Below are 144,179 nucleotides of genomic sequence, written 5' to 3'. Positions count from 1 at the left end.
TGATGTCATGTACTCAACAACCTTTTTGAAACAGAAAGATACTTCTTTGATACCGATTCAATCGAGTTTGATTAAAAAAAAGGTGGGGGGGGGAACTTAAATGGGATGAAAACACAAGATGAAAATACAAGTGACATCTCCCTTTACATTATTACCAGGAAATCTTGTTTAGCACCCCAATAACAAGCTGAACTAACTCTTACATTCAAGTGGAATAAATCAGATTTCTGGGCAAACTCGAGAAGCTGCTGTCATTGACTGAAAGTAGAATTAGTATCCTCATTAAATGTCATGGAGCATTCCTTCTCATCTCTCTTGGAAGAGCACATCCACACTCTTTCCTCTTGTAGAAAGTCCCTCCAAAAATGTAAAAAATAATGAAATAATGGAATGCGGCAGTCGTACCAGCGCATCACATAATAAGAAAGGGTGCTGCTGACTGGTATTTCTGCTCTCGCTCCGCTGACTGGAGGCGCTGCACCATTTGTTTCCCTAATTAAGCATTCATTGGCCACTAACGATGAATTCTGACCTCCATTTCCTGCACCTTTGGCATTAAATCTGCCTGAACGCACACACGCGTGCACACACATGCACCAGCAGCGCAGTGACAAGAAAGAAGGCAGGCAGACAAAGAGAGAAGAGAAGTAGGGCGGGGGGGGGGGGGGGTGGTTGGGGGTGTAACATTAAATGGCTATTCTTCAAAAGAGTCATAGAATGAGGGGAAAGGAGCAGTAGTGGCTCTAATAGGGAGCCTTGGGGAACGCCCGGTGTAGTAAACACATCAAACCCATACAGAAGCAGCGGCGTTATCCCGCTGGGACTCGGCAGCAGCGCTAATCCCCTCTGAGGAGCCGCCACGGCATTCCCAGTGTGTCGGAATGCTGATGCCTATAATGTTCTTGGAAACATATATGTCCCTATGCGGCTTTTCTGCAAGGAAACATGCTTTATCATAAAAGCGCTGGATAATACATATTGTGCTTACATGGAGAAGGGAGAGGGCGAGAGAGAGCTGAGGCAGGCAAAGTACACATATGAAACACTGACAAAATAAATAAATAAATAGAAGTGGCTTGTAAATCTATTGTTACTACCCAACAAAAAATGCGTATGCGAACATGTTTATTAAGATGACTTTTTTTTTTTTTTTAAGCTACTTTGACGATCATTATCGTGACGTTTACAAATCAGACCTTGACACGGAGCAGAGTGAAGTAAACTATAGTGTCGTTTCCATCCAATTGTTTCAAAGTTTGTATGCAAATTTACTGAACATGCGCAAAACAGACGTGCAACTTATGCCCGTTTCCATCTGGTTCTTCTTTTGTGAATATTGAGCGGGGACTCCGCCGCTGTAGGTGGCGGTATACGCCATAGAAATGTGATCCAACAGTAATTTAAAGAAGAAGAAGACCAGGAAGCGAGTTTTCTTTTGTAATTCTTGATAAACCGTAGCGTTTCTTTGCTGTTTTCCATTTGAAATGACATTAATATTCGCTTCTTTAATTAATTCCAAAACGATTTCTCTTTCGCCTCCCCCCAGCCCCCCCCCCCCCCAACATACCTTACTTTATCGTCTGACATTGCTTTGGGACTACAAACGTACGTGTGACGTATTATCCGGTGAAAACGTGCAACGTGTATCCGATCTCGTCAGCGTTTATTCGCAAAACCTGTTTCCATAGCCAAAAAATTCGCCATTTTTCCTTTTTCGATACACTTCATAGTAATCATAGTAGTAGACAAGAGACACCTCTTTTTAAAAAAATAAATAAAATAAATAAAAATTCCAATCTTGTAAGTCAAATTGTCTTCAAACCACTTTCTGTCGCCAGAACAATGTCCGTCACGCCGCGTTTCAGTGCCGTGACGGCGGCCGTTTTGCACATACTCGGCTGAATATGAGCGTGACATACACACAAACGCACTCAGCCTGATAGATGGCCAAAGACACAAAGGTCAGCAGTCAGCGGGGCTTCTTTTACATCACCTTGACTTAGGAGATGGAGCTGACCCATCTTTCTCTATCAGCCCCCCCCCCCCCCCACCCAAACACACACGCACACACGCACACAACAGCAGAAGCAGCATCTGTTTTAAAGGGCCAGTCGCTGCAAAATAAACACTATTATAGCTGACTACCTGTACAGTATGTGGAAGTCAGACTCCCACAGGAGGAGGCTTATGAGTGACATTGATCGTGTCGCGCCCCTTCCCCCCCCACGTTTGCACATCAGCACCTCTGCTGTCGGTGTGATGCTATATCGCCGTGAAAAGATGGCCCCCCTAGAGGAATTTGTGCATTACACGCACGCACGCGCGCGCAAGCATGGGCGATGATTACACAACCAATCCAAGAGATTGGGAAGTGACTTATTGCTCGCAGACATGCTCACGACTGCCATATGAACGACATGCACAGTCGTTGGCCACAACAATAGGTAGGCCTACACCTCAATTATGAATGGGAATGTTAATTTAACGTTCTTAACCAATATACAAGAAGCTTCTCAGCAGCTGAATACACTGGTCAAAAAATCATTACTAAATATTTTTCCAAAATCAGAGATACAAGTAAACCGTTGTCAATTCCGAACCTGGTTTTCTCTAGCACATCAGGTTTTAATAATTTTTGATGATAATAATAATAATATTATTAATGAGTTAAGGGTTAATTTCAGCAACAGTTTGATTATTTTTCTGAAATGTTATGGCTAAAAATTAAAACACATGGTAAAATCTGTGAAACTGTCAAACTTAAAAACAAGAATATCCCAAAAACCCGATGATCTAGGGGGAAAAAAAGGAAATACTTTTTCTTTTTTTTGCATACAAAATATGCTTAGAGACATAAAGCCGTCTCTGAACAAAATTTGCTGTTGACCAGTCTAAAAAAACACTTTTAGACCTAAAGAGATATACAGTTAGGAAACATTGCACGCACACACACACACACACACACACCCCCCCCAACCAGACCGAGAAATAACATTAAAAAAAAATAATTCTGGAGGCAGATTTAGGTCCATTTGGACTGGTCTACAAGTGTCGCATAATTTATTTATTTTTATTTGTCTTATGCAATTTAAAAATAAAAATTTAGGTCCCAGAGTAGTGGGGAAACTTTCACAGAAACACCAAGGGCCTTAGTTCAACACAGAAAAGAGAAAAAATGATAAAAATCTGCTTAATTCTTAATCCACATACATTATATCAATTTGATTTAGACGAATGGTGGACTACAGAAAATGCGATTGCAAAGAAAATGGTTGCGCTTAGTTCGTCTTTAAGTAGCAGTTATTTGAAGGTCAATATTCATAGCAACTACGCTCATTTCTGTTCTCAAATTGTACGATAGCATTAAGTTAGCAGGCTTGAACTATAATCGTTTGGCTGAACATTTTGCTGTTTGAATGCAAAGCGTTTAATTCTTCTTCTATTATGTGTGGATTTTACAGGAGAGATAAAACTAATGTATTTTTAAAAATTATTTTATTTATGGTCTCTCGATATTGTGAGGTTTCTCCTCCTCAAATACATTTGGCAGATTTTCATCTACCCCCCCCCCCCCCACACACACACAATAAACAGGGGTATACTGCACTATAACAACAGGCATTAAGCTCCCTTGAAATTATCCCACTGACTGTTTCCTTACATACGCACACACTCATACATTGTGTGAGTGTGTGCGGTGCGTAGAGGGATCTAATTAAAGGTCTATTTATTGGTGTGGCCTTGGCTTGAGGACACAAGAGTTGGGGGAATAAAAAAAAAAAAAATCAAAAGGCGGTAGGAGCCACCATGGCGGCCGGAAAGGAAGCTCGTTGACCTCAAAGTGTGACAATGGACAATTTACTAAGCTTAATGAAAAAAATAATGAGATGTTGTGGCAGAATTCTGGTGTGACTGCAACACTTACTCTGTCATATTATGTGAAAGTATACCAAAGCATCACAAAATAAGAAGATAAACTCATATCTTGCATTTATATTTGGATTTTCTGATTCTAAAGGATTGAAACATCTGCCACCCACCAGAAAGTTTCACGCATTGTGTAAAAAAAAATAAAAAATGAACACAACTTCCTCTTGCCTTTGTGGGGGTAATAAAACTCATACTTTAAAGACCACATTTGTCTTGCCTCCACTGCGGTAAATGTAATAATGTCCCTTACCTATTCTATTTTAAATATTGCCATGCTCCCAAAGACGTATGTATACGTTTTTTTATTTTTTTATGCTAGAGCACACAGAAGGCTTTGATGCAGCATCTGAACTGAAGAGAATGCTTGAAGCAATGGTAGTTATTGCAAAAACGGCCAGCAGGTGGCAGCAGAGTGTATGAGATCAACCAGGGCCATGTTGCAAAAAGCTCTTTTCCTCAGTGTTTTGATGAGCTTAGCTATATTCTAATGCTAATTGCTGCAAAAATGGTAACGGATAGAACTATTTTTCTCCTGATGAAAGAAGAGACTCTAATCTTTCTTTTGGTGGGTTCCATTTTTTTATAGCACTAGAACACAATATTCTGCGGGCCTTGCAAAATCAGTCAAGCTCCACTAAAACAGCCCGGGAGTGAAGGGGATTGCTTTAGTGAAAATGGCTGGGAGCGAATGAGTTAACAACGCGTCCACATGTGCACGCACACATGCGCCCGCGTACGGCCAATCAGCTTGGCAGGCGGCAGCCTCACCTTGAAGGCTAAGAAGGCTTTGGCTAATCAGATTGTGTGTGTTTATCATGTGAAGAAGAGACTCTAAAGTGGATTACCTTGTAACTGATCTGGGATCTGTCCACAGCCACTGCACCTTGACGATAATATTATGCAACTTTAAAAAACGCACACACTGAAATCAGCTACGCACAAACATACACACCCTACAATTAGTTAACGCACTGCTGTTTGTCGTGTGCTAGTAGCGGCGTAAGAGAGGTGAGGAAAGAGAGATTAAAAAGGAGATGAGAAGGAAGAAAGGTGACATAAAATAAGGAGAAGAAAAGGTTTTTGCATGCGAGGAGGGAAGTGAAAAGGTGGCGAAAAGGGAGCTCAAAGAGAAGAGGAAAGATGAAAGGAGGAAGAATAGAAGGAACAAGGCAGGAGGACAAACAGGACAGGTGAAAGGGGAGATGATGGGAGGGGTGAGGGGGGGAAGGAGGGAAGGAGGGAAGGATGAAAGAAGATTTGCAAAAAACAAGAGAAGAGATAAGAGGAGAGGAGAAAGATTGTTGAGGGAGAAAGAAAAGGAAAAGAAGGAACTATGAAGACAAACATTTGATTGCTCTAAATGGCAGATTCCGTTCCATCTTTGGAGTGTGTTTTGGCAAAGTTACTGCCCCCCCCCCCCGGCATTAAGATTGACGCGCCCCGCCTCTGCGCCATCCATCAGCGCGGATCGCTGATGAAAACGTGCGATCGATACGCAAATGGGAGCCAAAAGGGTCAGCCGGGATCTTAACTCAACGGGGAGGTGAGGGCGTGCCGATCGGACGCCGGACATCTGTCTTGACGCTGGACGCCGGCCAAGGTGCTCCCGGGAAAAGTGGGACACGGAAGGTTCTTTAACGGCCGATCATTACTTCCACACTGTTTGTGCTGTTTGTCTCCTTGTCGCCATGATTAAGCCCACCAAAGTGTGTGTTTCCATTTTGTATCCAACCCATTTATTCAGTTGTGGACTACACGAGCGACACTAATATCAGCAACACTACCAATGACCCAAACACATGTAAAGTAATATATTATCCACAGAAGTAAAATAAGAATTTTTCGGTATCCTTTTGTCGACAAACAAGAACTATGGAAACTAGAACTAGAAATAATCCAAAGAATCAAATGACATCTAATGACACGGATGTGCAATGTTCTTATCATATGGTAAAACAATCCCTCCTTTTGCCAGTCATTTGTATGATTGCGCAGTAAAAAAAAAAAAAAAAAATGTTAAAATGTGTAGAAAAATCTGCTTGAAAACTAAATCCTCGTTTGTGTGGACCTGAGGAGATGTGGTTAAAGGGCACATACAATACAAAAATAGCATCTTACACTAGAGACAAGCTCCTGAGACGAGATCACCTTGCGGAAGGATAAAGGTCAGGAAGCTTTGCAATCTGCCATAATTAACGCAATGCTTATCTCTGGTGATTTGTGATGTGATCTAGTTATTATTTATGATAAACACCACTTTGCACAACAGACATAAAAAGAACAAATAGAAATAATCCATAACGTCAATTATATGCCCACTGCGCACTTTTGCAGATGTAATGCAATCACTCCTCAAGTTATTCACGACGGCCGGCTTCCTTGCCCAATTGAAAGAAACGAAATCTCTACTGCGGTAGATGTCAGCTTCCAATCCGCGGAGGAGATAAACATGTAGTGCACATGTGCAGTGGAATGGCGGAGGGGAGCACAGCACATCAGACAAACGTGTTTGCTGCTGGATGGAAGATGGATGGTGGCAACGAACCGTGCGGAGCCGGAGGAGCAGAGTAATGGTCACTAAATCAACAACGTCGCACATTCATAACCCGGTTACACTCTTAATTCACCTGCTCCGATGGCAGACACTTCAATTTGTGGCAGATGCCTCAGTGGACAAACTGGGAGTCAGAATTGATGAAAGCTAAGTTAGCCACAGGTGAGTGCAAGAAGCTAATAGGTAACTAGCCAGTGGCGTGCGAAGCTACATATATATTGCACAACTCATGCGACCTTTTTAATGACAAAAATATGGCAGCGAGCCAGTTGGCGGCAAGTTAGCAGCTAGCTCCAAAAAACTAATGTAGTAATTAAGACATTTAGTAGCTACTGCTAGCAAAAAAAGCCATGTTAGCATTTGAAACACAACACACAAAACACGTGATGAGAATATGATACGATTTGATAAAGATAAAGCTAACAGTGGCAAGCATATGGTGGCTAAGTTAGTGTTAGAGTAGACAATATTTTTGTATTCTACTCTTTACGTGTTCAATTAACTGAATGGTGAGATTCTGGTGAAGAAGTCCCTTTGCAAAGGTATCATTATAACAGAAGCTTCTGGTCACACAATAAAAGACACTCAAACCGTGTTCTGTTCAGATTGTGTGTGTCTCTCCTTCTTCTGCACATCATTATTTATTGAAAAGTGGGTGAATACGAAAAGTCTCCTCCTATCCGCAAGTTCAGCAAGTTCCCATAGGTATAAATCAGATTAGAGAAAAACAATAATACATCAGCCTGTCCTTGGATTCTTCAACCGACTGAGACCGGTACTAGACTACACTCCCTTGTAGATAATAGTGGAAGAGAACTTGTTGCCCTTTTCTTCTCAGGCGAAAGAGACAGATAAGAATACAATACTATTCATTGAGCCATACTGCTATAACTAAATCCAAAACGGCTAAAATATAAATTGAAACTGAAAAACAATGTTAATAATTTAACATTAGCTAATAGCTAGCAAGAGAAGGTAGTGGAAGGCATGTCAGTTCACCAGCTAACTAAAGTGTGACTAATTAGCGTGGGAAACTAATGTAGCTGTTGAAGCGTAACACTTGCACTCTACCTTTTGACAAGTGACAAGCATAATATGGTCGCTAAGTCAGCTAGTGGCTAACCCAAGAATCTAACGTAGCAGTTAGAGTCGACTACTATGTGCTACCTTTTGCAAATCTAGAGGCTAGTTCAAAACAGCATATACGCATAACGACGTACACATATAACACTACCTTTTAATGGCGAGTGACAAGCATAATGATAGCTAGCCATTTGGTGGCTAACTAGCTAGTGGCTAGCGTGATATGTTAATACAGCAGTTAAAACATAAAAACACAACCAGAACCTTTTGGTCAGTGGCTAGCTCAAGAAGCTTAAGTTGCATTTAAAACAAATACACGTCGCATTCTACATCTGATCACAGGTGAAAAGCATTTGGCAGCTAGCCAGTCGGCGGCTATCATGATAAGCTAACGTAACGGGCTATCTTCGCCCATTGCTCCTCGTCAAACAGTACAAAGCGGTGAGTGCAGTGTGTATGTGCAGCATGCGGCAGAGGCTCTCATTAGGGGGTGATGTCAGTATGAGTTATTAAAGACATTTAAGGTTAAAGTGAAGAAAGTCATTTCAATCACACAAATCGTGGCCTCTGCCAAGTTCTTTATTTGTGACTAATAAGGATTGCATGAAGCCACCGTGTTTGCATGGAACCTCTAAAGTCGATTGTCGTCGGTTGAAAATTCAGCCCCTGGAGCCACTCTCACTTGGTTACATGAAATTTAGCAGGCATGCGTGTTTATGATGAGTAGACCCACACAAAAAAAAAAGACTCCAAAAGCAATGCCAAGACACAGGGGGTCTGCCGTTTTGATTTGATGCCGCCATTTTGTCCGTTTCCAAGTGTCCTTCAAAGACAGATTATGAAAATTCAGCTTCTGAAGCCGGTTTCATTTAACAGCATGAAATTTGGCAGACAGTTCTATCACAGAAAAGCCTCAAGAACCCTTGCCCTAAAAGTTGCAGGAAGGCTGCCATCTTGGTTTGCAGGTTCCATTTTAAGGTCGTTTTTCCCATTTCCCAAAATGTTGGACTACCTCAAGAGATTTAGCTCATTCAGCCAGTTTCACCTAAAGCGTGACAATTCTCAAAAACTGATTGCCTGATAAAACACAGGAAGTTTCACATTTTGATGTGAAGCAGCCATATTAACAGGTCCAAATTACTCAGAGAGATTCTGTACTATAACTCACAAAACTGAAACCCATATACTAGTCAAATTGGCAACGGCAAACTGAGAGCTATTTTATTTTTGCACGTGGGCAAAGCACGCCAGCAAAGTTTGATGACAGCGGCTCGATTACATGCATTCATTACATAAAAAGGAAAGCAGCATAATGGCTGAAAAAAAATGTTTTGTTGTCAGAAGTAACAAGGCATGAAGATATGCAGGCGTACAAGATTTCTTATCTCCGCTGGGAATCCTCTCATGTGACATTTTTCCATCCGTTTATATATTCTAAATGTCCATAATCTGTTGTTCTGGATTGAAGCCCAAAATTGTGGGTGGAAAAAGAAGAAAAAGACAAGGTGTGTTTGCCTCGTCTGAGGTTCTGTAATCCATATTTGTGACGGTCCAAATTGGCAGGGGGGGGGATAAACACCTTTTTTTTTTCTCGCCCCTTGAGGAAAACGAATAACAACAAAGCTTTAATTTTCTACTCTACTGAAAGATATAAATGCCTCCCTCCAAAAATAAATGCCTCCTTTTTACCTGTCAGGCAAATAAATAACTGATGGTGCCACTATCGAGCTGCAATTGTCTCGTCTGCTGAAAAAAAGTGAATGCCTCCCTTTTGCCAATCTGGATGTGGAATTACTTGGGCTAATAAATAAATGCCTCCCTTCAAATAACCTCCTCATTAAAGGGACTTATGGAAATGCAAGCAGGGAACCGTTCTACTCGGTCCACCTCCAAGTGCACGACAATATTGATCGAAACCGAGGATGAGAGGACAAAGGAATATGACAACGTCGCCCTTGTTCCTAGAGGTGAGCGCGCGACGGGACTGAAGTGTGTGCCGTGACGCCCTGTCGAGAGCGCGGTGGGAGTGAGGGGGGAGGTGGAAGTTGGATTCCATAAAAAATTCTGCTGACATCCGTGGGTGTCAACTCGCATTACGCAGAACAGATCAGCAAAATCATGTTCTCGGGATGGCCGGACAGGATCTGCATTAAAAAGACAATCTTGTGATAACTGAATATAAAAAACAAATTCACTTACTAGATTTGATTATTTAGTGTCTAAATTCACTCATTCACTCCCAGCCATTTTCACTGAAGCAACCCTCTTCGCTCCCAGCAGTGGAATTTGACGGATTTTGTTGTATTGCTATAAAAACATGGAACCTACCAAAAGAAAGATTAGAGTCTCTTCATTCATCAAGGCTGTTTCCGTTTTGCAGCAATTAGCATAACAATATAGCTAAGTTTTATCATTATTCACAAATCAGTGGGGGGAAAGAGCTTTTTGCTAAATGGCCGTTTGATCTCTTATACTCTGCTGCCATCTGCTGGCCGTTTTTGTGATAACGACCATTGCTTCAAGGATTCTCTTCAGTTCAGAGGCTGCATCAAAGCCTTCTGTATGCTCTAGCATTTAAAAAAAAAAAAAAGGAAAGCATGGTAATATTTAAAATAGAACGTATTTATACCTTTTTGGGAGCAAATTAGTAAACGCTTCTGTGTGAATCAAATTCTTCCTTGACCAGTGGATTTTCTTCATCTGCTATCACGGTGTCAAGAACATGGCGGAGATACCAGGAGACCAGCACCTTCCCAAAGCTGTGTTTAAGCAAAGTATTGTAGCCTTTTTCCAGTTTATTTCAAAGAGTATGGAAGAGATACTGTGAAAATTGGAGTGCAAGAACCCAGCAGTGGGACTTTCTCAAAACGTAGCTCATGCTAAAGATTGTGGCCTTTCAAGAACATGGAAGATAGACCAGGAGACAGGCCGAAAACCAGGAGAGCTGAAGCACTGCAAAAGCATATAACTCGCAGAGGCTGAGGTTCACTGTAGTTGTTTACAGAGCAGCACAACAATTCCACGTCCTGCCTCTTACCTAATACAACAGGAACACGATATTCTTCCGTATCGTACCAGGGTCCTGTTTCACCCGCCCTTATCCAAAACACAAGGCCACCCTGGGAGACCCAAACATCACCATCACCGGGCTGCAGCATCCACACGTCATTAGTACCAACAACAACAACACAAGTGGGATTTATGACCCCCGGCATGCAGAGCACAATCCCCCCCCCCCCCCCCCCCCCGGTGTGGGTCAAGGTATTTCTTCGGGAATCGGACCAAGGGACCTGAAACAACATCCCGCCCGTTTCCTCTCCTTCAACGACTGACGGAGGCTATTTCGGGAGAAGCCGGCCCCCACATAGATCAATATAACCCTCTTACTGCACTGCAGTAGGGAAGGGAAAAAAAAAAAAGGTGTGTGACGCCGCAGCGTTCCGGGACGCGCTGTTTAAAAATGTTGCATCCCCTTCGCAAAGAGGATTCTCGTGGAAAAAAAAGGGGGAGGTGGAGGCTTTAAGGGTATATATACACACTGCATACATTTAGTCGTACTTGCTGCATGCCAACTTTATTCCGAAAGATCAGGCCGCAGCAAAGAGGGAGCGGGGAAAGTTTCCGACTTTTCTTTTTTTCCCCTTCTCAACTTTTAAGCGAGACTGTCTGTTTCGGGCTTTCACGCCGATAGCGATCTTCTCCGTATGTGCAACGAGAACAATACAAGCTCGTACTGAGAGCCAGCGACAGTGACGAAAGGGTTCGGCGACAAAAAAGCTACCCCAGGAAAATCATTATCATCACTGTGGCACTCCAAGTCAGTCGCACGTCTGGCATTCCCTGCAATGTGAAGAGCGTGGAAGAGATACCAGGAGACAGGCCAATAGATGAAATGAATATAACAAGGGAAACTGAAGTTTAAAACGGAATTTTAAAAAAAGAAGACTCTTAGAGAGAAATAAAGAAAAACGAGAACATTGGATGCACACAACATTGTGCAGTACTGGAATGCTAATCGTCGCAACACATTGTAGAATCATCTTGAATATTGTTTACATTTGCTGCAGTTTTGGTTCACGCAAATGTTATGGAAATCCACACAACATTGTGGGAAGGCCATATGTCAATTCTAATGGTGGGGGAAAATGTCTCATTACATAAGATCATCTTTACTGACATGTACATTGTTCTGTGTGTGCTGCTCTTTTTGCTAGCAACAGAGTGCAAAAGAATATTACGTACAATGCACACAACATTGGGGAATGGTTACATGCCTGGAAGTGTAATTGCCTTCAAAAACAACATTTTCACATAGCATAAGAGCGTCTTTGCTAACATCTATGTGCTTTGGTAGGTGCTGGCGTTTTGATGAGCAAAATGGTTTAAAACCCCATTACAGACAGTGTACACAACATTGTGGGATGGTTACATGCCTGGGAGTGTAATTGCCTTCAAAAACAACATTTTCACGTAGCAAAAGAGCGTCTTTGCTAACATCTATGTGCTTTGGTAGGTGCTGCCGTGTTGATTAGCAAAAGAGTTTAAAGCCCCATTACAGACAATGCACACAACATTGTGGCACAACCCATTTTTAGAGCCTACTGGAATGTGTTTAAAGATGTTGACTCCACAACGCTGTTCATGTGCTTTGGTAGGTGTTGCCATTTTGGTTAGCAAGGGAGTTCAAAGGACTATCATGGACAATGCTATTATGTGATAAAACAAATCAGGCATCCTAGCAGTATCGAGAACGCAGAAGAGACACCAGGAGACAGACGAGTAGTAGGATAGGAGGAAATTCTCATCGCGAAATTTTGGGGGGAAAAGAATCAAGCGATAAAGTCAGCGAATGTACGAACATCAGCACAAAGTTTAAATGTTTCCAATTACTGCGCAGGCTCTGAGCTCTTCTGGAAAATGATCATTCCTGATTTTCCGAGGGGCTCTTCTAATGGATCAGATGGAATCCTTATCATTAATTCACACATTCAAGCTGATGCTGCCATTTCATTATTTTTTTTTAATCTCTTTTCTTTCACTTTTCAGCACATTTCACTGCCTGACGCTGTTGTTTTTTTGGCATTGTTTTAGCTCCTCGGGCCAAGAACCCTGCAGAGGGGAGCGGTAAATAATGCACACAAAGAGGCGCGCAGAAGATAAAATGAGTTTAACAATTAAGTGGTTTGGAAACGGGCTAACTGCAAATAACACCCTGTTGTGCGCGCTGTAATAGAAGTGCATCGATTGTGTTTGGATATTTATAGTATTCTTCAGCTTGGCGGCTACAATGGGTAAAATGGCCCCTCTTATTTAATAACCGTACTATATTTTTATATCTAATTTGCAGCTTATGAAGGAGTATAAAACACGGCTATTAAGTTTTGGCATTGAAAGAAAAATGTTGGAAAGGCGTACTGACGACGACATCACATCCGGAGCACCGAAACCGTCTGCCAGTGCATCCATGAATCCACCAAAATCGCATTGCATCACAAGTTAGACCTAGCTTTTGCTAGTCTAAAACCTCGTCTACTTCATGTCACCAGCGAGGCACAACATTCTAGTGTCGTACATAGAAAAAAAATAACTGATTTTTATTTTTTAAAACTCAATTAAATGTACAAAAATGAGATGGGAGTGATGATAATAACTTAGTAGTGTCCAGGTGGACTCTCTGGAAGGGAGGAGGTGGAAACAGGTCGGTGTAATCTCTACTTGTGTGAGCGAGGGTTGTCTGCGTGGGTGTCGTGTGACGACCCCCCGCCGCCGCTCGCCGCCGCATCCTTCATTGTTATTTATGAGCCCCGGCTCGGATGTAGCGCCTCGCCATCGATCCCTCAAGGTCGAACAGATGCTAAGCGGCAACGGGCTAAAGCAGGGAGGCTACACTTCCTTGCAAAGATTGGGGGTTGGGTGGGTGGTTCACGTTTTGGGAGCCATGCGGCACGTCAGGCCCAATCCTGCAGCATGTATTTGTATTAAAAACAAAAAAAAACATAAATAATGATAATAATATTTAATGTGACAACTACCTATTGGGGCGAGAAGTCTATACACCAAAAGTGGAGTTAAAAAACTAAATGGGACCAAGAGAGACGAATCGAGAACTAACTAATAGAAAAGAGTGGGTATTGTGGAGCGACCTCATGCAGTCTCGTGGAACGTCATTGAAGACATCGTGTTCACCCAAGATAAGTTCATCTTTAATACTTTTCTTGGTTGACGGTAATTTGCTGTTTTGGTTAGCAACAGAGTTCAAACGACTAATATGTACAATGCACGCACCACTGTGGGGCGACCGTACATCAAAGTTGACATGAATGATAATTGTTGTCAAAGACACCGTCTTCACTTAACATGAGCTCACTTTTCATAATGTTATCGTGCTTCAAGAGGTGCTGCTTTCTTGGTTAGCAACGGACTTCAAGGGACTATTATGGACAATGCACACAGCATTGTGGGACAACCGCATGTCAGAATCTACTGGAATGGTAATCATTGAAAGAAGCTGTGCACATATAACACAAGATCATGTTTAATGCTGTTTACTTGCTTCGGTAGGTGCTTCTGATTTGGTTAGCAACAATGCACACAGCATTGTGGGAAGACCACATCCTTCTACAGTACTGGAATCCTAATTGTCAATAAAGATGCAGTAGCCACATAATCATCTAGAGGGCATTCCTTTACATCATGTTCTCCTCCGACTATTATGGACAATGCACACAACATTGTGGGACTACCGCATTTCAGAATTTTACTGGGCCGCTAATCATTGTTAAAGAAGCTGCCCACATGTACGCAAGATCATGTTTAATACTGTTTACTTGCTTCGGTACGCACTTCTGATTTGGTTAGCAACAGAGTTTGATGACTACTATGGACAGTGCACACAGCAATGTGGGAAGACCACATCCATCTACTGGTATGCTTATTGTCGTTAAAAATGCAGTAGCCACATAATCATGTTGAGGGAACTTCAAATGGGCCCTATAGTTAACTCTTTAATGTCAGCGTGTGTGAACAATAGTGCTCACGATCTGAAGATAAATACATTTTTAAAAGATTCCCGCTGTGAAGACAACATTGAATTTCGAAACAACTTTGCGGGAGTGCGGCGAAATATTACATGTGCACTTTTTCCCTCCAACACAACACAATACATCGTGTGTTGTAAACCCGTCTCACGTACAGTAGCTTGTATGAGCCACAGTGAGTAATGAGCAAACATCCACTTTTTTATTGAAGCGTCAATACTGCTCGAGTTGGCCATATATCAAAAAACACTGAGTGGAAAGATGAAAATGTTCAACTGTGCACAGAGTGAAGAAAGCATGTGATCTCAGAATATATTTTCACAAACACAGGCCGGGGGCAGTTTTTCTAATCAAGTGCAGAAGGGGGAGGCTTTTAAACTTCAAACGACTACCATGGACAAAACACACACATTGTGGGGTGACCACACGGCAGTCTCCAGGAATGCAAATCATCATTACCGATGCCATGCCCATGGAACATTAGATCATCTTTAGTATGGTTTATGTTAGGTGTTGCTGTTTTGGTTAACACAACACTGTGGAGCCACCACCAGTCAGAGTCCACTGAGACACTAAAGTAAGTAAATGTGCGGAATTTAAAATGATTTGATACGGTTTCCCCTGCTTCAGTAGGCGCTGCTGATTTAGCAAGCAAGCGAATGCAAATAACTATTTTGGATGTTGCACACAACATTATGGAGTGACCACAATCAGCGCAGTCTTAGTCCGAGTCATCTCAGTCATCTTTAATACTATGCAGGGAACTCGATGACAACATGCAGTAAACCTCAGAAACGTTTTGTGTGCCTCGGTGGAGCTGCTGTTTTTGTTAATAACGGGGTTCAAATAGGCCCCAAAAGTTATCGGTGAAATGAAATGATGACAGCTGCTACCTGCCTTTTGTCTCTCAGTGGGTTTTATTGGAGGGAGGTGTTTATTGATTTTTAAGAAATATTGGAGGGAGGTGTTTATTGATTTTTAAGAAATATTGGAGGGAGGTGTTTATTGATTTTTAAGAAATATTAGAGGGAGGTGTTTATTGATTTTTAAGAAATATTGGAGGGAGGTGTTTATTGATTTTTAAGAAATATTGGAGGGGGGTGTTTATTGATGTTTAAAAAAATATTAGAGGGAGGTGTTTATTGATTTTTAAGAAATATTGGAGGGAGGTGTTTATTGATGTTTAAAAAAATATTGGAGGGAGGTGTTTATTGATTTTTAAGAAATATTGGAGGGAGGTGTTTATTGATTTTTAAGAAATATTGGAGGGAGGTGTTTATTCATTTTTAAGAAAACGCAAGATGCATCTATGAGAGGGAAACAGGGTACTGATGGTTGTGGTTATATAAAGGCCTCATGAGAAAATCTGTCCATCAAAGTCAAACAAACACTGCAGGAAGCCGTTCGGACAGCCATGTTCTGCAGCCATGTGACTAACAGGAAGCGAAGGAGTTTCACGGCGACGTGTGCCACTCACGCAGCCCGAGGGAGGCAAAAATCCATAAGCTGCCTGGATACAGCTATGACGCCGTGACCTCGCCACACAGACATCAGAAAAACTCCTTTTAAATCTTTTTATTTTGATATTAGTGTATGGCCGTATGGAAGAAGGTGAGTTAAACAGTCATTTGGGAATTGCCGTTTACTTTACTTCACAATATTTATTATGCACATTTTATGCACAAACATGTCATTTGAAGAAAAAAAAATTAATACTAAAATTAGTTTTAAAAAATATGTTAAAACAGCATTTTTTTGGGGGGGGATATCAAACGAATAAAAATTAGTAGACCCACTCTAAAACAACAACAAAAACTAAAGTTAAAATAAAATAAAAACCAACTGTAATGTATGTATATTTGCTTACAGAGAACCGTCTCGGTCAGGGATAAGCAACACAAAAAAAAACGCGTCCCCTAGCTAGCACACCAAATCAGTTCTAAGTTGTATTAAAACAGTTCACCACTAGATGGCAGACAGCACCGAGTAGCACTTCCACCCAGCTGTTACTGTTGCGCACACAAGCCACAGTCACCGTTTCATGTTGTCGACGTACAACAAATTGAACGTGACAGTCAACGAACACACACATTCAACGGAACGGACACCATAAACACACTTAAACTATAACGATTAGCAAACTCATGATAGAAAATTAAATAGTGGGCATAAAGTAAGTAAACAAGCAACTTTTTTTTTTTTTTTTACAAGAACCGTTGACAGTTCGTTTGAAGTGCATTAAGTTGCACAACCCTGATGAAGAAAGCAAAAGTAAACCACATAGAGTTAATGGCTAAGCCACTTTCACCTTGACGGTTTTAAACACGACTCCGTTGTCCACGTCTGTGCATTCGGTTACGCCAACGCATCCTCCTCTCAGCACTTTTTGACGCCGTAACAACATGCTAGCCGTCGCTATTATCTTCTAACATGGACGCTGCGTTGCATCGTTAAAGAAAAGAGCTTAGTGGGGGGAAATTGAGGAATGCTGAGAAGAAATGTTCTGGGCGAAAGGATGTGCCTGGTCGCAGTGTTGCTGTGTTGGTGAATAAGTGATGAAGAGCAAGCTGAGCTGGACAAAATTGTGTTTGTGGGTTTTTTTTATGTGTGCATTTGTGTGTGTTTTGAATTGTGTTTTTGCTTTCTTCCATGTGTGCTTTGGGGTGTGTGCATTTTTGTACGTGTGCTTGTGTATATGTTAGCATGAGTGTTTTTTTGTCTATGTGTGTGTGTGTGTGTGTGTGTGTGTGTGTGTTTCTGGGTTTATCCATTTGTTTGTGTATTTGCAGGCTTTGTGTGTGTCTGTTTTTGTGTCTTTTGGTCAACATGTTTGTGTGCGTTTAGCTTGTTACGTGTGTGTTTCTTTCATGTGCGTGGTCTCGTTTACGGGCCTGTGTTTCAAAATGTTATGGCTACAGAAACAATTTCCGTGACATATTTACATGAAGCAATGATTTGGAAATTCAATTAAAAAAAATTAAAAAAAAGAAGACATTCTCCGCTCCGTCCTACAAAATTGAATTGTCTCAAACGTGAACATCTCTTTGTGTTTGCATCACTAAGGATTAGCGTCTGTGGCCCGCAAATATTATATATATATATATATATATATTAGTGTTTCCCACATATTTGAAATCTACTTGGCGCCGCTTGGCTATATATATATATATATATCAAGTAGATTTCAAATATGTGGGAAACACTAATATATATATATATATGGAGTCTGTTGCATAACAAAAGACATGGAAGCAGCAAAGTAGGACCTACACCACGAAATAACTGAGGGGCCGAAGCGACACAGCGTTGCCCTGAGCATCGTCCCCCTTGCAAGCGTATAAAAAGTGCAGAAGCCAACAGGTCAAGGGCGGCTTCCCTGCAGTCTCTATTCTGAGGGATGATGTCATTTAATGGCGCCATTAAAATAATGTCGCACACGTAAAAGATTAGACGCGGCCGACACATCGAGAAGACGTGAACTGGACGGAAATATACAATCCTCAAGGACGAGAGAGATTTCCATTTACGCTTTACCGCAGTTCAGCCACATCTCAACTTCCATCTTTTGCCTAAAAAAAACGTCATCTCTCGCCACCCCTGCAGTGAACTCTCAGTACCCGCACCCTGAAGGGGCGGAGCTAGACCTCTTGCCCTCCACTCGCGAGGCCTGTGCGGCTACACATGTTGCACATGCCAAAAACCAACACCGACTGTACCTACGGGTTCAAGCCACGCCCCCTCCAGTTCCCTGGCTGAAATGATCTTTACGAGTCAGCATCTGTGAGCTGGAAAGATAAATGGCATCATGACTTCCAATCAAGTCCTGGTACCAGCCCAGCCCCCCCCTCAGCAGATGGGACAGCAGCCGCCCCGCCGCATGTTACGATATCATCAGATAAATGAAAACATACAACAAACCTAAGCCCGACTAATCTGCAGCGTCACGCACCGCACTGTAAACACAACGCGCGTTTGGAAGTACAGACACAAACACAGAACTTCAACGCACGCAGTGGAAGGATTCACACGGCCGGTGACAGCTGTCAGTCACTTTAAAGCCGCACAGGATTAGTGTGTACATTAACAGGCACCTAATTAGCCTCACAACTGATTTTCATACAATGAATATTTAATTACGCTTGGCGATGAAGTCAGGCAGAAAAGCTCAGTTATTAAAACCTTCTAAATCCAAGAGTAATTAAAAGTTGGAAAAATCATGGAGGGGGGGGGAGTGGGTAGGGGGCCAATAATAACAATGCTAATATTATTATGAAGCAAGCAGGGGTGAGAAAAGTACTCACAATCTGTAATTAAGCAGAAGAGCGGATATAAATTGTATAAAATAAAGGGGAAAAAACAAGTAGTGATTTGATTCCTTTTAAATTCGGGGAAGTAAAAAAATAAAATCTAAAAACAACTTTTTCGTCAATTCTATACAATACCTGTTTTGATAACTTGGCACAAGGGGAAAAAATGCAGACAAAATGGTTTCCCTCTCGTCAATTGACATAGTCGTCATAAGAAAAAATGATGTATGGTTTTGTTTTGTTTTGTTTTGTTTTGCTCAACACTATCCAAATGTGTTCCCATAGCGTTGCTAACGTTGTGAACTAAGGAAGAAAAAAAGGATAAATTAGCAAATGATGACCCCCCTAAAAAAATGTTTTCATATTGTGGATAGAAAGCAAAGCATGGAGAGCCTCTGTCACAGAAATGCACAGCTGTAGTCAGTGAACGGATAATCAATAATAATTGCCAACTGTATGTCAACATTCTGCTTTTTTCCATTTTGCTCTCTTTATGTCCATCTGCTTCTTCCTTGACAATCTTGCCATGTTTTTCTGGCTCAACCAAAAACAATACAGTACTGTCAGTATATTGTATGTGGGGCCTCGAAAGCAGATACTGGCTTGCGGTTTCGGTAGACGTGCGGTCCTCAATCACTCGGCAAAGTCGCCATGTTCATTTTTATGTTTCGCAATTTGTGAGCATTTTTCATCAATATCTCGACGACGGTTGACTTGACGTCTTTTTTTTTTTTTTACGACATACGCAGTGGTTGGGGGGAAAAAAAAGTCATGGGAGTTTTGTATTTGCACTTTTTTTCTTTTCTTTTTTTTTTTCTTTCCACCACTGATTTAAAGTAAGCGCTCAACCTTAAATGCTAACACTAACGTTTAGTATTAGACACCATCATTGAGTGCTGTTTTTTTTTTTGCCTACAAAATCACATTTAAAAAGACATTAAAAAGCCTTGTAGCCTGATTTGCAGCTGCGTGTTCACATGCTCTGTCCCGGGCAGCTATTGATCGAGCCCGGGAGGGGGCGGGGGGAAATCAATAGCTTTTTTACATGAACGCACAACAAGCAGTTTCAGGGGGGGGGGGGCGAAACAATAGCGCCTAATTGCATACGGACGTATTCGTGTAGCGGTAAGATGAACAAAAGACGTTTGTTAAAAGAGGTTAACTCAATGAGGGTTGGAAGGTTAAGCCGAATGCTGACTGTGTGTGTGCGTTTTTTTGTTTTGTTTTTTCATTTTCAAAATGTCATCATAGCAAGGGAGGTATAAACCATGCCGTTAAAATTGACCAATGGCTTACCGGGACAGACTGGCAGACGCCTCTACGAATGGCACCGCCCCACTGCTTGCCATCACATGGACGGGATGCATGCGGCTGAAGGCAAACAAAATGGCTGCCTTGATTTCGCCCAACGTAAATAAGAAAACTCACCGTCAGTTGCTCACCAAAACAGCAGCACCGGCCGCAGCATCAGTCTCACAGATGGATGGAAGTGGAGACGCTGTACGATTCGGATCACGGGCTGATCGTTCCTATGGATGGATTTTGATATTGATAAATGATACGGTACGGGGGTGACATGATGTGGTATGCTTTGGATATTCTTACGCAATCATTTCCCAAGTGACAGTAAATGTTTGTGGGGGGGGGGGGGTCTTTGGCATCATTTTCCTTGTATGACAGATGTCTAGAAAACCATGACCCCCCTGTTTCCATCCTCCTTCTCGTCTTCTTGGCTAACAGGCACATTATTCACCAAAAGGCGCGCACACACAATCTTCATGTCGCCCTGTCAGCTCGGGGAGTTCAATGACATCATATGCCTGAATCACAGGACGTGACCTTGTTCCTGTGAATCACACGCATACAACGCCATGACACACATCCATCGCTACCTGCTTTAAGTCCACTTAATATAAACATGGAAGCACACAACGTTGTGGAGTGACCACATGTCAGTCGAGTGGAGCATATATCATCAGTAAATACAACGTCTCCACATAAAGTTCAATTGCTTTGGTAGGTGCTGCTTTTTGTGTGTGTGTGTTAGCAACAGAGCGCTAATTAGCCACTGTGCATGACTGTTTAGTGTCTATAGAGATCATGTATGTGCTGCTGTTTTGGTTTGCAGCAAAGTTGCAGTGGTACAATATTGTGTCACTTATGTAACAGCCCAACACCACAATGCAGATTTGGCACTATTAGAAGGAAACATGGCTGCCAACTGCTTTCGCTCACTGCATTCTTTTTTTTATGCTTTCCATCCCACTCTGTCTTCATTAGCTCCGCCCTTTTTATCTTATTTTTTTTTCTTCTTCATTCACCCTGAGAGGGGCTAGAAAAAATGTCATCCTCCACTTGACTTAGTCCCGTGTGAGTACAGAACACAGCAGTGCGGCAAGCTCATGATCCAAAGCATACCACATCATCCGTCCACTGATCCAGGACAGGACAAGTTTAGTATAGCTGTTGTATTGCTAACGGAACCCACTGAAAAAGGAGCATTCATTAGCATGAAAATGAACGGGGTCACATATGGATCTGTCTTTGATTATCACGAGGCTCATTTTATTGGCCACTTCCAAGCAACGATCAATGCGTCCTTTGAGGTGTTCAATAGACGCCATTCGATTGCCTGTGGCTGTGGTTGCACACTGTTCATTTCCATGAACACAAATATTTAGTATGTTCCAGGTCGTTTTGCCTTTCGGGCCACTAGCTTAATGCTAAAGCTGCATAGCATGTATGTGTTGCAGTGCTTTAACCCTTTAAGTGACGGCTTGAATATATCCGTTTTTATTTTCATTTTAAGTCATTTATTTATTTTTGAATTTTGGTCCTCCATAGTATGATGCAGTGTGACAAAAAAAAGTAGATTTTTTTTTAATAAGAAAAACAGTATTATGGAGTCTTTTTTTTTTTTTTTCATTAAAATACACATTATAATTTTGTGTTTTCTGAGGGAAGGCTGGAACGGATTAATGGCATTTCCATTCTTTTCAATGAAAAAGGGAAAATCGAAATCTCAAACTAATGTTAATAAACACGAGTAAAATTTGACACGGGACGGATATTTTGCTTGCTATGTTTTGGATAAACAATTTGGTCATCAAACTCGTTTTAATTGCTATTAAACGTTAAAACGGCTCAAATTCGACCTGAACAGTATTTGATCGAAACAAGCGCTTTTGTCGTGTTCAAAATGCAAATGCACAACTCCGCCGCTTATAGTAGAGTGGAAAAGTGTGCGTGTGCGCAGTGCAGCCTCAGCAGCCGGACAGCATCCCTGAGGGACGCCTCTGCAAAGCTGCACACTGTCAGCAGTCTCGGGATGGGACCGGCTTCTTCTCTGCGCGCGCACACACACACGTTGAATGCACACGCACGCACGCACGCACGCACGCACGCATATGCAACCATCAATCATCGCAAGAGTGCTGAATCACGGTCACAAAGCTCTTTATTGTCACCAGGCTTGTCATTGCACAGAATTTGTCGCTTTTGAAACAAAATGTACATTTTGTAGCATTTCCCACATCTCGTCTAGTCGGCACCACACAAGACATCTTTTGTTTAGTCCCATGAAGCTGCTGTGAGCAGCAGGGAAGTTTTTTTTTTTTCACCTTAAATATGTCTCGTGGCAGACCTTTGATGGCATATACAGATACGATAAGAAAAATGGTGGCGGACAGATGGAGGTGTGAGGAAAACACAACATTTGACGGCCCCGTTGAGGTTTGTCTTCACGGGAAGGAAGAGGAAGGCACTTTTTTTTTTTTTCCATTCTTTTTGGCTGCTTCTCCCGGAAGCATTCCCGATTGTTCGATAGTTCGCTGACACGGCGGTTTGTTATGTGAATAGGTTACAACCAGGGCAGGTGACGTACCACTGGTGGTACACGGGGGGGAGAGCTTCTCTCTCTCGTGGTACGCCAAAGAATCACTGCACAAGTACAGTTTAGTTATGTTTAACTTAACCCTTTCAGATTTTTTCTGCTGGTCAATTTGTTTTTTTGTGCGTGTGCTGATTTTAACTTATTTCCCACATAAGAACAACATGGAAATTTGTGGGGGATAATATGGCTGGAATGTGTTGTAAACGTACCTACCAAGCTTATATGCAACATTTTTAACTCATTCAATGCCATAAATTCATAAAAAAAATAAATCTTAATTAGGGGCGACAGGCGATCACCATTTTTAATTGTAATTAATCGCATGACTTCATAGTTAACTCAGGATTAATCACTATATTTATATCTGTTCTAACTGTACAATAAAAAAAACCACTAGGTTTTTATACTCTTGTTAACAAAAGTGGGAAAAAATGTTAAACAAATGGAAATAGTTTAAATCAATTTTTGACGTCTATAGCCGTCAATGGCAGTGAATGAGTTAACATGAACATCATGCGAAACGACTTGCGATTGCGATTGGTTAGCTAGGATCTAATCATGAAACTAAAGTGTTGACATCATCCAAATGATGCGTTTTTATGTGATTATGATATGTGACATCACTAGTCTAAACATGGCATTCTGATTAATATTGCATTTGTAGAATATGAGTCATGAAGCAAAATCCAGCCGTTTTTATTGATTTCAGGGGGCGGCCATTTTGCCACTTGCTGTCGACTGAAGATGACATCACAGTTGCTCAGGTATCAACCAATAACAGCTCAGCTCTAGGAAACAGGTGAGCTGTGATTGGTCGTTGCCTGAGCCCTGAGCAACATTGATGTCATCTTCAGTCGACAGCAAGTGGCAAAATGGCCGCCCCCTGAGATGGACAAAAATGGCTGCATTTTGCTGCTTAACTCATATTCCACTTACACAATATTAACCAGAATATCATATTTAGACTAGTGGGGCTGCATTGAAAATATTATTGTGAAAAAAAAAATTGGTTTGACTTCACTTTAAGTTGCATTTAATCATGATTTGCATTGTTTTTTTTATTTTTATGGGAACTAAATCCAAATTTGCGTTTTGTTGAACTATGACTTTCTTCTCGGCAAAAGTACAACCAGTTGGTTGATTCCGTGAATGCAGATCTTTGGTACGAGTCCGAGTTCAAGTGCTGACAGATATTTTACCAATCGCAATTCTTTATTTTTTTTATTTTTTTACATAAGGAATGTGTCGAACGCTGACAGGATCAGCTAACTATCGAACAATCGGGAATGCTTCCAAAAAGAATAGAAAAGAAAAAAGTGTCTTCCTCTTCCTTTTTTTTTTTCTTTTTGAAACGCAGTGCAGGGATGGTTAAGCATTATTAGTGCAACAATGCAAAGTCACAGCTACCTCCCCCAAGCCCAGAGAGGTGGGGGTGGGGGTTGGGTGGGGTCGGGGTCGGGGGACGTCCACAGGGAGCCGAAGGGAAGCTTCCGGGCTTATTTTGTGTGCATGTGCGGCGAGAAGCAATTAATTTGGAGTGTGCGGCGAGCCGGGGAGCGAGGAGGTTAGACTTAAACGGAGAACAGGCGGCTCCGGAGAGACGGCTTAATTGTTTGATTGATTGGCCGCGACTCGCCAGGCATATTTCCGAAGCCCCCTTAGCGCCGATCAATGCCCAAAACCTCCAAGCCGCCCCCCACCCCCCCAGCCTGCACGTTTCAATTACTGGTGTTACAGCCCCTGCGGCTTTCTTTTTTCTTTTCTTTTTTTTACTTATCATGCAATGCAGGGGGAGGAGCTTTATTGGATCGGTAACGGACACCGCATAGAGTCACGCGCCTAATCTGTCATTTAAACAAATGATGCGGAGGCGATGACGCGTCATCAGCAGTACGGTGGTACACCAGGGAGTCAAGGGGGATGTTGTGTGGGGATGGGTGACTGAGTGCTGATGCTAAAAGAGACACAGGAGAGGCTGACTTGACTGCATACACTAAAAAGTCATAAAAAAAAAAAATACAGCTTAAAATGTTATGCTATAGCCATGGAAAATAAGGGGAATGGGCTAACACCCCCACCCCCCAAAAAATTATAATAATAATGTTGGGGGGGTTCAAACTAGAAAAATTACCCTATTCGTACCTATCTCCATATTGATGCGCTCTATCTGTAACGCCCAATGGAGCCAAGGAGATGGAAGCCCCCCTCAGCTCTGACATGGTTGCCTGGTGGTGGTCCAGCGGGTCAGGGTCAAGGCTGAAGGGGGGGGGGGGGGGGCCGTTAGTGAAGATTGACAGCTTAAGCGAGGGCGGGACAAATGCAAGACACAAGGCCCGCCACTCAAAGGCTGCAACAAACGCATGAAAGCCACGCAATACATGACAGGACAATACTTTAACAAAAAGATAAGCACTGTTTAAAAAAAACATTTGGTTCGGTTGGGCCAAAACATGAAAACTATTTAAGCAGCAAACTAATTGAGACTGAATTGCCTTAAAGCAGAAGTCAAACATTTTCTTTGCAATATATTTTCTTTGCAGCTGAAAAATACACTGTAATTCCGCCATTTTGGCTTGAGGAAATCAAATATGAAGCCAAAAAGCAACACTCGCTATTGAGCTACTTGGCTCGGCATCAATCTCGGCCTCGAGACTGAAAAGCTCATTTCATAAAAAGCCCATTAACCGCGATGGTTAAACTAAGGCCAAAACGTTACCATCTAAGCCCCCCAATTATGCTTCCAATTTATTACATTTGAGTCAGTGACCTTATCCGTATATTTATCATTAACCAGCTCGTGGGAACGAGAGTCAAAATGGTGTCCAATACATAAAAATGTTCATGCTAACAACCACAACAGTCCCGATCCGATCATTTCAATGCTTTGCAAATAAAATGATCTAAATGAATGAAAACTTTCCCAGGCAGCCTCCTCTCTCAGTTTTGTAGGTCACCATTTCCTGAAATCCAAACAAGTCCATCCAGCCCAGCTGAGGGTACGAACGACTCACTGAACCGCACCGAATCATCTGTAGCGCCAGTCGACTCGAAATGCTGATCAGTACGGAGACGCTCGTTACATAACAAAGAGTATCGACCCGCTGGATCAAAGGAAGGAATCTTAAGAGGGCCCGCAATCTCTCGGTAACCGTTCGACCTCAAGAGCTTCGCGTAAAAGTCGCGTCTCGTCGGTCCTACGTTTTCGGCGCGCACTCGGGACGCAGGCTGATGTTTTATGCAAATGAGCCATTGCTCAGCCTCATCGACGGCTTGGCCAATTTCGATTACAGCTTTTGTTACCTTAATGAATTATTGAAGTGGGATCCCAGTAGGGGTGCGAATTGCCTAGTAGCTGGCGATTCCATTCGTATCACGATTCATAGGTCACGATTCGATTCGATACCGATTAATCCTGCTGCGAATCTATAAATTGATTATTGCGATTTTTTTTTTTACTCAAATTTAGAAAATACTCATCAATAAACTTGTACATGTACACTGTAAGATTTGTATGAAAATGTATTTATTTATCTGAAAATTCATGCTTATAACTGAGCCACTGCATTTAACAAACAGGTTGCAGTCTGTTTCATGTTTGAACAGCACTGAAATAAAAATATTAAGGCTTAATGTTCTATTAATATAACATCCTTCCGTGCTTAATGTGTGATGTTTAAAAATTGATTCGGCCGCATATCAAATCGATTCGAGAATTGCGCGCTGTAATATCGCGATATTATGCCGAATCGATTTTTTCCAACACCCCTAAATCCCAGAATGTGAAAGAAGAAGAATTTTTCACTCACAGAGGCAGCGCTTCATCATGCACAAAGCTTCTAAATTACACTTAATGCACATGTACAAAAGATGTAAAATTTCCCTTCAAATTTTTACTTAAGTTAGGGTTAAACGCTTTTTCACTTAACCCCCCCCCCCCCCCCAAAGTGTCGTTCCATTTAGTTTCAGTTATTTTTTTAAATAATTTTGCCCATTTCTAGTTACTTGCAAGACAGGCTGCTCCTCAAGATTTTGAAATCTATAAAGTAAGCCAGTTAGTTACAGAAAGTAGACACACAAAAAAGTCTAAATAAAGTGCCTGAAGTGGCTTGAAGTGGCCATTCTAGGGTCACTTCCTGGTGCTTTCAGATTTGTCCTAAAGATTTGGAAAATTCAAATCCCTTTAGCCAATTGGGATAAGTAACAAGAGATTTGGTGGGCATGTACATTATGAATAGACCCACGAAAATAGCTTCAAGAACCTATGCCTGAAAGGAAAACAGAAAGAAAGCTGGCAATTTGGCTTTGAAGCGGCCATCTTAAAAACATTTCCAGGTGTCCTTCAAAGACGGTTTGTCCTTGAGATTTAGAAAATGCGGCCCGTTGAAGCCAGCTTCACTTAGCAAACATGAAATCTGGTGGCCATGCTTATCATTACATCCTGCCTAAAAAGACACAGAAAGTCGTCCATTTTGCTTTGAAGCAGCCATTTTAGAATCCTTCAAAGACGTACGCACTCCTATCGACGTTGCTTTTCGATTGAGCCCCTGTAGCCGCTTTCACTTGATGAATATGACGCGCTTTCTTTCTATCTGCTGCCAGGCAGACAGACGGCGACATTAGGGTGCGTCCTGTCGCTCGTCCTCTCGCTGAGACTGCTCACGAACACCGGCTGGATTTCTCCTTACTTTTAAATGACAAGTCGAAGGATTTTTTTTCTCTCCCCTGTAACAGCGGGAGAGAAAGCGCCGAATGCTTAAAACAAGTGGCGAGGGCGCTTACACCGTCAATGTCATTAACAAGCGAGCGTTGTTTAACCCACATAGCCTATCTGCCGCCATTTCCAGCGAGAAAGTCCCTCTTATCTGCTAATAGAGCTGGCTAATCCCTCAAACACGCATGTAGCATATACACGGGGAGCTGCTGATGAATACTGATGAGGCCGCTCGAAACTGCACTGCACTGCATTCCCGGAGCTTCAATTGACACATTTTATGCTGCAGCCGTATTTCAAAAATGGATTCTATTGTTTGTTTGATTTTCGCTCAACATCCGAACACACCAAAGTACAACAGTTGTTTGGTTGTTAGAGGGTTTTGCTCGTGTGTTTAATTAAACATTTTAAATGTTAGAAAACATTCATTTTTCAGTAGCATATCTTTTTCCTTTTAGTATTTTGTTTGTTTTTCCCCCCCAATGAGCGGGTTTTACTGTGAAATTCCCTGAAATGATCATTTTGACTTCCTGTTTCTTCTGACTCGCGTTCCTGTCTGCCCCTAGTGGGCATGACACGCAAATGTCAATTTTATTTTGCTGCTCCACAAATTCTGCCTTTTACAAACGTGCAACCAGGAACAGGAATATGAGCGAATCTTTTCATATACTTGTATGTTGTCACGTTGCAAAGCAAGTCAGCCATTTTTGTGAGTTTCAACATTGCAGTTGGACGTGGGAATCAAAATCAGCATCGAACAAACAATGAAAAAATACAAAAGAATGAAATAAATTGAATTGAATTGCAATTGAAACAAGTCCTCCTGTTCCTGATGACTTCCTGTTCAGGGGCACGGCACAGTCTCAAAAGGTATCGCTGGTTGATAGTTTTAAGGTTGTTGTTTTTTTAGAGTGGGTTTGGTAGATTAAGTGAATGACAATTTCCAAGCGTTTTCTTTTGGATGGACGCACAATAATACAGAAAAAAAAAAGTCATACATTTATGGCTGCACCACCACATCGCCCCTGGCTCCTAATTTGCCATTTAAACGGCCTAGCAATTTATACCAAATATTTCATTTGTACATTCATATAATGCACAAATTCTGCCTCGCAACAACTGACCACCTTCCTATCAAATGTCTGTTTTATGCATTGTGAAATTAGGTTTTGTCAAAAGTAGCACATTCATTTGCCCCTATATTATATGATACGGTGAACCGGTCAAAAATAAAAAAAAGGGTGCGTGGTATTAATACCGTATAAAATGCAAGCGGGTCAGGGTAGACCGGAGATGAACTGCGGGGCTATTCAGGACTGCATTCACACGCATAGAAATCCAACAGAAAGCACAGATCCGCAGTGTGCATACCCAGAAAATTAGATTAACTGAATTAGAGGGATTAGATTGACTGCAGCTGGATTGGACCTCGTGTCTCCAAGAAAGAAAGAGGACGATCGAACCAGAGAGAGAGAGGGAACGAGAGAACAAGGGAAGAGTGCAACATAACACAAACACACACACACACAAAAAAAAAAGAAAGTCTCAGTCTCAGCACTTTTAGGCATACCGGTTAAACTTTTACTGGCTGCTTTGCAACTGGTCCTTCAGCGGGTGGGAGCGGGTTCAGGCGGGTTCGTCCAACGGGAGGCGCCTGGCTGGTGCAGCAGCGCCACCCTGTGGTGGGGAGTGGAACACGCGGTCCGGATTGGAGCGGGGCTGCAACAGGAGGCGTCACAAGAGGCAACAGTCATGCTCGGAGGCTTATTATGAAGTCACAAATCGGTTTTAAGGAGGCGAGGTCATAACACGATTGTGTTTAGTGGCATCTCGTGGTGGGGTTGCAGAGCCGCAAAACTCTTCAAAACCTGCATGAAATGGAAATGAGTGTAAAGTTTGTATACAAGGTTAATTGAACTGGATTTTTTGGGGAACTTTTTTAAGATAAAGAAAAAATAATATGGCTTTAATTTTTACAAACATGTGTATGTTATGATTATTGAAGACTAAAATGGTTAATTGAAGACTTTTTTTTTAACGAAAGCGTATGTTGGTAACTGAAGACTAAAATGTCTTTAATTCTTACTAAAACATGCATATTTGGTTAATAGGTGACACAAATAGCTTTAATTCTTACTAAACATGCTTGTTAGGTAATTGAGGACTCAAGTGCCTAATTGTCACTAAAACATGCATATCAAGCTAATGAGACTCAAATAGCATTCATTTTTACTGAAACATGCTTGTTGGGTAATTGGAAGACTACAAATACCTTTATTTCTTACTAAAACATACATTAGGTTAATTTGAGACTCAATAAGCCTTCAGTCTTCCTAAAACGTGTGTTGTTGGGTTATTGAAGAGCAAAACGTTTTTCATTTGTATTACTCGTTTTAGGATAAATGAAGAATCTGAATAATTAATTAATTGAAGACAAAAATAGCTTTAATTCTTACTAATAGGATTAATGAATGCATCTCGAATAGCTAATTCATACGAAAATATGCTTTAGGTAACTGAACATTAAAATATCTTAAATTTTAAATAGAACATGCATATTGAAAACAAAATACAGTTTTAATTTATACTAAAACATGTATTAGACTTTAAAAGGGCTTTAATGCCTACTAGAACATCCAATATCTTAAATTTTAAATAGAACATGCATATTGAGAACAAAATACAGTTTTAATTTATACTAAAACATGTATTAGACTTTAAAAGGGCTTTAATGCCTACTAGAACATGCATGCACATTAGGTAAAAAGATGGCTTTAATTCTTACAAATTTCCTATTAGCTGAATTGAAGACTAAATTATATTTTATCTATAATAAAATAAAAATTTAAAAATAGGTTATATAGTCTTGTATTTCATGCAGTAATTATGTGTAGCCTATATGTTAAAGGAAGGCTTTTAAATAGCTTTAATTCTTACTAAAATAAATATTACCCTTGTTTTCGGGCCATTCTATAGATAGGAGGTGTCCAGGGTGACCTTGCCTTGTTCCCAAAGTCAGAATGTTCCAAGTGGCATACATCGTTAACGGTTGTGCATTACAGAACATGCTTTAAATAACTTTTGATATAGTGATGCTAAGCTAATTAAACAGGTTGGTAAAATTGAGGTGATTTCACCTTCAATGCCAAATTGGGGCAGCGAGTTCAGAAGATGCATCTTCAAAGTCACATTGCGGTTTGCCATTGCACGAAAACTCTTGTGGCGTGACCCAGTCGGGTAGAATAATATGGAGAGCATCAATGAGGCCGCGCTGATGGATCACCGACAAACCGGAAGAGACAGAACGCGTCATCCATGGCGCCCCCCAACCACATATCCCGCCATCATTTCAGAGGCTTCACACACAACCGCAGGGTGCCGCCTGCATACTGATTGCCGGATCCATCACAGGGCTACCATGATGTACACGGCACAGATGTTAAAGGGACGAAGACATTTTTAGTTCTGACAAAATATTTTAGATAATGTTGTCATGATGATACATAGGAAATAGCTACAGCATATAATCAATATGCACACTAAAAAATGCTGGGCTGTTTTCCTAACCCAGTCCCCCTGGGTAGCCCACATATCGACCATTGGCAGTTGAAATTGAGCACAAGTGGGCTAAGAACTGCAAGACACAAGGGTGAGACATCTGGTCCAAAAATCAATAGAAACCGAGTCACAGGAAAGGATGATGAATGGTCTGCAATAAATCACAAGTAGATGACACAAACTGATAGATTTTCCTCAAAGAATGTTGTCATTGCAAAGAATAAAAAAACGGAGCTTTGCAAGAGTGGTGTTTGGAAAAAAAAAAAAAAAGTTACAATGGCCTCAGTTTGCAGCATCAGATGAGGCTGCGTCACTTCACGTAGTCGAGATGTATGCATTGTAAAAGGGAAGCTGATGGACTCACTTCATCCACGTTGGCGGTTCGAAGGCTTCAAGTGGTCCCCGCAGGGAAGAAAAAAAAGATTACACGTCAGCACATATTTGCAGCCAATCTGTTTCCTAGGTCAATATGGCAACATACGCCGTAGGATCGACGACGGGAATGCATCCCTTCGTCGGACTTGTGCTTGGACAAATTCATTCAAATGAAGAAAAAAGTATGTATTTTTTTTGTGAACTAATTTCTACGCCGACCAAAAATGTTAGCTTTTTAACGGAAATGTGGACTTCTTTGGGGTGTCAAAAGTCAAGCAGTCTAACAGGCCACGTCAATTAATGATACTCAAAAAAGCAATGAGAATTTAGTAGAGGAAGTTGGAATGTACTAATTGTGCAAAAAATTATCATGAAAATTTTGTAAGAAATAGAGCAACATTTTTAAAATATATAACGTTTTCAACAAATGTATACAGTTTAAACCTCGAGCTACGCACGACATTTTTGAAGAAAAAATGTCGTCTATTTATGTACTATTTTCAAAATACGGTCTTGGCACGGATACGCGGATCCATGTTGTGCTTTTTCCTCACGCTGCGTATTAATGAACCATCTTTGGCGACGTGTATAACGTATTGCTGTAAGCCCGTATCTCACTGAGGCTGTGCGCACGTTTTTTCGTCAGGGTACGTTCGACATTCTAAAAGGTTGCAAATACGTTCGCAAACAGTTTTTTTACGGTTGCAAATTTTGAACGTGCTAATCTATAAAACAGATGTATAGACACAAAGACAAACAAAAAGCTCCAGAAAAGAAGTAAAGCACAAAAGCACTTTCTCGACTATCGGGGATCACTGCAGGCATTTTTGTCTTAGCGGTAATGAGAATGAAAATGGCGTCACTCTCAATTGACTGGACGCTCACACACCTCTCCGACTAACAGTTGATTTACTCCACAGGATGGAAGATTAAAAACATGTCGCCCTGAAGCTGCTAATAGAGCCACACAGCACACAAGGTCACACCGCCCTCGTCTCATTTTAGGGCCTTTGCGCAGACAAAGAAGATTTTGCACTGTTGCGGCAATATTTCCTTTCCTATATTACTGTAATAACAAAGAATTGTTGTGACTCGCAGGAGAGGAGGAATTGTACATTGCAAAGGCAACTGTTGCATCACATACTAAACAAATATGTCACAGCCCTCAAATAAGTTTTGCAGAGCAAGAATTTTTTTTTTTTAAATGACCCTGAATGGTAATAATTAACATTCTTGATTAGATTTAATTAAAAAAAAATTCTCATACATCCCAAAACATTTTCATTTTTTGCTTGATTTTTCACTGCTCTTTTTTTGTGCTAGATTTTAAGTAATTATATACCCACTCATACATCAATAAGAAAATGTATTTAGCTTGATTAATTTTGATTTGTAAAAAAAAAAAAAGTAGATTTTTATGACAAATATGAAAAATATCAAATGTACGCAATTACACAATTATGAACTGTAGAAAATTTGGGGTTTGACTTTGTCTTTAAGCCAAGCACATGGGGGCAGTCTTGCACCATTATGAAAAAAAGAAACAGCCTTCCAATAAATGAAGAAAATATTAGATTGAATAAAGACAAAAACTATGGTTAAAAGTAGTTCTCCACGCACGGCTGAATAATAACTGATTAAACATGATTGACTGATCATTTACAGTAACTGGAAACGCCACAACATGACTTTAATGGCTTGCGCGACAAATCAATATGAACATAAACAACAATGCAGTAACTGCCACTGAGAAGGGAAAAGGGACACCGAAACGAATTAGACATATTTCTTTTTATTATTAAAACAATAAACATCCAAAGAGTTGCATTAGACGGAAAAAAAGTGAAAGCACACTGACAATTTCTGCGTGTTAAAAATGTAAATTAGAAAATATATTTCAAACCAGTTATTTGGTCTGTTTTAAGAAAAAGCCAGTTTTGATAAGCGACCACCGTTAACAGAAGCTGCAGCAGCCATCTTGGAGCACTTTGAAGTGAAAATGGCATCGAAAGGTGTCGCCAGCTGTACAAGACGGAGCAGAGAAGATTGACACGGTTGGCTTTGCACCACGCAGAAGCTAAGCAGAACCAAGCGACGCATGGGGGCCTCCCACAAACACAAACATTCTGCAATATGCAAAAGAATATATTGTTCTTCAAGTTTTTTTGTACGTTTTCACAGAAAAAAAAAAAAACACGAATAAATATTTTCAGTCTAGTCTAGTTTGTGAAATGTGTGATCTACAGTGGAACCTCAAACTCAAATTATGGACATAACATTTTTCCCCTTTTCTGATCAAAGTTGACAAAAGGCTTAATTACTTAATGACTTGAAAAGATCATGACCGATGTTCCTGTGGTGCGGGGTGTGTTAAGAGTTTTACTATTGACGGCAAAATCCGTAGGTGTGTGGTCAACTCTGAGCTTGTCTATGTTTTTGACGTACGATGGAATGATAGCCAATCAGGAGGCTCGTTGAAGCTGGCGGCACACATAGGATCAACTAAATGGTCTGATGTAGCTTATTAGGCTAGGTGCTAGCTGGTAGCTAATCGTACTTTTCTAGGTTTCTACTCAATCCAGCTGGGCCGGAGTGACTTTTGGTGAAGAAAAAAGTTGTTTTGGCCCTTCTGTGACTGCTGTTGTACATTTGAGTTCATCTGTTGATGCTATTTGACAAGGAGAACTGAGTAAAGATAAGGACTGCTACGTTAGCTTCTTGTGCTAACTGCTAGCTTAACCAGAAGCTATTTTCTTGTGATCGAAAGGTAGGCGTTTTAACAGTCTTTGATTACAGTCAGCTTCTGGTATTGACCAATTGTTTTTGTTAACAAATGTCTTATGTTATCTTTTTTTTGACTGGCGTTGTGCATTTGAGTCCGACACGTTGGAGCAGGGACAGAAAATGTTCTGCACACTGTTAGCTTTTGGTGCTAAATGCTTGTCAATTCAATAAGCGTTTCATTTTACATCATAGTGGTTGTCTTTTATACGTGTTGAGCAGTCCACGTTAAAAGACGATGTGCATCATTACATAATTAATACTAAAATGGTTAAGAGTTGTTATTTAAAGATTAAAATGTATGTTGGCAGTGCTGACATTGGAACAAATATTTGCCAATGGAAAATTCAGTTTGGATTCAGATTGTGTTAGGCTTTGCAGGTTCCACTGTGTGCACTTTTCTTTTCTTTTTAAACTAATTTTGTATATTGTGAAATGATTAACAACAACAACAGTCAACTTAAAAGTGCACCACATCAAAAAACAGTCTTCAGTGGATACGTGTGGATTTATCGATCGTGAAGCTGGGGTGAGCAGATGTTCTCCGTTTATACCACGGATGTGATTATTCATTTAAGGCTTTCTCCCAAGGGCGTCATCTAATTATTAATGTGGAGACGGACGGGATTGGCTTTAAAAAGGAAATGTCTTGTGTGTGTGTGTGAGAGTGTGAGTGTGCGGTTACCACCCACCAGAGTGCTCATAAATAACAAGTAAAACCGCCATAGAAAATGGTCCACATTTTTGAGTCATAGTTTGTCTGTGTGAACAAATGAAGAGAAGCCAGGTTCGTTAACGCGAGCATATCAAGTCAACACGTCTACGGCTTCTCTCTCTTCTTCAATACGCAAATATAATAATGTCCTTTTCAAAAGCAACAAAAATCCAGAGTCCTGGACGGCAAGCGGTGATTTGACGATAACCCCCCTCCTCCAGTGCCCCTCCCGAAGACAAGTTGGTTTTGGCAGTGGTTGGTTTTAACACTTGTGCTTCATGGCAAGCTGTAGGACAAACACAATGAAGAAGGGTGGGGGTGTTGATCAATAGGATTAGCAATCAGGAGAAAAGCTGTCATTTACTCATAGTAATGATCCATGTAAACGCGTGGTCACCGTTTCGGATGAAGTTGTGCTGTGGGTTGAGCTGGGCTGTTTGTGTTTAACAAATAAAAATAGCACTGTACAATATTGTACGGTACTTCACAAAATAACAGAATAACTACATAAATAAATAGAATGTAAAGAATGCAACAGCAACTGACTATATGCTTGATTTTTGCCACAATAACGTGAGACTCGAGACTTACAAATATGTCATTTACCCCCCGACCTCTGACTCGCACACAGAGTGTATGTCGGATGTTATGCTGAGCTGCGACAGATGGGGGCAGTAGAGCGCCACACAGAAATACACACTCCTGACGAGAACCCTCTTCATCATCAAGTGGAAATGTACTTGAGTGAGAAGAGTCAAAAGGTGACGACCCTCATTTGCCTGAACACTTTCACACACGACATGGCCCACTACAGGCAAGTACTCAAGAAGGAAAATACACTGTCAAAATATCGCAGTAGAGTTAAACGCTTCATGTGTGTGTGTGGGGGGGGGGGGGGGGAGGCAGATGAGTGACACCTGCAAACGAGTGAGTCTTCATGGGAGATTGCGCGTCAGCCACTGTTCAAAATGCATCACGCAGCAGGGGAGGCCAGTCTGCCATTAGCAAGAAGGGAAGAATCTTCAAGGAAAAGTGCAGAAATGTGAAAAATAGAAAATGACTTCTGTCTGGATCTGGATGTCATGTCCAAATGGGAGAAATTGTACTTTCTTGGCAGCAGAACGGGGAGTTAGAAAATGACCACTAGGGACTCATACATTGACAGATTTTTTTCTCTCTCTGAAATGTATAGACAAGGTAAGAATTTTAAAGACATATGATGGATGGATGGATGAAATACATTTTTAATGCAGATGATTTCTTATTTTTTATTTTATTTATTTTTTTAGCGCTGAAAATACTTTTGAGATGCATTGTAAATTGTAGAAACGATCAAAATATAAATTTATGAAGGATCATGTTCACATTTACAATGTTTTCATGTTCACATTCAATATAAAGGGAAAACTATGTGGTTTTTTTTAAAATTTGTGTAGAAAATGATGAAAGTTTCAAAGTTTGTTTGGTATCAGATAAATAAAAGACATCCCAGAAAGTAAACAATAAATGTAATTGTCATTTACTCTTTCTCTAACTGAAATAAAGGGCAAAATAATCAATAATTTATTTTTGTGGAACCCCCCCCCCCCCCCCCAAAAAAAAATCCCACACAAAAATCTAAGAATTTAATTTTAAAGCCATACTAACAAGCCCTGATTTATTTTATTTTTTTGTCGAGCTGGTCACCCACCTGTCTCTAATGACGTTCCATACAAAAAAACGGTGCTTTTGCACAATTTGCAGCACAGCTCGACAATATTCAAGCACGGGCGCTTAATGCAAATGTTATCAACGATGCCAACCAAAGTGCAAACAGGGGCTGCCTGGGTGGCGTGTGATGCATTGCGCCATTAGACAGACAACTGCGGTGTAACCATCATTATCAGCCACACTGCAAATTAGGGTTTTCCGCCATTTTGCATGTTAATAGCTAAATTAAACAGCAGGCCGCGTACTCGGGAGGGATATAAAATGCACGGAGGGTGAGGGAGCATCCCGAGTGTAAATCAGGGGAAGCGGGAGACTATGCGGGAGCATTGAGTTAGTTAATATCATTACCGTCTCTTGTCTGCAAAAATGGTCACATTGTTGACAATTGGCACTTTTTGGCCATCGATTTAATTACACTCGCTATTCACAGCAACTCGGTCATCATAATTGTATATCACTTCAATGTAGGGCTGCAACTAACGATTATTTGGATGGATAAATCTGTCGATTACTCGTATCGGACCCCCAAAAAAAGCGATCCATTTGATCATTGATTAGTTGTTGATTAACCAATTCATTGTTGCACCTCTCGTTAAGTATGTTTAGCTATTCAACGCTAATTTGAGCATTTTACCACACGCCAAACGCGACCTTGGCCTCACCTTGTGGGCTGTGACGGCAAACTGCTCGGCGCTGTTCATCATGTCGGCGGTCCTCTCCTCGGCCCGGCCCAGTCGCTCGCCTCGCTCGTTCAGAGCCTGGCTGGCCTTCTGCACGGCGCTCGTCACGCTGTCTGCGGCCGAGTGGAGTATGCTGTTGCCTGTTGTCCGCCAGGGAGAAAAGAAAGAAAGAAAAAAAAGCAATCGACATGATCAGTCGTAGAATAAAATAGACGCATCTGTATTACATTTTTTTCAATGTTAATGACATCGATTGCGGGGTCATAGGCCGATCATAGAGTGGGGAGCCCAGGCCAAAAGTGGACTTCACCCAGCAATGGTCGTCAGTTAACTCATTCAAACCCAAACATGTGTAAATACTTTTTTTTAAAACTTGTCCTTCACTCCCAAAAAACGTGTTTATACTTTTTTCTTCTTCCATTCAATAGCATACAGAAGGGCTTTGATGCCGCTTCTAAAATGAAGAGGTGGCTTAAAGCAATGGTATTTATTACAAAAAACAGATGCAGAGTATAAGAGATCAGCCAGGGTCATGTTGCAACAAGTTCTTTTTGACAGTGTTTTCACCAGGAATGTGAATATCGATGAAACTTTGCTATATTCTAATGCTAATTGCTGCAAAACGAAAACAATTACTAATGCACTTTTTTCCTGACTCTAATCTTTCTTTTGGTAGATTCTATGTTTTTATAGCAATTGAACATAATATTCTGTGAGCCTTGCAAAATCTGTCAAAATCCAGTAAAACAACCGGGAGCGAAAGGGCTTGCTTCAGTGAAAATGAGTTGGGGTGACGGTGATTATGGCACGAGTGGGAATTGATCCCATGCCAGCTACGTAAATGTCAGTAATATGAACCACTTGTACAAAATTGCACCCAGTCCAGACCAAAAGGTAGATGACACTGAACTGAGTTGGGTAAAACTGTTTTTTGAAAGCACCCTGTGCACGTTTAATAAATATTGCCCTGTACGCCTAAAAAGTGGACCGCAGACAGGCCGGATCCTCAGATATTGATGGAGGCCCCCCGTGCAGGTTTTGCCCTGACAAGCCATCCATCTGCAGCACATCACTGGAGCTACTGTGCTACGCTAACAGCGCGATGAGGAACAGCGAGTCCGCAGCTGCCGAGTTTCGGCCGGGATGTCATCTGTCATTTTACGAAGACATGCCTGGGACAATATTCCCGAGCATCCGACATATCGCGTGTTGCTCGACGGCCAGGGAGCACATGAGGAAGGACACCAGTGAAGGTGTGGCGTTCTTGTCCATTTCCTGTCTGAAGATTATAAAAAAAAAAGACAAAAAAAAAGACAATTCCTTTTGGATTCCATTTGAGACAGATCCCTCGGAATCCCTTCAAGGGAGTCCAGGAAGTAATACTCCCCATCATCGTAATCATGCCACCCTCCCGACCACTCCAGAAGTGTGCGCTGAGGAGAACATCTCCACCTTATTTGTCTTCATGCTGTCTCGGTTTCTTGGCCTGGGCTTCCCCCCCAGTGGAGATTGTAATTACAAGGAGGCGCTGTGTGAAGAAGCAGCTGAGTGGAGCGCGTGGGAGTGGATTATGCTGTCAGGAAAAAAAAAGGCCTGAAACCGCCATTTCTACACAAGTCTCAAGAGAGTTGAGCTCATGAGCAGCTAAATGGTTACAATAATACCACAAATTAATTTGACTTTTTGGGCTTTTATATTGTGATACCACCAAAGAAGGGCAAAGTGAAGAAACGCATAACTCACATCTCACCCAAATAAATGCCTGTGAATACCAGAAAAGTCTAGTTGCGAACCAATCAATGCCCAGAGAATCTCACCAAAATAATTAACTCCACAGGTTGTTTTATTTTGGGGGGGTTTTGCCCCAAGGTCGACTTGGGAGCAGTCCCGCAGTCGACTGCGAACGACTGGTTGGGCACCCCAGCACTAAAATATCAACGGCACCAAGTCCACAGCATAGCTTGGACGATTAAATGTGATTCTCTATTGGCTGGCTCCGCGGCTGTGTTGCTGGGTAGAAGAAGCACATCTTCACTGCATGAACATCAGAATATCAGATACACCCGACAAATTGCCAACAGCCCCGTTAACGCTCAAGAAGGTTTATATACGTCCGTTAAGACGCTGGGGGAAATACGACGCTCATGTGTGTGTGTGGGTGGAAGGGCAGGGAGACTTCTTTTTGTTCCTTTTTTACAATCGTTGCACTCAAATATTGGCAAGCACATGCTTATCTGCACTTCGACGAGTGCCATCGACATAATCTACTTAACGAGCGGCACATTGTCAGAGGACCTTCGGCTACTCGTGTTCATGAGAGGAAGAGGAGTGCAAAGCCATCAAAGACACATAAGAGATGGCATCGTCGTAAGAGAGGGTGCCATGTGTGCTCCCCACTTCATAAATTAATTAGTTTATGAAAAAAAATCAATTTATTATGGGTTGATGGAGCATCAAACTCAAAATGTAGTTTAAATGATTAACTGTAGATTTGAGGCATGACAATTTGGATTTTTGAGGATTTTTTCCCAGCCGTTTTTATCCATCTAAAGGGGCAGCCATTTTGCCACTTGCTGTCGACTGAAGGCGACATCACAGTTGCTCAGGGCTGTGACGACGACCAATCACAGCTCACCTGTTTTCTGAAGCGGAGCTTTGATTGGTTTGTTACCTGAGAGCAACTGTGATGTCATCTTTACTTGATAGAAAGTGGCAAAATGGCCGCCCCCTGAGATGGATAAAAACGGCTGGGGGGTTAAATCCTCAAAAATGCCGTAGACTGGTGGGGCTGCATAAAACATTATTGTCAATAATTTTTTTTGGGGGGGGGGGTGACTTCCCCTTTACGGCATATTTCACGAGAACATTTGGGTTGAACTTGAGCCTTGACAACATTTATTATTACTTTTTTTTTTACTTTTAAGGCAAATTCTACTGGGGGAAAAATGTGGTTGAAATACAATTTTAAAATGAAGACGATTGAATTTTGAGGCACACTTAACCTGCCAATTTAAGTTGAACACAAACTTGCACAAAACCTTTGATCAATTTTGACTTTTGAACTTTTCAATGAGTAATTATGGAAACTAAAACCAAGATGTCAAAAATATATTTCATACTTTACATTTGAATGTCTATTAGCAGCCGTTTACTTAAATCGACAAAGTACTTAATTTATTGATCATCATGTGCTTCGGGCTGTTCTCCTGCCTCCTCATACACCTTCATACGCATTCCCAAGCACTGCGCTCACTTGCATCCTTCATAAGCAGATCAACCTCAGCTTTACAAGATGTGCATTTATAAAACCACAATTGTAATCATTACAGTCCAGACTTGAGTGAATTTGTCAAAGGCAATGTGGCCAGACGGGCGACCGTGGAAAAACCATCAGCAAAGAACACTCCATCTTGCGCTGCCCTGCAGAATGTGCAGTAAAATTTTTCTTCTGTGGCATTTGTCAGCGACACGCCGGCTTGACAGTGAGGGGCCCGGACAGTGAACATAACTCACAAATAACCTTTAGGGATGCACTGGAAATCCCTTCCAAGCTTGTACCCCCCGCTTACAGTGACAAGTCGTATCGGGGTGGGGGAGCGGAATTGACCTTGCGCTCGCTGTGAGCGTCCAGTCACATCCACACTAGCGTCGGACTCGGTAAAATGACAACCGAGATCACTCGCACTTATCCTCAGATATACCGCAGCAAAGTTTATCAAATGTCTCCCTAAGAATGAAAAAAAAAAAAAGTGACATTTTTGATTTCCTCAGTTGCAACTGAAATCATGTTTCAAGGGCAACAGGAGTTTAACACTATACAAAAATATGTTTGTTTTTTTAGAGGAATGCTACTACATAGAACACAGAACATAAAAACACAGAACATTGCGGCCAACCACAGTCGATTGAAATGCAAATTGTCTGATATGACTTCATCTTGGACTCGTTTACATGCAGAAAGCGTTTAGACTAATTGAACTCCCACCCAGGCTGATTATGGGCTTCGTTCGGTGGTGCCGTTTTGGCGAGCAGCACACTGGCTCAGCAGATAACTCTTTAATGCGGTAATTACAGTTACTACCAATAGTCCTTCCATGATGGGAACACGGCGGCATCTAACTTAAAATGGTCTCAAATGTTAACTCTTAAATGAACATTTGTGAATAAGCACAATTATGAACTGAGATAATTATAGGTTACTAGCGATTGTATTTTCCCGATAAATAATAATAAATAATAAATACATTTGAGGGATTTAATTTGGGTGGGCGTACAGCGCCTATTACAATACAGTAATACGGGAAATACGGGAGTCCAGATGTCTTACCTCGTCGTCGGAGATGACTATGGTGAGCAACCAGATCTTTCCTCACTCGGTTCATAAACATTTTGCAACGCACAACAACCGAATCTACCGCTTGGGCTTCTGTAGTGAAGAAATATTCACAGCAATTATTCATTTTCATGACCCTAAATCAGTTTGGTTTAAATTAGTGGAAAAGGAGTTTTGGGTTACTACGTTATCAGTTTAGTACGAAGGCCATAAACTTTTGGGAATGACATGCAGTTACTTTTAATGAGAACAAATTAAAAAATACTTGCTGTTACAGAAAAGATGAGAGAATTGGGGGTTTATAGAGATATTAAAGTCACTGATGATAAAGGAAGGGGCTGATTTAGATGTGGAGCAGGGAGTCCACAATTTCATAGCAGCCAAAACAAGTCAGTCACGTGGTGACAACTTAACGAGGATCATCACATTTGTTGTGTATACACTCGCGCAAATTTGTAAAAAGTCTCAAATTGACCTTAAAAAAATATGATTGGAAATATCTTGACCACCACCACGACTACTACTACTAGTATAAACTTTTTTCTCCTTGTGCCATCAATGCTATGAAGCCTTAAAATGCTGACGCATCAAGATTGAAAATCCCCAAACCTATCCTTGATATCAAAACTTGCGACATCAGTCCATATCTAACTTTTTGGGGTGGTGAGGCAATCACAGAAGTCCCAGCCGATAAGAGTCTCCCACAGTTATGGTCCCACACCTGAGCAGCGTCATGATTTTTGTTTTGCACTGGTGTGAGACTTAAACTGGAGTGGACAGCAATGCTGACATCCCCCGTGAGGCTCCTGCCGCAAAGCACACATTCATCAGAGCTATCTCGCCTCAAGTAAGAAATTCGGTAAGTCGACAAAACGCGAGGTTACTCAGTCTGAGTATTTTCTTATTTGAACAACTACTGTGGCAAATATCGTCACTCTATGATGACAACTCATCCGGTCTAGTTTGAATGGTTTAATGATGACTTTAACGTAACATCAATTATAATGCTTTTTGAATAACAACCAAATGAAAAGATGCATTGTGCAAAAAAAGGAAAAATGTCAGCGGAACTATATTTCACAGGGCTTTTTTTTTTTTATCCACAGTATCAGTGAATTTAAATCAAATGTAGGACTTTGTAACTTTTTGAACACCACTTTGATCAATGTGAGCACATTACAGAGAACCAGCTAATGACTGAGTGAATGAGTATTGATGTTTCCATCCAAGTAAAACAGTTATTTAAAAAGAGTTATAAAGTAAATGTTATTATTATTATTGTTATGCCTCTTGCTACATTTCTTCAATCCCTCGATCGATACCAGTCGACACAGCCGTCTACAATATGACCCATGTAGCAGTCAAAACTTATCAAAGCTGCAGCATCGCCCTTTACAAAAAAACAACAACCCTATGAGTAGTCTTTGGGCAACAAATTAGCTCATTACAAGCAAGTCTGCTCTGTCTCGGAGAAAAGATTAAGTGACTCAGCCTATTTGTGGGATTGCGCAAACAGAGCCAAGGTGCTTGCGGTTGATGGAAATCAGGCGAGAGCCAAGGAGGGCGAGATGTGTTTGTATTAACAACCCAATGAATAATACAAAAGCGGAACAGTGCTCAAAGATGAGAGTTGAGGGTAAACAGATCAATATCTGATTTATCCGGGCAGGATGCTACATTCTCTGCTTGCTTTATGAGCAAACTATTTACATCCTTGCAGTCAGGAAATGATAGAATTGGCTGCTGGGGTTCAGATTGCTACGCTGCAACTACACACATATTGATGCATATAATATTAAAGTTATTTCAAGGGGCGGAAATTAACTGCTTCTTTGACAAACAATCAAATGACAAGGGATTTATTACAGCTCTTGTGTTAATGTTTTTGGAATAATTCACAATTACTAATAGGGATGGGCATTGACTAAATTTCTTGATTGACCCTGAGAAAAATTGCTTTTTTTAATTTATTTATTTTAAAATCACATTTAAATGAGATATTTCTTAACTCCTGTTTCCACAGAAGCATCATAATGAGCCAAAAATGGGTGGATTTTTCTGTTTAATTTATATTCCACAAATGCAATATTAGCACTAGCAGAACATCATGTTTAGACTAGTGGGGGCAGATGGAATTGTTTTGACTTGATTTCCTCTTTAAATATAAGTTCCAAATGTAATTCATCAAAAGATTACTTAACTGTCAATGTATCAATGACAATTGTAATATTATGCCCAGCCCTAATTAGAACAACATTAGATAGTTAAACTGTGTTGACCATCACTTGCATTTTCATACACTTCAGGCAACACACAAAACAGTGGGGAAAACAAGGGACTTTTGTTCCAGAGCGCTCACCTCCCAGCAGTTTGGACTGACAGTTGACAAACTCTGGTTTCCGCATCGGGATGTAGCGCTGGCAGGTGTGGTGAAGGATCTGGACAAAGGTGCACTTCTCTCCCGCAGAACCGGCAACCCACTGGTCAAAGGCGTTATCGAACGTCAGGTCAAACTCTGCGGAGTCCTTTGCAGGAGGAATACATTTGAGAATTTGTTGCTCAAAGATAACTATTTGAAAACGTAAAAACTATCAGATTTAATTTGACGTGGCTTACCTTGTTGGAGTCAATGCCGTTGACCTGCCGTAGTTGGTCGATCGTCCACTGTGAGCGTTTGACAAAAGCGGACAATCCTTGGAACTGTTTCACTTTGGTGATGGTGACGTGGGTTGGCTTCTTATTCGTCACTGTAAAAGGAATTATATGAGAACGTTAACTTTTGTCAAGGATTCGGATGAATATAAAAGGCCAAAATAAATGTCTCATCGCAACAATTTCAGAGACAGGATACACATACTGTACATTAATCTCAGTCCTGCCATGAATATGAATAATTTCCCTTTCTTTCAATCAAAATCAAGACTGCAATGTTTAAGTGGAAGTCAACCATAAATATTTCTTGACAATATAATGTTGCATGTGAACTCACCAGTCTAAACATGGCATTCTGATTAATATTACATTTGTGGAATTAAGAGTTATGAAGCAAAATCTCAGCTTCAGAAAACAGGTGAGCTGTGATTGGTCGTTGCCTGAGCCCTGAACAACATTGATGTTATCTTCAGCCGACAGCAAGTGGCAAAATGGCCGCCCCCCGAGATGGATAAAAATGGCTGGATTTTGCCTCATGACTCATATTCCACTCACGCAATATTAACCAGAATGCCATAATTAGACCAGTGGGGCTGCATAGAACATATTGTCCCAAAAAATTGGGGGGGGGGGTTGACTTCCCCAATAAAGATGTCTGTCCCACTTAACATAAACTGAGCTACTGTTTATACAAACAACAAAAGCAACCCTTTCCTCCAACTGCTGAATCAACTCTATAAATGCATTCTCAAACTTTTTGTTGGAAGATCCGGTGTTGGTTTATCTCTCTCCTCCCCGCCTGTCCTCAACTGGCCCCTCTCATACAGGATTATGTACACTCCCTTTGAGCGTCCATGTTTGTTTACAAGCTCATAGTGTACTTCTCGGAGACGACCTGTTCCTTTTATTGCTTTTATAACCCGGCGAGTAGACCTCCGCTTCCGCCAACCGGCGTGATCTATTGTGTCGCCTCAGATAAGAGGAAGTGTTCGGGTCACTTTCTCCATTGTTGCGCCGTTCCGCCGCTCGCTGAAAAGTTGCGACCAGCACTGCCTCGTGTCACGTTCCGTCACGTAAGCCCACCCCACCCGCTCTCGTTTGGTTCCCGACGGACATTTCTTTAGGTATGATTTATATAAATATAGGCAGGGCCCGTTGTTGCATCAGGTGATATAGTCAAGTGAGTGAGCTCCCCGGTGAGCGAGGGGATGTTTTGTACGTCCATTTGGACAGCTGCAGCCAATACGTGAGGTGTTGGCCTGCGGTCACGGGAAGGAACAAAGGCCGACAAAGCCACAAGCATGACCAAATAGATGAAGAGAACGATATCATCGCAATGTAAAATTTCTAGGGGCCCGAAAAAAGAATGACAGCTGGATTCAATGGAAGTGTGTAGACGAGGACTGACAACACAAAAGGTGCTCAAATTCTCAACAATAATTTCTGACATCTGTGGTACTGTATCTTGAAACGAAACAAAGCTGTTACTAATAAATGATGTTTTTCCCTGATAGAGGAATGGCAGTAGCGAAATGGAAAATATGTTAAAAGCTTCTTTTTTTTCCAACTAGAAACTAATGTTGAATCATGCCTGCATGTTAACCTGCCAGCAACAAAACGCCTTACAATGTTCAAAGCAGGTCATGTCATATGATAATTATTATATATTTTTTTTAAAGCATGCTACACTCTGAATTGAATGAACTACATTAATAAAAAAATTAATAAAAAAAAGACTAACTTCGTATTGACAAAGAATTCTAAATAAAGACAACTATTCTGTGTTTTCCCGCGTAACATGTTTATTTTATTTCAGTGTGGCCCAAAAACACCTCACGAAAAGATTGGATCTCAGTGCAATTCTGACATATATCAAATATGTGAAGAAGAAAAAAAAGCTTTGAGAGGCTTTACCAAACATTCAGTACCAGTAGTTACTTATTCACCAGCAGCAGCTTTGAATTGTAAACAAACACAGGGGCCCCGAGGATTAGTAAAGCAGTTATGCAACAGTGAAAATATGTTAGTCGCTGCATGTTCACTGGCAGCCTTGCTGCACCCGTTTGTTTAATTCATTTAAACAGGAAGTCCCGTGTTACCTGAGACTTTTTGTTGGAAAACGTCTGTCTGAAGGTCATGGAAGAAACCCACAATCGGCAGTGAGGTGTTAAAGTGCCAGACAACTTTGTGGCTCTCAAATTAATTTAATATTCAGTTGACTTTCACTTTCTGTCCCAGCAGTCTAGAATATTATTCGACAGTGATTTAAGGTTATAAATGAAGACTTGACCAAAACATTAATCAATCCACGGAGGGGACAGGCTCAAGCCTGACAACAAACGTTATTCATCTTGGTGACACACTGATTTCCTGGTTTATTGCGAGCTCAGGTCGTATGCGGACGGTCTTTGAAACCAGAGAATGATACACTTCCCTCAAAGGGAAGCATGGATTTTTAAAGCATAAAATGTATAAATCCAGCGATAATGACAAAAAAACCTTGCGAAGCCTATTGTTCCCATGCTTGCTGGCTGTCAGAGTGAGGCCATACAGAGGTTTCTTTCCCATGCTCCAATAGTGACATGCAGTCACTTCCACCAGTGGATAAGTTCTTTGTTGTGTTTGGCTTTGACCGTCACAGCCTGAAGGCGAAAATTCTACTTGCGACAAACGTTCGGCTTCCCAACACCGAAATATTATCAGAATTGTGTTGAGATGGGGGAAAACGAGGGAAGCGATAACAAACGAGCACGTCGTCATACCGGAATGAACGAACCTCAGCTTGTTAATGATAAACGAAAGCAAATATGATACGACGCAGGAAACAGATGTATAAAAACTCGTGAGTAAATTGGCAATGACACCATTAAGGCTAGCAGAAAACTGAAAGATACATGAACAATTTCCTTTTCCAAACAGGATAACAAGACATCTCACTTCTCTTTATTCTTTGTGCGCAAGCTTCAGCTAGAACTCACAAAAAAAGCTACACTGGCACATAGGGACAGACAACAACAGTTTAAACCATGATTTTTAGCATGCCATGTTATAGTGCAAGAAATCCAACGGTAACTGCTTGAGTTGTGTGAAGTTATGAATTATGTCAGACAAGCCAGTGATTATTCCAATGGTGCCCTTTCTCATGGAAATCACAAGACCAATGATGACCAATTAACTCAAAATCTGGCTTAATTTGCATTGTCTGCCCAGTTTTAGAACATGGATAGGTTGTCGAAAGGTAGCATTTTTTTATACCTTTTTCCCACGTTACCGTTTTGTACAAAAATTATACAAGTTGACCTGTAAATTTTCCGACTTCTTGGGTAGTATCAGAGGTAGAACACCACTTTTGCGTGAGGGTAATGCTAGGACAGGGGAGGAAAGTTTTACTTCTCCACTTCTCCATGTACTAGAAGTATTTTCTACTTGCATACCTGGTAGTTTTAGGTCGTTCTTTGACTCATAATTTTTTCCCCGCCTTTTATACTTACCGTATCTACTCCAGATCACGCAGATCAGCATCATCATGCCCGCCAATGTTCAGACTTAGATACCTGGCCACTGAAATGTCTTTGTATTGCAGGTTACATTCAAGTGAAATGAGTGGCAAGATTGTTAGGAAAACATGCAGCTGGTGGCTCAACATGTCGGTAAATCACTGCTTTTTTAATTGTACAAATAGGCATAGCTGTTTGCTGTTTTCTTCAGAGAGCCTGCCAAATGGATTTATCGTTAGCAGTGGCGTGACCAGCATCAACGGCGTCAAACAAAAGGCCTTTTGAGTGCTTTCAACAAGGTTCGAACACTGTGACTCTTGTGTACGAGGTCAGCTTCCAGGCAGAATAGTGGCCATGCAGTGACAAGACACAAGGAGTCAATAGGACTGCGTGTACCTTGGTGAACAATTAGCCCTTCAAGAGATTAACGGAGGGACAACTAAATAGTCCGCAGAGACGCTACAATAAACATCACGTCTCAAAGCTGCTGTATTGAGTAGTTTGCCTGAAAATGTGTGGTTGTCATGTCAACAAGGGTAAGTAAACTTCGGGGGGAGGGAAAAAAAAAAAAAGTTGTCTTTTGTCCGCAGTTCTGCCAAGTTATTCACTCAGCTTCGACACTCACCCAAGGACGACACGTCACATTCAAAAGCATTCTGGAAGCGAGACAAAAATCTGCAGAAGCCATTCAAAGCAAGTGCACTTTTAGCGGAGGCGAGGAAAGGCATTAAAAGTTAGTTACAATTTTATTTGTAACTGTTGCTGTAATAAAAGAAACCCTGTGATTTTTTTTTTTTTTTTTTAAACAAAACAGTTCCCAGGTGTCCCAACGTGACATGCAGAATCCCCCAAAATACCTTGAAAAAACTAAAATTACAGTCAACATTCAATGCGCCAAAAGTAACTGAATATAGTCGGTCTCGTGCTGACCATGAATTCTTATGCTGCGTCCCGTTCGCAAACCTTTAAATGTCGAATTTCAGGACCATCGTTAACTGGACGACCCACTGTATAGTTACTGGTTAATGACGCGACGTAGGATGATCTTCATCCCAAATATGGATGTACTCTAACATTAATACTCAAGGCAGATCAGCTTTTTCATTTAAAACTTAAGGACGTACTTATATATATATATATTTTTTTTTAAAACACCTCTGCAGTGTATTGCTTGTCGAGCGAGAAGTGTGCCGCGCGCCAAGACGCTGCTGATTACTGTGACATTTCCCCCCCTCGACACACCTGTACATAGTAGAGACTGGTGATTAATGCGGCAGCATGATGAGCAAAACTCAGCCCGCTGAGTCGAAGGAGTCGCAGAATCGTTAATGAGGATGCTAAGAAACCAATTAGGTTATCCGCAATGACAAAGTCACTGTGTTCAAGGTTGTATTCCTGCACCTGGAAACATCATATTAAGGCCATTTGCAAGTCATATAAATGCCCCATTATTGTCGCCGCAAGTTTGTCCATCACTTTACACCCCCTTGGACCACTTAATAATGCTGCTATTTAGGCTGCGCCAAGTCCTCACACACACACAATGCATTCCTCTGGAGATCAAGCTCTAGGATACGGGCAAATATTTAATTACACCAGGCCTCTGACTTTCCCGCTGTGATGTGTAGTATGAGATGAATGTGCTTCTCTCGCGGCATTCATTGACTCCATTCATCTGTACCAAATGACATGGATTTTGATGTTTTTTTTGACTGGCTATGTTCCATTTACTTTCTACCTGTGTAATTTGGCTGTTATTGGTTTGATTATATAACACCCCCCCCCCCCCCACCCCCCAAGGCAATTTGACCTGCAACGTAACAGGAGGGTTCTAAAAATAATGTGTTCATTTATTGCTGATCCACATTCATCAATCAACAATGCCAATCCAACGTTAAATGAGAAGGATGCAGTAAGGAAATATATATACTACGTGCCAAAACTCTGGAGAGTGTTTCATGCGAGAAGACGTCATAATAAACTGTGCGGTTGTCATCACACAGTAAACACGGAATAAACAGGGATATTTCAAAACAAGGTACAGTACATTCCTGGACACTTACGCTTTCAGGATGATCTAAACTGAATTCCTGGAAGCAAAAATCTCTTAACCTGGGTCACATACAACAAGACAGACAGTTTAATGATGGATAGCTTATAAATAATATGAATATAATTTAGATCAAATTGAAGAAGTTGCTTGATGAAGGTTACTTATATAAAAAGCTCAAATTAAATTCACTACTTTATGTCACAGATTTTAGTTGTAACTCACTGTGATGCGAACGCTACCTCGAGACCTTTGAAAGTGAAAACATATGATGTATCAAAACATTACATTTCAGGCCTGTCTCCAGACCTCATTTCCTTTGCCCAGCTGTTCTCCCTTAAACAAGGTCCAGCGGAGGTCGTCTCTGTGGCTAATACAAATGGCTTTACCAGGATTAGTATTGCACAACCAGGCTACAAAAAGATCCAAGAACGGCATTACGTTCGGGAACACCTGTAAGCAAACACGACGGCATTTGAATTACAGCAGTGTTTTGAAAAGGCACAGTGGTGGTGGTGCTTTACCTTTTGACCTCAAAAGACTATCCTACTGTAACTGGCTAGTCAGCAGCTAGCGCAAAATGCTAATGTAACAGTCTACGTTACATTACACTGGCAAGCACTCACAGAAATCAAATTCATTGATTCACAGTTGGAAGCTAGCCAGTCAGCAGTTAGCCACCAGAGGCTAGTCGTATCGAGACTTACTTGCGAGCAAAGCCGCGAGTGAGTCTGATCAACCGACCTTATCGGTCGCATTTCTGAGGCGGGGCAACCTGAGCTAACAGACAGTGGACTGAACCAATGAGCGAAGAGCGGGCGTGACGTCAGAAATGCGACTCAAAGTATTTTATTTATTTATTTATTTTTTTGCAGAGACAAAAAGCTAGTCTATCAATAACTGGCTGAGTCCCATCAACTGAACTGAAATTAGAACAAAAATCAAGATGAGGAAAGTTAGCAAAATATAACCAGCAACAGCGCTAAGCATGGCTTAACATTGGATTTTTTTTTTTGCCCCAAAAAAGTAAGGGACAAATCAAAATTTTACAAGCCTTGACGATAGGTAATGTATCATGACACACAGCTGTGAAGCAGCTGACGGATCTTAAATCATCCATTCTTTCATGGCATCTGTATCCCCAACCATCCGTTTTTCATCGAATTTCAAAGAATAGCGTGAATAAGTTTTGGACTCCAAACTTTTTGAGGCCAGTGATTGATGCGCAACGTCATCGAATTGGCGAACAACATTGATCAATCGTCTTTTGTCAACTGACAGACCCACTCCTCAGGCAGTATCTTGTGTCAAGGTTGGGCAGACGCTCGACGGAGCCATACAATGATATTTAACAAAAACATGCCCTCGCAGTGCACAACGGCACCATTATGTATGCTCGGGTAGGGGAGAGGAGTTAATTGGATTACACTTTTTTTTTTTTTATCTAAAGCAGGCTCGTCATATTTCCATGTTTAACTTTGAATGAGCTCTGCTCTGCCGTCCAACAGCAATGAATGTCCATGCGGAAAAACAAAATATTGGTTGCGGCGTCTTCCGGCTCGCGCAAATATGTTTTTTTAAATTACTGTACAGTATTTTGACGTAAATATTGACTTTAACGGTGAAATCCGAATTCGGGTAACAACGCCAGCGTAGGAACGGAACCTCCGCCGTAACTTGGGGACTCCCTGTAATTTTTATTGACCAGTGATTGGTGTTTATTTTGTAATCGTATAATACTTTTTTAAAACAAGGGGGATTGATGTATGCTACCAGGGTAGTCATTGTTTTCCAAAGTAAAAACAGATGTTTGCAAATGTCTTATTTTGATTAAACACACAAGATAATCATGATAGTCCCTGTTTCATGAATGACTACAGAAATCAGTGAACAATTGCTGTTGGTATGCTGAAATCAGAGGATTTGGACTGTTTTAAATTAAAAAAAAAATGTCTCCAAGCAATTACTCGATTATTTTAAAAGTTGTCAATGAATTAATAATCGATTACTTGTCAATTAATCGAATAATATTGACAACTCTTCTGGAATTGCATTGCTGAGACTTGTTATTTTGAAACTACTTTAGGTGAGTTCCATGACAGTACAACTTTGCGTTGGCACCAATCGAGATTTAAAGGTTAGACAGGATGTGGACCGGCACAATGACATCTATCTACCCTCAGGAGGCGATGTCACTGAACAGCCTGGAGAGAGAACACTGCTGGGCCCCTTGCTGCTATGCTGCTATGACTTCCTGTGTCAGACGATGGGTGGGCTCTGCTCTGGTATTTCACAATAAGGGCACGGATGAGTCCCCCACACCCACCCCCGGAACGCTCCCCGAGATCTGTTCAGCTCAGAACACACACTAACTTCTTAGAAAGGCTTTGCTGGATATGTTGTGTAATTTATGCTGGGAGGAAAAAAAAAGGCAGGCCTGTTCTTTCTATAGTCTCGGGGGGGCGTTGAAGGTAATGATTGAAGTTATCTCATTTGTGTCTTTTTTGTCCAACTTGTTCTTCCTGTCGCACAAAAGCAAAGCAAGAATGATATCATAGATTAATATCACTCGTACAAATCCCAGCTGCTTTCCTGCTGCACGGAGACACCAGATGGGAAAAGCACTAACACGGCGAACGAATGAAACTTCCTGTGTGTGTGTGTGTGCGTGTGTGTGTGTGTGTGTGATCCATCTTGGCAGAAAAGGCAATTTGTGCCCTCTAATGACACCGTTTTGATGAATGCGTACAGGGAAGGGTGACATGCCCGCCGGGGCGGGAACGCACTTTTCTGTTCTGCTCTCACTCTTTGAATTCATTCAGTGATTATCTTAACTTCTTTTGATTCATTTGCCGCTGGCGTGAACTCAACATTAGACATGTCCCAGGACACTTTGTTGGAGATAAGCCGACTGCATGGACTACTCTGTGTGGTAATCATCTTTTAGCAATGTTTGAGTTATTATCTAAAAGTTTTATTCCATCAAACCTTTTGTCAGTCACTTTACACATTATGACTTACTGTTACTATACTTGCTTAAAAAAACAACAACAACATATTTCTCAAGTTTCCTGCTGCTTTTTTTTCCTCCAACCCAAAACATCTGCACACTCATATTTTACCTGAAATGAATCAGACTTATCTGATAAACTTTGTTGCATGTGTACAGTTGTTTGGCCAGATTATGCTATATTAATTCCCATGAACCTCAAGCTATAAAGGTTAAATAAGGAATCTTTGTCTGCTTCTTTCTTTTACCTCCTTTTGTAAGAATTAAAGATAAAGGCAAAATTTTATTCCACAAAGGTTGTCAAATTTAAAGCAACACTAAGGAACTCTCAGTTTGCGTTGATTATGGCGGAGCCATATGGAAAAATGCGGTATTGTTATGCCTGAAGAAAGACCACATTTCCTATGAGGACAAGTTCATTCTGTCATTTTTTTTTATCTCATGCCAGCGAGTGAAATTCGGGCAAATGTTGATCATTGACTGTCCTTTCATCTGGGATAGCTTTTGACGTATGCCATAAAGCAGTCAGCACACTTGTAGTTTTTTTTGTGTGGCAGTGTTCCTACCATCCTCCTCAAAGTTGTTAAAAGCCAGTAAAAATGATACAGACCCCCTCAGGCCATGGCAAAGGTACTATTCAACTGGTTTTAAGTCGATGTTTCATCAGAAAAGATATGAAAACATTTTAGTAAGGTTGTAAAGTTCCTTAGTGCTACTTTAAAGATTAAAAACACTTGCTGTTATCAGCAGATGTGGCAAAATGTCTGTATATACAGTAACGTATCTAGATCAGACGTACAACTCATGTCACATCGCCTCTGGGATGTACATAAGCTCATATTTACCCGAAAAGTCTTTGGCTGAACCTCACTGTGGCAACCCTGCAAAAGGTGTCGGGTGATGGCGAGGAAGCATATGGTGCATTTGATTGCTTCGGCTTGGTCCTCGGCAGGCGGCTACTTAGCCACCGCCAGTGTTTTCGACACAGAGGAGGACTCCAGCTGCTCCTTCGGGTGACCTTCATTACCACAATTAATATGCATGCCACTCACACGTTTTATATGCTATGCTGGGATGGTAGTTGTAATTTTAACTGAATCATAAACTTACTTTCAAGACAGAAAAAAAAAACAAAGGGTAAGAAAACATTAAGATATTGCGCAACAGCTAATGGCCCCAATTTTGTTTGTTGCGCGAATCGATCATGCAGCCGAAGCCAAGCCAGGTTAACAAAGAGGCCATTAGCCGCCACTTTGCTCTGCTTCTCCAAACACAGCCATTCATCTACATGCCTGATCAGGTTCCAGCAGCGGGAACAAACAGGAGGAACTAATTGGTTTGTTTGAGAGCTCCTGATTTCTACTCGACAGATGTTAAATGAAAACATGCCTCTTCTTATTGATCAGACTGTATGATGGGAAAGATTATTGGGGAAACTAACAAAGATAATTGTATGACCCAACTGCTGGTTACACTGTAAATTATTCATGATAAAAAAATAAAATAAAAATGAAAAAGAAACCCAAATGTACTTCACAACGTTTGATGAGGAAATGATAATTTTGGGGTTTAGAATAGAAAACGCACAGCCATACACACTTTTGATTTATATATAAAACTGTGATAAATAATTACATGATGGCAAAGACATAATCAGAAGCCAATAACTAAATGCTAACAGAACAGTCTGTAATGAAATCAGATCAAGTTCGCCTGATAGGTTTACTCCGCGCAAAGTTTTTACAAGTGTTGCACACAATAGCAACACTGAGCAAAAGGTCACAATGGGTCACCATGGCAACTATAAACCATTGGCTCATCGAAATGATTTTGCAGGCATTATTTCAAGAAATTGTTGCTATATAGTCTTTTTTTATTTTTATTTTGACTCAAAACAAAAGCTGACCGTCCTTACATTTGTTTCATGAACTAAGAGGTGACAAACTTGAATATTAATGTATGAATGGCTTTCACGCATTGAGAGCCTTGAGGTCGTAGGCAATTATACTTTATAGGAAGTTATTATTATTATTATTATTATTATGTACGCGTACTATTGTCCTTGCTCAGACAGTGATCTGCTTAAACATTAAATGTACAGTACACTCTTTCTACAGTGGAACCGGTCATAGTCACAGCAAATACTTGAAAGAGTGAAAAAAATGCCAGTTATGTGCCCTCTAAACATGTACAGTATCTGTGAAATGTTTTTGCCACATTGACAATTGCCTGTTCAAACCTATTAGCCTTCAGATGTTTTCCCTGCTCGGAGGGAAAAGCAGTCCCAAGTTCGAGCTGCTTATCCCAGGAGATGTCCCTTTCCGATAACCTGATGGGAGTCTGGCTTTGCCTCACCGCTGCTGCTGGATTTGATGCAGGCCAAGAAAGGCAAGCATAGTCCAGAGAGCCCATTTACTCTAATCTCACAACAGGCTGGTTTTATCTGATAAATGCAAAGGAAGATTGATGAGGCACGAGGGCAATAGATTCAAACTGCCTGTTTGCATTATAGAAGATCTAACCGTCGGGTCTCACACTGCTGCACCAATAGGCACACAAACATATTCTCACCATCCAAATACTCTACGTGCCATTAAAAAAATAAAAAAATAAAACATTCAGTGGTCCTTCCAAGTGGGACACCTCATTGGGATTGTTTTCCGCTTCTGTCACCAAATTCTAAAAGGGGTAATACCCTAAAACCAGGGTTAGGCAAGTTCGGTCCTAGAGAGCCGCAGTCCTGCATGTTGATGTCTCTCTCCTCTGACACAGATGAGAGGCTCCTGCAGAACGCAATGATGAGCTGATGATTTGAAACACCTGGGTTTGGAGGCAGGAGACACCGAAAACATGCATGACTGCGGCTCTCTAGGACCGAACTTGCCTATCCCTGCCCTAAACCCTTATTTGACCCTATGTCAAGTGCCGGCCAACTTAAAAAATACAACAACAACTGATTGGATGGATAGATGTAAATGCCCTTATAAATGATATAAAGTTAAAGTGGGGCGAAATTCGTTCTGCGCATTTGACCCATGCCCTGAGGGAGCGGTGAGCAGCAGCAGGGGCCGCGCTCTGGAATCATTTGGTGATCTAGCCCCCCAATTCCAACCCTTAATGCCGAGGGTCAAGCAGGGCGGCAAAGGGTCACATTTTTATCGTCTTTGGTATGACCCGGCTTGGAGATTGCCGTGGCTTATAATACACAATGTCAACCAGGCTGCGCAGTCAAGTAAAAATGCATTCTAAGAGGCATATTTGTGGATCTACAAGCAGACAAGGTGAAACCTGACATGCATATATTGATGAGCTCCTTTTCTTGCAGGTACAGATTTATTATTTATGCGCCTTGAGTTATGAGATGCCTTTGCTACCATTGTAAATCGCAAACAGCGAGCGAGACTCGACAACGGGTACCGCCGTTGACCTACTGGATAGTAAACAGCGGGTTAGTAATGCAATTCATACATAATATCTCAAGGTTGAAACTGCAAGGTGATTTTGAAGGAGACAAGAACATTTCAAACTAGCACTTGAGCATAAAAGAGAAATGCAGTTGCCACTAGGGAATGACATTTTGCTAAAGTTCCTTGATCCACTAAAGGAAAAATTAACAATCAATAGTTTAAAAGTTATGATTGAACCCGAGGAAGTTTGCCTATCAAAAAGTGGCCACAAGCAGAGATTTGACCAAATGTCCTTGAGTAACCTTATGAACAAACAATCATTGGATTAAAAATTCTAGGGTTTAGAGAAACAAATACGGAAGAATCTGTCTAAATGACACAAAGCTGAATGCGTCTTATGTCATCTTGACTTTTTTGCCTAAAAGAGCATCACAGTCATTTTTTCCCCCCTCCCATTCCAACCTTCTTTAAGCAGACAAAAATGCACATCTCGTTTGTTCCATTTGAAGCACAAAGGACTATTATTGTACTTTCCAGAAAGGACTTTAAGAGGTTAGGACTCCTGAGATGTCTGCTTCCTGTGATACTATCCACTCCTATCCTCCCCACCTCACCCTCGGCCCAGTCCCAGTGGCGGAGCAGGTATTGTGCTCTAATAAGTCAGATAAATCTTTCATGACAAATAGAAGCATCCGGGGAGTCGGACTGAACAGATTTACGGGCTGCACCTGTAGATTAACGCGATGGGGGATGTTGCCAAAGTCATATCTGTCATGTCCATCTATAAAGTTAACGTGCTTTATTCACAAGGAATATGATCAACGGGTGTTTTGGCTGCCGCCGTAGACTGTAGGTTATTCAATGTAAGGGGAATTTTTTTATGTAATGTTTAATGTTTTTAAAGGTCAACCATCTTTGTCAAGTCATGTTTGCATTGAGCCATTACTGGTTTTTATTCGGTAGGTTTCAATCGCCCTGTGAGCTGCTCATCCATCTACTGCATGTCTCAAATAGAAATAATTTAGAAGAGAAATTTGGTTTTGAAATCTGAGCATATCTGAGGTCTACTGGTATCGTGGACTAACTAAGGTTTGACCGTATATTTCTCCTGCTGCCTTTACTGCACAGCTTTCTTCTGTTCTGATATTTGCTTCACTTCAAACTGTGAAGATGAGAGCAAGAATTTGGAGGGAAAGCCTTGTGAAAACAAAACAAACAGACTTTTTCCAGGTACATGGGGAATTTGGCTGTCATGTCCAAGCCAATACATATGGTCAGAGTACACATGATCAAAACCATGTGGCGGTGTGGTCATCGCAAATAATTGCCTCCTCTGTTTCCTGCTGCCGGGTGCCATCAACACGTCACAAAACACGTTGGTTCAAGAGTTCATCCCGGCAAGGAGGCCAGAAATGCAACCTGCTCATTGTCAACACGGAGAACTGGAGACCACGCCTCGTGCTGCAGTAACAGCAACCCTGGCGAGCATGGAGACACGGCACCAGGTGGGAACGCTCCTTTGCACATCCACTACAAAGTTGTGAAGTTATCCAATCTCTTGGATTAAACCATCTGCTGCAGACTCCTTTAATCTAAACATAATCAATGAGGTGCAGAGTGATGCGAGTGAAAAGTTTGTTTTTGCATTCATGTGCTGGGAGTGTACGCTTACTCTGTCCACACTGGAAGCACAATTCGGAGGAGTAGTCGAACGGAGTGAGATTTTTGCCGCAATCCTGTCCTGTGGACATGTTAGAACTCTCCTAGGCGGGAAGGAACAATAATACCAAATTCCTTTCCTCGACTGGACAATAAAGTTGATCCTATTCTGACCAAATAAACCTCACACGCCAAGATTGCTATGGTCAAACATCCACCCACAACCTAAATTTGATAGAGAATGCATTCAATCATCCATTACTGTGACTAGCATACAGAAACTGAAAGATCCTTGACTAGGACTGAACGTAATTATTTTAACTAAATTTAGTTAATCATGGATGGAATGGAAGAATGTCTCCCATCTTCATATAAGCTGATCATGTTCTTTCAGACCCCCATCAAGTTGAGATCGTCTCAACAGTGTCCCTACTGCTTGCAGACTCTTAAAGCCGACATATGAAAGAAGCACATTAAAAGAGAGACTATGGACAAAATGATAAGGTGCTCCGTGAATCAAAGTTAGATTCGGGAGTGGCTGATTAATATGGATGACACTGAGTTTGGTATAAAACAGAAACGCGGAGCTGTCAGCGCGAGGATGGATTGCAAACGCATAAACCTACTGTATATTCACCTCGAGATTTTAAAATCGCCTGCAACATTTACACCCACTCGACGCAGATATTGTATAGATTTTAGTCCACCTGCACTGCACCTGAGCTTTAATCTCTCACTGTCCACCTGTCTTAAGCCCATCACTTACTATAACTCTTTGCAGCTCCCCCTCAGGTTATCTTTCTACTTACCTCCTCTCCCCCGTTGAGATCGAGTCAATCAATCAATCACAGAGGCCTTTCCCAAGCCCCGAAAGACCCTCTCAGATGTGAGCATGTGGGAAAAAAGGAGGAGGAGGAAGAGTTTTTCATAATGGGTGGGGAAGAAAGTGGGAATTTTGTTTGTGTTTTGGAAAGTATCTGAAATGTAGCGAGGGGCTAATTAGTACAAAAGTCCACCGTGATTGTATTCACACACAAACATGCATGCATGGACGCAGAATGTGAGTCCAGTGTGAGTGGGCTGCTTGTCTGTGAATACTTGAAGGCTGCTATCAATCGCAGGCGATAGTCGGGCCCTGCAAGAAGCCTACAGAAGGCAACATTCTTCAGAACACAAGCCACCCACACGCCCACGTCTGGCATGAGCCTCATTAACAAACATTGGTCCAAACTCCCCAAGACCTTTGGTTACATCAACTTGTCCGCAGTATAGAATATAATTATGCAAAGCCCTTTTAAAGTACTCTATTTGCTAAGGCCTGTGTGAAGTTTGCACGCTTTTGGGAAAACCACTGGAAAGGCCAAAATGACCCTGAAAGGGCCACTTCAAGTCAAAATTGCAGACGTCTTTTATAATTGTTTTGTATGCATGTAATTTGTCATTTGTGTGTTGGTTTTAGAGACTTTTTTGTTGGTATCTATTCTACAATGGAAAATCCCTTAAAATGCAATTTTATTGAGCCCTACAATGCTAATTACAAATAAATTACAGGCTAAGCAATTTTAAGAGAACATTCGCACCATCATAACCCAAACTGTGGAAATTGGATTCTAGCTCTACCTATTCCGGGTGCCTATATACAAAGGAATCGAAAACTGCTTTATTTTTCTAGTTGTGTATTGACCTGCTTTCTGTTTGGGAGAACCTTGAGCACACCCACGACTGAAAACATCCCTAAGACAAGGAATACCGAAAGTCAGAATAAGGTCTTTTTAAAGCAAATAAACAGTCATATAACTTATCTGGCCTATGGAACTTAATTTACCAGTGAGTTACACAAGGCTCCCAGCTCATCCATCTCAAGAGGTAATCAATAGCTTCGGGGCAGCGAGCCGATGATGAAAACAGCAAGGGAGGGATTGAAATGTAGAAGCCGGAGGAGTAACTGCAGATTTTATTTACCAGGTGGCCTGAAGCAAAAACATCAACACAAAGATAAGCTCCTGGAAGAGATTATTGAGAATGGAAATGTTTCACTTGTGAAAAAAGTGGGCACGTTTTTGTGATTGGTTAGGAAGGACAGTTGACCTTTGGTTGAAATGTGTACGACAAACACCTGCAGTACTTAAGCATTATAGCAACGACCTAAACATCGCTTTGTATAGTGTGAGCCTTTTAAATTGTTCACGCTGATTTCCCACCATAGGCAAATACAGGTCAGAAAGTGTTTGAAGCACTGCCACCTACAGGCCTTGAATGAAACGGCAACGACCTGAATATAGGGTGTCAAATCATTTGTCTCAGTGTGAGCACTTAAATCGTTAGCTTTGATTTTCCGTCCTGCGCGATTAACTCGTACAGTGTGAATCCGATAACAGCACTTCTAAAACCGGACAGTAGAGAGAGATGATGTGGGGAATCAATGTCTGGTCTATGTTGGCGAAGCGTTCACTGGGTCTTTTTTCTTATTCAACAGGCCTCTCGTCTCTCGCTTGCCAAACATTCTGTGGGCGGTGGAGTCTTTTAGCCCCGAGGTCCAGCCATAAGGCACCGTATGGAGCCTAGCGATCAAAGACAATGCACACTAACTGACTTGGACCATGTTGAGCTGCTGGCTTGGCTCCAGCGAACACTCCTAAGATGTTGTTGTTAGGGCGTTCAAACAATTCTGTGCGAGCCTACTCGGCCATATCATTGCTGGCTGCACTAGGCACTCGAGGTTTGCTTTTGCACCTTATTTGGGGAAAGCACGCTCAAAGAAGAGAATGAATGGAATCAAATCAAGCTCAGCAGTAGCGTTGATCTGACTCTGAAATACAAGGTCACTTCGAGCCGAACAACAATACGCTCAGTGAGGAGGCCCAGACTTATTTTCAAAGAGCCACACAGGACAAGAAGCCTAGCCTTCCAAGTGGGAGCAAGCCAGACCTATTTATTATTCCGACGCTTCCAACATTGAAGGAATGGCCAACAAAGAGCTGGAAAACATCACACCGACTGCTGTTATTAATTGTATATGGGATGAAAAACAAAAACTTTTGTCTACATAGCTCTGCTTATATATACTGTAATGTTAAAAGTGTGTGGCTAAATTACTGTTGTAAATATGTTCTATAAAAGTTCATGTTATTTTTTTTCATCGGCCACCAAAACTGTCAGTCAAACCTGTACTTCAGCTTCACTACACTTCCCGCAGTGACTTTGCATTGTAGTTGAGCAAAGACCCTGAACAAGATGAATGCTGCTAGTCTATGTAAATTATCAAAGAAATTCTATAGTTTTACTAAATGTTATTTAGGGATAGAACTGTTTAAATAAAATTATATATATATATATATATATATATATATATATATACATATATATATACACACACACACACACAATATCAAATAATAATAATCCTCAAAATCAGGTGACTCGGGTGGGAAAAAATTTAAACAGGACATCCGTTATACAGTATGTTTGAAAAACAATTAAAATGTGTTACGAGCTTGGTCAAGGAAAGACAAACTTGCAAGGCAATGTACTGTACCACTACTTTGTTAAATTAATCGTTATAACGACTGAGTTAATATAAAATGTTAATAGATACCTTGTTTTAAATGGCCTCATCCTAGCGTGTACATGCCGTTGCTTGGACACAGTGGTAAGATTTCATAGCAGTTTTGCTGCTTAATCTGTCTGGCAACAGTCATTTGTGGTGTGAAATACTTCTATAAACTTAGAGAGCTATGAAACCTGTTTTTATTGCTCCTGGAAAAAAAAATTAACATACACGCTTGTCATCTGACACCATTTAACAAGCCGAACCTGAAGTTATCCCTTTTAAATTGCCACAACTCCACAGTCAGGCTCCTCCCTAAGTTTGTGGGCCTCCTTCAGCTGTGCTACAACCACACGTTATATAACTCGGCCACTGTTTGACCCGAGGACCTCAACTTTACACTACTGGAACTCTCAGCGAGTCCCCTCCCCCACTCTTATGTACAGTGCATGCACAGGGCACGCATTGACCTAGTGTTCATTCAGCATGAAGCGGCCATGACTGAATTATGACTCTTTGTGTTGCTGAACAACTCGTTGACCTTAAGAAATGCCACATGAAGTAGGCGGCTATACATACACGTTCATGGGCAATGTCAATGAACCACTTTGATTTCGTACAAGTTGCAGTGTTGGAACATGATGCAAACGTGCACTCATGGTAATAATAATAAAACTGACTGGATATGTCCCTAAAGTAGTAACGCACACTCATTAACGACTGATTGTGCTTGTGATTTGTTCGTGTTTAATTAAATCAGAGCACGCCAAGTCAGATGCAACCATCTTCCTCGGATACAAGAAACAATGGTAGCATAGTCTATGTTTAGGGAAGACAACGCTACTGACAAATGTTTAAAAGAGAAGCTTAAATAAGTGTTCTTAGAATAAGGAGTGTGAATGGTGCTTTGCTTTATGGTTATCGTTTCTTCTTGCAAGAAAACATTTTTATTACTGAAAGACCGATATGGTTTTTCCAGGGCCGATACCGATATACATTTTTTAGTAGTCAAGAAGGCAGATAACAGCTATTTCAAGCTAGTAATTATTTGCGGTAAAAGAAAAACTATAAGCATAAAAATATATATTTTTTTAATTCTTTAAATTTTAAACATATGAACAATAAACAGCTTTGTTTAGAAATTAACAAAAAATAAAACTTGCAGGGAGCTTTATCATCAACATGTGTTCAGCTAAATTAAAAACTAAGCAAGTAAATAGTTCTCTAAAGTTTTCTACTGTAGATAAAGTTCTCCAAAGTTTCAACATAATTTTTTTATTTTATTTATTAATTTTGTTTATTTTTAAAAAAAAAAAATGTAAATGAATTTCCCAGTGTCAGCAAGTGGAAATTTAAATAAATCCATAAATGAAAAGTTCCCTGTATCTCACTGAGCAAAAAGAGCATGCGAAATTGCCAACGCAACTCATTTTGGTTTTTCGTTTCAAAAGGTCTTCGCAGACAGTGAAAAATGGTCTGAATATGTTCAAAAAGTCTTTGCGACAAGTAAAAACTGTCTGTGAACAACTTACAAATCCTGATGAAAACCCTAAATTTCGCTACGTTCACAAGCATGAATTCACCACTCAGTGAGATACCAGCTTTATCGGCCGTTGCATATATTTGTCAAAAATATCCCTAATCTTTATCCAACTAGCTGGAGGTTATTTACAACTGTTCACATATTGTATACACGTTAACCAAATAGATCGCGCTAGCACAGCTATCACTGCAGAGTTCCTTTTCCCATATCCAAACCCAAAGTATGAACACGCTGCCATTAAGACTTCAAAGTTCAATGATCCTCTGAAACACAAACTACCATTGACAGGCAGTGAAACGAAAAACGACACCTCAATTTGTAGTGAAACGATGATTCAATTACAGCGTTAAGCCAATCTGTATTGACCTACAACTCGGCATTTAATTGATTTACGGTGTCGTTTTATTGGCAGAGGGAAACGAGCTCATGATTGCGGACATCAGTGTGGGAATTAAGGCAGACGTTAAAAGGCTCTGACCTGAGAGGCAGATAAATGTCAGGTAGTCTCCCTGACCGCCAGTAGCCAGGAAAGGAATCTTCTTCTTCGTCTTCCGCTTCACCTGCACAGCTGCCAACATCTTCTCGTCGTGGGGTACGAAGACCTCCTTGTTGATGGCGGCTTTGGCACTCATCTTGGAAGCTGGCAGGGCAGCTGGCAAAAGGCGTCCGCGGGGCGACGGCGAGGTGACTCTCGAGCTGTGTGGGCGGAGGGCAGAGACGGGAAGGCGAAGATGACAGATGAGACGGACCTCAACGCATAAAAGTGACTTATAGTATTGTCTCGACAGGTGATCTTAATTAAAAATCGACTTATGATCACATGGAATGTGATCGATCAAACGCATATTTTCAACTACGGGTGGGACAAAATGGTTATTGTGATGTATCGTTATCTCTCACTGTAGAGCACTGCTACATCAATCAACACTGCTGCTGTGACTGTCCCATGAAATTCCATTTAACGGACATTTTTTTTCTTTCACTTAGGTAGGGCACTGTGTGGCGCTATCAAAATGAATCCATTAATCGACAAGTAATCTACCAAATTACACTTTAATGCAAAATTTTAATAAATCAGATTTGTTAATTAATCATTTATAACCGATAGATTCTAATAATATTCAATAGTGACAGCACTAGTACTATGATTTCCCTTTAATACATTCCACACGTTTATCTACAACCAATCAACATTCCACATTAAAATCAATTTAAATTGTATTAATCCGTTCCAGACCCTGAAAACCATTAGCTGTTTTGTAATGGTTTTTCAATATATAAAAATAGCCCTGTATTGTATAATAGCAAAAAACTACAGAAATAAAAATGTAAAAAATAAAATTAAAAAAAAGACATTCTATTCTCCCGGCACAGAACATTCAGTTCTGTAGAGAACCAAACCAAGTTCAGTGTAACTGCCTCATACTGTAGCCACATGTCTAGTCCAGAAAAAAATCAACCAGTGACATTTGTTTGGTGTTGAATGGAGATAAATCTGTTGCAAACATGGAGCACGTCAGAAGATATTCTACCAAGCACTCAACTTTGCAAGCTGAAAGTCGAAAGAATTGGGTTAATTAGGACCAAATGCTTTCATGAGGTCTGTGGATGTGATCAGCCACACACTTGCGACACACACAAACACACCAAACCACCCTTACAGCCGAGGAATCAATCAGTGGATGAACTACTGTGCGGCGAGGAGAAAAGACAGTCCAAAAAAAGCTAGACTGCTTTTAGTACACTAATAAACAACAGACATAAAAAAATTACAAAAGTTGCTTTGTTCCATCTCCGCGAGCTTTCAAAAGTAATAATGTGGTGGGCCGAGGGGAGCAGAGAGGCAAGAAGAAGCAGGCTACAGTCGAGCAGTAAATAATACACAAACAAACTAGTCTCGTCGGGGGCTGGAACTGGAAGGGGGCTATTGTTGGCCGGGGGTCATTGTTGTCGGGATGACGTCGACCTCCAGGGAACAGAGCGGAACATAAAAAGCTCTGGCGCCGGACGAAAGAGCACTTCTGGGAGAAAAACTCCAACTGAAACGTCTCGCTCGGACTTGGATGTAATAACGTGAGCCTGTTTAGCATAGCGACGCATAGCCAAGCGATAGAGATCTGCAACAGCAACGGCTGTACGTGTCCCGCCTCAAAATGGACAGCGAACATGCGTCTCTCCGTTCCTCGAGCCAACTCTTTTGCGAAAGAATGACATTTGCATTGTTGACAATGGTGTAAATAGATTCTTAGTCGAACAACCTACACGTGAGGAACGCAATCTTTTTTTCATCCTCATTTGCATAGAAACACCAACGACACTATTAGTTATGCTTCTGTAGCTCCGTCGCGCCTCATAACACAAAACACAAAGGCCAAACAATCCACTTTGTGTATGAATTAATTATTTACTTATGGATGATTTCTTAAAAGGTTCTAACAGGACGCTCTAGCCACACGTCTACTTTAGTGTGTGTGTGGTGGTGGTGGGGGGGGGGATTATGTAGGTCCGCCTCAGCCTTGCGAATATCATGGCTAGCAATTATGCTTATGGCAATATGGCAATATGACTTGGAAATGCATCAATTGAACAAGAATAACTGGCGTAGTGCACCATTTTCATCAGCATTTCTATTCAGAAGTTCACTCTTTACATGCGGCTGAAGCAAAAAGAAATGCTCGGGAAAAAAAGGAAAGAAATGCGGGTGGTGAATGACGATTTTTTTCAGACTCTTCAAACTAGAGATAGATTATCGGCACTGATATTGGGTGTTTTTTTGACAAATAACGGTATCGGCTTTTAAAAAAAAATCAATCACTCAATCTAAAACCATTTTAATCTCAGGGCATTATTTATTTACATTTTCAGTTAACTTTATAAGAGATGCTGCTCATTCTGGGAACCTTCTGATCATTTCGTTTTCATTTGACATTAAAACAAAGGAATGTGAAAGTTTAAGATTTCAGGTATTTTAAAATTTTGGGGGAGAAAAAATATTTACGGTAGAAAATTATAGAGAGCTATAGTATTTGCTTGTTTAAGTTTAACTTTTTAAGACATACTGATTACCTTGGAAGTTCCCTGAACATTTTGTTAGAAATTTAAAAGTCTTGTCTATTTTCTAAGATAAAAAAACACTTTAAAATGTTTGAAAATTCAGAAAAACTATTCCATAAACATGCTTTTAAGACATTACAAAGTCTAGATTGGCATGTGCACTTAAAAAAAAAAGTTGATGCCAATATTCCCCCCCCCCCTTTTTTTTTATTGAAAATTAATATCGGCTCCAAATATATTGGTTATCTGCCTTCTTGACTACTAATAATCGGCATCAGTATAACATTTCGGTCTAACTCCACTTCAAACTGTTCTGTTGCAATTGTCTGCATTGCAGAATGTAAAATGTTACTTTAAACTTTGCTTGTGCAGATTTTAAGATGGCACCAAACAGTGCAAGTCTCAATTATTTCCTATGAGAAAAATTTGCTCCAAAATAAGAACGAATATATAGTCTACCACTGTTCCAAAACAATGCCCCAATATGACTCACCTGTTCAGTGCATATAATAATAAAAAAAACCTTGCAATACAGTGTTAGAGATGCTCTCAATGGAAACCCCAATCCCTGCCCCTCATCCACCATCCTCCAGCTGAGCTCCGCGTGCACCCGCAAGCTGTCACCAGGCAAAGACGAGCCCCCCTCAGGTGGTCCACTGAAGCGTGGGAAAATGAGGATGTGAGGAAGAAGAAAGTCTCAAAAGGAGGCAGACAGGAGCCTCCAGGCAGTGACATGAAACCAGCTACGATGCCTCGACTCTCAGCTGCCTTACGTAACGTTCGGCGGATGGGACGAGCCTCGTTGCCGCCGCTGGCAGCCAAACGACGTACATAAATTTCACGGCCGATTATCACCCAGCAAGAAAGAGCGCGCCATTAACTCCCGAGTGCACGGAGCTGGGACAAAAGGCACCGGGTCCTGGCTTTGTTGCAAAGTAGACTTGCTTTTCACAGGAAAAGGCAACAGCTGGCACTCGGGAGGGCCCCGATAGACACGGATGCATCATGCCGCTTAAAAATCTTTCGCTCCCATTAGAAAGCAATAAAGCAGCAGTTGGCAAAGGTGAAGTAACATCTATCTTGCTTGCTTCATGGAAACAGTGCTGCTCCGCTTTGAAAGTTACTCAGAAAGATCACATTGCTTTTGTACTGGAAAAACCTTCAGTCTTTTTCTGCCCATTGGTAGGGTTTCGTTACAGTGGTCAAATCCAGATTCAAACTAAGGCCACATTAAAGTGGTTTGGTTGCAATGACAGAGTGATCGGAACCGAATGACAAAACAAATCAATGTGATGAATGATGCAACTACAAAAAACTTCTTCCGGTTTACATTTTTTAAACCGACAAGAGAAGACGTACGAGTGACCCAATTTGAATTGTTCAAGTTCCAAACCACTGCTTGGCTTGAGTTTTCACCTTGTGTTGCGAGTTGCAACCAAGCTTCGCCATCACTTGAGTGAAGACGGCGAAAAAAAAATGGAGCAATTAAGATACTTGACTGTAATGCTTTCGCATTTGCGCGAGCTGAGCTATAGCCGCCGATGCAATTTTACCGAAAAGGATGGTAAAAAAAAATGAGAACATTCACAACCCACAACTCATCCTGAGACGCTCACACACAGGCCAAAATCCTGATGTCACTTACTAGGCCACGCCCCTTAAAGCAACACTAAGAAACTTCTAGTTTATGTTGATTTTGGCGGCGCCATATGGACAAAAGCGGTAATGTTATGCCTGAAGAAAGATCACATTTCCCATGAGGACAAGCACATTGTGTCATTTGTGTCAGTCAGCACACTTGTAGTTTTTTTGTGTGGCAGTGTTCCTACCGTCTTCCTCAAAGTTGCTTATTGCCAGTATAGATGATACAGACCCCCTCAGGCCATGGCAAAGGAACCATTCAACGAGTTTTAAGCTGATATTTCATCAGAAAAGTTATGAAAATATTTTATGAAGGTTGAAAAGTTCCTTAGTGCTACCTTAAAGGCACACACATCCAACACAGGAATACAGTGTAGTATTCCCTTAATTTTCAGCAAAGTGGAGGACCTAAAAAAAAATGGGGGGGGGGGGGTCGTAATGAAGCCACCACACACAGATCGCACCCTTCTAAAGTGTGGGTGAAATAATCTCTAAAAAAATTAATAAATAAATAAATCAGTGATATAGCAAGATAAACCCCGTAATATAGAAATTTTGGACCCAAATACAAATTTGCGATGTAGCGAACCCGCAATAAGTGAACCGCAAAGTAGCGAGGGTTCACTGTACTGTGCATTACATGATTTCAGTGTAAAATCAAGTTACGAGCTTGGTCACAGAATTAATTAAACCCAAAAGTCAAGGTACCACTGTGTACCAGTAAACAAGTAGAGCATAATATCGGACTGCAACTTTTCCAGCAATTAAAATGCCAGTAACTTCCAATGTATGCTTCCTCCATCTGCAGTGGAGTAAAAAAAACAAAAACAATAATAATAATACCCCCGGCCGCTCCATGCAGCAAGACAGTAATGAAGTTTGTCCTCACTTTGGGCAAAGACAGCAGCCAAAGCGCCTGGGCCAGGCGGCTACCTACAACTAGACGCCAAAAAAAAAAAGCAGCCAACAATTTGATTGATTGTTGGCCTGACAGGACGGACTCCCCCCGTGGCAATCCCGTGCAAAAGACACAATCGCGAGCTACAAAAGCAAATGCGTGCATATGGGAATTTGTTTTCTAGCTATAGTCGTAAAAAGATGACTTTCCTAATGACTCACAGGATTGGATTTTACATCCCCGAGCATCCTTTGAGGGTGATGTCTAACCACCGGTACACGTCTTTGTGGCAGCTGTGCATCCAACATGGCCACGTGCACACATTGGGGGGGGGAGGGGGTGATATACTGTAACAGTACCTCCTATAACGACAGCGAAAGATTTACGTTTCTGTGGTGGCCAGCCACTTTTGGAACTATCGACAGTGCAGAATGTGTAGTTTCGATGAGGAAAATAACAGTAAGTGCAGGACTTCTCTTTATGGCCGCCTAAACTCTCTCCAAGTTACGTCGTCGTGAGGAATAACTCTCCCTCTCTCTTACTCGAGGGGCGGTCTGAATGAATGCCTGACAATCCTTTTTAGCAGCGTTACAATGCATCATTCCAAAGCTACACTTAGGGACCCGTGCGCAAATCTCTCTTGCTTTGAGGCGGTGTTGTAAAAACATGATTTTTTTTTTTTTATTCCTGGCATAGAAAGCAACACATTTATATTTTATTGCCGCAAAGTGGGGGTAAACAAGCACAAAGGTAGGATTGCTTATCCAGGCTAGTCCACCGCAAAATAACATTTGATTTGTTTTCCAGCCATCTTAAATGTTAAGTTTTGTCCAAACAAGTCAAAAGAAATGCGATGCTTTGTCAATTTGAGGACGGTTACTTCATTCCTTGTGACTTCCTCTCTTGTTTGTTGAGCTAGTTTAAGGCTACATGGCATTTTGAGCTCTTGAAAACTGAATAGAGAGGCACTTTTCTCATGAGCGACCTTGTGCCAAAACCGCACTGTTGACTGCGCATGTGACGTCCGAGGCAACTGAAAATTACAGTCCAGTAAGTTGGGCAAACAAAGGTGTCGGTGTTGCAACTTCTCCTGTGCAGGCAGCACAACCTGACATGGTTTGCACAGCTATGTACACAAATAAAAACAACAACAAATATTTGTAGAATTCCCATCACAAATTTAATGGATAATAGTTGTATCACTTTAAGCGCTCTTGCTACAAACATTTGGTGACTGTGGGTGGAACTAGAGGGTTGCTAAAGGCTTTAAAATAAATGAATAAATCAAACAATTTGCCCAATTTGGATTCCCCAACAAAACGTGCATTAATGCAAAAATATTTAAAGGCATACTTGACTCGTTGAGCCATTTTCAGCAGTAAAAAGTTTGCATTTTTGTCCAGAATGGATTTGCTAACTAAATTTTTTGTATACAGGTAATACCAATTTATTCATTAGATTTCCTCATCAAGAACATTAAAGGGACAATTGACTCATTGAGCCATTTTCAGCAGTAAAAAGTTAACACTTTTGCCCAGAATTAATTTGAAAACTTTATTATTTTTCTTGTACAATCAATACCTTTAAAAACTAATTTCTCCACTTGCTGTCGACTGACGATAACATCACCTGTGCTGAGGAAGTAGGTAACGACCAATCATGGTTCACCTGTTTTCTGGGTTTGGTCAACAAACTGAGCCAACTCAGCACAGGTGATGTCATCTTTAGTCGACAGCAAGTAGAAATTTTTGTTTTTAAAATATATTGATTGTACAAGAAAAATAATAAAGTTTTCAAATTAATTCTGGGCAAAAGTATTAACTTTTTACTGCTGAAAATGGCTCAATGAGTCAATTGTCCCTTTAATGTTCTTGATGAGGAAATCTAATGAATAAATTGCTTCTGATATATGCGACCAGTCAAAGGTTAGTTTTCTAGTAATATTTCTCTGTCCGAAGCAAAACCAAGATTGTAAACGCAGCTCCGGATCCAACCCAACAACCAGACATGATGTTAGTAGTAATTGGACAAAGAAATACAGAGCAAGATTTAAGCTTATCTTTTATGGCGTAACAGAGCAAATTAAGACCTGCCCCTAAACTCTTTCCAGGGAAGAGGCAATCATTTATCCTAAATGGGTTAGTTGGTCCTCACAGCTGGGAACACAGGTCAGATAAGAAGCCTCGAGGCTAATAAGAGCCAACAAAAAAATAAATAAAAAGCCAACCAGGTTTAACCTTTCACAGAGACCAATTTGTACACCCATATACAGTACCTCAATCTTGTTTAAAACTATAGTTTACGGAGAAATTAAGCGAAATAAGGTGGAATGCGATGTCATGCAATGTCAAAAGAACAGGAAATAAAAATCCTTGTTTGCTGACAAAAAAAAAAAGTTTCTCCATCTAATTGGTTTGTTCATTCTTCTTAATCCTGCGCAACAAACAATAACAAACTGCATGTCAAAAAAAAAAAAAGGTTGGAAATTCTCCTGTGAATTTTGAATTTGAACATCGACTATTTTATGTCATGACTTGTTCAATATTTGCAATTGCAAATGTTTATGTGTGCGGGCAACACATGGAATTGGCTACCACAGTCAGAAGCAGTCTTGTAAAATGTCTGGATTGGAGCCAGTTTGGCAACACTGTAAATGCAACATGGGGAAACCCCATTTAATTTTGAGTCGCCTGAGGTATTTGTCAAGTCAAAACTTGCTGTCTTAATAGTGTCAAAATCTGTTACGGCAAACCAAATTTTATCTAGATTGGACACAGATTTGGCAACAATTTAAAATGTATGTATTTTTTTTTTTTTTTTTGGATTCAACTATTATGAGGTTGAAGATGTGACATCAAGCAAAGTTTAATCTTGATTGGAGCCACATTTGGCAGCAATGTAAATTTAACACTGGGAAAACCATTTCATGCTGACTGAGTTAGGGTGCTTGTAAAATCAAATGTTTGCTATGGATGCAAGCAATTATGTCAAATACAGTTTAATCCAGATTGGATCCAGATATAGAAAAAATTAAATTGTATGCTATGTAAATATGTAGCTTTTGTTAAGTTTTATGATTTTGAAGGGAATTCGCTGTGTAAGAGCAGTCAAAAACTGTGACATCAAACCAAATTCAACCCAGATTGCAGCCAGATTATACACTTGGCATTAATGTCAATTTATTATAAGAAAACCCTGTTTAACAATGAGTCAGGATTTGCCATGGCACAGATTGCTGTCTAGGGACAGACAAACGGCAAAACAAATTGGATCCAGATCCAACAATTTAACCATCAAATAGATCCCATGTTGTCAACCAAGACGAATCCTGACTGGAACCAGATCCGGCAGAAATGCAAGTTTAACATTGAACCGCTTAGTTAGGGTCTCTGTCACATCGATAATGTATGCAGAATCAAAAGGTGTTACAAGTTCAACAAATCAAGATTAATCCAGAATGGATCCAGATTTGTTGTCAATTTAATGTGTAAATGTTTTTTTTTTTTTTTAAATTACATGATTTTATTGCATCATGACTGGACTTTGCTGTGTGTGTGAGCCTTGTGATTCCAAACCACATGCAGCCTTAATTGGGATTGCTGGATCTGGCAACGTTAATTTCACGTGAGCCATATTGAGCTCAAAGATGAAGTGAGGCTTGAATTGACAACTTCGCTTTGTTTCCCCTTGAGGTGACGAAGAGTAGTTTACCTCCCACTCAGACCCTGACGTCACGTTAATTGACAATCGAAGCGGAGAGCTTCCGAACTGAGCATAATTAGAACGTAAGCGTGAACAAAACAATGTTAAACTTGTCGTTTGAAGTGGGGAAGAATTCAAGTTTGTTTTTCGACAACGCGGCGGTTAATTAGCTACCTGCACGCACACCTGTTCCGATAGAAAGCATGTTGAAATGACTTCAAAACATGTAAACCTACTTTAAACGCTTGTTGTTTAAAAACTTGTGTCCCCCCCTCCCCCATATTTCACACACAGCACGCAGACATTCATTGCCATCGTTTACTCACCGGCGTGTGTGCTTTTCAACGTTCCACGTGCTGCCCACACAAATGCCGTCCTCGTCCCCCCCTCCAAAAAAAAAAGCTAGCTTGTCGTGTCCAACATGTCCGCGCTTTTTCTTTTTCTTTCTTTCTATCCTTCGCAGTCGGTTGACTAAAAAGCGACTTTTTTTTTTTTCTACACGAAAAACCCCAAGAGACGAGTCCTCTCGTCTGCCGGGCTGGCTGACTTGACTGACTGCAGCTGAGTGAGCGAGCGTCTGCCTGCTTGGATGGGGAGCCAGCAGCAGGTTCGCACGCACGCGCGCGCGCGCACACGTGCCGTCATTTCACGTCCGCATGCAGACATGTTTTTTTTGGGGGGTTGCTATATTCTGCTCATCATTCGTCGCATTATTGTTGTTATCTGATTTAGAACTTGTTGACTTGTGTTTGACGTCACTCGTGTGTGATAGAATTTAGTGAGTATGTCTTAAAACTGCAAGTCAAAAGTGTTAAGTAACTGACATATGCTGTGTTCCACACGAATTCATGGTTCATTGGCCTTTATTTTAGCATAAAACATCAGACCGAAACATTTGTGTACAGTATAAATAATAGTATTTTTATTTGTCAAAAAATCATTCAGCCCTACTTTCTACTACTTACCAGGGAAGGCAAAATTACTCACACTGCAGCTAGCCTTGGCTCATACTTTTATGCTATGCTAAATTAGCTAATGATTAAAGAAGAAAAATACCAGTTGTTTGAATGTATTTTTTCAGATTAGATTAATTTGCTGGCCCACGAAAATCCCCCAAATCTTTCCTGGAGCAGACTACGTCAAATATGTTTCTTAAATAAGGCTACAGAAGGAGAACATCTTGCATCATCGTCAATGCTACCTAATTCACGTTTCTCCATTCTTTCCCTGTTTTTTTCTACCTTTAGAAGACCCAACAATCTCCATTTTTATTTTGGAATGGACACATGCTATCGAAGTCCTTAATACACAAAACAATGGCGAAGAGGACAAGTACTTTATGTATTTTATCGTTTTGCTGCTTGTTTAAAAAATGCCTTTTAAAAGACTACTACAAACACCCGCTGTGATTGATACCATAGAATTGCAACCGTTTCGAAAAGTGTAACGAGCAAAGAACACTCCTCGAGTTTGTCATCAAAATGAAAGCTTCAGGGTGTTTTCACCACCGCCGCGTTACCTGAAAAGGTTTCTCAACGCATAACAGTAGCATTTACGAGAATATACAGCGCTCCGGAGGCTCATAAACCCGGGCCCGAAAATAATTGGACACACCTTGTAGACCCCCTTGGATCGTTTCAGCTGCCACCGAGCTCGCTGCATTATGAAGGATGGCCCCAGCCCACCTCGTTGCACACTTGCGGTTCCGGCTACAGGATGTGTTTTCCGTTTTATTTCTCTGTATGAGGTTTGGCAGCACATATTGAATGAATTGCCCACGATGCAGACTTGTGAGACATGTTCAGCGGCCGTGAAGCCGTGAAGCCATTCCGTTCCGCGATGACGGGCCTATAATGGCGCCAAATATAATATTTTACGATTTAATTACCAAGTCGCTGGCTTGAACCTCCAATAACTCCGACACGGTAGCTTGCCCTCTCCCTCTCAACAGTCACCAGCCCGTCCGTCCGCTACAGGTTTCGTTACGCTTCCACAAATTCCTGACTGCTACGTGAACGCTTACCGGGGAGGTGTCCGTGTTTATGGCAGTCCTTAGCCGCCAGCTGCTTTTGTTTTTACGCATGCTAGCACGACTTTATGCTACCACGGCAAGCTTGTGCAGCTGCGAGAGCGTACAAGTGTGTGTATGTTTGTGTCTGTCTCGTGCTTTGCTTGGCCGGTTGAGAGTCATCCAAGACAATCCCGTGCTAAGCTACGGAATCATTTCCTGATTGTTTTGGCCGCCGGTCATGTTTGTAGACACCACTAGCTTGCCCATGGTGGTTCAGGGTTTTTGTGATATTAACGCTTCGATAATTTGACAAAACATGGTCAAATGTTTGTTAAAGAAGCTAGCAGAGAAATGCCATGTTACAAAATAAGACCGGGGGTTCCACCTGGATCTGTGTTAGCTCCACAAGTATTTGTCAAAATGCAGTCTGGTTGGAATGGCCACTTTAACCTGAATACAATGCAACAAGAATTTTGAAAATCGTAAGATTGGTTAGAGGGAAATTTGAGTTTTTTGTGTGGGTAAATTTGATATCGTCTATGGAAAATCTGGCCTAAAAACACCTTCAATTTACAATAAAATGGCTGACAAGTTTTGCTTAAAAACGTCCACCAATTTCTCATACAGGCCAAAATTCCGAGACTGCAACACGTCAGTTAGTAGTCAATTGTTTTTCTCATGAATTTATTTGTTTTGGAGAATTTTAGAGGCATTTAAAATGCTAATTCTGTGTTTTTTTTAAGAAAATGTATCTAAGATGGCGGCCACTTATCACGTTACTACTAACAAGGTAAAACGACATGTTTCCACAAACTTAAAAGTGGAAGTCAACTTTCTTGACAATAATATGTTATATGTGACCTCACTAGTCTACATGACATTCTGATTAATATTTAATTTGTGGAATATGAGTTATGAAGCAAAATCCATCCGTTTTTATCCATCTCAGGGGGCAGCCATTTTGCCACTTGCTGACGACTGAAGATGACATTACAGTTACTCAGGGCTCAGACGACGACCAATAACAGCTCACCTGTTTTCTGAAGCTGAGCTGTGATTGGTTGTTACCTGAGACGCGAGCACGTGTGATGTCATTTTCACTCGGAAGGAAGTGGCAAAATGGCCGCCCCCTTGATTTTGCTGCTTAACTCATATTCCACTTACGCAATATTAACCATAATACCATATTTAGAAACTAGTGGGACTGCATAGAACAAAAAAAAGTTTTGGGGGTTGACTTTCTCTTTGACAATCTCTCCGCTATTGACATTTACATTGTTGAATGGCAGGTTAACATTGATGATAGAAATAAAATGCACCTGGATTGGGTTCGATGGAAAAAAATGTGAAACGAGATCCAAACTTCCACAATCCTGCTGCTTATTGGCTCACCTGTTGAAGCATTCTTGGTAGCGAAATCCCACCAGAGTTCATAGCAACCGTGAACAAATGCAGAGTTTGTCTCTCACCGGTGGCAAATTGCTACAAATTATTCACAAATCTCGCAGCGTGAACGAAACCATGTACTTGGCAGCTGGCAATCCCTAATAATCAAGTCTGAATGTTCCCTGTTTAAACCTCTCAAGTTACACTTTGTCTGGCTCTTTGAACACACAACCGCAGCAAGCTGCTCCGCCATCTGCAGCAACATGTGGAAACGGTTCGTTTGGAGAGTCCAGGGGGGAAACAAATGTTTGCCTCTGAGGTTTTTATGCTTACTTTGAGACTATCCACTTTGATTTCAACAAATGCGGATGAGAAATTGTGGGGTGGGGTCGGGGGGTGGCGCTGCTGCGAGGGAGGTCCGTAGGGAAGGACAACAACGAGAGAGTTGTGGAAACTGTGTGGAAAAGGCAGAAGTGAAACCTCCCAGACGAGAGTAAACCTACTCACAGTAATGAGTCACTGTTTCCTGGTTGGGATATACCGCAAACATTTGAGGCCATTGGCTGTTTCCTGGGAATTCAGGCAGCTTCATCTCTGGAGGGGAAACCGCTGACTGATGATTTACTCCTGATGAAAGAGGTGCGACGTTCCACCGAGTCCACGCTGCAGGAGATGGGCCCAAAACTTTAAAAGCAGAAATTTTAAAATGGCGGAAATTGAGGTGGAAGAGAGGAAAACAACACTTTTTCAAAGAGTTTCCAATGGAGCATCAGTGACAAAAAAATACTTGGGCCTAATTAGCTCTTACTATTAGGGCTACTTATAAATATATTTTTAGAGGGCGGGGGCAATATTCAGAGGACCCCCCCCCCCCCCCCCCCCGCAAATTTACCACTTTATTAAGTGGCAGGAAAAAAACTCAGAAACTTACAAGAAATGCACGTAGCGTAGCTATAGTGTAATCATGTAAGGATTCGTTGGTGGTTTATGGGACACTGTTTATAAATGAAAAAGCAGGATGGAGACGGATTCATTCGTAAATTTTAACTTTTTTAATGCTTTATTTAACAAATTGAAATCACAAGCCAACCATGGCAAACATCATCACAGTACACAACAATCTCACAATAACAATAAAGGAAAATAAAAAATAAAAATTTATAATAAAAAATAAATAAAATTTTAATTAAAAATATGCCAGGGGGTCTTAAACTAAGAAATATTAAAAACACCAAAATGAGAACACAAATGTAAGGTCTTGACAGCCTTCTTATTTTTGGAAGTAGTTTTAACTTTACTCGTCATTCACCGCAGCTAGAGCGACAGCACTTCCTGATCAGCTGACTAACACTATCCAATCAAATGCTAGCATACCATAGGTAAATGCAAGTAAATAACGGAGAGCAGCAGATTCGACACATCAATTTAGATACTTGTACAAAAAAAATACCTAAATGTATGAATGTGTCAATAATAATTCGGGAAACATAAATGTACAAGTAAATATAAATTTTAACAAATGAACTTAAATGCTTGATCGTCCGGGTGTGGACCTTCGCAAAGCGCTGGCCAATGGCCGTACACAACGGTTCCAAGAGCAAATGCTTAACATGATATGGTTAATCTATGCTAAAGCAATTACTATCTCCTTATTTGGAAAACCGAACGAAAAGTATTGGCACAAACAGTCGAGTAGTACGCTACGTGTATTTCTCTTAAGTTTTAAATTTGCGAGTTAATGAAGTTTTTTTCTCTGAATATTGCCCCCGCCCTCTTAAAAAATATATTTATACGTGGCCCTAATACGCCGTCGTAGCTCTCTTATATGGCCACAAAAACATAAATGATAATTTGTTGAATTAAATGTTTCTTGTTGTGGTAAGGGACTTTTAAAACACATTATAAAAACACTCAACACAACCAGGTGAAAAGCACTGCTCAGGATAATCTTTAAATCCAACAATTATTTTAAACCTTAGTGTACTTTGATCTTTGGCCCAATTATCATTAAGTGCATAGTTTTAGTAATCCCTTGGAATAGTTACAAGCACTCCTACATATAACGACTCAACGAATGCTCAACTAGAATCTGAATGGATTAACTGCATTTTTTTTCTTTAAATTAAAATAATTCTCTGCGTCTTAATCACGTCAGTGACATGCTTTGGTCAACATACTTTCAGGATCAAGAATTACGGCACCCCTTTCATAAAAAAAACAAAAGAAAAAGCAAAATACCTTCTTGGAAATTTTGATTGGGTTCTCAGAAACGTCTACTGCACTTCATACTTTGGTTTCAAGCGCCACCTGGAGGATGATATTTTACAGTTTCCATGCACTTCATATGTTTGTCTACAAAATATTTCCTGGTAAAATTTTGTCATGCGCTTCCAAAGAAAGCATTTCAAGAAACATTTTGAAGTCTGTCCTCCTAACATAAGCGAGTGATGAAGGAAAGCCACCACCGAACCGGGAGAGGTTTCGAGGTTAATTGCCCCCACTTCTCCTCCTTTCCCATCAGTTGGCATTCAGTCATGAAAAACGTTCCCAAAGGAGGCGAGTGGAGGGCTGCTATCGGAGGGCCTACCTGGCACGCCGTTTCCCTTGGCTTGCGCCGATGGGTTTTCCCCCCCCCTCCCTCCTACTCCCTAAATCCTGGAAAACATAAACATCCTCTCAGCCACATGGAGATGGGCCCGGCCTGTGTGCGGCCGAGGTGCCTCGGTCCCCATGGTGAGCAGGGTAAACATGGACCTCCCTAATACACTTGGACAACTAATAACACTTAATATCGAGGGTGTAGGTTGATAAATGCACTACCATTGTGGTTCTCAAACTTTTCTATTTTTTTATTTATTTTTAACAAATACCACATTTCTATCCTCATAGTTTAAATAAAAACTTATTTTTTTTCGCCTATAAACTGTGTATATTTCATATTGTAAAGCACTGCATAACATGGAGTTTAAACATTCATACTGGTCTTAAATAGAAGACAAAAATGTATTGCATATAAATAAAAATTGGACCAATATTTTACCTCAAAGTTATCACAACTGAAATGGACTTTACAAATTTACTGTACTACTTGATGTCTGTTTGAACAGTTATTTCAGTGATTCTTCCACATACCGCTAGAGGGAGCCCTCATACCACACACTAAAATCTCAAACTAAAACCACCCTGACGTCATATTTTAATATTTTCGTAACTAAAATAGTTTGAAAAATGTGCGGTAAAGGATCACCTCTGTGGTTTGTTTAGCTTTTTCTTTTGGCTTTTTGAAGAAGAAAATGAGACACACTGCAATAATGGAGAATGTTGTTTTTAGAAATTTGGTGAGCAATATACAGTGGCTACTTGTAATGCTTATTGCAACAAAAACACCAAATTCCCATCTGAAGACATTTTCATATGATAAAAAAACAAAATAATTTTTTTATATTGATATGACAGGGAGAAATTTGCCCACTAAAAGGTATTTTCCAGTGTGTTAAATAAATCTGTATAACACCTAACTTTCGCAAATGCTGCTTTGTTTTCATTGGCCTATGAGCCAAGTACAAATTCTGCCTAGCAACAAATGGCAGGATTGTTTGTTTACGTTGCTGCATCTTTTACACGAATAAGCTTCACTTCCAAAGATTAATCTTACGTATTTATGTCATCTGTTCCTTTTATAATATTGACATTTAATGATAAAAAATCTAAAGTGCTCAGCATGTGTGCAGACAACTTTCAAAAGGCAGAATCATTTATTTCTCTTGGGTCCATGCTTGTCAAAACAGCCCTGCTTTAATTTATTAACAGATCATCAGACTTACCTGTGTGACCTTTAAAGGCTCTTCTGAAAAGCACAATTCTAAATATATATATATTCTTGTTCGCTTTGTTCCTCCAGACGACAGATTTGAAGTGAGACAACCACTTAAATAGAGATTTAAGATATCAGCCATCCATCACGGATATGTGCCGAGCCGGCCGTTAGTAATGGTTTTCATATGGCGAGCCAACACCGCCGCATTGGAATTCTGCAAGAATGAAAATAAACTCACCAGAACAGTTCAATTACATCGTGTTCTCTCAGATCTTAGTCGACAAGAAAGGAGTATGGTGATAACGTGACTTACAAATGAATGTCTCAAGTTATGAGTGAAATTGAGTGCTGAGATAATGGCTATTCTGCTCTTTGTCTCATAAAAGTGTGCTAGCCTAATGCTAGCACGTGTAGTGAAATGTGATACACAGGCTAATGAAATTAGCATCAATACCACAGTCACAGTTTTTACGTGTGTGGAAGGAATGTTGATACCATTTTATTAGCAGTTTTAAATGTCAGACCGCCATTATTTCTCATAAATTTGTCTGTTAATGGCTTGCTTGCCATAAACTAAAAGTTATGACTAACTGCGGTTGTATGGAATCGCGCACGACCGCGCATGCGCAGGAAACATTCCGTGCTTGAAGCACCGCCATCTGGCGGTCGGGAGGGACGAAATAAAACTCACCGCATGTCACTGGAAACGTCGACCTCGCTGTTTTCCCTCATTTTTATTTTGGTATTCCTTTGAAGGAATAATTTATAAGAAGAGCATCATCATCATCAGCATCATCATCATCATCATCATCATCATCATCATCATCAAAAACAGCATGAGGCTCCATGTCGTCATGTGACATGATGTCACTCACAGGTTGAGCTCCTGACCGGCACGTTATCATCCGAATGACTCCATTTGTAATGATGTTGTTTACGGATGACATCAGGCAGGACAAATTGTTGAACTAAACCAAAGGCTTGTTGTTGTCCCAAAAGACACTAGATGAGAACATTATGACACACCACTGATGATCTTGCTATTAGCTTATTGGCGTCCGGTATCATGTTTGGTCGTTTTCCATGGAAACAAGCAACTTTTGTTTTGATGTGGCTCTCAAGTGGCCACACTGACTGAGTAATGATGGCGAGCGTTTGGCTAGGACAAAAGGAGATAAAGTGTTATTTGGTGTTAATGCTCAGGGTGGTGCGTTGTTTTTCCTGAGTTGGATAAAACAAACTATTGTCAGGGACCTTTCAAAAGTTGACAGTAATGACGAATAATTGAGCTATGGCAAGTAAAAAAGAAAAGAAAGAGATGGGAATGCTAATTTATGCTTCAGTTTACTACAAATAATGTGAATTTTACAAGTAACCAAAGTTAGACATTTTTAAATGCAAAATTCTTTAAACCGATTTCCAACTTTTCTTCTTGCAACTACGACTTTTCCTGTAATTAAAAAAAACTGATTACTTAAAATGTCTCCTTTTAACAATACAGTATTTTTTTTTAACATGGCTTCTTTCTTTTCCTTTTTATTATTATCTGAAGTTATATACAATTTTTAAAATACAATCTTGTGATTTTACATCTTTTTTTCGTTGATCATTGCTTATATTAGGAAAATAAAATATTTACCTATTTTCTGTGACTATTCATATTTATTTTATTTAAGATACTGCAAAAAAAGTTCAGCTTTTTGATACCACCGTTTTCAACTAAATGTTTCCTCTACTGTAATTATGGGCATCAGCTGTTGTGGGCAGTCATCCCTTTGACCTTCTCACGTCCTTCATGCGATTAACCGAAGTGACCGAAAAGGTGGTTTATTGTCTCATTGCTCCACTACGATGAAAACGGGCCGCTCATCTAAACGTGCGAATTGAAAGACGAGATGCACTCTTCCATCTATCATCACACCTCTGTGTGCTGTTTGATGGTGTTGATACACAGGTAGGGAAAAAGGAGAATCTTTTTTTTTTGGGGGGGGGGGGGGGGGGTGGGGGTGGGGGGGCAAATAAGGAACGCTAAATTCAAGTTACTGTACTGCTCTCTGGTGGAAAAATATTGGTAGTGCAAGTGGGATATGCATATTTATTGTGTTTTAGTTGAATGGAAAGTCACTTTTAAGGAATATAAAATGCATTTGGTAAGAAAAGCCTTTACCAACAAATCACAAGGGGGGAAAAGTCTGTTAAAATTGTTTTAGAGATTTTTTTGAGAATTTAAATCAAAACAAAACTCAAGCCCTATTAAAAAATAAGTCAAATCTTTTAATAATAACGATTTCCCATTTTTAGGTACCAGTAAATGTTCTTGGAATATTTTGAGATTTTTTTTTTTAAATCAAGAAAACAATTTGAAATGTTCAATAACATTTTGCGAGATTTGCAAAGTATTATAAATTAACAAAAATAATTTATCAAAAAGTGAGGTGTTAAATAAAAATTACTTTTATTATTTTTTAAAATAAATGCATGTTTGTTTGTTTTTTTTTACAGTCAAAACAACCAAAACAAGAAAATAACAGGACATGCACTGTTGCTCTTGACACAAAATTTGGCAAACACAAATAAAACATGAAGACAACTCCTTCATATTCCATAAAACACTTCTGAGACGACAACAAAAAGCTGCAAAAGTAGTGTTTGAGTAAAAGCAACTTGTGAATTTCCGTGAGTTTAGGATACTTTCATTTTAACGTGATGACAATCATTACGTTAAGAACACATTTGCGCGCACGCACACGCACATAAAACATATTTACCCCTCAAAGTAGAGAGAAAAAAAGACTGTACAATTCTATAAAAGCTGTGTTTTTACATTAGTTACAAAACAAATAATAATACTTCATTTTGCTTGCATAATTGATAGCGGGCCTTTGCTGGTGTGTTCTCATACAATTCATAATCAGCAGAAGAACAATAATACTATGTGGCGTGAGAGACACGTAGAGGTAATATGAGGATTACTTAGACGTCCGTTGGGTGAGAGCATTTGTATTAAAAACAACAACAAAAATGCAGATATTAATATTTCATAATAATTTTGCTGGATAATCAAAGCGGTCCGGCCCCCTGGCATAATGCTTCATGCAAAGTGGACGCGGTCTTTGAGCGTAACATCGTCCAAGTGGACCAAATTCAAAGAGACGTGTCCAAGTGCTTAGAGACAATTGGTGGGTTTTAGGACCTGGGGGAGAGGCTAGTGAACGCCCTTTGAGCTTTTATTCTATATCCTACTAGTACATGCACTAGTTTGCTCTTTGTCCTTTCTAGTAAGACAATTCAGTGCACTAGTGGAATGAGCACTACTAGAATAAACTACTGATGCTTTTTTTCTTCACTATTGTATGACATTCTTGTGCAAAACGGTGCGCTAGTTGACAACTGTGCTACTAGTACCCTAGTCTTCACACTAGTGCACCCTTATTGTTCTCCTAATATGTTAAATTTTCCTACTAGTGAGGTCAAAGACAGCTTCACAAACTAGTATCCTCCTCGAGTTTACTAGTAGCATCAGTAGGTCATTCTACTAGTGCACCAAATTGTCTAGTGAGATGAAAGATAGCTTTCCATATAGGAATGTGTCACAAACTAGTAGCCTTCTGGACTGTACCAGTAGCACCAAAGTGCCAATTAGTAGTTTTGCTACAAGTGCACCCTTTGTGTTCTACTAGTGTACAGTTTTGTTTTTGTTTTTTTTAAACTAGTGAAGATAAAAACCTTCAGCGCACTAGTAGGAAATTGAATAAATGCTCAAACTGCTTGTGTCACGACACTAGTAACATCCTGGATCCTACTCATAGCACCAAAGTGGTGGGGGGGAAAAGCATTACTAGTGAGACAGTTGTTCTACTAGTGCACTGAAGTGGCTTACATATATATTATACTGTTCATTCAATAGCCATCTTCAGATCCATGTACTAGTACGCTCTTTGTCCTCTTTAGTGTGACAACTACATTGTACTTGGTGAGACAAAAGTGCACACTACTAGTGCCATAAAACTCAACCAGATAGCATGTAGTGCGCACTTTACTAGTGGGAACCAAGAGCATGGCAGTCCATGGATCGTGCTGTCGTGAGCGAGCGGGCGGGCGGGTCCTGATGGAGTTACGCGTGGTCAGACCCACCCGCTGGTCAGCTTGTAGAACATGTCGTCGTCCAGGGTCTCGTTCTGGTCCTTGGCCCGCGTGGACAGGAAGATGTAACCGCCGATGAACTCGTGGACCACCTTGCAGTCCACCTCGGCACAGATGAACGACAGGCTGGGCTCGTCCGCAAACTCCACAGTCACCTGCAGAGGGCGCCAAAAATACATAAATAAATGAAGATGATGCACTGCATTGAAGACACTTTGATGCTACATGCTATTTGTTAGCATGTTTTAAAACCATATAATCCTTGATTTTGTTTTGTAGGCTCAATTTGAAACCCGAAAAGTCTACTTTGACCCTACTTTCAAATCCTAAATTGAAATCAGCGATTTATGCTTAAAATTCTAATTTAAATGTTTTACACAAATCCTGGCTTAACTGTTTCTCTAACCAAAAACCAAACCCCCAATTAGAAACCCTAACCATGACTCCAAATCAATGAAACCTTAACCGCAATCCAGTTTTGCAAATCCTTAACCATGGCTTGAAACCCTAAAAATCCATGTCTTGAAACTCGAACCTACAATTGATACCTGTAAGGAGACAGCAATGTGTAGGCTAAAGCTACGCTAACTTTCTCTTTTCCTTACCATCTTGATCTCCCAGTTGACGTTCCACTGCTTCATGTTGCTGAAGCGCCAGGTCTTGATGGCGTCCCCGGTGCCGGCGTCCATGCGGATCAGACGGTTGTAGGTGATGCCGATCAGCTCGTCCCGCTTCCCGCCCTGGAACCTGATGGCAGCTGTGTGTCAGCAAAACCCTTACTAGACATTATATGCAAATGCCTTTGCAGTGATGAGGCGATGAATGAATGATTCCCATCATTTATTCATTCTCTACCCCCAAATCACTATACGAAAGGAGTTTTAGTGGACTTTGTATTGAAAAATAATAATAATCAGGACTACTTGGTCCTGTGTTGGAAAAAGCTCTTTTTGAATTAACCGTTGCTAATCGCATTTTTGGAAAGCAGGGATGATTTTCAGACCACACCCAAGCAAGCCTGATTAGTCAAAATCTGGACTTGAATCCTATTGAAACATTGCTGCGTGATTGCCGTATGTTCGAAAACCCACACGTGTTGCTGAATGAAAAGAAATTCTGCAAGGAAGAGTGGGCCAAACAATGTCCAGAGACATTTCAAAGACTCATTGCCAGTTATAGACAGCACTACGTAGAAGTATCGTCTCCGGCTAATCGTACTTGGCCAGGAAGTGAGTGATTCCGAACTCGGGCAGCGACTGCCACGCCTGGATGAAGCGCATCTTGGCCTCGATTAGGCTCATCTGGGCCACGTTCTGGTGGGCTTCAAGGATGCGGGCCGAGATCTGAAAAAAACAAAACAAAACATTCACGCATCAAATACTGTACTTTCTGATGAGCAATCGCCAAGATCCACACCAAGTGAAACCAAGCTGGACAGAGGAGGTCAAGTCCCAAGGCCTTAAGGAAAATCCAACCTGTGCAACACTGCATGCGTGGAATGCACACCCTTGAAAACACAACAGTGTTTGTACACCACCTTTCTATGTCACACTTACATAAACGCGCCCTGACTTTGACACTAGTTTGAAACTCTAAGCCAGGCTTGAAACCCTATTTTCAAACTATCCCAGGTATAACCTGGGCTAGACGCCCCATTTCAAAATCCTACCATGAAATCCTAAACCAGTCTTGAAACTGCAATTTGTAACCCCAAATCCTAGTTAAAACCCTAACGTGGGCTTAAAACCCTATCCTGATAATACTACATTTTATTTATAATGCACTTTACATTTCACATCCTAGCCAAACTATCCTTGTTTAAAACTGAAACCCTGTCCTGAAACCCTATTTCAAAACCCTACTACTCTTTAAACCTGTCTTGCAACCCAAACCCAGATTTGAAACCTCAAAGGCAAAACAAGATTAGGGTTTCAAACGAGGGTTATTGCAAAGTAGGGGTTTAAAACAGAGTTAGGGTTTCAAGCCTGGCTTACGCTCTAAAAACAGTTGGGTCAAAAGTAACCCAATTATGGATCCAAAATGGACAGATTCACTTTAGGGATCAATTTGACGCAACTTTCTGGGTTCTATACGAAATGTCCCAAATTTTTGACCCAAGTAAAGGATCTGACCAATATTTATGAGGTTTTTTTTACGCTGAAAGACCCATTTCTTGACTCAAAGTAGAGGGTCAGTCCATTTTTGGCCAAACTGTTTTTAGAGTGTACAATTTTCAGTTATAGTTTAAAGGGTCTCAAGCACTGGGTACAAATGTGTGAAGTTTTGCTTCTCTTTCATCCACCCTGCTTGCACTGGGTTCTGTGTAAAATGCACAAAGCTGTCATTTTTTCTGTTACAGCTCGGATTTGGCCAGTTATCGCAGGATCTCCGTGTGAAAAAGTCTTCTGTGCCTTTTTACGACTTTGAGCTGTAGCTAAATCAAGAAGAAGACATTTCCTGTCTCTTTGTGCGCAGGCACGGGAACGAGCTATTTGGAGCCAATCTGGAGCCAATAGTTGAGCTCCAGATGCTGATGAGCTTTACATTCCTCAAGCATTAAGCGGTCAGATAAAAGCCAAAAATCGATGCGGGCGGACGACAACTGTGTGTAATTAATCAATGAAGCAGATGATCTCGTGCATTAAAAATGTGGCCGGTGGTCCTTGAACACAGTGATGGGTTGCGTGTTAAACGGGTTAGACGCTACATCTAACACGTTCGCTGCTATTGGACACTAAGATGTGGTTACATGAGAGGAGGCGACTACCTACTGTACAAGTGGTCAGGTTATCAAAACATGCACCCAGTGGACACTCCGGATGAACTTACCAAATCCCTGATTAAGCCTTGCTGGAGGGCGGAGGACAGAAGGGACGAGAAAAGGAGGAGAAAGAAAATAATCAAATCGATTGGACACAGGAAGTCAAGTCACGTCCACAAGGATGTAGTAGGAAGAAAAGAATGAGAGGCCATTCAGAGAGAAGTCTGCTTATGCTACGTCTACAATAAACTCACAATTGATCATATTTGTGACATTTATATATATATATATATATTTTCTTTTTGCATTTGATCAATTCAAATAATTCCAAAGCATGCACTAAAGAATGAAAAATTTTAGACATGTTAGTGTTTTACATTTTTTGGGGGGGAAAAGTGCACTTTTTTTTGTTGCATTAATCTACTGTGATGAGGATAATCAAAAACTATTCAGGACATTCACATAGTCTATACCTCACCCTAAAATTATATGTTGTGTGAAAAAAAAAGAAAAAAAAAAGTAACATTAAGAATATTAATTTATTACATATTTTATATACATTTTGCATGTTGACCATTTTTGGGAGACTGATTTATTATTATTATCATCATCATTAAATAAGTGATAATCTTTATTAACATTCTTATAATAATATTAGTAGCATTTTCCAACTGTATTAGGGATTTCATTCATCTCTAGCTCCAATCAGGCCACTTGTGTGGGCATAGCACACAAAAAGTAATTAAGTCAAATGCATTTTTTTAGTAACATTTGACATTGATGCTGCAATTCCTCTTACAGCCACAAGAGGGAGGTGTAGACCAAGTATCGCACAGAACGTCTGCTGGCGTGGCGATTTGTTTTTCTAACCACACACACACCCAGGAAGTTGATTGTTATGGTGCTGTTGTTTTTTCTTCTCAACATGTGTGCGCTTTGGACGGGAGAATTCCTGCATGTGTGTCCCCACTGGGACTTTCTGTTAACAGGAAGTCCTCTTTGAAGAGGAGGGGGGGGCTTTAGGGGGATGGGGGAATCAAAGCTGACATTGCTTTTCCCAGGCAGTTTTCCCGCCTACTACTCCCATTTCCGGTATTTTCTATGACCCTCCACAGTATTATACGTGCGGTTCACTTTACAGGAGTGATGTGAGTAATGGTACTTTACTGTAGTGTAGTTCATTTTGAGTGATTTGACTTAAATGGAACCACATGGAGGCCTCGTCACACTACTCCGAACACTATGATGGCAGTCGTGTACTCAGCTGTTCCGCACGCATACGCGCGCAAACACACACACCCACACCCACCCACCCACACCCACACACACACACACACACACACACGATTCATCACGGCTTATGTGACACATCTGCATGTAACGATGAGCAGTGGGAAGTATAAATATTTGACTGTACTTAAGTCGATTATTTTACAGATATCCGTACTAATTTTCATGATGATTTTTTTTTTATTTGATTCTTTACATTTGAATAAAAAGATACAGAGAGATTAAGTCAACCAACACTGTAAAAGAAAAAGAGTAATATTTACTTGAAAAACAAAAACAAAAGTAAAGTTTTTTTCACTCAGAAATTAAACAATTTAAGAAAGTAACTTTTACAAGGAGAGTTTTGAGTAAATTTTACAAGTTAATTTAAAAGAAAAAGAAAAAGAAGCTACGTAAGCGTTGAGGAACTAACCCATAACCTTTAGCTTGGGTGACAGCCACTCTACCACCTGAGCCATGCCACTAATTCTGTATGTTAGTATATTGCTGGTGTCAGATGGAATCCTCGTACCTCGGTTTTGGTCTAATTTTGGACACACCAGTAATGCAGTAAACAGCAAGAGTGGCCTGGCTCAGGTGGTAGCATATCTATTGCCCAAATTTAAGGTCATGAGCTTGTTCCTCAATGCTTACATAGCTTATTTCCCCCCCCCCCCCTTTTTTAAATAAACAAGTCAAATGTACTCACTCTCTTTGTAAATTTACTTAGAACTTCTGAGTGAAAAAACATTACTAAGTTTTTTCAAGTAAATATTACTCCTCATTTTTTTTTGACAGTGGAAGTTAAAATCTTGGGGACATAAAAGGTAGAAAAAAGTTTTTCCAACGTGTTTGACTACTGTAGTCTCTGTTAGTCCGTAGGCCAGGAGGGGAGAGCATTCCAGGGTAAGACATGGCCGATGCCAGGAGGCGGCCATCTGGGAAGCATCAGACGCCACTCTGTCCCGACCCACTCCCCCAGCAGAGTCATCAACAAGTCAACAAGATCCCACTAAACACCCGCACCGCCAACCGTCTGGTGTCTCACTGAGCGCACACTGCTTACTTACGTGTTACCGGAATGCCTATGTTTTCTCTGTCTATCTTCTTTTTTTTGGGGGGGGGGTTCTCTTTTCCCCATCACCTCTCAAACTGAGTACCAGAGAGTGTTATCATTGCTTTTATTTGTATTCCTCTATCTGTCCTCACGTCCTCTACGCCGACCCACCTGCTTGTTCTTGTACTTTTTCAGGTAGCGTGGTGACACCAGGCACTCGGGGTTGATGTCAGTGGTGATGGGCTCGATGAACTGCGGGTCGGGGTTCATGTGCTGCATCTTGAGGAAGGACAGGATGTTCTGCACCTCCAAGTTGTAAGAGCTGTCCGCCATCGTCTTCCCCTTGGATGCCAAGCGGCAGGCGGCCATCCAGTGGGCGTACTGCTTCTCCTGCGGATAAAGTACCAAAAAAACTGACATTGAACACAAATCCAAAAAGGGTTCAAAAATGCGGTACTACCGACGACCTCACCGTGTCGCATCGTAGCCAGATCTCGTTCATGCCGTCCGCCACGGGGATTAGCAGCTTGATATTGAATTTTTGACCTGATATGTTCACATCAGGGGTCACCTCACAGCCTACAGTGACAGCACGGCGTTCGAATGTTAGACGGAGGACATACGTGACACGCGTGCGTGGAAAGGACAGTGTTTTTTTTATGCACGTGTACCTCTGAGGTTCATTTGGTGAGCGGGCGTCCCGTGTGCCTCCTCTTTACTCTTGTAACAGGAAATTGTGATGTCTTTGAATGTGCACCAATACTGCTTGTAGCCCTTCAGTGTCAGCTTCTTGGGTCTGGAAAACACATCGTACATACGAGTTGATGTAGTAACTTTCAGAATTAGAGCAGTGTGTTGGGGAAAAAACCCAAAACTCGATACATGCTAAATCCATTGGGAACAATGCACATTCCATTTAAAAACATGAGGAAAAAATTTATGAAATTTGCCTAAAGATTTTGCTGTCCTGGGAAACACTGAACTTGTGTTTAGCTGTACATGTACTGCTTCCAAAATCTTTGAGTCTGCATTTCTTGAACATTTCTTAAAAAGTACGTACACCCACTGGTTAAAACGAAGATAACCTCGGCAGCTTGCATCAATAGCATCAAAACCCTGCAGTCACATTGACAAATATACACATATCACATCCACATATGATCTTTAACAAAAACATATAAAAAGTTATATTTTAAATATTGCCAGGGTCCCCCATTTTTTTTTTTGTAAGTTTTTTTTTTTACGCTACCTCTGACCTGCAGAGGTCACTTAAAGCAACGATAACCAGGGCCATGTTGCAACAAGCTATTTTCCCCAGTGTTTTGAACAGGTTTGTGAATAATGATGACGCTTAGCTTTATTCTAATGCTAATTGCTGCAAAACGGAAACAGATACAAATATACTTTTTTTTTTCCTGATGGAAGAAGAGACACTAATCTTTCTTTTGGTAAGTTACATGTTTTTTTTATAGCAATAGAACACAATATTCTGCGGGCATTGCAAAAATCAGTCAAAATCCAGTAAAACAGCTGGGAGCGAAGGGGATTGCTTCAGTGAAAATGGCTGAGATTCAATGAGTTAATTATGCTGAGGAAGCCGAGGTTGCATGTAATGGCGTCAAAGAGGAAATGCATTTTCAAATCAACCCCAATCATTTTATGGGACCCCCTCACCACCCTCCATCTCAAGATCCACCAGCCTGTCAGCAAAGGCACAAAGCCAAAGACTGAGTAATTATGCTTCAAAACATGCTTACGCTTGAACTTCAAAGCTTAACAGAAAGGCCTTTGGCAAACAACCCAATGTGGATCTTAAACAGGCCTTGGTGTTCGCAGTTATTTAAGGCCGTTTCCTGCTTCCTGCTTTTTGGATAACTGCACTGTCTGACCCCCACACTTGGAAATGTTTTCTGAATGAACAAGCTGTCTTGTGGTTCTCGGCTGGCGGTGGACTTACTTGAAAACTTTGACGTAGTCCGCTAGCTCGGGAATAGACGTGATGTCACCCTGTGAGGAAAAGGGGGAGGAAAAAAAAAAAGGACAAATCCAAACATCAATGGTAGTCGAAGCTGAGAAAATCCTAACAGTTAACAAGGTGAAACAATCAATTCATTCTGACTGAAGTAATTATTTGCCGTCCTCTTGTGGCATCAATAAGCAATTATAATATTAAGCTTAGTGTTGGCCGTCAATTACTTGGAGAAATAAATAAGTTAAGTGTAATGATAAAATAGATAAAAATATATGTTTCTCTACCAGGGCGTTGGACGTCTTGCCTCCCTCAAGCGTGATCTCCAGGTCGGAGAGTGCGGCGTCCACCTCGTCCACCTCCTTCTCGCTGTTGTTCATGTGATTGTCCGACGACATGATGGACAGCTTGTTGATGTGGTACTGGAGGGAGGGAGAGAGAGAGAGGGCGTGAAGCATGTGTTACACTCCATGAATTGGAATCATGAACATCATAATAATAATCTATCTCAATGGCGGCCATTTTGTCTTGAACTGCCACTTGCTGTCGACTAAAAATGACATCACAGTGGCTAAGAGTTCCGCTTGCAAACGTCACATGACCAGACCCAGAAAACAGGTGAACTGTGACAGTCGCTAAACCGAAGCTAGCAATGCCAATCACAACTTTTATCCACAACAATCCTCCACACTATGGAGGACCAAAACTGCCAAAATAAAAAATAAATAAATGACTAAATAAATAGATAAATGACTAAAAGTGAAAATAAAAACAGATCTAACAAATATCATTTAAAAATTAAATCCCCCAAAATAAATATAAATGGAAATAAAAACAGCTAATTATTTATTTCATGCTGGGAGACGCTCTGCCAGGTCGAAATGTTATTCAAATGAGGGGGATATTTTTTTTAATGTAATTTTTTAATTATATTTTTTATATCCATTTTTATTTTCACTTTCAGCCATTTATTTCTTTATGTAGTCATTTATTTATTTTTAATTTCGGCAGTCGTGGTCCTCCACACAGCTTGGTCGAAAACCTTAAAGAAAAGAAAAAAAAAGCTTAGAGTCTCATGAAACCCATTTCACACCCAAGTCATATGAGCAATCCAGTATGAAAAAAACATGTTGTTTTTTTTGTGAAAATGTAGTTTGTTTTTTATCCAATGGTTTTCAATTGGCAAAATGTGAACACGATCAAGCCAACAGGTAGCTCAAATTGGAAATAACAAAATCAAGATAAAAATCCACACCCTTGGGAAGCTTTATTACACTCATGCACTGCTTGACAAAGTGGAGGAGTGGTGGACACGGATGGCCAGCATAGAGCCCAAAAGCCTAGGAGGTGAGAAGTAAACGGATAAGCGTCAAAGTTAGCTAGGACAACACTAAATACAAGTTGTTGACAAACGTTATTTCTATTGCCAGTCCCCTTCTCTTATTAAAATGAACAGCTGTGAAACACACAGACACATTCTCATAGCTCAGGTTAGCCAATGTGGGACAAAGGGCGCAAATGTGACTCATCATCCTCTACGGCTGCCTTTCAAATATTTGCAAGGCCTGGCGAGGTTGTTTCCAAAGTTCAAAACGACGCCCGAGTCTATTTTCTAACACCTGATTATCTCATCTAAATGTGCAGCCAACAGTAGCCGGCGACGTACTGAATGCGGGAATTGTGGGCTCTTTATTTAGACTCTAGTATCCACCTTCCCCTCTCGTGAAACCTCAGCCAACACCGTGAGCTCATGCAAGCCTTGATGAAAAATAGTATCAAACAGTGGGGAGCGTCCGAACACCCAAGTTGGATTAGCGTCTCTTCAGAGTGAGGAGTAAGGAGAAACCAGTTAATTATAACCACACAGATGAAACTCATGAGTGAGAACAGTGTCCTGCTGGGCGCTGGTTGGTCCGGGGGCCAAAAATGCAGCATCCTGAGGCCCGAAGATGCTCTATAATTAACCCCAATGGTGAGGGCAGGGTGGCGTCCTAGGGATCCTGGCTTTTTTTCCCTTTTTTTTTTAATGAGGGTCAGAAATAGTTAAGACACAACCACAAAGTAGGGCTGGGCAGTTAATCAAATTCATTTGATTAATCGTCATTCTGATAATCGTTAAAATATTACTAAATTGTGAAATTGAATTTTGTCTTCTGGATTATTAAAGGCTGTTCTTATATTCTGTTACATCCAGATGTTATTGTGAGTTGTAAAAGTTAAGTTTATGTTAAAACTGATTTAGAATCAGTATACATTATTGTCGTCTGAATATTTTGCACTGGAATTATTTTTGAATAAATGAAACCATCAATTAATTGTTTGTTGGGTTTATTAGACTAAAATTGATAAAAAAAATCATATCCATCCTGAATGACTGGGGGGGGGGGGGGGGATTTAACCGATTGTCAATATGCGTGTACCTCACTACGGAAGACTGAATGTTTAAATTTGAAATTCTGACATCAAAGAGAGTGAAAAGTCAGGTATACCTGCAGTGCGGCAAACATCATCATTTCCTCCTCCGTGCACTCGATTTCCTCCAGCAAGATGGCCCACTTGGACTGCTCGTAGAGCTGGTTCACCCTTATGGCGTCATACTGGGGAGCAAGAGGTTGTTTACAATGTGTGTAAATCTTAAAAACTACATAGCACATGGCAGTATCCTAAAAAGGCTGTGTTGACTGTTATTGACAAATACCTTTGGATTGAGGTCAAAGAAACTGTGGTATTTAAACCTTAGCAGCAACACCTCGTTCTCCTTGACATCCTGTTCCATCAGAGACCTGGAGGAGTCCAACCACCTGTACACATACAGTTGCTTTTCTACTACAACCCACAAAAATATTGTATATATAATACGCATATAATATAAAATGACATTCCTCTCACCCCTGGTTAATCTTGGCCTTGTCCAGTAGAGACTGCGGCTTGTAGAGCTTGACCAGGATGTCAGGGGAGGCGATGGGCTGGCTGACGGCGAGGATGCCGGGGTTGCCCTCCGACAGAGGGCTGTCGCCGAACCAGGCGGACGTGGGCGATAGCGGGCTGCCGTCTCGTGAGTCGTAGGTGGGCGTCATGGTCTTGCTGTACAAGCCCGGGCTGGAGTAGATGCTTCCTGAAAGTCATCAAGTCAGAGGCTGGCATTAGAAACTTGGGTGACAAACTAAATCATTGTGGAGCTAAATAACATTGTTCATTTGGTGATACAAGCAGGAAATTAGGCAGAAATAGTCATTGTGGGATTTAAATAAAATAAAATAAAAACTCAGAGATGACATCATACAAAACACTGTGAAGAAATGTCACCATACTTGTTCATGGATAAACAAAATGCAGTTACTAAAATGTATTTGGTTTTCTTTGCCAAAATATACTAATCATAATATGCCAAGTTCCAAAGTATTACAACATATTTATCTGTCCATATAACTTGATCTTTATCACTTACGTATTGTCTAAGTGGGTATTTAGATGTTTAAAATAGTGTCAGGCGATTAAAATGTTTAATCGTAATTTATCGCGTGACTTCAATAGTTAACTCATGATTAATCACAAATTTTATATTGGTTCTAAATATACAATAAAATTTACCTTTTTTTTTACATACTTTTGTTAACATAAAAATGGGGACAATGTTAAACTGATAGAAATATGGCTGCATCTTTTAGTCATTGATACAGTAATTTCAGAATAATTTATAATAATTCACTGTAAAAAAAAAATGAGTGTGATATTGATTTGTGTTGGTCATTTTTCTGCCACTAGATGGCAAAATTGCATCTGTAAGATGGTGACAACTCAGTGCATTTTTCTTTTCATATTAAGAGCTATCTGTCATTAATCACGTGTTTAGAAAATTTGTGGAGTTAAAGGAACTATAAATTAACACACAAATTTTGACACTCCTAGTTTAAAAGTATGTGAGAATGGTAAAACTATTAAAAATTGTAAATTGGAAAATATCCTCTGCCATAAACAAAGGTGCACTGCACATAATAAATCGTCATCGTTTAACATAATTGTATCACTCATTCTATATCCCTTCAATCCTGTGCCAGACTGTACGGATCGTGCACTATTCCTGGCTCAGTGTTTTTGTTGTTGTTGTTGTTGTTTTTTCAATAGCTTCTGGCAGTTTTCAGTGTACTAAGTGGCCATTTAGAAAGAAAAATGCTAGCCATTTCAGAATTTTTGATGACTAGCACTTTTTTCCCCTGAAATAATGACTTAAAGGTTATATTCATACCGAATCTCATGCTTGTATCATCACCTGAATGATTGCTGCAAAATCTCATTTATTTGCTCCACTACAGTACAGTGCACATTGACCAATGTTGAAGGTGAGCACTCTCACACTTATTAGCAGGCCAGCCATGTACCAGCTCCACACGTTGCAGATGAGTGTATTCAATAATGTCGTCCTGATGTGTATCAGCATGCACGTGACGCACGAGATGATCAGGGTTTACCCACTTAAGAGGGTACACACAAAAGACGTTCCCCCCCCCCAGAACCACCACAAAAAAAAGCTAGGAGAGCTCTTGTCTTTGTAAGACTCTGAGCATATATTTTACACAATGTCTATTTGGGAAAGGCTGATTCAGAGGCATGGGATAATCCGTCATTTCCCGTCTTTTGCCAGTAAAAGGGAAACCATGCTGGAAAGTTGCCAGATTATCTTTATGCGTGTACCCCCCTTTGTGAGTAAAGTGGGGCAGGAGTGCACTCCACGCGGAAAACTACATCGCACAACTTGGCACAGAGGGGAAGCGGAAAGCTTTCCGGGGATATGAGCCAAAGTACTTATATTGAACAATTAAGCATGCGAATCGGATCCTGTTGTTTCCATCAAACATCGTTACTCCGCTGTCCCTGATCCCCTTCTGCCGCGTCAACAAGCAACACTGTACTGAATCAGGAAGTGGGCTTGATTTGGGTTTCAAACGGAGGTCATGAGAACAGGGTGCAAGCTCGGGTGGCGAGGTCAGCCATCCTCGGCAGAGAAGGGTGGATTTTCTCTAATGCCCGAGTTCAGCGGGTCAGGAAGAGGCCTACCAGTCACTCTCATAGGGGTCTCTTGAGGAATCCAAGAGTGGAGATAGTGTACGAGGGGAAAAAAGCCGGTTCAAAAACACAACTCCTCCATCCTGTTTACAAACTCGCTGATATGCGAGTCAAAGTCATTTCGAATGCTTACATGCGTCGACTCCCACACATGGGATTCATAGATAGACCACCACAGGCTGTTAAGACTGAGACGTAACCTTTCTCATTCCTTCAAATGGTGGAATTTCCTCTAAAAACAGTTTTTATAGTGAAGCTTTCACAAAGAAATCGGCATTCAAAGATAAGCATGGACTGTGCGAATGGATTTCACATTTAAAGTTTGGAAAACTGGTTGAATTTGGTCACCTATTCTGTGTCAGCAACTGGAAAAAGATGGCTTTGAAAGGCAGTGTGTAACGTTACGACCAGATATTGCAATCTCCTCACTTTTTCTCACAGCTGATATCGGAAGAACATGACTTGATTGCGAGTCTTGCTTTTATAATAAGCATTCCGATCCCACAGACGGTGATGTCTTCTTAATTTGAATGGACAGTTGGCAACAAATTGAAATGTGTGCTAAAAACACCTAAAAGGGCATCTGTTCAATCAGCGATTAACTATTAGTAACAACTACAATGCATGCCCAGCTTAAGGGAGGCAGAAACATGGTCCTCCGAGTCAGCTGACTTCCCCTCAGAAGAGTCAGACGACCCAGACGACTGCGAAGGTTATGGATGTCATGTGATCGCCACACAGCAGCTGTGGTAGGGGTGGGGATGAAGGATGGTGAGGAAGCAGTGCTGCAGAAACAGGAGAGGACAGAAGAGGAAGCTTACCTTTGACGGGTCCGATGTATATTATCTCAGAGGCTAGGATGAAGAAAGAAAGGCAGGAAAAAGAGAGGACAGTGGAGGAAACGTCAATGGGAATATTCAGGATACTTTATTGTTTTAAGGAAGAAGAAAACAGAAGTGAAAGGAAAAAAGTATGAGGGAAATATTGGTTATTTTCAGAGGTGATATCAATAACGACTCATGTTAGTCACGTTGTAGAGGCACGGATGGTCCGCCCATTCTACTCATTGAAATGTCAAAACAGGCGAGGCGTTATTGTGACAGTCCCGAGTGTCAATGCTGACCCAAGTCTAAAAGCCAAGACCCTGGAGACATTATCTCAAGTTCTAAAATAAACGCGTTCTTTAATGTTCTTGGCACGAGGAATTTTCTCAACGGTACATTTAAAAGATAGAGGGTGAGGTCTCCAGTCTCCAAGTGGAAATAATTGGTCATATAACCTCAGTGCTATCCACAGACTGTTATTTGTGGCTCCTACCGTACAGAGCTCATACGCTATTATTTATGTGTTTAAGCATAATTTTCAAATGACGGTATGAAACCAAAATGATCTTTAAAATAAAATTAATAGGTAGGAAAAATAAAACATTGGACTTGACTAATTGATTACGTCAAAATGGAGCAAATTACTCCAAAAATTTGTTTGTTCTTTAAAGAGGCACATAAAGTGAGTTACAACCACGCTCAGTTAATTTCTTCAAATATCATTATTTTAGTCATTTATTTAGTAATTCAGACTTGACTAACATAACTAATTACATCAAAATAAAGCGCACCGCTTAGTAGTAACCAGTAACAACTGCTGGACTGGCACACAAAAAAATAAAAAATAAAAAATAAATTAAATCGGCCCTGGCATTTTGAGTCAAGAAATGGGTATTTTAGTGTAAAACAACTCATAAATATTGGTCAGATGCTTTACTTGGGTCAAAAAATTGGGTCATTTTGTATAAAACAACCCAGAAAGTTGGCTCAAATTAACCCATAAAGTGGATCGGTCCATTTTTTATCCATAATTGGGTTACTTTTGACCCAACCCTCGCCTAACACATAGTTCTGCCACTGATATTGACTTATGTTGATTCAGTTTGCTGTCTATATTCGAAATGGACTAGTCCCTCTAAATTGTAGGCCAGTCTCTTGGCATAAAATGGAGGAAAATAATAATTAAAAAGCACTACATCAAAACAAGAAAAGTAAACTTGTTGTCAGGCAGTAAAAAATGACTGATAATCATGAGACCCTTGTGTCATTCATCTGTTTAAGAGGGCACTAGCATGAAAACAGGAGTTCAGAATAATCAGAGAAAATTTCCTTCATCCCATCGAGAAGATCACCTTAAAAAATAACAGTATCGGATTCATTTGCTGGTGATGACCATAACAGATTTCCGTTGAAAATTCTGATGATTATGTGTGAAATTAAGCTTTGATTCCATATCAGGTTGTTGGCTGTCTAAAGAAGTCAAAACCATGTCAGTGAAAGTTGAGTGATATTCACGCATAACTCCTCATGGCGCATTGTTCACATGCTTCAAAAGACACAAGCATAAAAACAGATGAGTTCAAATTACTTTAACACTGAAAATCTTTGAAATTTATAATTGATTTCCCATTCCCTTTGACTGTTGAAGAAAAATAAGGAAAAAAAGTCCATCCTAGCTATGTGCAATAGTACATTGAGTACATTAAGTGTGCGGGAGGAGTAGTTTAGCGACAAACTCAGCTTTAGGAGTGATTGCATCGCTTCCTCCCTCATTGAGATTTCAATCAGGAGACCCGGGCTAAGCGGTCGTGCCCTCACACACGGGACGGAATAACGCCGAGCAATTTGGCTAGCTATAGCATGTGATCTGATGGGGGGAAATGGATTGTGCACATTCTTGTCGTTAAGTGAACCCTTGGCAGCATCAAACAGAAATAATATATCTGTCCATCCAAAGACACCCTGGAGGAAATGTAGTGACGAAGGTTTTTGGGTGTTACCGCCGTCCTCCGTTAAAAAACTAAAATTGTTTTTTGGGATGTTGACATATATGATCTGTTTCTGTGTGCTTAGTTGTAACAGTGAAAGTGGCGCCTGTAGTGTTCACCTCCTCCAGCGCCCACTTGGGCCGTAACTCAGCAATGGTTGGGCTAAAGTGGACTGGTGGTGTTGCACAGCACAGTTGGGGGGTTTAAAATGGCAGCGTGACCAACTATGTGTGGAATCTCAACCATCCGTCATCCTCCCCGCCAAGGAAGCCAGGGCTGCAGAGGCCACGCAGGGCTCGTATATTTGGATCAACGCATCTTTGGTGGCTGGCGGACCAACATTCAAAATGGACGCACTATGAGAACCATCTGAGCATGACACGTTTTAGTACATGACAAAATATTCATGGTGTTTCTACTGCGCAAGCAATTATGCTCAGTGGCTGACCTGATCCAGGGGTTAACAGCGGACCCTCTAACTCCAGATCATCCTCCTCGGCTTCCTCCAATTTTTTCTTTTTCTTTTTGGGATCACGCGGTTTGCGAAGTAGAGATAACTCCTCTGGGTGACGGATATCTGTGGAGAGAGATACAGGTTGAACAATCAACAGTAGGTCCATTCTCAAGGAAAAATTCAGTGTTCAAAAGGTCAAGATTAATAAATTAATTCAGAATACTTATTAAAAATGTGTAAGAAAAAAACCCAGACTATGGAGTCAGCAAGCACATAGACACGAGAGAAGGTAAGAAATTCAGAGACAGCTGTGGCACATGAGGACTGGAAAAAAATGGCAAATCCCTTTTCTCAAGGCCCCCACAAATCTTTACTTGGAGTGTAATCCCCAAGTGAGACAGGCCAGACACAACCTCAAGCATCCCACCCCCACTTTCAACAACCATTTCTCAAACTGGCGCACACACGCAAAAGTGCTATTGGGTTGCTGCTGAACAGTAGAACTTTCAACATATCTTAAAAGCGTGTGTGCGCATGTGCTTGAAGAGTTCACAATTTGATATTTGATATAATGACTAAAACAGAGCAATTTTTTCCACTATTTACCCCCACCTCGAGTCTCGGAGGCCAGGGACGCATCACTGCGCATAGGCAGACGTCACAAGATGGTGGTGATGGTTCTATGTTTATCAACTTTTCTGTTCTCTGGCTATCATCCTCACATCCTCTTTGCCATCACGTTAACTGCGCGCACCAAGCTGAAGTACCACAAAGTAGTCAACATTCATGTTAAGGTGTTATTTTCAGTCAAACTCAAAATTATTCGGAGGTTCCACTGCGCTTGGTGGAACTCGGATAATGGATGGAGGGAGATTGAAGAGTCTGTTTAGGGAAGCATGAGCAGAGGGAGAACATGGTAGCAAGAAATCTCCTTGTTTGCTTTGTGTAACTAAAGCAAAAGCATTCCAGAGTATTAAAAACTACCAGATGGGAGTTCGCTCGCTCTCACTTTCTCCTCCTCTGGCTTCACTGTAGCGTTAAAAGCACAATCCCTGTGCCCTTATACAGCCATGTGAGCTGCAGGCGTGCTGCCACTGAGCTGGGCTCCAGCACACGCACACACAAGTCTGTGTGTGTTTTGAGAGACACGTGGCGTTTTAACTTACTACCGAGGGATAATGGGGGTGAAATTGAAAATGGTAACAACCTGTTTTTTTATTTAAATTTACCACACACCAAATGATGAATACAGAACCCAGTGCTTATGACTCAGCAAGCATCTAAGGAGTTTTTAGAAACAACTATTCGACCAATTATTATAGATTAGTAATCAGATAAAAAAAAAAAATTTAAGATTTTGCATTAACAGTGAAATGTGTATGTGTATACAATATGGTTATTAAAATGATTTAATGCAGATTAATAGTTTGACTTTAAGTACTACATTAATCTCATGACCAAAATTATATGAACGACTACACGTTTCTTTCTTACAAACAAATCCGACACAAACTCTCCCTTTGCTACAACGTTACCAACTTTGGTGGAAATAAAATTCCCTGAGGGTTTTTGTTGCTGGGAAAATTCTGAAAAACAAACGAGAAGCAGAATTCACCCGGCAGAGGAACAATAGAGATACATGACTAACTGCTCCCCGCTAGTATTTTCCTAATTTATTGCTGACGGACCCAGTAAGCGTTTGTTGAATTATAGGTTCGTAATATTTCACGAGTTGGAGGGAAAAAGTTTACAGACACTTGCCACATACTTGCGGCCTAGAGTGTTGACGCTTACAAAAAAAACAAAAGCAAGGTCCATTAGCGGAATTGACACCTCCAGAAGGACAGTTAATCTTCCATCCAGCAGACTTGTGGCAGTGAGCAGGCCTACAGCCAGCGCTGAGGGCTTGACGTAGTTCCAACCATGCAAAAAATAAATAAAAAGCTGTGCTGGAGATGTGTGCTCCCTGGAACACATGATTCACTGCAGTGACTAAGGCCAATCACGACACCATCACATTCTAAATTTACAGAGTGAGAGTGCAATCGCAGATTAAAATAAAAAGACCCTAGATGGACTCAAACCAGCGGTGATTGTGTCTTTTGCTGATATTTGCCTCATGTACTGTACCTCAAATGCAAAGAGTGAATCACTAGGCTTCCTGGCTGGTGGATCAATAACACTGGAACCAATTGAGATGAGGCTAATAAAATATGGACCGAGAAATTCCAGCTAGTTTATATGATGGAAGTAACGAAACACAATGGTATCATTACGCTGTCATTTTCTGGCTCAAAACAAGGCCTCGAAATCCTGAAAAAGTTATTCAAAAGGACAGAAATACCAAGAATATCAAGAAAGGGGCAAACAAAAGCCGATGTTCATTAAAACAGGACTTTGAGCTGAAAGCAAAGCACATTGTTATGACAACAGAGGGCAGACACCCAAAGCAGACGTCAATTGAAAGGCCACAAATGTGCTGGACCACCAAACATGCGGTACAGAATGCCAAAAAGGTCCATCCTAACACTTGAATGGCAACGTACGATCATTAAAAAAAAAAATAATAATGTGAAAGTGATCGAAGGTGCTTAAAAGGAGCCATAAATTGTACTCAAATTTGAGTATTATTAAAAGATAGCCCTCCAAATAGTTATTGGAGTAAGAGTAAAGTAGTCAGTGTTAAAAGTACCGGTAACTGGTGGCAACTATTGTAATTTCTGGACTATAAGTCGCTACTTTTTTCACTTGCATTCGACCCTGCGGCTAATACAAAGGTGCGGCTTATCCATCAGATAACAAGGGGGCGCACTATAAAGGAAGCGCAAGAGCGTCGTTTGTTGTGTAACAAACTTGAGTATTCCCCAAATTTAGCTAGCACAGCTTATTGTCAGGTGCGCCTTATAGTCCAGAAATTTCTGTAAACGCTTTATAGTGGCCACTGGCTGCTGAAGGAAACAAACTGATATCACCACATGTGCTGTAGATATCATTGTTGCCGATGAATTCAGTCAGATTCATGATTACCAAAACTTGAGAAAATATGCCCCACCTCAAATAAATTCCCCTTTTATTCCATTCAGTATGGAAAATAATCTGATATTGCCATGTGTACAGTAGACATCAATGGTGATGCTATTTAACTTGGAATCCAAGATTGTTTTATTGATTAACATGTATTTATTGTCTTTGTTTTTAAATCAGTCCAACTAAGTTCTAGTACAGATTGGGAGGTTCCACTTTAAGAGATTTAGTGTTTGATTGCCGCTTACAGGTCTTTTCCACAGCGTGCCATCGTACAGACGCTAGCTCAAGTCGTTCATGTGGCGCTTAAATAGAGCAACCTGACTCTTGTTTACGTTAAGGGGTGGTACTCAGCTGGGAAATAGAAGACCCTTTTTTGCCGTACCTTTGAACTTGCAGCTCCAGTCATGCGTTAAGTCACTTGTGAAGACTCAATCATGAGGAGGTAAACAATGGCGCTCTGTGCGGGGGTTTATAACATGGGAAAGGTGACTGAAGTTAACTCTGGGATGTCTAGACCAAATGAGCCCATGTCTGACTGGACAAATGGGTGAGGAGGTGGTTCTAATTAGCGGCAGATGGGTGGGTTTTGTGGAAAACAAACACTTTTGTGGAACTGCATCATAAAATGTTAACCTAAAAGTTTGCCATTGGTAATGAAGTGGTTCACATGCATAAGATGGATGAATGAATTGATGGATGATGGGCCCTGTAACGTTGGTCCCTGTAATGTTATGGACCAAACCAGTAAGTGAATACTTCTCAATTTATGTTTGTGCATTCTCTGCACTGTCATATGAAATGAAGTCCTATTTCGGAATGTATTCAAATTAAAACATTATCTGATTAATCAATTGAAAAACTATTTACAGATTAATCGATTATTAAAATGATTGTTAGTTGCAGACCTAGTATGTATTAAAAGCGTAGCATTCTCGTTAAAGATTGCTCGAACTGTGCCCGTGTCGGAATGCCCATGAACGTGGGAGAAGTAGGTTTTACGATGGGAGTATTCTTTGGACTTCCGACACTGTGCTTATGAATGGGAGTCTCCGTGTTAAGGAGTTTTGGCTAGTGATAATCCATCTGGAAGGCAAATTACAGTTGGTTTAAATCGTAGAATTTGAGATTGGTGCCAATTTTGAAGTCAATAGAAAACTCAAGGATTAAACTCAACAAGAACAGTTTTATGAAATCCTCTTAATAAAAGTTAATAGGAATAAGGACAAGCTCAAGACTTTCTGCCAGAATGTTCAATATTCTTGACTTCCACTCTTTTGCAATCAACATATCAAGTGCCACCGCAACAGCCAAATCTTGCAACGACTCGGCATGCACCAAGTCTGCCAAAGACGATTTGTCCTGAATTTTTAAGCGGCTAAAATAGATATATAACAGACAGACACATTCCCGAACAGGGCGGCCCCAGCCAATGGCTACACGCCTGTTTCTCTACCATTCCTTGCCTTTTAAAACATTTCCATATCGCTACACTCCATAAAAATGTAATTTGCTCTTTTTTTGTGGAGCTCTCTGATCGAATAAAATGCTCCATTCCTGCAAATTTCCAAAAGAAGGCCAGTAAAAACAGGAACGCTGCTACATGACCCTGGCTGCTGAACGCCGTCCAGTAAGAAGGACGCAACAGGTGTGCTGTGACACTCCGTGATGGACAGATTCATAAGAGGCGCGGGAGGCCAAGGAAAAGTGGGCGGTAGACAGTTAAAGGTTTCTAACCTCTGACTGTTAAGTTGGCGACAGGATAGTGTGGTACCAGGGATGTCAGCCCCTTTTAAACAGCCAGTCAAAACTGGCTTGTTCCAGCCGACAAACCCATTCCTTGTGTATGTGCTGCACTGCTGCAAGGGCGCGAGGACCGAACGCCGTGTTAAGTTGGGCATTTGCCGTGGCGCACCTGAAGTGGAACATTTTTCACAATATGGTGACGTCAGAAGGCACATCCAATAGGAACAAAGGTTGGCGGAGTGATTTAAGAGTGCCAAAAGCAATAGACCAACCGGCAGGTGCTCATTTACCTGCTAGGGAGCTAGCACCTGGGGCTAAAGCCAAACTGTGGCAGGGTTATTACTTTCTGGACTTGGATTTGTCACCTCTGCCAACCAGTTGGAAAAGTATCCATACTACTTCCTGGTCGACTGCTAAGCAACCACGTCCAAATATAGACAAGCTTGCACCGAAGTGCTGTCATCCTTGCGCACTGCCCTTCAGTGAACGCTGAGAAAACCAAGAGCAGGGTGAAAAGGCCTTAAGCGTATTCCGCAACACCGTGATCAAGGTGTGAATTTTAACACCTGACACAGACTTCTCCCGCACTGTTGTGTTTAAAGCAGCATTTGTCTATGAAAACCTATCCAGGCATCCAACTGTGATATCATCCACCCTCTTATTTCCCTTGTCTTTGGGAGTTATCCAATGAGCAGGCGTTTGATATTGCATGATTTCCACTTGCTATGCCAAAAACGATAATGTCTGTTTACCAAATAGAAGCACAAGACAAGATGGAGCCTGGGTTCCAAGAACATGAGTCGAGAGAAAACAGTGCGCTACCAGTTGGCAGAGCTGACTGAGCATGTTGGGTAAACACTAGCGGCGGGAATTGCGGAGCAATGCATGATTCTGCAATAGATTGTGAGAGGTGACAAATCTAGGTCCAGAAAGTAAAAACCCTGCCACAGTTTGGCTGTAGCCCCAAGTGCTCCCTAGCTAGCTCGCTAGCTAGCTCCCCGGGTGTTTGTTTACCTGCTAGGGAGATAGCTAGCCTGCCACAGTTTGGTTTAAGACCCAGGTGCTAGCTATCTAGCTCCCAACCTAGCTCCCCGGTTGCTTGTTTACATGCTAGGGAGCTAGCTAGCCTGCCACATTTTGGCTTTAGACCCAGGGGTTAGTTAGCTAGCTCCCTAACTAGATGCCTGGGGTGCTTGTTTACCTGCTAGGGAGATAGCTAGCTAGCATGTGGGGCTAAAGCCAAACTGTGGCTGGGTTTTTCCTTTCTGGACCTGGATTTGCCACCTCTGTAGATTGTGGAAGGGAGGGAATGATAGCGCTCCACTTACTAAAGGTCTTGCAGATGTCGGAGACGGCTTTAAAGACGCGGTCGGAGAAGTTGACTTTGACCTTCATGTGCTTCATGTTGGGCAGCTGTAGGCGCAGGAGCTTGTGCTGTGGCGTGAAGAGCAGCCGGGCATCGGCCTGGATGCCGTACTTGTCCAGCGTCCAGTGGGTCTTCAGCAGCCATGTCTTCTTCTTCTCCCACCACAGCGCATGGTCCGACCAGTCCTTCTTCACATCTGGTGGTGGACACATAACATTAGCATGAAACGCACAAACAACAAACTGAAGCCAACAGGTATTGAGCGCGTTTGTCTGGTCCGGTCGAGTGTTAGTTTTACATGAGCTGCTAATTTCATTTTATACCTGTGCTGCAGTTAATGTAAAAAATGTGATATGTGAGTCGCATCAGTGATGCAAAATTTAAGCTTTTAAAGAGTGCTCTATTGTTTTTAACATGATCATATTACGGTCATATCACTATTATTACTCTTTATACCTTAATGAATGACAGTAATGTTAAAATGTAACCTAAAACATGGTCCTTAAAGTTAAACTGGTTTGAACTCGTGAACTAATTAATGCAAAAATCAACAATGGGAAATTTTGCTGTGGTTTTCAAAGGAAAAAATATATATCATACAATCACACAGTGGATGGCGTTAAGACTTTGGCGGTCCCAATGTAATTCCTTTCATCCAATTGGATGCATAAATCAAGGACACTGCCGGCATTGGTCCAACATGTCAACCAAATGTCCCTTCTGGGGAGAAGATCATATGTAGGGGTCTTCCAAAGAGTATTTGTTAGGTCAAAATGTGAGGGAGGAGACAAGAACTGTTTGAAATAAATGCCAGGCTACACAACCCGGAGGGGCTATCGGGTTCATATACCTGTCGCTTTGTTGCAAAGTCATACTGTGATCGCTGGAAAGCAGGGACAAGCCACCCAAAACACAGCATTGCTTCCAGGCTCCAATGACGTAGCCCTGCTCTCATTGTGTGTGATGTGTGGAGGGTGAGGACCTCGGGGATTGGAGGAAATTCAAAGCAGCTGTTTTAGCGCGTGAGGTTCCATTTCAGAGGTCAACTCAACTCTCCACAACTGATTTAATATGTGAAAAAAAAAAAACATTGTCCAAAGAATAGTTTGATAATTAGAATTTTAGATTTCCCCAGGAGTAGTGATGTCATTACTCCAGCATTATTCAAGACGTGGTGTCTCATTTCCTCCGCCTACGTACACTTTAGACACTCTCCAGCCCATACACAGTCTCCCCGCAGGTCTTTCCCTTTGCTTGCGGAGTCACCGCTCAGATGCAGACGTCCGTTTATTAAATCATTCTTTTATCTGTTTAGCTGTCATACAATATTGATATAGTGCATGTGCCTTTAAAGGCTCTGAACGGAGATGCATGGTAACTGCAAAATGACACCGAAATGGAGCAAAAGACAGCAAAACGTCAGTTTGAAGAAATGAGATATTTACAGACGCCAAAAGTAATCCTAATTATTGCAATAGTGATTAGGTAACGGGTCACACTCCTGCCTAGTTCTTCCCAAGTTATCAGCTGAGCACAGTGACATGTCTTTTATCAGCTAATGTTTCTGGACGTAAGCAGAGTGGACTAGTAAAAGGTAAATACAAACCTTACTCTCTTAAAAAAATAAAAATAAAAAAAGAACAAAACTAAGATTTGTCTCGAGCTGCAGCCCAAAGAAAACCAAACAAGAGTTGCTCATAATCATTCAAGGCTTAACACATTAGCCATATGTGGCACCGAATGTCACATCAACATGACTGCGGCATATCGACGAAGTGGAAAGCTCTCATTGACAGTGTATGTTGTTTTTCCATCATAAATAGCAATGACTGACTCATTGCTTCTGTCCCTTCTTAAAAAGGAAAATATTACGCTGATCTTGAAAGTGACTGGATGCCATGGAAACCTAAACCCTTGAAAGGGGCATCCGTATGAACTGTTGACGCCCTCCTACAGATCCCATCTAAAAAGGGCCTGAATGAAAGGGATTAGGGGGGTAAAGCAACAGATTGGCTGCTTAGAATCAGGAAACAAGACCGCTGTGATGCCAGGCACAGCAAACCAGGTCGAGGGAGAGATTACAAAAAGTGATTAGGACTGCGAAGAAAGTTCAACAAGAGAGTGGCCACCAGCCTCTCAATGCAGATGTCATTATTGTGGGGTCCAAGTGGGGGAGTGAGGTGAGGGAGTGTTGTTTGAGAAGTAGTTGCTTCCACAGCGTTTACGCTGCAAACACTTGGTAGCAGAGTGAAAACATTCCAAAGCTTTCTTTGAAGGGGGACCTTGTGTGCATTACTAGCGGCATAGGGTCTAGCTGTCATCACCACTTCCTGATGCCTCAACTGTGCACCACCTCTTCATTGCTACCATAACAAGCTGCTTTCACACAGTGATGCCGCAAAATTTCGCTATCCAAGCCGCAACAGCAGATCTACTGAGGTTTTGTCCACAAGACTCTTTTGCTGGATATGAGCCGTAACAGCAGAAGGGGAGGGCATGTAGACTTTGTCCAATTTTGGGGTGGGTTGAGGCTGTGTAGAAACATCCAGAACCCTTTACGATCCAGTAAAATTGTCACGGAAGATCTAAGAAGACTGACAGGATTTATCTAGTTTCAGGGGTAATTTAAGGCTCGGGGGAACCAGTTAAAAGGTAACTGAAGCCTCTTTCAAACAGAAAGTTACACGGCATACCACAATCAGATAATTGGCTGCATGACGACAACGGAAAGCGACAATCTCGGAAGGTGGACAATCGGCGGGTCACGTTTGTCCATTGCCACCATGACACAGAAAATAAGGAGTAAGATTCCCAGCATTATGAAAATTGACTTAAGATTTGCATTTATGCGTTGGCCAAGAGTTGAAGACAAACATTAGGGATCTGTAACTTCTGTATAAACAGCAATCACGTGGATGAAAAGGTGGAAAAATGATGGCATCACAACAGTCGTCTCAACTCTACAGGCAAGAAAGAGGTTGGTAGGGAAAACTGAAAATAGTCAAATGTATTTTCCTAAGAGCTTTTTTCTATAGCAGGCATGCAATTTCTGGTGTCTGACAGCAACGCTAGCACTTATCCATTCACTCTTCACCACAGACCAAATTCTATAGAAATCAGGAAATCTAAGCCCTCATATAGTCAGCCTACCTAAACCACCATGCTGACTGGAGGGAGACATGAATGCACATTAAGCCCTTTCCATGCTGCCTGTCAAAGGGCTCTTTTTGTCTGTGCCGTTTACTGTATACAGAATAGCAATCAAGACGTCGACCAAAGAATTTTCCACCATCTGAGGTAGCATCAGAGTCGTAAAAAAGGCAGGACGTTGCCTCCCGCCTGTTCGAACGTACACCCAGAAGCTAAAGGGGCAAACACTTCCCATCTGCAAGGCTCACTTCTACCTGATCCGGGGGTTCACTTCTACGATGGTGGCAAAAAAAAAAATATACTTTTGCCTAACTTTTACCCAACTCACGTCTGCCCAAAGATGCCACCAGATAGCGCCAAAGCAACAATGCTATTTTCTGAGTACAAGAAAAGAGATTAGGTGAGTTTTTCAGCAAAAAGCAGAGGATAGGTATAAAAGGAACTTCAAATATTCAGTTTACTGTATACATTTTGGATGTACTATTACAGCTCCAGCGTGGTAATGTTGGCTACTGCAGCTCTCTCTTTAACAAATATTTTCCTGCCTATTAAGCGATGCTGCGTCACTGCATGAAAGGCTTCACTTGGCTCTGGTGCAACCATTTTGCAAGCTCTCATATGAAAGAGGTTTTAGTTCAGTTCCAGTTCCTAACAAAAGCCTTCTCGTCTGCGTTTCGATGCATGGTCAGGCTTGGGGCAGGACGTTGGACGTGTTCTTTCTGCAACGAGGCGGTAACTTAATCCACGCGCAGTGAACAGGGAGGGCCAATAGCATATCCAAGATAAAAATACAGCCTGCCAAACCTGACGTAATGCGGCAGCCCGGGGAAGAAGCAGGAGGGGGCTGGCTGAGGGGGCTAAGTAATTGGGTGCATTAAACGTGGACCGGCGAGCCCCTCATTGGAGTGATGGGTTTGTGTCTTGAACAACAAGGGTAGAGGAAGTGAAAAGGAGAGGCGCCGTTTTATGACCTCTACAGGACGGGAAAGATGAGCCTAAGATTGAATGTGTGCTGTGTTCTTATTCATCCATTAAATGCATTAGACGCGTGTGTGTTTGTACGTGGGCACGCTTTAACGAGCTAAATTAATCCATAAATTATGGTAAAGTGATTCGTTTTTATTCAGCTCTTTCCCACCAGGACGGCAGTCAGCAAAAAAACAGCTGCTTAACACTGTTTACTAATTAGATTGAGGGGTATCAAACCCTTTCAAGGCACACATTGCTCAAAAGAATAATCCAGGAAATGTGGCTTTTTTTTAAGCATTCGCCAAATGCTGGTTCACATTAGCGCTGATGCTTATACAGGCCTTGGGGGAGGGACAATGGAGATGGATGGAGGAGAAAATTAAAAGGACACAAAAAATGAAGGCGGATCAATAAGAGAAAGTCATTGTAATAAGTGACTGCTCAGGCCAGAACAAGAACTAACCATTTCCTATAGTATAGTGAAAGCCTCTGCAAACATGTTGATTTAGTGCCAAACAAGGTTCTTTTAGTTAACTAAAAATAACGGGAAAAAAACAAAAATTCAAAAAACAATTTCGTTAACAAAATGAAATAAAAACGAAAACTAACTGAAACTACATTTTATGTTTACTAAACTAACTAAAACTAGCTATAATTCTAGCAAAAATGTCCCTCGTTTTAGTCTTTAGTAATCAATTTAATGCATGAGCCTTTGGGAATGATTTATTTTGATATTAACCAGAATAAGGACATTTGAAAGTGTCGTCATCTAGCAGCAGCCAATAGAAAAGCGCCTTCAGATGACGTTGTGCCCATTGTGTTTTTTAAAATATTGCGCACAAGAAAAAATAATAAAAAAATAATACTGAAACTAACTAAAACTAAGCGTTTATGAAATAACTAAAACTAATAAAAACTAACAGAACCACCCTGAAAACTAATTAAAACTAACTAAATCTAAAAAACAAGACAAAACGAAATAAAAACTAACTAAAATGAAAAATTCCACAATTATAATAACCCTGCTGCCAAATGCTAAGAATCAATAACAAATTCCTGCAAAGGATTTTGTTCAACCTTAGGTACTTCAAATGTCTTCTACTTAATGATAATTTGGGGAATTTCTTCTATCTAAACTGTCTTTCTGCAGCATAATGCAAATATTGTTGATAATAAACGCCTAGTTTGGTTCGAGAGAGAGAGAAAAGAAACAGCAGTGACAGTCAGCTGAGTTTGCATGCAAAACACGAGACTCGTGACATTGACAGATAGGAGTTGACACATGTGGCCAGTCGCAGTGTGTTTGCACGCACGCGCACACAGTGTTATCTTTCACAGTCTGTGATGCTTTTGCAAAGGTGCGTTGGTTATGGGGGATTGGAGGGGCATGATGGCAAAGTTCAGCATTTCCAGTGGATAAAACCACAACAAGAGGGGGTGGTTTGCCGTGTCGATTCTATGGTGTCGCCAGTTTGACGCCGCGAGACTGCAACTTTGTTTCCATACACAACATGGACACATCTGCGGGTTTGTTTGCCTAAATCAAGCATCTGGTTTGTGAAAAGGCAATGTTGGCTAACATTTAAAACGTAGTGCAAATGGTTGGTAACAGTAGGCCTCCGTTTAACAGTGTCACGCGAGATACCATCAACACCAGATAGTCAACATGAATGCAAAAGCTGCGATAAAAGGCAGGTGATGACAACATCTGTTCCGCACATTCAAACACAAGGTTAGTGGAGCTGATTGAAATGATACAAAACACAAGCTCATGACAAAAGCGGCAAAACTTGTTCATCTGACTCATCAATTTTACAGCAGAAAATTAAATGACTCGTCTCGGAGGTATAGTGCAACCCAACCGATACCGTACTGAAGGCAAAGCGGTAACTCATTTAATATGGATATCAGAAAAACTATGTTGTATTTTATACAAAGTAGCCTAACTATGAGGTTTTTCATTTTTATATAATTATTATTTTAAATGCTATTTTAAATGTGGTGACATTATCTTGGGCGAGGCAATATGGTAATATATATTTTTTAGCTTTTTAGCCAGCATAAAATATGTTCAAAATGTCAATTAGGCTTGTGTTCTTAAGTCAATGATACCAGAAGGTCACGACTGGACTCGAAGGCATCAGGGGACATTACAACAGTTTGATATTGATTGTGTTGTCAATAACAGTTTCACCTTTAGGGACACTAACCAGTCTAAAGTAACTACACGCATATGGAGGACCAAAACTGCCAAAATTAAAAATAAATAAATGACTAAATAAATAAATATATGAATGAATGACTAAATAAATACATTACTAAAAGTGAAAATAAAAACGGATATAAAAAAATTCAATAATTTGAAAATTAAATCCAAAAAAATAAATAAAAATGGAAATAAAAACAACAAAAAATGTGCAGAGTACACGCAGAGTAAGCTACAGTATATGTACTAACTGGGGCTGTTTCAATACTATAGCCCTATCCGTGCATGGAACATTTTAGAGATGGTGAAGGCAGAATACAAGCTGGCAAGACAATAAGTACAGCCATGCTAGCATTGATGTATTAGAGGCCAGATGGCTATTAGTGTAAACCTTCGAGACAGGTAGTTTATGTCCATTTATGTCATCATCCAAACAGCAGCAAGCGTGTGGTACACTACACTCTAGTGCTTCGCATCATCCTGACGCGGCTTGATACAATTAGGGACCTTGTGGAATAATAACATTACCAAGAAAGCGAGGAGGGGACTCGGATCAATGGAGCAGATATGCAATATGCAATATGGATCCCCCACGGGGATGATGATGAGCTGCATCTCTGCTTCTAGGTGCACTTGAGCATTAAAGTTAGCATGGATGTTTAAGGTGCAGTGGCAGCTTGACTTACGAGTGCCCCAACTCAAATGTTTTGAGTTAAGAGCTTTCTTGGTTGCGTTTTTGCTTTGAGTTGCCAGAAATAAATTTGACTTGCAAAAACAGGAAATTTCACAACATTCAGACACCATCAGTTTACATGCTTATTTGCGTTGTGGTGAATGTACAAAAATCTGTTGTTTTCTGCTTGCATTTTATATTTTGTGAGCTTGCATTTTGCCAAATTAATTTCATAAGCATGGGTCCTAAGAAATAGTGTATGATTTTTTAACTACAGACCATGAAAATTTGGAGAAGCTTGGATTTTACGCTTTATTTTAACAGCAGGAATCTTTTCCTTTTTTACACCATAGGGATGTCAACGGCTTGTCACTGACACCTGCATTGAAGAACCGAGAACACTAGCTATTGTGTTTATTGGAAGTGGGGAGAAAACGGGAACTCAGAAAATAATTTATTTTTAAATAAAGGTATTTACTGTATGCATGTACACACTGCGACAATAAACACTGTTAAATCACTGTCGGGTAAAAGGTTATGCCTTGGCGGGGGGGAAAAAACAAGACATTGTTTGGGTCTTCATTGTGAAATGACTGTACAGTGGAACCCTAACAAAAAGTGCCGTATCAATTTACTGCATTGAGACACAGGTGTGCGGTGTTGCTACAACAATGCCAGAGGTTCTAAAATGTCCTTGCACTGGATTCCTTGTGTCGCATAAACCACCGAAGGAAAACGGAAGGGACAGAAAGTTTGGGAGGCTTATATGGAAGTGGCTGATTGTAAGTGTTAATATTCTAGACGATACAATATCACAATACTTAATAATAATAATAATAAATCTAATTTATATAGCGCTTTTCTAACAAAACAATAATTGATAAATCACTCAATCCATTCAACTAATGAAAACTTAAAATTTTATATTGCAATACTTGGCCAATAAACACCACAAATATCAAGATAGAGTGATTGTGTGATAATGTATACGATACTGTCAATCACACTATCTGGTATGTAACTAATGAAAATTATGATATGACAATATTTTGCAAATGATGCCATTATCATCAATTGGGCGGTCATCATTACATTAGAAAAAAAACACATCCTCAACACTAGAGTATATCCGCATTCTATTTTCAGAATGACAGTAATATTAATACTACGATACTTCACAATAACAATACATTGTGTACTCATTGGTCGTTTAGTTCTGCAGTGAGGGGAATACTGACAATCACATTAGATAACAGGTTCAATCTTTCAAAGCACCAATACGATACCGTATTGTAAGCGAAAAGCATACAATACATCACAGTATCGATATTTTGCTACGCCCGTAGTAGATTTATTGTATGCTGGAAGTTGTCCATAGTCAGCATATGAGCAGAGAACAGCACAATCACTGCCCCGCAGCATCTTGCAAGTGAAACAGGAAAGCGCTGGCCTGGGCAGGACCGCTATTTAGGCTAACTACTTCCTGTCAGGGAGATTAGGAGCAGGATGATCCCTGAACCGCTTTTTGATTCATAAAAGCCAAATCCTTGCTCGCGACATGACTCTACACTTTGAGAATGCCGTCAGAGTTGGGTAAAGTAATCAAGGTTATGGTTCACCAAGAGGTGTTCAAAGCTAACGTTTAAATGAAAAAAAAAATAATAATCTTAAAAAAGTGACAGAGCAGCAGGAATTGGCCAAGCTGCAGAGTGCGAAAAGAAGGTGCGTATAAAAAGCCCAGAGGAAGTTTGACATCCTGTGGTATATCGCATCTGTTTCCTTGCAAAACTTGATTGTTGGAAAAGTAAAAAGAAAAATTGACAAAGTTCCTAGCAAGATTTTAGAAAAAAGTTGTCTCGTAAGCGAGTCCACAAGAAGATTAAGAGGTGTGTGGATGAGCAAAATAAACAAGCACCAAACCCTGGCTGGCTACGTTGCCTTTTTGGGCAGTCAGGACCTGATTCAGGAGCCGCTTGCTGTTTTTAGGTTGCTGACACTTTGGAGCGCACGCTGCATTCTTTTCATACTTACGTTTGAAAAGAACCAGATGAGAAGATTGATGACTAATCTATATGTTTAAAAGCACCAATGATGTGTGAGGAAAGTTCTCTGTGGTTGACCGGTCCGCTCCGTTTCAAGGCTCCCCTTCACTGGAAACAACTACTTGAACGATCAGTCACAGTACAACAGTTTATGTTTGCTCAACTTCTATTTATGGAACAGCTGAGCAGCCAGCACCGCAGCCTTGGTATCACTTTGAAACGGAGTCTAACACACTATTGATTTTTATCTCTCTCTATATATACCTATATATCTTCTTTTTTTATTATTATTATTATTATTATTATTATTGCCTTGTTGGTCATCAGTCTTACGTGCACAATATGCTTAGAGTTAGCTAATAGCTACCCAGACAAACCGAAGACTGACTCTGGAAATAAAAAGGGGGAGGGACAACTTAATTTACACTGATCTAAAGAAAAGCAACTGAGGATGCTGGAAGACGGCAGTTCAATAGGTGGTCATCGTGTTCCGCTATGTCACGGACAAGTCCCAGCAACATGAATTGGATGCATTGAAATTATAACCCGGATTATCTGTGGGTCTCGGTTTTAGTTAGAATGCCCCTAAGTAATCCAAGGATTCCAACTATTTGTCCATCCACACAAGAGGGTATATAGTCAAGTTTGGAAAAGAGGCGTGGGGGAACTCTTATAGGAGGGAGGGATCTTAGAATGTAGCAGTGACGGCAGCGACAGGGGAAACAACATGCCAGACCCTGGAAGTCATTTCCTGCTGCATCCAAGACTTTTATGGAATTCTAGTAGTAGCGTGGCTGACGAGGTCCTCTCTCCGACCCCTCCCCATTGTTACTTCATGCGTCACCCCTCCCTCCCCGTCACCCCCCACGCTACACTCAGCTGCAACTTTGTTAATATACTGTACACAGCTGGTTTCAGTAGCACAAGTTTTCCTTGCTTCGATACATAACGACACATTTTAACTGATTATCAAAGTAAATATAGTTGGTTGGTTGTCGAGGACGCTGATGTGTCCCACTGGGTATCCATTAGCAAATAACACTTAATGGTCTTTGTGATAACAGCTAATAACCTTATTTTTGAAACTGAAAAAGAAAAAGAAAAAAATCTTATATCAAACAAGGGTGGGTAGACTTCTTAATAAGCTCACTTTGTTTATACTGTATTTTTGCTGGCCAACCGCACTTGATACGAATCAATAACCCCAGTCTTGACACCTGAACTTGACCCTTTAACGACAGCAGCAGTAAATCCAATAGAATCTCCCGCCCGCAAGTGTTGTTTGTGCAATATTTGCATTCTCTTTTACAGGCACGGGCAGCACTTTGTCAGAGAACAAGCAAACTGACAGAAGGGTGAGAGCATTACGAGAGGGCGGCTTTAAATAAGGGTTACCATGGGGGGGTGGAAGTACAGCTGTGATCAATAGCTGAGTGCCTTTCTGGCATTTGTCTATTTAATCCATTATCGAAGGCCATCCGAGCCTGCGATAGTGCGTGTGGGACGACCGGAGAGGAAGAGTTGACTGACTGAAGCAGGCGAGTGAGCAAGCATCCGTCAAATGGCGTGGCCGTGCTCACGTGCGCCAACACGTGCACGAGCACCGGCGAGAAACACATTTTATAAGGACAGCTGTTATTGTCAACACATGGCCGCGTGGATGTGGTGAACATGTACGACATGTGAATGTGAATGTTCACAACATACACGGAGCATCGGGCGATTAGGTTTAAAAATAAATATACTCAGTGATCGACATTTGCCTCCTCTGCAGGAGGAGGTTACTTTTATCCGAGAAGAGATTAAGGGCAGTGAGAAAATGGAGCATCACAAATAAGTGGGGAATGAAGTGTATAACATTGAAACAATGAAGAAGAATGAAAGTTTTCTGTTATTACTTCTCAACATAAAGGAGACTTTTTTTTTTTTATCCAAGAGGAGATTGAGGGCAGCTAGAAAAGGGAGTGTAGCAGCAAATGTAGACTGTGGAGTATATAATAATCCATCAGCAATGGAGGATAATTATGGTATTGACTACTCTGCATTAGGAGACTATTTCTTAACTGAGAGGAGATTAAGGGCACTGCGAAAATGGAGTGCTGCAGTAAATTAGAGACTGTGGGGTATACAACTACAACAGTGGAGGAGAAAACCTGTATTTAATTCTAAATATAAGAAGACATTTTTTTTATCCAAAAGAAGATTAAGAGCAGACAAAAAAAAACAATAAAGCAATGTGGACACTGTGGAGCACAATACTACAGCAACAGGGCAGGAGAAAAGCAAATCACTTGTCCTTGCTTTTTGGCAGAGGGAGACCAATTTTATCCAAGAGGAGATTACGGGCAGTGAGAAAAGGAAACAATGTACCCAACTGGAGACTGTGGAGTATAATACTACAACAATAGACCAAAACAAAGTTTGACTCTACTTGTCGGCATAAAGAGACTAATTTTAAGCAAGAGGAGATTTAAGAGCAGCTAGAAAAGAGAGTGATGCAACATAGTAGAGACCATGGACTGTAAACCTACAACAAGAGAGCAGAACAAGGGCCATCTGTATTTACGTCTCTGTATTTTATGAGAGGAGATTGAGGGCAGTGAGTAAATAGAGTGCTGCAGCAAAGTGGAGACTGCGGAGCCTAAGACTAGACCAAACATGGAGACAAACTAGTGCCACCTTACTAAATACTGTAAGCAGACTCGTTTTATCCAAAAGGAGATTCAGCACAACAAGGAATGGGAGCGTTGCAACAAAGTGGAGACTGTGGAATACAATACAAAACGGCGACCTGTTTGGTAAGTCAGCTGACTGATCTGTCGCCATGCTATCTTATGTTACAGGCGTGTTTGAATGCTAAGGAATTTAGCATGGGCTAAACGGTGACCGGAAAACAAAGAAGCTCAACGACACAAACCATCGAGCGGCTCAAGACGAGCACAGTGAACAAAAGCCTCAAATCATGAGGCGGCCCGGGACAGGAGAGCTAAAAGCGGGAGCGTGGGCCGGGAATAAAAGCCTTGTGCTGCCCTGTAGGAATGTCGGGCATTCGGGCAGGCAGCCCTTCACACACGACACACTGTCACTCACCCCCCCCCCCCCCAAAAAAACCACACACGCATCTTTTTTTCCTCTGTGGCCCTTGTGAAAGAAATGTGGTACTGTTCAAGAGGCTGCAACACAGAACCAGTGTAACCCATTTGCGCCCATGCTTGACTGAGTTAGCATTTCACTGGGTAATTTCTCGTCATTTTGTTAATGACACTTCGTCATAGCTCACCTAATTTCTCCACCAGCTTGAGCATGACACCGCCTATGTGGATCTCGCCAGTGACCCTCAGCGACACGTCTCGGTGGAGGTCAGTGACGTGCATCTTCAGCTCCCACGTCCCGTCGGCGTAGCAGCCATCCGGCATCCGGATCCCGTCCAGCGCCATTTCTGTCCCACCCAAAAAGAAACAACCACACCACAGTAAGAGACTATTTTGCGAAAGAAGACTTTTGGATTCATGGTGACGCAGCTACAACAAGCAAGAAGAGTTCAGTTGCCTCAAAACTAATTTTGCAGTGGATGACTGAGAATCTACAGTAAAGAGACAACAGTAATAAACAATGTGAAATGAACACCTTGTGTATTTGTTCACCCCTTACCAGGTTTGACATTTGACAGTAATACAAATACCCTAAATGTCATTCTTTTCTCCTGAAATTGATGACTTTTCCTCAAGTGACCCAAAATACTTAAAAAACTTGAATTTAAAATATCCAATAAGGTTTTCTTTTGTACGGATGTTACAATGTTTGTGTACAGAGGCTGTTTGGGTCAAAATTGACCCGTGTCAGCTAAATTGGACTTTAGATATGTGTTAACTGAAGAAAATTATGAAAATGTACAGTATTTTAATGAAATAGTGCTACCAATGCTCAACAGAGAGCTTGAACTGTCTGTTTCCACCAGATATGCACAGATTCCCACAAAAATATGCCCCTGTTAGTCTTTGAAGGGTCATGGGAGGATAGCAAAAGAGTGCCACAGTGCAAGAATGATCAAACAAACATAAGGAACAGAAGTCGGTCAAAGTGTGCCTTGACACAGGAATGAGACCTGCACCCGCAAAAACAAATACACTTAAACACTCTACACGTTTGGCCGGTATCCGCAGATTCTTTTTGGAACCTATCCTACTCTATGCGTGCCATCTTGGTCTCGGGGATGTATGTTGAAGTGAGTTGAAGTGTTTCATTTTGAAGTGTTTCATTTAGACGTAAAACATAATTTCTGGCATCCATAGGAAATAAACTTTGGAGGGGGGGGGGGGGGGGGTCTAACCTCAAATCCTGTTTCTCTGAAATATTAAGGATTATTCACCCCTTACTAATATCAGCCAAGCTATTAAAACATTTCGAAAAGATCTGGAGTTCATTTTGAGTAGACAATTATGAAGATACTCTTGACCGAGATCAAAATCGACTATGTACATACTAAGCGTGCATGGAAAAAGGATATTATGCAAGAAATGTCATTTTTCATTTATCTTTATCATTAGAATGGGTGGCAATTGGTGTATAGCCCTTTTAAGATACTTTTAGTGCTTGAAATGGTTAACTATAGCTCGATTTAGCGTTGTTCCACTGAAGAACATCGACATGCTTTTGTAATTTCATACCAAAACATGTTTTAATACAAATTGTACTACAAATTAGCCAGATGTGGCGTCATTTTGCACTCGCAATATTTGCTTTTATTAGCAGAGGCTACTGTCTTTATGCTAGGTCGGAACAAAACAAGCGAAAAAAAACGTTGAACGTTAACAAAAAGTGAACTAATATCGGTTTAAAATACGATTTTGTGAGAACTTATTGTGGTCTTCGACGCGTCCTAGTGTGGGGGGAAAAAAATAAATGAGCCAATCTGTCACTTTTCGAAGCCAGCCGGTCCAGTCCAGGAGAGGGAGTGGAAGGGACTACACCGGGGTAAACGTGGCCGAAAAATAAGCCTCTCGCCCGGGTTGAGGGGGTGGGTCCCCGGATGGGACAGCGTACCCCTTTGCCGGAGCTTGTTACCTGCGGAATTGATTCACCTGTTGAAAAGTAACGGTCTCGCACTGTACACCGCACACTTCCACGCACGGTAGCCTATGCTTCATTATGTAAGCGTCATACTGCCCCCCAAGCGCACAATAAGTATTTAAAACAGCGAAATGGACGAAACTAGCACGTCGGAAAGTTGTATGCTAACTGCTAAAAGCTAAGATTTAAAAAGCGGCATTGTACAGCAAAAGCAAACCGGACAAAACACTCACCTTCACAAAAAAGACACCCAAACGCTCGACGACACGACGCAAAACTTGCTTTGTCCTTGTTTATAACATACAGGATGAGTTTTGGGGAGGGGAAGACAGTCGAAAAATAGAGGAAAAAAATCCCGACGAGTCGCTCTAGAAAAAAAAAGTAGTGGAGTATTCCCAAGCACTTTTCCAGCAGGCTTCGTCTTAATGGAGTCCAGCCGTCCCCTCTTCCTCCTCCTCCTCCTCCTCCTCCTCCTCCTCCTCCTCCTCCTCCTCCTCCTCCTCCTCTTTCCAGCACAGATCACGTCACCGCTCCAATCCCATGCACTTCACCTCTCCCTCACCACCACCATATAAAATAAGGGAGACACTTAAAAAAAATTATTTATGCAATGAATGAAGGAAGCAAGGAAAGAGGGTGGAAATAAAGGACAGTATGATATAAAAAATGTAAGGTTGGTAGGAAGGAAGGAGAGTGGAAATCAAGGTATGGTATAAAAGGAACTAGGAATATGAGTGAAGGAAGTAAGGAGGAAATACAGGATGCGAGGGAGGAATGATGGAAGGAAAAAGGAAGGTAGGTAGGCCTGAGAAAGGGAAAATGGAAGACAATTTAAGGTTAGCTAGAAAAGAACGGAAGTAGAAAGGAAGGGAAAGTGACACGAAGAAGGACAAAACAAGGAAGAGGAAGAAAGTAATAAGGATGGAAGGAGGGAAAGGACGCGTGAATATAGAGGCGATGAAGGAAGGAAGGAAGGAAGGAAGGAAGGAAAGAAGGAAGGAAGGAAGGAAGGAAGGAAGGAAGGACACATTATAAACAAGGTAGGAAAAAGCAAGGATGCAAGAAAGGTAGAATGAAGGAAAGGAGTGAAACACAAATATATTAAAGGAATGATGAAAGAAGGAAAAGGGAAGGAAGAAACAGCTGGAATGTAGGGAAGGAAGAAAGAGCGGGGTGTCAGATGAAGATAGAAGATAGAAGATGAAGTAGTGTCAGGTGGAAGAAATAATTAAATCTAGCAATATTCTGACTTTTGTATTACATTGTTCTTATATTTAACAAAAAAAAATATTGTTTTCTTATGCTAAAAATACAACTGAATTGTAAGATTGTTCCGGCATTTTACTGTACATTCTACTGTACTGTAGTTTCCTACACCACTGTATTTTAATGTTGGTCATACCGAAAGAGCTGAGTACGGTGATACTTGATGTAAAAAGTTTAAGAAGCTGATGGATGTCGTCCCACTTCTCCTCGTGCATTAACTGTTTCTGGTTCACCGACAATCCATGCGAGTGAGCAGAGGGGCCATAAATGGAAACAGCAGGGGAAGCAGCCTGTGAGCAGATGGCTGAATAGAAGCCATTGTTCCTCTGCGTTAACTTATACTTGACCGACCTCTGCTGGCCCGGCGCGGAACAGCAGGTGCCGGTGCTTGTTGCGTTTCCAAACGTTGTATGAGCTCCCTGCGGGGCCCGTGCAGATGTTTCACAGACTGCGTTCAAAGTCACAAGGAGGCCCATTGACCGTCTAGAACAGCGCTTTGTTGTTTGCGAGAGCGTCTGGGGCTCAGAAAGAATCTCATACATCCCACTAGTACACAAACGCATCCTTTGTACTAAAAAAAAAAAAAAAAATGTCGAGTCCTACGCATTTGCATGGAGTCGTTCAAAAACAATGATAAACATTCTGTAACTTTACACCTATGTGAAGTTTAACTACAATTTCAAAACAAATCTTATGAGATTTCAGCTCAGTGTGTAATTAAGTCAATTTACCGTTCGTTCACCATCATCACAGTTTGCCTCTTTGGCATCACTTGCAATACAGGACAGGAAGTAGAACTTTATTGAAAGAAGTGAGACAGAACAGGAGATTAAACTTTACGTCGAAATGGTAAAAGAGCAAGGAAAGAAACAAGGACAAATGGAAGGAAAGAAGCAAGGAAGGGCGAAGGAAAGGACAAAGGATAAAATTCAATTTCATTCACGTGAATGTAGCATAGCTTGTTGGCAAACGCTAATGACTAACACGAACCTGGTGACAAAGCAGGTAACTGCAGTTTTTAAATTTATTTGAATTCCGTTTGAAGAGTCTGTTATCCAAATCATACCACATCATTGACAGAACCACGTGAGAGGCAGTAATTAGTTGTATTCAAAAATAAGGAATGCCCTTTAATGACAAGGAATAAATATTAACAGTGCTTTGCAAGGAGGTTAGGATCCATTTACAGGCATTTGTTGTTATTGCACACAGCAGGGCAGGGACGGGGTCAGAAATCACACTTTTAATGCACATCCGGCTTTCCAGCCCATCTAATAATAACGCCTATTGCTTGATAATGAACATAACGTAGTGTTTTGTTTAACGTGCCTTCATTAATAAAAATATACTATCATTGTTAAAATAAAGTCCAGCGGTGTGCTTTGTAACGTCAAGGAAGGCAGCGTGGCTTTGAGTCAACAGGACACACACACACACGATTGATCTGACACTAATGAACAATAGTGCATCAGCCCTTGATTGTTAAGAAGCAACACAGAAACTATTCTTTCCCGTTGAGATGGATTTGTTTGAAAGATTTTGAAAATTCAACCTCCAGAGTATGACATTTTCTGCTATGAGTAGACTTGGAAAAAAAAAGTCTCAAGAAGCCATGCTTGAAAAGACAGCAATGCTGCCATTTTGGCTCAAAGCAGCCATTTTATGTGATTTTTTTTGTTTTGTTTTTTTGCAGGTGATTTGTCCAAGTGATATAGACAATTCAGCTCCCCCGCTTAGTGAGTAGTAGATTGACAAATATGCCTGAATAACTCATATAAAAAAAGACACAGGAGGACTGCCGTTTCGTTCTTCAAAACTGCCATTTTGACCATTTCCAGGTGTCCTTAAAAGACAGATTTGTCCCCAAAATGTTGTAAATTCATCTCCGACAGCCAGTTTCAGTTAGTAACCTGATATTTGGTAGACACGCGTATCAAGAGTAGACTTTCAAAAAAGTAATGCCTGAAAAGACACAGGAAGTCTGTTATTTTGGACCAAAGCAGACATGTTGCGCTCATTTTTCAAAAGTCTCTTTCAAAGATGAATTTAGCACATTTTTGTCATTGTGTGTGGGCGGAGCATGCCAGAGAGGTTTGATGGCTCACCATAAAACATGAATCGGTCTTAATTCCATAAGGGCAGATCTTGATCAAACATAGGCAGCCCCTCCTGGCAAAAATGTACGTACTCACAGTAATTGAAAATCATATGATGCCAAAATTGCATGTTGCGTCCTTTTAAATAAACTAGTATAGTATGCTTTTGGCTGGTTTCAAAAGGCAAACCAATGTATTCCAACAGGCAGCTCTGTCATGAAGGCTTCAGACTGGCTCGTACGTGCGACGCTGTAAATACTGAAGCGTTGATGCTATGCTAATTAGCTACAGTGTTTTTGTGGCCATAATGTAATTGGCTATTGTTTCAGGTGCAATTAAGTCCACTAAAATATCCTTCCAGTGGAACCTCTTAAGTGGACTTTCATGAATGTGGCATATCATATAATACCCAATCCTTCATTATTTCCTGAAAGCTCACACATTCACATTTTTTTTATCAAATAATCATGTTATGTCTCAGTCAAATAAGATAGGAATTATTTTAAAAGCAATACAATTGATTAACTATCTACTCAGGGAATGAGAAAATATCGCAATGTATTGCAGCATTAGTGCAAACGATATAACAGCTTCAAATGTTCTATCTTCAAATGTGTTTATTTACTTCATTGCAGTTGTACGTTGTTGCATTTTGAGGAATGTAAACATGTAACAAAAATGAATGAACCATCTTTAATCCTTCCCGTTAGGCCATCTATGACGTTTTTGCATTATGTTAGCATTAAGCTAGCAGGCTTTCGTTGTTGTGATGTTATACGACAGTCTCCCATTTGTTGATACCAGTATGAGAAGTGGAGCTAAGGATTACTTTATAAAGTGTGTTTAAATAAGTTGAAATGTGTTTGAAGGGTGCCGGAGTCCCAAGACAAAAAAAGAAAAAGTTAAAAGCCCAAATTTTCACCGAACGTGGGTGGGTTTGGAAGGTATCCCCTGCAACAAAAGGGGGCTGTGCATGCTTTCCTATGGTGAGAAAACTAGTTTAGATCCACTTTGGAGGTTCCACTGCACTTGAATGAAACTAATTTAAGTCACCTTATTAGTTCACAGAACTGGATCATAAGCAAAATATCTGTGTGCATAAAAAAGGATAATCAATTTTCAATCTAAGTATAAACAAAACAAAACAAAACAAAAAAGGATAGGGGTGAGGTTCAGTCAGGTTCGGGGGTGTCCCCGACTGGGTCGGACGGGGTGTTCCTCTGCTGGTACATGAAAGTGAGCAGGAAAAGGGCGATGTCGTGTGAGCACCAGTAGCCTGTGTGCGACGTGACGGCTGACCAGTAGCGACTTTCCACCAGGCCCTCGCGCAGCTCAAAGTCAATACGGCGCTCCAGCTCCACTGGGGAAAAAATAAATACAAATAAAACACACATAGGGTTCAACTTTCTTTGCTGTAATCGAAGGATGACTACAAATCATGCATTTTCTCAGATGGCAACCTAATTGATATCAGAACAAACTAATGATACACGAAAGACGATTGCGAGGGGTTCTGGGAGGTGACCCACATGACACGTCTGCGGTGGGCGAGTTGGGCCGGGCCATACTGGAGAGCCCGTACGCCGATTGGCTCTCGGTTCGCTTCTGCTGCTCATCGTCTTCGGCGTTGGATCCGCCCTCCAGTCCCACGGAGACGGTGGGTTGGCTGTTGGAGCGCGAGAAGCGGGAGAAGAGGATTCCGCCGATGCCCTTCCCGATACTCGCCGCTCCTGCAGAGGAGAGAAAGAGGGAAAACTCAGCCTTGGTGCTTTAAAGGCAGGGTAGCAGTGCAAGATAAGGTTCTGAGGACATCTTACCCAGGATGCTGGCCTTGCCTAAGTTGGTGATGGACTCTCCGTAGTGTCTCCGGGGGAGGACAGGAGAAGTGCTGGGACTGGGGATGCTCTCTGTGTCGGACGTCGGCTCCTTAGTCAAGTTGAGGAAAGTGGGTCGCACCTCGTCGTAAGGAGCCGAGTTAGTTGCGCTACACCTGTAAAGGATTCATCAAAACTTTCTTCCTACTCCTTTTGAACATGTAAATTATGACATTATTGATGAATTCTTTTATTTCTTCAAATGTTAATTTTCACTTATATTTGAAATGTTATGTGTTTATATGTTTAATAACCCCCGCCGCCCCCCAAAAAAAACAATTAACAGTGGATATAAAAAGTCTACACACCAACTGCTGAAATGCTATATAAAAAAGGGACCAAAATAAATGATTTCAAAACTTTTTCCACCATTAATATGATCATTCAATCGGGAAAAAAAAATCCTCTTCCATACAGGTATAAAAAGTCTACACACCCCTGTTCAAAACATATTCCAGCATTAATGTGACCTATAACTTGTAGACAACTGAGATAATGTGCTTGCACAAGTGTGCACACCCTGTTACAATGCCAATAAAAATGTTTGCTAATGCATACTAGAACAACTGAACGTTGTTTGTCCTATTTAAAATGAGTTTTGGATGTGATTAATTCAGGAGTGTGTACACATATGCCACCACATTATCTCAGTTGACTACAAGTTATAGGTCACATGATATGTTTTGAACTGGGGTGTGTAGACTTTTTATACATAATTGGACATGGATTTATGGAATCTTATTTCTACATAAATCTTACCAGTGTATCTGCACTGGTGCAACATTGTTGTAGTGTTTGAGGATGAGGGGCTCCAGTCTGTAGGCCTGGAAAAAAAAAACAGCAGAAAATTGGAGTTAATAACTTAAAAAACATAATTTCCGTGTTTTGCTAGGTGCTGCTGTTTTGTTTCACAACAGAGTTCATGTGGGCTCTGCGTTTTTTTTCTTAATACTCATCCATGTGTGACAACGTCTATGAATGAAAGTAATAGCCAACTAACTATCTGTTTTTTTTTGTCATTTCCTGTTTGAGAGATGCCTTAATTTCCACAAGTATTTGGGGCAACTGACCACGGGGTCCGTCGGGTGGAACACGTTGAAGAGGCGGCTACAGATGGACGTAGGAAGGATGTGGTCCTGGTGGCAACTGGTGCCAGGCCGAATGCCCCTCAGTGCCAGGAAGACCGCCAGAGGAGAACCCATGCAGAAGAAGTTCTCCACCTAAAGTATTATTAAGTAAAAGAGATGTAATTTAATCAACCGTTTCCATTTTAGCTGCATCACCTGTTGACATGTACAAACCTTAAATTTGAGTGCAGGAGGTGCTGACGGTTTGGAGGCTTCCAGTGTTAAAAGTTGATTCTCCAGCTCTTGTAATCTGTACACAGATATAAAATTCACTGACTTTCTGAGTTACACGGAGGTTGTTATTACACATAGTGGGCAGGTGGTGGTGCTAGTGAGCTACAAGGTGAAAACATGATGGATTAGCATAGAAAGTACAGGGTCAAGATTCAGATTTGATATACAGTTTGCAATTACATTTTCACGTCATATGTACTTCTGTACTGATAATTTAATATATTGTAATAATATTTTTTGAATGTTTTGTAAATTATTGGTATCTTCATGTACTGTATATGTGGTATTTTTGGCAAACATTTGTATTAGTCTTCTATTTTTAATTGTAATAATTCCGCCCCAATATTTCTGTTTTTCCTGGCTAATGCTCTTTTTCTCGAATTGTATATTGTTCCATCTGATTAAATTGTTCTTTTTTTTTTAAACTTGTACATTTTCCGTCCAATATTTTGATCTTTTTTTTTTTAGGTATGCTTTTAGCACACTATCTTGTATAATTTTCTAAATTTTCAGAATTTTTGACATCATCTAAGTATTTGTGAAAATCTTCAAATATTTCAGTATTTTCCTGTAACATTTTAGCTTTAGTTTTTTCATATATTTACCTATTTTCCAATATTTGTGTATTTATCCATGTCATATTTATGCACTTTTATATCTAATATTTTGTCATTATGTTTAAGTTGCGTCATGTTCATGAAAAATTTTCGCCCAAAACGCTTCGCATTTCTTTTTCTTTTTGATTATTTTTTTCTTAATATGCTTTCAGTTTTAGTCTTACTAATATAGGTGTATTTTTCCAATATACTTATTGGTTTTCTAACCATTTTGGGGGGTATTTTCTGAATATTTGTATGTTCTATTTGTTTTTCCAATATGTTTTTATAGTTTAAAATAATAATATATATATATATATATTATAATCTTAATAATAATAATACTATATAAGCAAAAGCCTATTTGTCATAATTTCCATTACGTTCCGGAAAATTCTATAACATTTCAACTAGCTGCGAGTCAGACCTGTTCCTAGTGTAGCGCAGTTGCTCTAGCAGATGCCTCTCCTCGTACGACGTCCAGTGCTTGTGCAGCTCCTCCTCCACGGCGTGGTGCTCCTGAAGGCAGAAGCGTACGGGGTCCCAGCCCGTCATGATGTCGTATGTGATCACGCAGCCCAGCGAGTGCGACACAATGGACACTTTGCCTCCCCTCTCCTCGAAGTCAGGGTTGCGCGAGCAAAACAGGCAGTACAGTCTGTTGAGCTCCTGTGTCAGTCCCTTAGTGATCTGAACGGAAAGGAGCATACAAGTCACGTGACTACTCGCCTAACCGCTCGCCCACCTCACACACACACACCACTTGCTCTACTTGCAAGCAACTGCTGGAGTTGGGAGTTGTATCACATGGAATGAGTTACAATAAACGTAATGGATCTGTGTGGTATTTTTTCTTGGCTTCTCGCTTCACTGCTTGTCAGTCTTGCATTCACCCAATTGCAAAAAGCTGCTGTGCATAAATGATTTGATTGGCAGCAGCCAATAAAGCCGCACTGACTAAACTTCTCAAATCAACTCGTACCGGCCTCTCACACAGCCATTTAGGAAGAGGAGGAGTTACAGTACAATGCATGTGATTGGTCTGTGCATTTCCTTGACTTCTTTCGTCCCTGCTTACCCGCTATGGACCCACACATTTGTTAAATGAAGTGTGACTTTGACTTACTTCATCACGGTAGAGGGGACTGTTGTAGTACATGATGTCCATGGCGCTGCTGTTGAGAAGGTCTCTCAGGCCTCTCAATTTGTCTGGTGTAATGGAGTCCACTGTATCTACACAGAGACACCCCACAGTGTATAAGTAAGATAATGCCAACATTCCCTCAGTATTGCTAGTTTATTATTCCTCTCCTAAATGCACAATGGAATGACAAACCTCCATCCAGGGCAAGTTTGGAGCGCCACTCCACGGGAAGGAACTCCACATGCTCATCATTGTGCTCTGAAAAGTGTTTTTCCTCCATCTTCCTCACACCTTCCCTTAACCTGAAAAACAACAGATGGGATGTCGAGTGTTTTACTTTGGAGGATTAGCTGTATGAAAAGCAAACAGGAAGTGGTTTGACGTGCCACGTCGACGTTTCCTCTTTGCTGAAGAAGGTGTTTGTAGACCGTAATCCCGATGTAGCTGCTTGTAAGGCTTAAAGTGCTCCACGGCTCGGCTTGGTCTACTTTACCTGCTTAGCCGACCTAAGCCTCAAGTGACGGCCTGACTATCTTTGTGACACAGAGACACACATGTCTCGGTTTGGCGAGATCAGGGTTTCCTATAGGTCTGGAGGATAAATGGTTCCCCAGATATTTTCTTAGGTCATAATTCATGTTTTTCGCAATAAATTATTGCCTGTTGTTTTAATGTATCATGTTGCGTTAATACAGGTAATAGTTTTACATTGGGATCTAAATTGGAAGCAAACTCGCGTCCAAATTTGATTTGAATTGGACTTATATCTGGATTCAAATTTGAACTAAATTTGCATGCAAAAAGGAACCAAATTTGCATCCAAATATGCAACTTATTTGGAATTAAATTTGAATCCAAATTGGAAAGAGAAACATTTGGGTCTTGATTGGCAGACGAATTGAAATCCTATTTTGGAGATTGATTTGAGGAAATTTGGGATTTCAGTGTAATTAAAAAAACGGAAAGAAATCCGAAGTCAAATCTTCAGAAGCCATTTTTACAATGAGATTCCACATTTGAGCTTGAAGAGAAGGTGTTCCACCTGGCGACTGTTTCTCAGAATCGGACAAAGAGCGATATTGCCGCAATGTCTAGACTTTTACACGGCGATGCAGCATCCCACAGTCCGATCATTAATGTGTGGCAACATAAAATAGGAGAAGAGTCAGTGTCTGAAACTTACTCCCCCCACTTCTGTTCTGTGAACACAGAAAAGGCAGAAAAATGTCTCCTTTACAGCAAGTGCAAAAGTGGACTAAAACTCACATTCCGGTGTTTTTGATAATGCGCCCCTGGTCCATCTTCTGCCCGATCCCATGGACCACAAAGACAACATGCGTGGTCCGTGGGGGTCTGTCCTCCGGAGAGGCCTCCTCCACATAGCCGCGGTGCAGCCGGGTTCCGCTGCTGGAAGCTGTGAGAGAACATGGTAGGGATTGAGGTGTGCAGGTCAGACAGTGGAGCAGGCGAGTCTTTATTTAGCTCGTAAGTCATGTGTTATGAAAAAGGTGAAAAGAGGCGGTGGAAATTGATGTGGGCTGGATTGCAGTTGGAAGGATTTCACGTTTGAGGACTCGGATTACATCGCCATACAAATCAAGAAGTCGTTTCATAAGGAAACTCGTTTCCGACAGTGACAGACCTTTGGAGAAGCCCAGTTTCTGCGTCACAGTGCGAGCGATTTTGGACGTGGTGGCGTCACTGTAGAGGTAGACCTCGTCCACGCTGTGCCAGTCCACGTGAGTCCGACTTAGCTTCAAGCTGTGGATGGCTGCAGGATGGGGACGGTGAGAGAGAGCAGAGTGAAGACATGTTAAGAAGAGTATCAAGGTCAAACAAATGTAAGCGTTGTGGTGTTGAGAGGTTTTGTCAAATGCAGTCTGTGGGACTGATTTGCATTCGGAAGGAAATTGGGAGAAAGAGTCAGTTCTTACTTTTCTGTCCTGCTTACACAATACTATTCTAGTATTTATATTCTTGTAATGCGGCGACAAGAGCAAGTAAGAACCACACAGAAGGGATAGATAAAACTGGTTGACTGCCCCTGTACGACAACGCCCATTGGATGTTCTGAACAGCAGCACAGCAGAGAGATCATCGAGATGAGATTGATGTGAGACTTTGGCGGCGGTCCAGTGGCTCCCTTGCACAGCACTCAAACAATTTGTGGAATGAAGTCCTTCAGAACAGGCTGAAGGACTTTAGGGACAATGCAGTAGTCCCAATGACAACTGACAATTTCACACTAAGCACAACTGTACCACAGCAGATGTTTTGGAACAGTTGAACTGGCAAAATAGGCACGAAGATGTATGATTTTGGTTGCTTAATCATTCTTGACACAATCCAGCCCAAACGCTGTGCATTATTACTACTATACCTCCGCCACAGCAAGTTTGCTGCTGGCTAAGAGAAAGCCGCTGTGACAGCAGCAACCGGGAGTTGAACTACCTCTACACATGAAATGGAACATGGAAACAGCAATTCAGAACATTCAGGGAGTGCCAAAAAGTATGAAACCAGAGGAATGGAAGCCTAGGCATGTACGAAGCCTTTATCATATGGTACAGAAGAAAACACAATGACGTGGTGTCATCTACGAAATGCTTTATCTTGGCAAGGAGCACCATGTTGTCAAGTTTACACCAGCATGAAAAAAAAACACAACAACACTTGCACTTTGGATTACTTCTCAAACTGTTTTTTCATGCTAAATCTTGTACTCATAATAGAAATCACAGAGAATGGGATTTGCCATGAAGTTAATATAAGATACAAGACTTAAGGGGAGATGAATGCAGCGCCGCATCACTGTAAAGGGGACGGAAATCACAAGCCCTGAATGGAAATTATGTTAAGCTTTCTCAGTTAGATTCTGATTTGACATGCAAATGATGATATAATCAGCAAAAAGATGGTTCGCTAGAGGGTTGTGCATTTCCTGTTTTACAGTGAGAGACATTGCATTGTGAAAGGAAGGGGAAGGCAAAGTGCTTACGGGACTGGCAACCAATCATGAAGAATTACACTTAAGTTGTTTAAAATTCTATGCTACATTGTCTTGTCGTGCAGAAAAGGAGAAGAGTTCGGTTAGTAAGAGAAACAGGGTCAAAGCTCCACGTTTGTAGCACTAACATTCACATTCTCTCAGGATTATAAAGGCAAATGTGTTGTTGGCCACGAATGAGAGGAAGCTTGTGGAAGCGGAAGTAGATTCCTGAGTTGTCTGAGGCCGTATACCACCAAGAATGTTGCATTGATGGCTACAAATAGGGGAATCAAATTGTCTCAAAAGTAGCCAGTCTCGGTTAGGTAGGCCGTGAGATACTGACTACTATTCCAGCCTCACCCCTAAGGTTCCTTTCCAGGGTGCCTTGGCTCACCCTTGGGGAGCTCGGTCAGAGACTCTGGCATCTATTTTGGATGCACAGGTTCCTGGCAAGGTGTCTCGGGCAGATCGAGTCAAAAGGACACCACAGACCTTGGAATACTTTGGCATTCTACTGGTCATGTAGCATTTAAGTGTGTGTTCGGGCGGAAAACTCCCGTGTCCAAATATGGTCAATTTCCTACTTTTCCACAAATCGATGCCATTGGTCAGTCGCCACCAAATTCCACAGTAAATAAGAATTGTGTTCCGCAGGTCATGTTCTATGTAAGCATGTATTACATGTCATGTGCACCAGGAATAGCCAGTATCGCCATGGTTGATTCACGATCCAACCCAGGAAAGCAACAGAAAGAGTAGCAGAACCAAACTCTAGGTCACAGCACAGAAGAGGAAGTTCTAGCAACTAGTGCCAGTTACGGCTACAATGGATCTACATATTCGAACCTTTAAAATAAAAGGGGAGTCTAGTCCTACAAAGTTCAGGGCTCTACAGGGGCAGAGAGGATAGAAGCTAGTGGGTTAGGGTAAATACAGTGAAAAGAAAACTGGTCTTTTTTGTTTTTGTTTACAGTACCTTGGCAGCGTTTGCGCTTGTGACATGTTGTTCTAGCGCTCGTCTGATAGCCGCTCCATTTGAACAGAAAGGGGAGGTAGAAAGGGGGCAGGTGGGAGAGGACTAACAACCAAGAGAGAGTGAGTGATGGCCATCAACACCGGCGCCTACCCCGGTCATTGCTGTTGAACAAGTCGGTCGAGTGGCGTTGCTATCAGATTGCCGCTAGGGCCATGATAGAACACCTCAGTATTGTTGCCTACTACCAAGCCTTCCGATCTGATAAGCAGCGCTGCTTGACACATGCCGAAGATGACCGGGGTAGTGACTGTAGAAAATGAGGTTAATACTTAGCATGGCATTTACTGTAGCTTAGCATCATATCCTGTGAGTAAAACATAATAGCAAGGTTATTATAGTGTGGCACCTTGACTTGAGAGTGCCCCAACTTAGGAGTTTTCGAGTATGAGGCAATTTCTTTATCAAACCGAATAGCAAATACAGAATGAAAACTGGCGAACCCGACTCCAGCTCGATGTCACTCATCCAAGTAAACATTGTATTTCATCTAACTACAAAAAAAAGTTACGTTTACAAAAAAAAAGAGGCATTTAACGAATGAGTTAAATGAGTTGACGGCTATAAACGTCAAAAATTCATTTGAACTATTTCTATTAGTTTAACATTTTTTCCCCACTTTTGTTTACAAGAGTATGAAAACCTAGAATTGTTTTTATTGCATTTAGAACAGATATGAAATTTGTGATTAATCGCGAGTTAACTAGTGAAGTCATGCGATTAATTACGATTAAAAACTTTAATTGCCTGACACCCCAAATTTTTTATATATATTTTTTTATTCATTCACTGACATTGACGGCTATAAATGTCAAAAATTAATTTGAACTATTTATTTTAGTTAAATTTTTTTTCACACTTTTGTTACCAAGAGTATGAAAACCTAGAATTTTTTATTGTACATTTAGAACCGATATAACATTTGTGATTAATCCTGAGTTAACTAGTAAAGTCATGCGATTAATTACAATTAAAAATTGTAATCGCCTCTTGCCCCTAATTTTTAATAATCTTATTTTTTTATGAATTTATGGCAGTAAATGAGTTAGTCATTTATTTCAATTAGGAAAATTTATTTGATTTGCAAATAAATCAAGTCACCAGTTTAGTCAAGGAATGATTTAAACTCTTAGTCAAGGTAACACTCTACTGTATGTTATAAAGGCCACAGACACAGAAATAAGCACTTTGTAGAAATTCACTCATTTAGGCCCATTTAGGTATATGTAAATTATAAGGAGATATCTGGGTTTGACATTTTAAAAGGCCTAACTCAGCATCTGTTCGCCAAATCAGCAGGTTTTGAATATTAGACGCGACTAAATCATTGATTCCTGTTCAAAGGCGGCTGTTTTGTAAATGTCAGCGGCGTTTTCCTCAACCGAGGTGAAAAGGCTGACGAGGAGGCAGAACCAGAAACCTGCTGAGTACACAAGATACGAGCCATCAGGGGGAGTCCATTGGCTTTGAAAACCATTAAGTGGTTGATGGGGTATGTCAAGGTAACCTAAATGGAGGCAAAAAAAACGAACTAAGTAACATGGCTGTCGTTGAAATTTTTGAACTGATATGCGACAAAAACTGCTGCCGGGCTCACCAGGAATTTCTTTAGCTTTTTCTTGGTTCTGTTGTTTGTGCATCAAGGAGGAGGAATTAATTGTCACCATTGCATAATGTACTGTAATATATAATTATCTTGATATTGTTCAGCACAGCCAGAACATTTCCTATGCCACAGCAGGTTCCATTTCCTGTTCTATGGTTATCATTACCAAACTGTCATATGAGTGTAAAAAGACATATCAAAATAAGACTGCATCCCCTTTGCAGACACCCAAAAGAGGGTAATAGCCAATAAATATGTTCTTTGTAAACTTCGCTAGTTATTTTCATGCCAGTCATTAGCCATTACGATAGCAACAACAGCATTTGCCTGGTAAAATTAATTTGACTGAACTACCTGTAAAAAAAAACAACAACTAAAGAACGCAACAACAACAAAATACACAGGTTCCATCGTACTTGAGCTATGAAGCGACGAGTCATGGCTCACCGTCTTTCCCGTCGACGGTCCTGACGACCATGTCGCTAGCGTCAAAAGTGTCTTGCGTTTGCTGCCCGTGGAAGTGGCTGAGGTGCTCGCATTCGATGAGGTCACTCTCGTCCTCCTCCAGGGGCAGCCACGTGCCGTCGATGAACCACTGGCCTCGCAGCACTGGAATGTGGTCTTGCTCTGCCAGAAAGAAAAATGAAAAACATCTTGTTGATCTGCTTACTATCTTGCTATTTATTATATCGTGCCAAGTGTTACCATTCTAGAATTGGATCACTTCTCATTAAATGAGTTCAATATTTAATCTTTCTCACGTTTCATAACCACCACTAATTGCAAAAAACAATTATTCATGATGCCCTACCCAGTAGTCTCTGCAGTTGTGTAAACAAGCGTGCCAGGCTAATATGAGGATATAGGTTATGCTGCTGCTTTTCTGGAAAGGGTTGATTGTAATTTAACTCAAGACAAATCCAGCAGGGCCAAGTCTCAGTGGCTTATGGAGTTGGGCCAGCTGTGATTAGTCTTGCACATTAATCAGTCTGCTGTGACCAATGACAAGGATGAAAATAATACACATGTGGATCGAAGAATATTTAAACGAGGCGGCGACTGAGACTAATGTACAACCACAAACAGAATAGCGTGTAAAGTCATAGCAAGACGGGCTGCAGATAGGGAAAGATCGTAACGCTGACAAAATGTGTGCAGACTTGTTTGGTGAGGTGTTCGGGCCCGATTAGATAACACTGCGCATTTATGTAGAACTTCATCAGTACATCTTCAGTACTCTAAATCTATGGCACTCCGGTGGGTACATGAAATTTTAAAATATATTTTTTAAAGTATATGTAAATATTTCTCTCTCTCTCTCTATATATATATATATATATATATATATATATATATATATATATATATATATATATATATATAAATTCATAAAATTTATTGTAAATTCAGTAGACAAATTGAACTTCAGTGTCCTAAAAACCCAGAATTTTCCTCATACCAGAATTATTTGACCCAACTTGTCATATGCCACCTAGAATCACCTATCAATCACTTGAAAACTTTATTTAAAATTCTGTTATTTATTTTTGAGAACAGAGCTTTACTACAGTATGATCCCAAAAGATGACACTTTTTGTTGATAATAATCTGTATGTGCACAAATCATTATTTATTATTAAATTAATTGTTTATTCTTTTTTTTTTGTTATATATTTTTATGTCCAAATAGTTCTAGAGACCACATAAATACAAATAGATTTCCAAAGTTTAATAATAAATCAGACAATGATGGCACACTGTTTTAATCCCCCCCCTCTTCAATCAGAAATGCTTTGCGCTGGTTTGGGGGTACTTGGCTGAAAAAATATTTCACAGGGGGGTACGTCACTAAAAAAAAAGGTTGAGAACCACTGCTCTAAATCAATAGTCTTCTTGCCTTAAAGGGACACTCAGTGGTACCTTGCCATTAATCCATTACCGCACTCCCAACAACACTCACATAAATTAACTTTCCACATTTCTGTCCCCTTAAAAATCCTTACATACTGTTAGGGTCAAATGTAACAGCAAATTAAAAAGAAAACTATTTTTCACCGGAAAATTTTATGGAATTTATTTTTATTTTTTTATGGAATTTATTTTATTTCAGATTTATCAGCAGTGTGTGTTAGATCAAGGAAACAGGTGAGAATGGTTTGAATCTTGAATCTGTCTAACTGTACATTATATAAATGTGTGTATTTTTTTATTGGCCAATGTAAATAAAAGGAGCTTGAAACGGTCTCCAGAACTGTCTGGTTCTCCACCACGTTTGCACAGGTTCCTGCAGAAAGATGCACCTGCTGTATCTTGAATGATCTTGGGGGAATCTAGATCTAATCCAGTAGAGTCCAAAATATCTGCATTTAAAATGAACAGTAAGGTTTAAGCCAGGGATACTTACGCTTCCAGTAAACAGGGTAGCATCCCCTTTTTCTGACGTCCACCTCGTAGAGTCCCCCCCGCACACAGACAGGCTCCACGTGGACGTCAATGCTGTCAGGGTCCCTCTCATCCATGCTCGTGGACGGCGTGGATGTGTCCAAAGACCCCCGCTCTCCGAGGTCGCCTATGGTCCGAGTTTCCACGGACATTTCTCCGGTCACTCCGTCGACTTCCACCGGGAGGCTCGCCGCACCGGGGTTAAGCTCGCTGTACTTCCGATACATGAGCTCGATGTTAAGCGAGTCATGTCCCACGAAGGGCTTCCACGTCTTCTTGTCCTCCTTGTAGAACCAGCGAACCTCCTCGGGACCCAGCTCGGCCACCACGTCGCCGAAGTGGTTCCTGGAACTGTTGGACCGCGACCGCTTCCGCCTCTCGAACAGCGGGCCTTCGCCGTTGACGTCGCCCGCGTATGATGAGGCGGTGGCCGGGAAGCCGAGATCTAGCCGCAGCACGTCCCGGTCGTCTAGCAGGTCCAGTCCAGGCTGGACGGACGACATCCCGGGAAGCACGGCGTTTTCCATGGGGCTCATGTCTTGACAGCACTCGCACCCATCGCTACCTACCGAGTGGGAGTGTTTTTATTGTTGTTATTAGCCGCCGTGACTCCCTCCAATGGACATTGTTTCTCTTTTAAAGACGTAATGTCACAACTGTTCATAACTATTTGAGCCACTTAGCATCACTCTAGCTAGGTAGCTAGCAAGCTAGCCGCGGCTAACGAAGCCGGTAGAAGTCCGAGGCTAGCTTATTAGCGAGTCTTCCTATTTCACTTCAAACCCTTTATTTTACCAGCTTTCCCCACGGATCTTTAAACCAGCATTGCGACCATTTAACGGTCATGTTACTTTTAAACGTCCTCGCGGAGTTTCTTCTGCTAAATTCAAAGGGAGTAGTGGCAGACGTAGTAGTCCATTGTGAGTGAGGGGAGCCGAGTGGTGCGCGTTCGCAGCTTGACAGCTGACGCATTTTCGCGAGAGCGCGCACGTCGAAACCGTGCGACCGGCTGACGGCGTGTCCTGTCCGCTAGATGGCGGCAAATACCAACCAATGGTGACAGCAGTGCTTTATTAATAACAAGCACGTCCGCTAGATAGCGACAAAAGACCGTTTGCAAAGATGCTCCTTGTGGGTCGGTAGATACTGTTACAGGAACAAAGTCCTGTTTTTCGAAAAGGTTTTTTTTTTTTCAAGAAGATAGTCCCATTTATGAGAGAGTAAATGCGTCTTTTCCAGAATAAAATGTATAATATTACGAGAATAATTTTGCAATCTGGAATTGAAACTTGAACGTTGACTTTATTTTCACATTATCAATATTTTATCTCTGAAAAATACGTTATTCTCTTAAAATTATAGCTTTTTATTCTGACAGAATACATGTTTTTCCTCCTTGTAAAGATTATGACTATTTTCTCTTGGAAAAAAATCTTGGTTATCATAACATTACAATTCATGATTGATGCATTAGGTCGTGTCATCCTAAAAATAAAAAATAAACACCCCCACTTCTGGCATAAAGGTAAGGTATTTTGCTATCATTAGCTAATGTAGCTTTTTTAAACTATGATATTTATTTATTCATTTTTTTTCTGTTATGGAAAGTCTCCATTTACTTTGAAATTTCGCCATGGAAAATGTGTCATTATTAAACAAAAAATATAGAGATATAATGTTTTTAGATGGTTGAAAATCTTTCAAGTTATTTTATTTTTTCCGTTGTGGTAAATGTGGAAATTCGCAGGATGTGAAAGACAGTTGCGCGGATGTTCTGAGTGAGGGTCACGTCTCGATGTTGGAATGGTTTTGAATCGGGTGAGAAAAGTGGACCTTGTTGTAAAACGTTACTGGTTGGTCATGTTTCGCAAGCACCTGCATGAGTGGATGAGCAACAAAGTGGCCATTTTCCTTCCAGTAAGTGAGCCAATAGATATTTATAACCAGCTGCTCACCTCTCTCCCCCTCCTCTGCCGTCCTTATAGAGCTCTCCCTTTAAAGAGCACTCTTGTCACTTGTTGCCTTTGTTCTTAGACAAAGACAACTTGCCCTTCATCTGCCCGTAATTGGGCCCTGGGACTCTTGGAATGCGCTTGATGTCTCCGCTCCAATAGACAGCAGTTGAAAATGCAACCAAGCGTCTCGACATATATCCTCCGGTTTTGTTCATTGTGTTCAGAAAGGGGGGGGAATTTATGAAAAAAAATCGACAAGTTGACCCAATTTGGTGACCGAGCAGCTTGACCTCCTCACGAGTACCTGGTCAGCATAGAAATGACCCAAAAAAAAAAGTTATACTCCGCAGTCTCCACTTTGCTGTTGAATTCTGTTTTCTCTCTTTAGCATAAATGGTGCGGCTCGAAATGAAACAAAAAATAAAATAAACGCACACGCTAACATTATATTGTCCTGTTGTGACAGTAGTCCACAGTCTCCACTTTGCTGCAATGCCCCTGTCCTCAATCTCCTTTTGAATAAAATTTTAGAACTCCCCTCAGTCTTCTATCTCTAGAAATTACAAAAGATAAATGCACATGCTTAGCTATGGATGGATATTGCAGTCTTATATGTAGGGTTGATTCTAATTTCCTCAATCGATTCGGTTTTCGATTCACAAGAGTTCAGTTCGATTCTGAATTGTCTAAAAGTGCAATAATTCAGGTCTTTCATAAATGCAAGAAAAATACTTTTCAATTCATGTTAACAGTCAATTTCGAGGAAAACTAAGATTTAAAAAATTGGCCTTCAAAATTCTTGGAAATTTTCTTAAGAATTTATGGGAAAAAGAGAGATTACAATGAATAGTTTTATGTATCCACATCGGGCTTGAAAAGGAAAATCGATTTGATATTGATTCGATTGAGTCTCCACTTTGCTATATTCCCCCGTTTTTTCGCTCCCCTCAGTCTCCTCTTGGATGCTATTTGTATAAATGAACACCCTGAACTGGTTGCCAGCTGCCCTTAGTCTCTTGTCAGATAAAATGTGTCTACTTACCTGCTGATGTTCTCGTACATGAGCAGCTGGACTTCCTAGTCAGGCTGAAACCCGTTTTCTCCGTCCGGTTTTCTAGTTGCCCTCCTCTCAGATAAAATGTGAAATGACCAAAAACTAAACACGCATGCTAACCTGTTTAGCCGTTGACACTGCACTATGATACTCACCTTCCTGCAAAGTAAACACAGGAGACGCTGGTTCTTCTCCACTGTTTTGCTCGCGTGATGCATTCAATACGTTGTGTGGATTTTGCAGTTTCCTGTAAAAAGCGGCGTTGCGGAGCATGTTTCAAGGCCAAATGTGTCACTCGCACTTACGCCGGGCGACGCTGACCGTGCACACATGGCTAACCCTCCTTTTGCCGCATTTTTAGCCAAGGGGAAGCAATTTAGCCGGTTGAAATTCCACTCACAAATTATTGTCAAAAAGTAGTTGGCAGCCGACCAAAAAACAATATCTACACAAAAGGACTCTATTTTTCTCCCCCCCTTAATAGCATCTAATCGTAAACTCTGGCAAGCATTAGGGGCGTGTCGTGTTTGAGGCGTGTGGGAAATCTCAGCATATTAGCTGGGAAATTTGTAACAATCAAGTGAAATGTTGGAGGACTTGTGCAACTGTAACATGTGACTTTGTGTGCGTAAGTGTATGTCCTAGCCCAGAACCAGAGAGCCGCTCTACTCCACAATCTCCACTTTTCTGCATCAACCCATTTTCTCCTTAGTAGAAATCTCACAACTCAAAAAGACAAAAAATAACACAAGCCAACATTAGTTTACAGCTTATAGTCCACAGTCTTCATTTTGCTGTAGTGCCCTGCTTTCTCCCTGCCCTCAGTCTCCCCTTGGATAACATTTGTTATCAAAAAATAAACATACATTCTAACATGCTTAGCTCTGGACAGAGCAGTGTTATATGCCCGTCTCTACTTGGATATTCAATTGGTAGAAAAAATAAACATGCTAACATGCTTAATTTTCATGTTTTGTTGCTGCCCTCAGTATATTCTTAGATGGAAAAAATGTAGAACAAAAACCCACTCATGCTAATATACTTAGCTCTGGATACTGAAGTATTCAACTCCACAGTCTCCACTTTGCTGCAGTCCACGGTTAACTTGCTGCCCTCAGTCTCCTAATGTGCTTAGCTACTTCTTTTGAATTTTTTTTTTTTTACAAAATAAACAACAAAAGCCCCAAAATTGTTTTCCTTCAACTCTGGAATCCATTAGAAGCGTGTCACATCCGAGCCGTGCGTAAAATTGGCAGATTAGCTGGGAAATTTGTAACTATCAAGTGAATGTTGGAGGATTTTCGCAACCGCAAACATGTGATTGTGTGTGTGTTTGTGTGTGTGTGTGCGTGTGTGTGTGTGTGTGAGATCAAGCAACCTTGTCCAAGCCCTTTAGTGTTGGTCATGACTCATTTACTCCTGAATCCTTCACCTTTCACCCCTCCTTTGCTGCACACTCCATGATGTAATGTGTGTTTTTCACCACCACCCCATCTCAAAGACCCCACCCGCCTTCACCCATATCTCGGTGGGGAGGTAATGGATGAAGATGAAGCTGCCCCCGTCTGGTCCTTCCATCCCTGCAGCCTGTAGCCGTGGACGGGCAAACGTCTCCGCCTTTAACGCCCCCCCCCCCCCCCTTTCCTGGATGTCTGCTTCCCAGGTGCCAGCCGCTTGTCGGTCCCACTTTGCCCCATAGTAATGACCTCCTCCAGGGCAAGCAGACCCATTGTCATGCGATGTCTGATATGCACCGGAGCCCCTGGTCTGCCTGCCTGCCGAGTGGTAATGCAACCTCCTTAAGTGAGGTGTGACTTCAACTACAATGTGACCACTTAAATAATGGACTCTATTCTATTAGAGGTGTGTTTTAGTTTGCATACATAGCAGTTCTTTTTGCAGTTATTTAAATGAGACTTCAACTCTGCAAAAAATGACAAAGCATTAAGACACAAAAAATCAGTGATTATACTGTAAATTGAAGTGCCAGTATGGCAGATAGTGATATTCTTTAAAATTACTTGTGAATGATGTGATGATTTTTTGTGTGATTTCCCGATTTTTTCATTATTAATTGGTAATAAAAATAAAAATGCTGTAAAATAGTACAATAATTTTGTTGAAAAAAGACACTCATGTCTACAAATATGAGATTTTAGCAATTGATTCTAATGGCATTTCTTATTTTAAGTAAAAAATAATTAGACTATCCTATGAATTATTCGAGTCATATTAATTTTATTTTAGTAGAAATATTTGACTTCAGTAACTTTATTTAATTTTATGAAAATATATTTTAGTATGTACTATGTATGTTTATTTTGAAATATGAATATTAGATTCATGTGATCTTTTTTATTCATTCTAATTAATAAATTGATTGGAGTTATATTTGTTTCTAATAAACAAGATTTTATTCAAATTAATTCATAGTTTAGTCCTTTAAATTTTTTTGTACAAAAGATTTTACAGTCATAATATTTAGTTTTTTAAATATAATACAAATGGTAAATAAAAAACAATGAAAAATAATTTTGAGAAAAAAGTACTAGATTTTAGTCGAAACTAACTATTAATTTGATTAATATTATATTTATCAAAAGTTAGTTTTTATACTTAAAAAAAACATACCGGTATTTGTTTTTAGTAACATTAGTTTCTTTGAATGTAATATTATTTTTATGTTCATAGTTTGTCATAGTCATACATGATTTTTTTATGGTAAATAAATAGTACTTAAAATACATTTAGTAAATAACGAGTAACTACTATCACACAAGGACAAAGCAAAGTATGCGGAATCCAGCGAAAATAGCATGGTGTTTGTAAGACAGAAAGTATATGACAGTGTTTTCAAATGAAGTGTGATGGAGTGTGTGTGTGCAGATTGAAAGGGGTTTGCAATTGGAGTTTAAAAAAAAACAAAAAGTGTTTAATCCTAACAGGTTAACACTCCTGCCTCCGGTTTGACACATACAAAGCAAAAGTGAGAGTCTCCCTGCTGTCCTGACTGCCTTTTGTTTACTTGAGCATGTCCATCAGGACCCCCCCCCCCCCCCCCATACACACAGACAAACAGAGGGATGAAGAGAGGGGTAGCGTGAACGGGTGGAAAGACACACCTCATTAATCTACGTGGCACTTAACACTCCGCGGTTGTCTGCTTTAGCGCCTTGTTTACTTTCTGGGCGAAAGTGAGTGATGCTCATTAAAAAGCACAATGTGAAAGTTAATATTTACTAAAAGCGTGGATGGAATTGCTCAATATGCACATTTTTCCATGGGTTTGACTTTTCTGAAAGCTATACATATATATATACATATATATATATATATATATATATATATATACATATATATATATATATATATATATATATATATATATATATATATATATATATATATATATATATATATATATATATTCAGTGGTACCTCGGAGTTCGTTCCTGCGAAGTGTTCAAAGTCCGAATTGTTCAACCTCCAAAACATTTTCTCCCATAGGAAATAATGTAAATGCAATTAATCCGTTCCCAAGCTCCAAAAACAGAAAATTCCTATTCTAATTTCTATTGATGTTTTTTACATTTACACCCTGTACAATATTTAAACAATAAAAAATACCTTACCTTTTTTGTTGTGGTGTGATGGCATCAGTGGATGATAAATGTTAATGCTTGCTTTAGTTCACTGCTGAGTTTGTGTATTTTACTTTGGGCATATTGTTAGACTACTAAGCGGTCATTGCGTGCGTTGTTTAACGTCAGGCACGTTGTTGAACAGCCAAGGGGGGGTCCTTGCGCCAGTATTTATGGAAGTAGTCACGGTAGTTACAACGGCGCGATAATCTCCTTCCTAATTCCACTGTGTTTCGTAGCACTGTATGTCTTTCTTTGAGCCCACGGCGAAGAAAATTGTCGTGGAAAAATCCAAATGCACTCGCTAGTATGGAGCACCTCCGGGAGTATTCACGATCTGACTGGAAATGAGCAGTGCATCGTCTCAACTACCGCAACGTGAGCATTCGGCATTGCTCGGCATCGCTCGGCTTTGCTCGTTTACCCGTTTTCAAGGTACGTTCGGCTTAGCTTGCTTTGCTTGGGTGTTCGAACTCAGATTTGGGTGTTGAAGTCCAAATTGTATGAGTTCCGAGACGTTCAAACTCCGAGGTTCCACTGTATAAAAGGAGAGTTCTCTCCGCCCTCAGGACCTCTAACAAGGAGACCTACATGTGTTCTCGCCCATCTCGGATGATGTTTCACACTGTCGGGCTTGACTTATCTGCGCGAGCTTCCCTGGGAATACAGACACAGTGTTGGAATGTTTGTACAGAATAGCCCGAGGAGGGGGGGACAGGCGCATAGACGGGTATGCTTCAGACTAGAGAGCCGGCTGATGTATAGTTGGGGCCCACATGTTCCCGAAGATTACCACATGTAAAATCTGTGAGTGTACAAAAGTCCATGGGGGAAAAAACAAGCGTAATTGGTGAAGATCCATTCTCACGTGGTCACGGTGTAAGATGTGGTGGAGACACTCAAGAGTGTGAACGTCTTCATTTCTTTGATCTTGTTCTTTCCCCCGCTTCTTTTCTTTTATAGGACAGCCACTGAGAGAGAGATGGCACCACAAATCTCCGTCAACATCATTCTAATGGATGACAGATGTTAACGTTAAAACATAAAGGGATGAACAAAGCCAAACGCAGGAATTTTGAATCATTAACAGTGGTTAGCTTCTGTGTACACTTGCTATCTTTCTATACATAATTTGTGTATTTTCCCAACACAACCCATTAACCACTAACCCTAACCACTTATCCTAACCCCCCCCCCCCCCACCCCCCCGACCCTAACTCTATCCCACGAACCAACCATAGCCACAAAACCCTACCTTAAACCCCGAATACTATTAGCATTAGCAATAAGCTAGCGAACTAAAAGGCTAAGCTAGTTGCTTCAAATACATTTACTTTGACCGTAAACTTCACCTCCTTGAAGTCTCTTTTTAGTGAATTGCTTGCCAAACTGCTGATTATTGTTAAGTGCGTCTTTGAGCGGATTTCCACCGTATTGCGCTTGCGTCTCAAGTCAAGACAAGAAAAAAAAATCATCTGAATGATGGCTCAGAGGAGCAGAGGGCCTCATTATATCTCTGTCCATGCGGGGCCCCTAAATCTGACCCACCCCCAGCGACCGTTCTGTTTGTTTAGAGCGTCGGAGCCTTCCTAAGCTACGTTTGGCCTAATGAGGCCATTATCTGCCAGTGATCCACAAAGGCGCTTGCCCTCACCTCTCTTGTTCTACCCCCCTCCGCGTTCCTCTCCACCTCATTTCACCACCACTTTCCCTCTCTCTTTTTTTTTTTTTTCATATCTGTGAGACATCCTCCCGTTTCCTCTGTCCGCCTACATGTGCGTTTTATGTCGACGTTGGGAACTACTTG

The 144,179-nt window shown here is 40.9% G+C and overlaps 3 protein-coding genes across 6 annotated transcripts; all 3 read right to left on the bottom strand.

The window, feature by feature from the left end:
• Positions 1-33,223: 33,223 nt before the first annotated feature.
• On the bottom strand, positions 33,224-72,919 carry stxbp6 (syntaxin binding protein 6 (amisyn)). 2 transcript variants are annotated; one of them, XM_086095635.1, is made up of 7 exons: positions 72,653-72,919; positions 63,510-63,727; positions 44,283-44,413; positions 44,026-44,191; positions 41,661-41,759; positions 37,316-37,473; positions 33,224-35,229 (listed from the first exon to the last, which is right to left on the bottom strand). In XM_086095635.1, exons 2-7 carry the CDS (start codon positions 63,661-63,663, stop codon positions 35,206-35,208), a joined length of 732 nt encoding a protein of 243 aa, XP_085951761.1. In that variant the 5' UTR covers positions 63,664-63,727; positions 72,653-72,919; the 3' UTR covers positions 33,224-35,205. The 2 variants fall into 2 exon arrangements, with proteins under 2 accessions (XP_085951761.1, XP_085951762.1); XM_086095636.1 differs by lacking the exon at positions 41,661-41,759.
• A 9,052-nt stretch (positions 72,920-81,971) lies between these two features.
• Positions 81,972-119,765, bottom strand: fermt2 (FERM domain containing kindlin 2). 3 transcript variants are annotated; one of them, XM_086095056.1, is made up of 17 exons: positions 119,549-119,765; positions 117,526-117,684; positions 105,168-105,401; positions 99,064-99,192; positions 96,625-96,657; positions 93,629-93,854; positions 93,438-93,540; positions 93,229-93,336; positions 91,027-91,161; positions 90,728-90,777; positions 89,442-89,566; positions 89,243-89,349; positions 88,942-89,160; positions 86,513-86,533; positions 84,902-85,026; positions 84,289-84,430; positions 81,972-83,838 (listed from the first exon to the last, which is right to left on the bottom strand). In XM_086095056.1, the coding sequence occupies exons 2-17, from the start codon at positions 117,680-117,682 to the stop codon at positions 83,665-83,667; spliced, it is 2,088 nt and encodes a 695-aa protein (XP_085951182.1). In that variant the 5' UTR covers positions 117,683-117,684; positions 119,549-119,765; the 3' UTR covers positions 81,972-83,664. The 3 variants fall into 3 exon arrangements, with proteins under 3 accessions (XP_085951182.1, XP_085951183.1, XP_085951184.1); XM_086095057.1 differs by lacking the exon at positions 86,513-86,533; XM_086095058.1 differs by lacking the exon at positions 96,625-96,657.
• A 1,822-nt stretch (positions 119,766-121,587) lies between these two features.
• Positions 121,588-136,690, bottom strand: ddhd1a (DDHD domain containing 1a). The gene is given in 15 exon segments (XM_086094935.1): positions 121,588-124,037; positions 124,207-124,407; positions 124,495-124,667; positions 125,311-125,375; positions 125,622-125,771; positions 125,853-125,928; positions 126,936-127,198; positions 127,635-127,741; positions 127,845-127,954; positions 128,919-129,066; positions 129,295-129,423; positions 131,618-131,719; positions 133,728-133,907; positions 135,685-136,297; positions 136,300-136,690. Coding segments are annotated over 15 exon segments (2,592 nt in total). The 5' UTR covers positions 136,387-136,690; the 3' UTR covers positions 121,588-123,849.
• Positions 136,691-144,179: the final 7,489 nt, after the last annotated feature.

This window comes from Leptonotus elevatus, chromosome 14, assembly GCF_054856555.1.
Source record: "Leptonotus elevatus isolate MCC_2025b chromosome 14, RoL_Lele_1.0, whole genome shotgun sequence".
Taxonomy (NCBI): Eukaryota; Metazoa; Chordata; class Actinopteri; order Syngnathiformes; family Syngnathidae; genus Leptonotus; species Leptonotus elevatus.
The sequence above is the reverse complement of the archived record's forward strand: the minus strand, read 5'-3'. Positions and strand labels throughout refer to the sequence as shown.

Coding starts and splice junctions, on each gene's coding strand:
- stxbp6 (XM_086095635.1), bottom strand. CDS start 63,663: ATGAGTGCCAAAGCCGCCATCAACAAGGAGGTCTTCGTACCCCACGAC. Junction 44,192..44,282: donor ACGGCATTGACTCCAACAAG/GTAAGCCACGTC, acceptor CCTCCTGCAAAG/GACTCCGCAGAGTTTGACCT. Junction 35,230..37,315: donor TTGCCGTCACAGCCCACAAG/GTGAGGCCAAGG, acceptor TTTGTCCTACAG/CTTGCCATGAAGCACAAGTG.
- fermt2 (XM_086095056.1), bottom strand. CDS start 117,682: ATGGCGCTGGACGGGATCCGGATGCCGGATGGCTGCTACGCCGACGGG. Junction 93,541..93,628: donor AAGGCCAAGATTAACCAGGG/GTGAGAGGAATG, acceptor GTATGTGTACAG/GTGGTTGGACTCCTCCAGGT. Junction 93,337..93,437: donor TCTTTGACCTCAATCCAAAG/GTATTTGTCAAT, acceptor CTTGCTCCCCAG/TATGACGCCATAAGGGTGAA.